General features: G+C 43.3%; 1 protein-coding gene and 1 pseudogene across 1 annotated transcript; both read left to right on the plus strand.

Moving 5' to 3' along the window:
- Positions 1–10,930: 10,930 nt before the first annotated feature.
- Positions 10,931–74,694, plus strand: SLC4A8 (solute carrier family 4 member 8). The gene is made up of 24 exons (XM_077753417.1): positions 10,931–11,005; positions 21,903–22,068; positions 22,599–22,734; positions 24,513–24,673; positions 27,991–28,179; positions 29,294–29,385; positions 30,349–30,506; positions 31,409–31,496; positions 32,652–32,798; positions 33,640–33,740; positions 39,486–39,660; positions 40,250–40,383; positions 41,392–41,637; positions 44,399–44,504; positions 45,103–45,264; positions 47,689–47,802; positions 50,094–50,255; positions 51,188–51,439; positions 55,370–55,438; positions 56,730–56,903; positions 60,108–60,245; positions 65,246–65,337; positions 67,903–67,998; positions 69,175–74,694. Exons 1-24 carry the CDS (start codon positions 10,931–10,933, stop codon positions 69,185–69,187), a joined length of 3,246 nt encoding a protein of 1,081 aa, XP_077609543.1. The 3' UTR covers positions 69,188–74,694.
- A 49,656-nt stretch (positions 74,695–124,350) lies between these two features.
- Positions 124,351–141,294, plus strand: LOC144222971 (cytoplasmic dynein 2 light intermediate chain 1-like; annotated as a pseudogene).
- Positions 141,295–144,179: the final 2,885 nt, after the last annotated feature.

Here is a 144,179-nt window from a genome sequence, read left to right on the forward strand (position 1 = left end):
ATGAGCTCTTAAAGGGTAGTAAGGGAGGAAGATCAGAAAGCTTTGGGGAGAGCCACTAGCTTTGCACTGGAACTGAGGACATCTTGTATCTCCAAAGTCTCCTGATCAGCACTTTCAGAACTGAGCAGAAAGAAGTGCTGGGGGAGAAGGCTGGAAGGGGTAGAGCCATCAGCGTTGAGCCAGGTGGTGCTGGGAGCTGCAGGGAGGCTCAGGGATGGTGTAAGTGACGGAGAGGGGAGCAAGCGAGTTTGGGTATGTACCAAGGTTTTTAGGTGAATCAGGCCTGCTCGGAATGGAAAGCTTTGCAGAAGTCTTCAGAACAGCAAGCTCTGGGCGATGATTGGGAAGGACGGCTGATGAGAAGACAGTCATACTTCATATCTTATGGTAGACCTGAAAAAACTCCTCGAAGCCAAGAGTTCCTGACAGAGACTGAATGCTAGTGTCCAATGACCGACACGTGTCAGAGCCCAGTGAACACTTGCTGAATGTTACTGAATATAAATATCAACCATAGCAGGTTCTCCTCTCACCACATTGCAGTGTACAAGCCATATTGCTCCACCTCCTCCCCATATGCAGTAGGTGTTCCTTTCCTATGTGGGAGCGGGCAGCCTTCTCTGTACCTGGCTTTAGCAGCTCTAGTGGGGAGCTTCAGGAGGGGAGGGGTGGGTGTCCTTGCAGGCAGAGAACTGAAGCAGTCTGGCGGACAACTCAGGTTGCAAATTTACTTGCTTCAAAGCTTGCAGATAATTGTCTTAGCTCGTAGTTTGCCTTGACAGGGTAGCCAGGGCTCTCTGTCAAGACTACCATAGTAGTTAGGAATCATTAGGACCCAGAAAGCAGCCATGTTTATTCTAGGTCTGCTGCTAGGTAACAGCAACAAATCTTAGGTAATGGGGAGGTTGGTTGTTGCCTGTAAGGGAGTAATAAGGTTACTCTGATCTTGGTAGTTAGGGAACCATAATGTGTGCGTTAGTTTCTACTGCCGCCATAGCAAATTGCCACAAATTTAGCAGCTTGAAACAACACAAATTGATTATCTTTCAGTTCTCTACTTCAGAAGTGTCCAATGCAGCTCTCACTGGGCTAAAATCAACATGTTGGCAGGCTGTGTTTCTTTCTGGAGGCTCTAAGAAAGAATCTGTTTCCTTGATTTCTTCAGCTTCTAAAGGCTGCCTTCTTTCCTTGGCTCCTAGTCCCTTTCCTCCACTCAAAGCCAGTAGCATAGTGTGTCTCAGACCCTACTTTTTGTATCACATCTCTTTCTCTGACTCTAGTCTTCTGCCCCCACCCTCTTTAGGGATTCTTGTGATTGCATTGAGCCCACCAGATAATCCAGGATAATCTCCTTATTTTAAATTCATCTGATTAGCAACCTTACTTCCTTCTGCAACCTTACCTGGGGGGCCATTATTCTGCCTGCCACAATGTACTAACTACCTAGCAATCTGAATACTGAACAGGAATGACTCTAGGTGGGGTTCAAGAAAAGAATCACTGAGAAGCCGTAGCTACTTTGAAATTTGAGGCCCTAGCAGGCTGCTGAAGAGTCAGAATAGGAAGCTCATGGGTCCTTGCGGGACCTTTTTTTTTTTTTTCCCTTGCTATAGCAGTCTGAATTCAGCGAAGAAGTCAAATTCATGGGCCTCTATAGGCCAGATTCACTGACAGGGTGTCTGAGGGGCCAAAATTCAGAGACTCTGCTGGCTGAACAGAAAGGGAATGAGATGGCAAACTATTGGAAGTCAGGTCAGTAAAAGGGGCTAAGTACAAGTTTGAAGTACAAGGCTCTGGCGCACTAAGGGTTAAGATGGTAATAATGTAGATCTTGAACTGTGGACATGAAGGTATGATTAGATGACCTGAGCTCTCTGAAATGACCCAGTTCTTTGCTTTTGGCAATATTAGCGTGTACTGTTAATTATAAGAATACAGAGAGGCTTGAGTTTGAGGTTCTCCTATCCCACTTCTTCTTCTTCTTCTTTTTTTTTTTTTTTTACAAATAGTTTATTGTCAAGGTGGTTTCCATACAACACCCAGTGCTCATGCCCACAAGTGCCCTCCTCCATGCCCATCACCTCCCCTCCACCTCACACCCATAAGCCCTCAGTTTGTTCTCAGCATTCAAGAGTCTCTCATGGTTTGCCTCCCTCCCTCTNCTCCTATCACACTTCTTGTGTGATCTTACTTAGCCTTGATTTAAGACTGTTATGAGGATTAAGTCGGGGTAATATATATATGTAAGGCACAATGCTAAGTGTATAGGAAGTGCTCAATAAATATTTGTTCCTAGGGCCACCTGGGTGGCTCAGTCAGTTGAGTGTCCGTCTTCAGCTCAGGTCACGAACCCCATGTTGGGCTCTGTGCTGACAGCCAGCTCAGAGCCTGGAGCCTGCTTCTGATTCTATGTCTCCCTCTCTCTGTGACCCTCCCCTGTTCACGCTGTCTCTCTCTCTCTCTCTCTCTCTCTTTGAGAAATAAATAAAACATTAAAATAAATTTTAAAAAAATACTTGTTCCTAATACTCACTGTGTCATCTCAATCAGCTTATCAGAAACCCTGGAAGTCACTTCTGTATTTGTTGTTTTAAAAATAGTTAAATGTGTCAGAACTCAATAAGTACTTGACTCTTTTGTGTTAGGGGTAAGGATGGGAGGGTGGAGGGGTGGAAGGATGTCACACACGGTCTCTGAAAACATCGGATCTTTCAGAAAAAAGATGATGGGGTCTTTGGAGGAGACAAGTCTGAGACTAATTGCAGGAAAGGAGGGGGAGTTGAATTGNGCCATTATGTAAGACTCAGCCCTGACCCTGCCTTTTAATTTGTCCATTAACTGTAAGTAAGAATCTGGTCTGCTACTCATTCATTTTTCAAGGCTCATAACACAATGTGCCTTGAAATTTCAATGTTTTAATGTGTATTTAACCCCCTTAGTTCTTTTTATCTTATCTAGTCCTTGAGGTAGGCACCCAAATCAATTCACATTTACATAGTAGGTCATTGTCACTGAGCTAAGAGGAAGTACAGAAACGAGGAGACTTAGAAACATTGCCTTTTCTCTAGTTCACTCTTCTTTCCCTCCTCCCTTCTTTCCTTTTTCTCCCAAACTTATATAATGCGGTTCTCATGATTCTAATCTTTTCTGAGTCACAAGCTTCCCTGAGAATCTGATGAACCTTATAGACCCTTTCGAGAAAAAAGGTACACTCACACATAATCCTCTGAAGTCCATTCATGGGAACCCTAGAAATCTATGGATAAGAAATCCTCTCTGCCATTAAATAATGATGGCATCAGAGGAAATAGTAGCCAACTGGTAAGGAATCTGTAACAAGCACAGAACAATGAGCCTTGATATTCTTTTCCTTATTTTAATGATTTTTAAACAAACTTGGTATATACAGTACTTGAAATTTATAGAACATTTCAAGCAGACAACAAAGTAGAAAGACTTGTAAAAGTGACTTATTATATACCCATGACCTGGCTTCAACAATAAACACACACCTGTCTGTTTCATTATGTCCCCACGCATTCTCCAAACCCCAGACATCATATCATTTCATCAGTAAAAACTTCAGTATGGGGCACATGGGTGGCTCAGTCAGTTAAGCATCCAACTTTGTCTCAGGTCATGATATTGTGGTTCGTGGTTTTGAGCCCTGTGTCAGGCTCTGTGCTGACAGCTCAGAGCCTGGAGCCTGCTTCAGATTCTGTGTCTCCTTCTCTCTCTGCCTCTCCCCCGCTCACATTCTGTCTCTGTCTCTTTCAAAAATAAATAAACATTAAAAAATAAAATAAATTTATGAGTGCCTTACAATTTTTAAAATAGTTGGCTTAGGGGCGCCTGGGTGGCTTAGTCGGTTAAGCGTCCGACTTTCGCTTAGGTCATGATCTCGCGGTTCGTGGGTTCGAGCCCCGCGTCGGGCTCTGTGCTGACAGCCAGCTCAGAGCCTGGAGCCTGTTTCAGTCTGTGACTCCCTCTCTCTCTGACCCTCCCCTGCTCACGCTGTCTCTCTCTCTCTCCTAGAAATAAATAAAACATTTAAAAAAAAATAAAATAAGATAAAATAAAATAGTTGGCTTATTTGAACCAGGATGCAAATGAGGTCCACACATTCACATTCAAGTCTGACATTTCAAATGCTTTGACTAATGGTGTTTGACAGTGGCTCTGTTTTCTTTGGCAAGACAAAGAAAGTGGATGAACAATTATTCAGTGAATGTAGGCTGCTGTTAACCAGTCTAGATTAAGGAAATAAGTCGATTTCTCAACCTGAATATTTCAGGTGATTGATCTTGCTCTCCATATTTTGCTTTTATAGTTCTTAGAGTCATAAAATCAATTATCTCACCCTCCCCTCCTTCCTCTAGATTCCTGCTGTATTCTATGCAATGCCAGGTGTCTGTGGACAGTGCTAAGCATTGCAACCAATCGGTCCCTGTCCTTTGGACACTACAAACCTGTGGGGAAGCCAATATGGAAAAGTATTCATATATATGAAGTTTTATGAGAAAATATATGCCTGTATGATAAATAAAGAGTTCAGAAAATAGTATTTGTTCATCAGAGTTTTTGGATACTTACCACGTACTGGACTTTATACTAGCTGCTAGGTACATAGTGGGGGAATTAGACACAGCACCCCCGCTTCTGGAACTTACAAGTGTACAAACTGCGTACAGGGGGCTCTAAGAATATAAAGATGAAAAATTGTGGCTGCTACCATCAGGAAATCCATGCTCTAAAAGATGAGCTAGATAAACAAAGAACAAATCTAAAATAAAGGCAAGTTTTTCCACTTAAAAGTTATTCCTTAGAAAGAGCTTTAAATGACAGTCTTTAGAGCTTGATGGAAGTGAAACTGACAAGCTTTGGAAAATTGACCCAAAGTGCCTATAGTGGTGAGGAAGACATTGATGTTAAACATGTATTAGAAGGTTTCTTAGGGGCACCTGGGTGGCTCAGTCAGTTAAGCGTCCAACTTCGGCTCAGGTCATGATCTCACCGTTCGTGGGTTTGAGCCCCATGTTGGGCTCTGTGCTGACAGCCAGCACAGAGGCGGGAGCCCTCTATGAATCCTGTGTCTCCCTCTCTCTCTGATCCTCCCCTGCTCATGCTGTCTCTCTCTCTTAGAAATAGATAAAACATTAAAAAAAAGAAGGTTTTTTAATACGTTTTAATAATTATAAAATGTGAAATATTAATATATCTGAGTTAATATATTATTTTACATATCTGTAATATTTCAGTTTTATTTGTAAATATTTATATATCACTAAAAGATATGAGTTCTTTTTTTAATTAAATTTTTTCTTATTTTAATTTCAGTATAGTTAACATACAGTGTTATATTAGTTTCAGGTGTACAATATAGTAATTCAACACTTCCATACAAAAAAGATAAGAATTCTTGAAGAAATAAGCATAGTATCACCTAAAGAAAAATATAGCAATTTCTTTACTATCACAAAAGATCTTGGTCAATATTCAAATTTGCAACTGTCTCAAAAAAATCATTCAAAAAATAGCTAAAAAATTATTTCAGTTTGTTTGAATTAGGATTCAAATAAAGTCCACACATTGAGATTGGTTTGTTGCCTCCTTTAAACTACTGGTTTTACCTTCTCTCTGTGTCTCTGTCTCTTTCTTTTCTTGTAATTATTTATTTTTAAAAAGGGGTAGGAGGAGGGAGAGGATTTGTGCTTTATAATTTTGCTGATTGTATTCTTATGCTGGTGTTTTTCCGTGGAACTCTGTTTCATTGTATTTTCAGTAAATTGGTATTTGGACTTAGAGGCTTGATCAGATTCAGGGACAATTTATTTGTTAAGATTACCTAATGGGTGGTGATATGGTCTCCCATTAGGAGGCATATAATATCTCGTTGTCTCTCTTTGTGATGTTAGTGGCTGTTGAAAATCAATGCAATCCATTAGGGATTGTGAAATGGTGATGTCCTAATTCTAACATTCCTTTTTCATTTATTCTTTTCTATAATAAGAAAGGTCCCTCATGTCTTTTATGGTACTACTCTATGGCACAATTTATATAGGAAAGCTCGGGTACCTTTTTAACAGTTTCCAAAATAATGGGTTGGTTTGTTAGCATTATTCTCCAATGGTGACCAATTAAATTGTTAAAGTGACATTGTGAACTCATAGATTTTAACATATCTGATATATTCAATCTGTTCCAGTGACTACTCTTACTGATGCTCAAATTGTCCTAAAAGACAAGGGATCTCTCTAAGTTGACTCCTGAGTCCTTTTGACACAATCCTAGTGGCCTGTGAGTGCCTTTTAATAGAAAATGGTATTTTAAGAGACCACAGTCTGGGTGCTAAGGATACTCATTGCTACTGGCCAATCATTTTTTCTAGGGATTTTAAGTGGACAGAACTAGAAAATGTAAATTTATAAATTTAAAAGCATTTAGGGGTGCCTGGGTGGCTCAGTTGGTTAAGCGCCAATTTTGGCTCAGGTCATGATCTCATGGTTCGTGGGTTTGAGCCCAGTGTCGGGCTCTGTGCTGACAGCCAGCTCAGAGCCTGGAGCTTCCTTCAGATTCTGTATCTTCCTCTCTCTCTGCCCCTCCCCTGCTCACTCTGTCTCTCTCTCTCTCTCTCTCTCACAAATAAATAAAAAGCATTAAAAAAAATTTAAAAAACATTTGAAGATAAAAATATATGTTCTTATTGATACATCCAATTCAAATTTGGGACTATATATGGTTTTTACTTAACTTCTGTCCTGAGACAGTATTTCCTTTTATCCCTACTGAGAATGCCAGTTCTCAATGACATTGAGAGTGACAGAACAGGTTTACATAATCACTAATTTGTTTACCTCACAACGCACGACAGTCTCAGAGGGGTAGCACCAACACTACCACCAACAGATAACTAAACAGTGGTTTCAGATATCCTTAAACTCTTTTTATCTTAGAGTATATATGCCACTGAGGATGTTCAGGCAGTTTATTACATTTTAAAGTTACTTGGAATAATATCTCTTGGAATTGTTATGCCATCATTTTGGCATTTGCTTTCATTTTGTTTTTCATTTCTGGGAATTGCTTTATACATTTTTAGTTTTATTTGAAAATTATGTAAGATATTGGGGCACCTGGGTGGCTCAGTCAGTTGAGCGTCGGACTTTGGCTCAGGTCACGATCTCGTGGTTGGCGGGTTCAAGCCCTACATCTGGCTTGCTGCGGTCAGCCTGGCAGTGCAGACCCTGCTTGGGATCCTCTGTGCCCCTCTCTCTGCCCCTCCCCCACGTGCACTCTCCCAAAAAATAAATATTAAAAAAAGTAAAATAAAATTATGTAAGATATTTACAAAATAAGGAATTTTCAAAGAAGTCTAATTTTTCTGTTCTTTTCTCCTCTAACTTATTCCCTCACTCACTATTTAAAAGTTTTTTTCATGATGGGGCAGCTGGGTGGCTCAGTTGGTTAAGCATCCAACTTCAGCTCAGGTTATGGTCTCATGGGTTCGTGAGTTCAAGCCCCACATCAGATGAGCTTGTGCTGTACTTCAGGATTCTCTCTCCCTCCTCCTTTCTCTGCCTCTCATAGGATTCTCTCTCTCTCCCTCTCATTCACTCATGCTCACTCTCTCTCTCAAAAAAAAAAGAATAAATAAATAAACAAGTGAAATTTATTTCTTAAAATTTTTTTCATGATTTATTCTTCCTTTTATGTTTTTAAGTATAAGCAAGTGCTTATACTTAACATCCTTCCTTTTTTATATATAATTTTTTAAAAGTAAGGCTCTATGCCCAACGTGGGGCTTGAACTCACAACCCCAAGATCAAGAGTCTCATGCTCCACTGACTGAGCCATCTCAACAAACTTTCTCTGATAAAAGTTAGCAAACAGTTGTGCTCACTTCGGCAGCACATATACTAAAAGTTAGCAAAGAGTTAACAAACGGTTTTCTCTACATTGCTTTTTAAACTAATATTATATCTTGGAGATTATTATTATACGGTAGTAATAACATATATTTTTAAATGTCTATAAATTCATAAGTAAAACACTAAGTATTGGAAGCAATCCAAGTGTCCATTGATAGATGAATGGATAAAGAAGACGTGGTACACACACACACACACACACACACACACACACACACACACAGAGACAGAGACAGAGAAGAATATTACTTAGCCATAAAAATGAAATCTTGCTGTTTGCAACAATGTGGATAGATCTAGGAAGTCTAGTGCTAAGTGAAATAAGTCAGTCAGAGAAAAAAACCCTTATGATCTCACTCATTATGTGCAATTTAAGAAATAAATGAATGAACAAAAAAACCCAGACTCCTTTTTTTTAGTTTATTTATTTTTGAGAGAGAGAGGGGGCACAAATGAGTGAGAGGCTGAGAAAAAGGAAAAGAGGGAATCCCATGAAGCATAGGGGGAGAGAGAAGGGAGAGAGAGAGAATCCTATGCAGGCTCCACACTGTCAGCTCTGAGCCTGAAGCAGGGCTGGAGCTCATGAACCGTGAGATCATGACTTGAGCCAAAGTTGGATGCTTAACTGACTGAGCCACCCAGGCACCACCCTCCCTCCACCCCCCAAAAAACAGATTCTTGAGTACAGAGAATACATTGGTGGTTGCCAAGAGAGGAGGGAAAAAGATAAAGGGGATTAAGAATACATTTATCTTGATGAGCACTGAATAATGTATAGAATTGCTGAATGATTACGATGTGCACTTGAAGCAAATTTAACACTGTATGTTACTTATACTTGAATTTAAAAAAGTAGGTTAAAAAATACATATATACGTAGACATTTGACTTTCATCTACTTCCCTAAAAGTTTATTCAAGTTGTCCTCAAAAACTTATTTGAATCTTCCCATTAGGGAAATGGATTGCTTTCCATTCAGAGTTGCCTCATTTGGGGACATAGATGATAACTTGAAAAAAATATTAGATCAGTAAGCCGGAAATTGGAGCAGGATCTGGAAGATGATGAGCATTTGATGGAGAGTTGGCGGTGGGGCACGATAGATGACAGGACACGTGAGCAAAGGCATGAAAATGGGAACATGCACAGTGCCCATGGGATCAGTGAACCTGGCTTGGAGCTGCAGGTTTGGTAAGAGAAGTAGATTGGCAGGAAAATCAGTTAATTTTTTTAATAATTCAGGATCTTGATAAGGTAGGTTCCATTATGTTCATTATTTTTTTCAAAAAATTTTTAATATTTATTTATTTTTGAGGGACAGAGAGAGACAGAGTGCAAGTGGAGGAGGAGCAGAGAGAGAGGGAGACACAGAATCCGAAGCAGGCTCCAGGCTCCAAGCTGTCAGCACAGAGCCTGATGCGGAGCTCAAACCCAGGGACTGCGAGATCATGACCTGAGCCAAAGTCGGTGCTTAACTGACTGACCCACCCAGGCACCTCTTCATTATTTTATTTTATTTATTTATTTTTTAAATTTTTTTTTAATGTTTTATTTATTTCTAGGAGAGAGAGAGAGACAGCGTGAGCAGGGGAGGGTCAGAGAGAGAGGGAGTGACAGACTCTGAAACAGGCTCCAGGCTCTGAGCTGGCAGTCAGCACAGAGCCCGACACGGGGCTCTAACCCACGAACCGCGAGATCATGACCTAAGCGAAAGTCGGACGCTTAACCGACTAAGCCACCCAGGTGCCCCCGTCCTCTTCATTATTTTAACAAAGAATTATTGAGCACCTACTCTGTGAAAAGTCTGTGTAGGGTGTTGGAAAAACAGTGGTGAGGAAGACAGACAGGGTCCCTCCCTTAAGGAGCAGAGACATTTCATTATGGAGAAGCACAGTGTGCAATGAGGGCTTATAAATAGGGGGACCTCGCTTAGGTGAGGGATGAAGGAAGCCTTCCAAGGAAGTGCCTTGAGGCTAAGATCTGTGGGATGATGAATAAGTATTGGCCACTGGTGGTAGGAGTCGGGATAGCAGGGAGAGTGGGATAGTTCTAGGCAGAGGGAGCAATACTCAAGCCAGAGGGTGAGTCTGGTTCCAGACCTGAAAACATGTCCAGTATGACTGAAAGGGCTGGAGAGTGTGTCACAGAGTAGATAAGAGATGAGAGTAGATTTGAGAGAAATTGCAAAGGATGACCTGATAAGGAAAGGAAATTATCTCCCTGAAGGCATATAATAGGCACTTAATACATGTGGAATAGATAAATAAATACATTTGAAATTTCAAACGTGGACTAAGACACAGTGCTACCATGGGTAAAAGAAGTAAATGAGCACAGGGTGCTAGTTTTGGAAAGAAGATCAGTTAGACACGTGGGTCTTGTGGTCAACATCCCAATGGTTCTCAAATATTGAGTCAACAGTCACTGGCTGTAATTGAAATTATGACTCAAGTGAGGGAAACAAGGTAGAGCACTCTTGCTTGGGAATTATGGTTAGATGAAGAAGATGAGCCTTAGAATGAGACAGAGGAGGCTTGATCAAAGGAGCAGGATGGAGAATTTCAAGGACAACAGGCTCAAATACTGTGGGGAGGTCAAGGAGATCAGTCGACACTAAAAACACGAGGTGGTCGACACCGCTTGCAAAATGCAGACGTGTTCTGCACTTGGACAGGTGGAGTGGAGAGGTGCAAAGGGCATGAGATCCGCAGTCCCAAGACCTGAGTTCATTCCCACCTCTGCCTTTCACCACATTTGTGCCCTTGGGCAATAATTAAAATCCTCTCTTCAGGCTGCTCATTTATAAGATGAGAGAGAATGGCTGTCATTTTTGCATCTCAAAGTTATTGTGAGGTTCAAATGAAAAACAAATGTACAACATTGTGTTTTATCCCCCCAAGGGTTGCAAAAAGGGTCTGGCATACAGGTGGTACTTAAATGAATGTTTGAATGAACGTATGCATATTACTATGGCTACTCATTTATATTTCAACAGAGACCAGATGAAGAAGCCGTGGTGGATCAGGGTGGGACCAGCACCATTCTCAACATTCACTATGAGAAAGAGGAGTTGGAAGGTAAGAACTGCCGCTCTTTGTGGTGAGCAAAATAAATGAGAGGCAGCCCGGGGTGGGAGAGAACTTTGCCATCAGGAGACCTGGGTTTGAGTCCTCCAACTCTTCCTCACTGTACGACCTTGGGGGAAAATCACTTAATTTCCCTTTGCCTCAATGTCCGCATCCGTTAAATAAAAGTAGGGACATTAATATGGAGAACAAATTGGTGGCTGCCAGAGGGAGGTGGGTGGGGTGGGGATGGGTGAAAAAAACAAAAGGGATTAAGAGGTACAGACTTACAGTTATAAAGTAAATAAGTCATGGAGATGAAAAGTGTGGCATGGGGAATATAGTCAATAATATTGTAATATTGGTGACAGATGGTGACTACGCTTACCATGATGAGCCCGGAAGAATGCACAGAATTGTTAAATCATCATGTTGTGCACCCGCAACTGACATAGCACTGTATGTTAATTATAATTCAATTTTAAAAGTAGGGATATTAGTACCTTACTATTAGGATCTAAGAACATGTGAGACAGCGCTTTGAGCACTGTCAAGTCCGATATAAATATTGACAAATGATCTGTTCCTTGAGACTGTAAAGGACTTGTCAGATCAGCTTGTCAAGTCTTGGCAACTGCCCACAAATGTAAATGCAAATATGTACACAATTTTAAAAGAAAATAAAATACAAATAGTTTTTAAAATTCACTTTGGTTACAAAACCCTGTCTCTGCCGCATCTCCAATATTTCCTCTTCCCATTCTAATTATACCCATTTCTGCTTAGTGTTTTTATCTAAACAAGACAAGAGAAAACATACCCCTATACCATATTCTTTAAGAATTCACAGCACAAAGCTGTATAAAACAAAACCAGCTGGGGACTCCTGGGTGGCTCAGCCCTATGGTTAAGCGTAGGGTTCTTGATTTCAGCTCAGATCACAATCTCACAGTACATGAGATCGAGCCCTCATTGGGCTCTGAGCTGACAGCACGGAGCCTGCTTGGGATTCTCTTTCTCCCTCTTTCTCTCTGCCACTCCCCAGCTCACATGCATACTAGGTCACACACGCACACACTCTCAAAATAAATAAAATTAAAAAAGAAAAAACAACCGAAGTGGAAGGGAAAGAAGAAGGGTTTTTATTGATTTGCTCTATCCAGTTTACCTTATTAAGGCTCTTCTTTTTTTTTTTCCTGTCCCACCCCTAGATCCCCACATGACCAATGGTGTTCTTCCACTTTTCTTTTTTCCGTAGGGCCTGGTTTCCTGATAAGTGGTGATGTTCAGTTTTATTAGAGAAAGGCTTGTGTCCAGTATAGCTTTAATGAGAACCCCTATTTGGCTCAGAAACCTTTGTGAAATCTCTGCAGCGTCCCCTGCAATGTGGAAGGCTATGATACAGCAACTTTGTAATGACTGAGACAGCATGTAAAATGTTCTCTCTGTACTGCTTGTTCCCGTGACATTTTTGTTTTTTTTTGTTTTTTTCCCCTGTCAAAGTTGTATAATCCTCAGAGAAAACTTGTCCTTTGGATGGGGAGAGTGAAAGCCATAGAGGCTGACTCAGCCTCTGGGTCTGTTACCATGAGAACTTATGTGGGTGGCTCCTGGAGGTCAGTGGAGTTTGGATATATCAAGGTCAAGTTTTCCAAGTTCTTTTGACCAGATGGAAGAAGAGCCAATGTGGGTTGCAGCAACCAGGGGAAAGTGGAGAAGGGAAGGCTGTGGAGGCGGGAGGCTGACATTTGTTGAATGCCCTTTGTGTGTTAGGCATCTGATGAGGCACTTCGTACACGTTGTCTTTTTCACCTTCACAGCAGCCGGGGCTGGGTAGGTATCATCCCTATTTTCCAGGTGGAGAAGTTGCTCAGGGTCATTTAGCCACATAGTGGGTGAGCCGGGGCTGGAATTCTGCCCTTTCTCTTCCAGCACACTGCCTGCGAGGGAGGCCAGTGCTCAGCATGAACCACCCAACCTCCACATCTTTCTCCATCACATACGCATTTTTATATGATGTAAATATCATAGGGCTATCTCTCTTGTTGCCTCGCCCCTTGCTCAGCCCTGATGATCCTGTTGCCTCTCTACCCTCTCACTGCACTGTGAGAGCACTGTTGCTTTCAGTTTAGCTGTCTGGGCCCAGCAGGCCTTGGCCCTCAGCAAGGAGGTAACCATTTATGAAGATTCTTGGCTGCCCAGGAGTGGAATAATAAACATGGGCAAATTCTCTTGGATCCTGAGAACTGGGTTCCATTCACGGAGGTCAGCTGAGTAATTGGCAGCAGGAGCATCTTTTCAAGATGACATCATCTATTCCTTATCCATTCACCATTTTGCTCTAAAAGAAAGCTATTTATCATGTCATTTCTAGGGGATAGTGTCCCAGAAAATGGTCCTTTTTTACATAGCGCTTTTTGAAAACTAGAATCTTATTTATGTTAGCACTTTTTAAAAAAGTTTACTTGTTTTTATTTTGAGAGTGAGAGAGAGTATGTGCCCATGTGAGGGGGAGGTGCAGAGAGAGAGAAGGAGAGAGGGAATCCCAAGCAGCCTCTGCATTGCAGAGCCCGGCATGGGACCTGAACCCATGAACTGTGAGACCATGAGCTGAGCTGAAACCAAGAGTCAAACATTCAACTGACTGAGCCACCCAGGTGCCCTGTCGGCACTGTTGGCAAATGGAGGACAAATGGTGCCCACTTCTCAGGCCTGCTGTGGTTCTGGAGAAGCTCTGGAGAGGGAGCTGGGATTTGCTATAGGCTCGGTCACGCTGTGGGCTTTACCCTGACTGACTGTGAGGGAGGCTCTAGGACTCAGGCTGCCCTGAGAGTGAGTGGTGTCATCTCTTGAAGGCATGAAATAAAGTCAGTCCCACTTTGATAGAAGACAGAAGTAGACTGTGTTCTGATTCAGTGTTGTTGCCATGATCCAGGGTTCTGTGGCTGCGAATAAACCTCTGGGCCTTCTTTCCCCTTAATGTCCTACCTTCTGCTCCACATAACCTAAGCCATCCCCTCGCCCGTTTTCAGAGCGATTTCAGAGATTTAGTCTCGGGACATCGTTACAGACTTTTGTAAATGTGGGTCTTTGGGTGTCAGTAGGAGAAGGCACATTAGCCATGCCATTGATTCTTTTCATATACGAGAAGAGTCCAAACCAAATATTGGACCAGATTTCCAAAGATAAACTCAATGAAGAACAGTAGCTGTCTGTGATGTGCTTCAGTGAACTGTTCCACTCCCAGAGGGACACGGAACATTGCTTTAGTTACAGAAATAATGGCTTTTTCCATTTTTCCTGGCAGATCATTTTTCCTGATTAACTACTAGACTTAAGAATCCTAGAACAGGTTTAGTGTCCTCTAATAAGTTTTTAACCTAGGTAAGAGCCTTTTGGTCCTATTTATAAGTTAAAAAAAAAAAAAAGGCTCACATCTGTTCCACATGTTAGATTCCCCCCCTGTGGTTATTGACTTTGAGTCATCCTGTAGCCCAGGGGGTGGAACAGTCCTCTGCATGTGCTAACGAGTTCTGTGTGTGCACTGGGTAAACAGCGTGTGTGACATGCCCTCTGTGTTGGCAGGCCTAGGCTCCCTCTGCAAGGTAGGTCACAGCTGTGATTTCTGTCCTGCTCCACACGACGCAGCACCAGTTCACTGATGGCTAATCTTTGTACGTGTATACATACTTATTTTTGGGTTGTTGGTGGGGAGGTGGGTTAAATGGGTGACAGGCATCAAGGAAAGGGCACTTTTCGGGATGAGCCCTGGGTGTTCTATGTCAGAGATGAATCACTGGGTTCCACTCTTGAAGCCAAGACTACACTGTATGTTAACTGACTTGAAAATAAAAAAATAAATAAATAAACACACTAACATTACACCTTTCCCATAAGTCTTACAAATGAATACTTGTATTTGCACACAGTTAGCCCCCTTTGCACATGGGCGGCTTAGTCAGTTGAGCACCTGACTTTGGTGTGGGTCATGATCTCACGGTTCATGGGTTTGAGCCCTGCATCGGGCTCTATGCTGACAGCTGAGAGCCTGGAGACTGCTTTGGATTCTGTGTTTCCCTCTCTCTCTTCCCCTTGCTCACTCATACTCTCTCTCTCTCAAATAAATTTAAAAAACCATAAAAAAAAGGTAGCCTCCAAAGAGTAGATTTGACAATGACTGAAAAGAAAGGATGGGGAATTATAAGGTGGAATCTGGGTGAATTGGTAGTGAGGTAGTGGGAAGAAGCCTGTGGGTGGGAGAAAAGCCAGCAAAGTGACCACAGGATTAGTTTAGTGAAGTCACAAGACTGCCAGAGTCCAGTTAAATGGACTAGATTTTATTGACACTGTATTCATTTCCTAGTGTCCATTTGTTTGTCATCATCTCTGCTGACCTCACTCAGAAAATCCAGGCCCCTGTTTCAGAGTCCTCAGCCTAGAAACCGAGGCCTTAATTTTCTGACAGCCGCTTGGCCCTTCTTAGCTCTGACCCCTGCTGGGGCTTGTTTTCATTTCTGCCCGTCTCTGGCATTTTCAAAAGGCAGGCACTGTGGTTGGTTAGTGTTTGTGAGAACTGATTGGACCAAAAAAAATTCTTAGAGAAGGAAGAGTCTCCCTTCCCTAAGATGTAAGCTTTCCCTTCCTTCCTCCAGAGACACCAAAGGCATCTGAAGGGTGTCTTTCCCGTTAACTTCAGACTTGCCTAGTGGGAATTTTAGATACCAAGCAAAACCATGCATCATTTGCTCAGCATTTACTGAGCCCCTGCTTGTTGCCTTTTTGTGGCAACAAGTAAGAAGAGTGGGAACAACTGAACCATCTTGGCTTCTCCAAAAATGACCTTGCCTGAGCCTTTCCTAAGTTTGTACATTGAACCTGGACTGGACATGAGAAGTCATTCGATCCAACCTCTTTGTTTTACTTTAATAATGACAGTGAGCAAATTCACTGAGAAAATGAGATCTAATAAAACAGGTTCTAATACCTAATCACTGCCCTTCAATTTCTATTTAGAATGTACTTAAAATTACATAATACTAGTGATATACCAACAAAAGCCCAGTGGAGGTACTTGGAATGTGCTTAAGGAGAAGTGGAGGTCCTACCTGCCCAGCAGTCCTCTGGGGGATTTACTGGGAAAGGAAGCTAATGGTTGGGATGACTGTTGAAGGACTGAGAGTCACCCCTGGGGGAGGCTTTTCTTCACTTATGTCAAGCTCTACCTGGACACACCTGGTTTTGCAACACGTAGGTCACTATTTTATTTTTTATTAAAAATAAAAAATATATTTCTTGAAGATTTTATTTTTAAGCACTCTCAACACCCCATATGGGGCTCAAAGTCATGACCCCGAGATTAAGAGTTGCACACTCTCCCGACTGAGCCAGCCAGGCAACTATTTTAGGGGCCGGTTGAAGTGGTTCTCTGGGATCTAATTATGCTTTTCACCGCCCCCGGGTTCTTCATGATCTGCCCCTGCCTGCCTCTCTGACCTTTTCCTCCTCCTCTTCTTTCCTCTTTCATCTTGGTCTGGCCCTACTAGCCCTACTTTGGCTTTGGAATTCCCACATTCCCACTGCAGAGCCTCTGCACTTGATCTTGCCTCGCCCTGGACTGCTCTTCTCATGGCCTCTCCTCAGCACTCAGATGTCACCTGTGATCATCTTAGCTACAGTCTCCCTTCTCCACCCTACCCGCTACCCCAGACCCTTTAGCCTGTTTTTATTTAGCCTTATCAGTACTTGAAATAATATGTTACTGGTTTCATGTGTCTGTCTCCCCTAACTAGAATCTGTGTATTGATGACAGGGACCTTGTGCTTTTCACTGTTGTATCCCCAGCCCTTGGGACAGGACCTGGAACAGTTAGGTGACTCCAGGCCAGGTGGGTCTCAGTGGTATACTACAGGGAACTAATTAACATACTGTAGTGGAACATTATTAGTTAACAGATGGTATTTTATTAAGATGGTATTCAGTTTAGTCATTTTCACATTTTACAGTTTTCATTGATGATGTCAGAGGTTTGGAATCCCACATCTTAGCACATGACTTCTTCTGGCTCTGTATTTTCACTTCAGTAAAGTTGCCAGATGACTACACTATGTTCAGAGACCTGCCTGTCAGAGATGTCCCAAGATGTGCATGGGTCAACACAGGATTGCCCTGAGACAGGATGAGGAGGGGAGGTGTGATTCCACCGGATACTAAATATTTTATCCTCCTGCGTCTCTGCATTCCAATAAATCTGTCATCAGCTTTCCCTCCAATACTGTTGCTTTTTTTCATGAAGTATAGTTAACATCCAGTGTTATATTAGTTTCAGGTCCACAATGTAATGATTCAGCCAGTTCTGTACAGTACTCAGGGCTCCTCATGATAAGTGTGCTCTTTAATCTCCATCATCTACTGCACCTGCACCACCACCTCCCCTTTGGCAAACACTAGTCTGTTCTCTGTATCTAAGAGTGTGTGTGTTTGGTCTCTTTTTTCTTTGTTCTGTTGTTCTGTTTCTTAAATTCCACATAGGAGTGAAATCATCTGGTATTTATCTTTCTCTGTCTGATTTATTTCACTCAGCATTATACCCTTTAGTTCTGTCCCTGTTGTTGCAAATGGCAAGATTTCATTCTTTTTTATGGCTGAGGAATAGTCCATTGTTTGTATGCAAATTGGTAGAGCCACTGTGGAAAACAGTATGGAGGTTCCCCCCCCAAATTAAAAATAGAATTACCATATGATCCAGTAATTCCACTACTGGGTATTTACCCAAAGAAAATGAAAACACTAAAGCAAAAAACATATATGTACTCCTGTGTTTATTATAGCATTATTTATAATAACCAAGATATAGAAGAAATCCAAGTGTCCAGCTAGAGATAAATGGATAAAGAAGATGTGGTATATATAATCCTGTTTCTTTTTCTTTTTCTTTCTTAAAAACTTTTTTAATGTTTTATTTATTTCTGAGAGAGAGAGAGAGAGAGAGAGAGACAGCATGAGCAGGGGAGGGTCAGAGAGAGAGGGAGACACAGAATCTGAAGCAGGCTCCAGGCTCTGAGCTAGCTGCCAGCACAGAGCCTGACGCGGGGCTCAAGCCCACGAACTGCGAGATCATGACCCGAGCCGAAGTCGGACACTTAACCAATTGAGCCACCCAGGCGCCCCTCTTTTTATTTTTCTTTATCACTTTGGAATTTGGAAGGCAGGGGAGGATAAAGAAGAGGAGGGAGAAATAAAGAAAGGACTGTTAGAGCTGCACTCAAAGGCATGTTAACTCCACTTGGAAGTGGAGAGCATTTACTGAGGAGTCCCCAAAGAATTTGAGCACAGTCTTAGGAAAACCTATTTCTATGGAAAGAAGATGAAGAGTTGGTTACTCTTTCCGTAAAGTCCCCCTATCTAGGAAGTCTTCCTGGATTAAGCTTCCATTTTCAGGTTGGCTTGGACCTTCTCAATCCTTTCATGCTTTGGTGAGTCATCACATTCACCTTGGTGACACATTCCTTTTGTGGCTCCTTTAAGATTAGAGGCCCTCTGAGGTTAGATTTTGGACTCCTGAGAAGGTTCTAAGGAGTTATATTCCCAAGAGAGGCCCTTAAGAGCTGTGCCATTTTCTGTTCACTTGTGCAGCAATGGCCATCTGCAAAACACTATGCTTTGTTATGTGAGAGATTCCAAGAGGAAGAAAGTCTGACCTGGGACCTTGAGAATCTTGCGGATGAATAGTGAGTGGTATTAATTCTAGTTCAAGGCATAAAATAAGTGCATTAGAGAATGTTAGCCAAAGGGCTCTGGCGATTTAGGAGGAGGAGTCGGCACATCTGATTGGGAAGATCAGGAAATAAGAGCAGGAAGCAAGTTGCATTTGCTGTGAATCTTGTGGAGGTGAGCCAAGTCCATGTCTGAAAGGCATTGGTACATTTGTGGAATAGCAGGTTGGTTCAGGTAAAGAACGTGACATGGTGGCAGGTACAAGCGGCCGAGGCTGTGGGGAGGAGACAGGGTGGCCGGGGTGGATGCAGAAGGTGTACACCTCTAGATCCTCACCTCCCCACCTCCAGAATGTTTAAATGGGGTGACCATACGTGGGATTTCCACTTCAGTCTCTCTTGAGCTGATCATTCAGTTCTCACAGGGGCCCCTTGCCCTTTATTTTCCTATTGGATGCACAATTTGTCTTAGTGAAAAAATGACTAGAAAGGAGGCTGCGGCCTGAGCATGCTGGAGCATGAAGGGTCCTGGCTGCACAGAGGTGAGCTGTGATCAGAGCAGTGCTTCAGGAGGACTCGTCTGTAGGAATAAATTGGTGTGGTAGGCAGGAAGGAGACTCCTGCTGTTGTCAAAGTGGGAGGACAGAAAGCCTTGACGTCCCTAATCTGGAGGATGTAACTCTGAGGGGCATGGGGAATAGCTCTGAGGTTTCAGGCCTAGAGAGTGGAGAGAATGGTGATACCATGAACAGAAACCTGGAGGGAATGGGTATGAGCCTGATCTGAGATGCAGGGTCATGGATTTGCTTTGGGATGTACTGAATCGCTATAGATAAAGATTTGGGTGTCATTTGAAGAGGTAAACTTTCAAATCAGGAGAGTAGATACCAATAAAAAGAGAAGGGCCCAGGACCAAAACCTAGGGAGTTTTCCTTTGTTGGATTGTGGGAGGGACGGAGAAGCACAGTCAGAAGAATGCAAACGAGCACGGGAGGGCAGAGGTACAGGAGCTAAGGGGACCCAGACCATCAATGAGAGGAAGTGGTCTAGGGATTTGGATACTGCCTGGCACTCGGTAAGCTCTCAAGAAAGGCTTTTGAGAGAAATATAAAATGATAGAGATTTGTGATTAAGTGACCCCTAATGAGGGCACTTCCAGTGGAAAGTAGCCACATACAGATGCTATGGAACAAGGAGATGGTGAGGAAAGGGAACGAGGTGGGTAGATTGTTCTTGAAAGTGGTTTAATGGAGAAGGGAAGAGGAGAGGTAGAAGCTTAGAGGGTAGTACCATATTGTTAAAGGGTTTTTTTTTAATCTTTTATTTTTGAGGTAGGGAGATAGAGCGCGAGCAGGGAGGGGCAGAAAGAGAAGGAGACACAAAATCCAAAGCAGGCTCCAGGTTCTGAGCTGTCAGCACAGAGCCCAACCCAGGGCTTGAACTCATAAAAGTGAGTTCATGACCTGAGCTGAAGTCACATGCTCAACTGACTGAGCCAGCCAGTTGCCCTGGGAAAGTTTCCTTTTAAGATAGGAGAGACTTGGGGTACCTGGCTGGCTCAGTCAGTAGAGCATATAACTCTTGATCTCAGGGTCATGAGTTCAAGCGCCACATCAGACCTAGAGTTTACTTAAAAAAAAAAAAAAAGACAGAGACTTGTAATCAAGAAAAAGCTGTGGAAGGGGTGGATAGAAAGGAGAAACTGGGGACAGCTGATGGCGTAGGACTCCAGATGCATGTGAGGCCACGCTCATTAGCCTGGTGAAGAGAAGTGGCTGGGGGAGAAAGCAAGCCATGCTGAGATGGACGGAGGTCACACGAGACAGCCTCAGTCTTCTTAGTAACATATGAAGTGAGATCACCTGCTCAGAGGGAGGAAGTGTCAATCAGGCTTGTGGATCTGAGGACAGTGACTGAAGATTGGAACACTTCCATAGTGGAAGAAGCAAGGATCAGCCCTAGCTCTAGANCAGGGGTGGCAGCACCCTGGAAGCTACTGATTTGGGGCTTCAGACCTGGCAGGAAAGCAAGGGAAGCCAGTGGAGGTGAGAGAGGCCCGGAAGTCACAAGCAGAACAAAATATTGCTTATATAGAAGGAGCAAATGAGTAGAAAAGGAAGACCCATGCAGGAATGCTGTTGGATCACTTATTTTCTCACGTTCTTCTCTTTTTTAAAATACTTACTGGGGCGCCTGGGTGGCTTAGTCGGTTAAGCGTCCGACTTTCGCTTAGGTCATGATCTCACGGTTTGTGGGTTCGAGCCCCCCGTCGGGCTCTGTGCTGCTGCCAGCTCAGAGTCTGGAGCCTTTTTCAGAGTCTGTGTCTCCCTCTCTCTCTGACCCTCCCCTGCTCACACTGTCTCTCTCTCTCTCTCCTAGAAATAAATAAAAACATTAAAAAGTAAAATAAAATACTTACTATCTCTCTCTGTAACCCCAGACTCATACTTCTTACAATTTGTAACTAGTCTCTCACTACTATTTTAGCTTGTGTATTCTACAATGCAGGGGAAAAAGAACCAACTAATGGAAACTGGTTCTAGAATACATTGGCATTGCGTTAAGCATTTTACATACATTACCTTATTTACTGCACATGAAAATGCTCTGAGTTTAAATAATAAGCTTTTAGTATTTTTTTTTTAAACACAGAGATTAGATAACTTGTTCCGGGTTACGTGGTTAGTGAATGATGAGGTCAAGTTTAGGACCCAGGCAGGTTGACTTGAGCATTTAACCACTTTTCTAAACTACCTCCCTGCCAAAATTTGTCACAGTTGTCACAGGGAGCCTNTCATAACAGCAGCTAGCATCTGTGCTGGCTTTTACGGTTTGCAAATCAGGTTCATGCACGTTACTTCCTTTGATCTTAACCCTCCTGTGAGGTTTGCAGCCACCGTCGGGTGAAGGAGTCCGTCAACTCCAAGATCTCTACATCTTTAGTCCTGAAAGTCTTTGAAGTATTGCCACTAGAGTTGTGACCAGGCCAGAGACCTATGATTTTTTCTTTCTTAAATATGCTCGATTCCTTTTACTAAAGGCATTCTCTGGGGCTCCTGGCTGGCTCAGCCAGAGGAGCATGAGACTCTTGATCTTGGGATTGTGAGTTTGAGCCCCATGTTGGGTATAGAGATTACCAAAAATAAAGAAACAAAAACTTTTAAAATAAAAGAAAAATAAAGGCATTCTTTGCACAGACCTTCTGCTTCGTTCCAGGTCATAGAACTCTGTATGTGGGGGTTCGGATGCCGCTGGGCCGGCAGAGCCATCGCCATCACCGAACCCATGGCCAGAAGCACCGGAGACGGGGGCGGGGCAAAGGAGCCAGCCAGGGGGAGGAAGGCCCAGAGGCTCTGGCCCACGGTAACACTCTCGGGACAGAGGGTGGGTGTCCATGGCTGGGACCTCGGTGAGGCTGAGGGAATGTGTGATTGTACATCAAGTAGGTGGTCTTGATTCTCTAGCCCTTTTGTAGAGTTTGCAGAGCTTGCTTCCAAGCAGAAATGCCTCTAAGAATCAAAAATACCTTCCTGAAAATCATAGTTCAGCCCCCCCACCCCAAATCATGACCATATAGCTAATGAAATCATTAGCCAGAAAATTAACCATGCTTTTTCATCACATTAATCATATTTCCAGTTTGTTGTGGGTTTTCTTCAAGTGGTCTTGGTTCATAATTTTTCTCTCCATCAACTGCTCGCACAGAATAGCATTTTGCGGGGCTGGGGGTGGTGGTGGGAGGTGGTAAAGAAATATTTTTGATCTACATTCAGGACTGTCTTCTCTATGTTCCTGAAGTTATAAGGCCCCCAGATGTGCTGAATATAGCAGAATGTTATTTCTGTTCTAAGTTGAGGATGGGAGCAGACCTTTCTCTGTGGTTGATTTTGCAGACACACCGTCTCAGCGTGTTCAGTTCATTCTGGGCACTGAGGAAGATGAAGAACATGTACCTCATGAGCTGTTCACAGAGCTGGATGAGATCTGTCTGAAAGAGGGAGAAGATGCCGAATGGAAGGAGACGGCCAGGTAAGGCCCTAAAATAGCCTGGGTCAAGATTTGCTTGGGTTGGCACACTTGTACCTTTCAGCAAGTGACAGGCCTGCTTGCCTTTTATTTCTTCATGGGAGAAGTAATGATTGACATGCTGACCCACGTTCCAGAGTCTTCTCTGCGAAGTCTCGATGTTAGCCTCTTTGTTATGTCTCTGGGGACGCCTATGCCAATTGACCTTGAGCTTGGGATTGGTGACAGAAACACAGAACCTTCAGGGAGTCCTCTAACTTATTTAAGGCCCAGATTTGTTCATTTGCTCTCTTGATATCAGAGGTCTGGCTTAGAAGATGCCTCATGGCCCCGCCTTGGTTTGGACCTTGCCCTGCAAATATAGCACAGATGATATAGAATATATATATATGGCATATATAGCACATATATATAGCACAGCACTTTTCTGCAAGTGAACCACAGAGTTTTAATTCATTTGGGCTTTAATATACTGGAAGTTTTAGAGTTTTTGAGACAGCCCAACCTCATGGAGACCCCTGGGATTATAGCTAGCCCAACAGTAGGCTTCTTGGGGTAGCTGTCGAGTGACCAGGCTTGCTTAAGGCTCAAAACGCCCAAAAGAGCCCTCAGATGAACCAGGGCCATGTCTAGGGCTCCTCTCATAATTGACCAGTGAGCCTTACGGACAATACAAAGCCAGCATGCCCGAGCCTCAGGGAAGAAGGCAAGGTGGGTAACTAGCAAAGGGTAGCTCTAGCTCTTATTGGAACAGCTCTTCCTGGATCCCTGCTATATCCTTGGACATTTGCCGTGGCTGGAGAGGATTAGACAAGCCAGTCACCCTGATACCAAGTGAGAAGGCCACTAGTCTTGTTATTCTTTGCCAACTTCTAAAGGTCACACAGGGGCTTTTTAAAAAAAAATTATCATTTTATTAATATATCCAAATGATACAGATGAGATTTTTTTTATGTTTATTTATTTTTGAGAAACAGAAACAGAGCATGGGCGGGGGTGGGGTAGAGAGAGAGGGAGACCCAGAATCCCAAGCAGGCTGCAGGCCCTGAACTGTCAGCACAGAGCCCGATGCAGGGTCTCAAACCCACGAACCACAAGATCATGACCTGAGCCCAAGTCAGATGCTTAACGGACCAAACCACACAGGTGCCCTGAGATCTGTCTTTTTAATCACACAATTAATATGTGCTCATTATACAAAATTGGAAAATAAAGATAAGCGAAAAGAAGAAGATGAAAATTATGTATAATTTTACTACCTAGGTATAATGAGGATACAACATTTGGTGTCTTATACATGTGTGTTGGTATTTTTACATTTTTCTTTTAATAGAAATGGGATCAAACTGTACTCAGTTTTGCACTGTTTTATAACCTGCTTTTTTTCACTTACCAATGTACCCTGAACATATAGATTAAATTACAATATCCGATATGATTATTCAGATATCTTTCTTTGTGGCTTACATTAAAAATTCTCTCGTAAGGGGTGCCTGGGTGGCTCAATCAGTTAAGCATCTGACTCTTTTGATTTCAGCTCTAGTCATGATCTCACGGTTTGTAAGTTCGAGCCCTACACCAGGCTCCATGCTGACAGCTCAGAGCCTGGAGTCTGCTTGGATTCTGTCTCCATCTCTCTCTCTCCCCTCTCCTGCTTGCTCTCTGTCTCTCTCTCTCTCTCTCAAAACAAATAAATATACATTAAAAAAATTAAAAGAAAATTCTCTCGTGAAGATCCCTCATTTCTACCTCTGGCATCTAGTTGTTTGTAACGCTTTCAGGTGGCTGAAGTTTGAAGAAGATGTTGAGGATGGGGGAGAGCGCTGGAGCAAGCCTTATGTGGCTACCCTTTCACTGCATAGTCTCTTTGAGCTAAGGAGCTGCCTTATTAATGGAACAGTCCTTCTGGATATGCGTGCGAATAGCATAGAAGAAATTTCAGGTAAGGTTAGGTGAGAGAAAACAGAGGAATATTTGTTAGAATTAAGAAGTTTGGTGTGGGGGGCCTCTGTGTGGCTCGGTCGATTAAGCGTCCGACTTCAGCTCAGGTCATGATCTCGTGGCTCGTGAGTTTGAGCCCTGCATCGGGCTCTGTGCTGACAGCTTGGAGCCTCGAGTCTGCTTCAGATTCTGTGTGTTCTTTCCCTCTGCCTCTTCCCTCTCACACTCTCTTTCTCTTAAAAAAATGAATAAACATTAAAAAAAAAAAAGAAGTGTGGTGTGGAGGAAAGAATAAAGTAGCTTGTGTGTCATCCTTAGGCCAGTCACTGAGCCTTCCCGACCTCAATGTCTTCAGCTCTGGAATGGGTTTTTAATTTAATTTTATTATTTTTTTAAGCTTATTTATTTTGAGAGAGAGCGGGGGGGTGGGAGGGGAGGAGCGGCAGAGAGAGAGAAGGAGAGAGAGAATGCAACGCAGGCTCTGTGCTGTCAGTGTGGAGCTCAACGTGGAGCTCAATCCCACGACCCTGGGATCCTGACTTAAGCCGAAATCAAGAGTTGGATGCTCTGCCAGCTGAGCCACCCAGGCACCCTGCGGGACGAGTTTTAAACTAAGCAACTACTCTAGCTCTTTCACAGCCTATTTCAAATGACAGGGTATTCATTCAGTCCTCCATTTGCCTGTTTATTGAGCACATATTTATTTTGTATCTATTTATGCCTGGTCATATGCTAGGCATAGGAAAATAAAGATAAGATCTAGTTCCCACCCTGAAGGAACTTACCTTTTAGTGGGGGGAAATAACCATGGAACGATTTAAATAAGTGCAATGACAGAGATATGTCTTAGAAATAATTAGAGAAAGGGGCAACTGGGAATTGTGCAGAGAGAACGGTGTTGAAGATTTGTAAACATGGCAGCTAGGGAAGACATGTAAGAAATTGAGCCACAGTCAACCTCCCCCAACCTCCCCCAACCACTTCTTCAGCAAGATGTAAAGGGAGATGTCTGATGGGGTTTCCTGATGTGGTTGAGCGTCGTTGTCATGTTTTAGGAACGGCGTTTGGGAAACACCTGGGTGCCTGTGAGGGATTTTCCCTCAGCTTGGCTCTGTTTGGCTGGACAGGTGAAGTAAATATTTCTTCAGACTCTTCTTCAAGTGTCCAAGAAATTCTGCCTCTCTGGGATCACTTGGGGAAGCAGAGGAGGGTCAGCACTGTTGAGATCCTGTGTCCCCTCCGAAGGCTCTAAGGGAAAGTTATTCCTTGCTTCTTCCAGCTTCTAGTGGCTCTAGGTGTTCCTCCTGACAAATGCATAACTCCAGTCTGCCTCTGTCTTCACATGGACTTCTCATTTGTGTCTCTCTTATAAGAATATTTGTCAATATTATCCAAGATGATCTTGAGATCCTTAACTTAATTACATGTGCAAAGACCCTTTTTACAAATAAGATCACAGTTACAGGTTCTGGGGGCTTAGTACATAGAAGTATCTAGGGGGTACCTTTCAACTCCTTACAAAAGCTAAGAGGGGAGAGAGTTTCAACTCCTCCGTGTCAAATGCTGCAGAGAGTTCACGTAAACATCCATTGAATTTAGCAACTAGAAGGCTCTTGATTTTATAAAAAGAAATTTCACTGGGGCGCCTGGGTGGCTCAGTCAGCTAAGTATCCGACTTCGGCTCAGGTCATGATCTCACGGTTCGTGGGTTCGAGCCNTTTATTATTTTTTATGTTTATTTTTGAGAGAGAGAGAGAAAATGTGCACGTGCAGGTGCCCACGAGCACTTGGGGAAGGGGCAGAGAGAGAGAGGGAGACAGAGGATCTCAACTGGGCTCTGTTCTGCCAGGGCAGAGCCTGACGGGAGGCTCTAGCTCGTGTACCATGAGATCGTGACTTGAGCTGAAGTTCGACACTCCACCGACTGAACCACCCAGGCGCCCCTCTTTTGAAAACTTTAAAAGATAAGAGAGAGAGAGTGAGACAGAGAGATGCAATAGATAAAGGAAAGTCTGGGTTGGACATTCTTCTTTTATATTTTTTTCAAGATGAAGGATCCTGGGACACCTGGCTGGCTCAGTGGTTGGGGCGTGTGAATGCTTGAATTTGGGGTTGTAGGTTCAAGTCCCACATTGGGTGGTTTTACTTAAAACTAAAATCTTAAAAAAAAAAAAAAAAAAAACAGATGAAAGATCCTGACGGATGTTTACAATATGGGGGCAATGAACCAATCAAAGTTAAATATAGAGAAACCATGCATTTTCAGCTTGAATACTCAAAATAGATTTTCTTCTAGACTTGGATAATCACGGATGGAGTTGGGGTTGAGAATAGGTTGAAGTTTTGGGGAGGCTTGGGTATAAGTTTGTAGGATTGAGGTGTAATTGCTATAGTTCTTTACGTTAGGTACCTGATGCATTCATGTTGGTGATAAGGATAGGTGAACTGTATCAAGTATTTACTGTGAATCAGCACTTTGTATTTATTACCATTAATTTTCCATGACAACTTTTGAAGGTGGGTAATAATATTAGCGCCATATTACAGATAGGAAACTGAGGTATGGAAAAGTTATGTAACTTGCCCAAGATCACACAAAAAGTGGTAGAAGTGGGATACAAGGTGGGCCTTGAGCTCTAGAACTCATACTCAGTAGCAGGTATTGGGATTTTCCCCCCTCAACTGTGCTGGTCAGACAGGTTAAAGGTGGATGGTAATTGCCTGGGGGCCTTAGTTAACTCAATCATACAGGTAGGCTCCCCCTTCAAATTGTCATTTGGATCGCTCTACAGTTGCAGTTCCTCCTGACAAGTATGGCAATGTTGAAATCTTGGAGGAAGGGACCATAGAGGAGCTTCGGCAGGTAACAGAACAAAGTGGGTAAGGATGTGGACTTTTGAGTCAGATAGTCTTGGGATTGAATCCCAGCTCTGCGACTTACTAGATGTGAGATCTTGGGGAATTTTGTGACGTTTGGGCCTCAGTTTCCTGATCTGTACAAATTGTTACAATACCACCTCCTTCACTGAATTTTCATTAGGATTAGATTGGATAATCTATGTAAAGTTCATAGTATAGTTCTGGCACCTCTTAAATGCTTGATCGTTTCTAATAATAATGGCTTGTTACATGCATAAAGTATAACTTGTCATAGTGCCATCATTAAATAGCTCTTTCAGGCCCTGAAGTATAACTTGTACCTTATGCTTTGTAGAACGCCTCTCCCACTCCTTGCCCCTCACCCCTCATACTGTCTGTGGGCCTCCTTGAGTTCATTGACTGTCAGTTTGAGTGTTCATGTTAGCACCTGCTTTCCAGACCTGATCCTGGACCAGCAAGAACTGTTCAGTGACCTGAATGACAGCATGAGGGTTAAAGTACGGGAAGCCCTTCTCAAAAAGCATCATCATCAGAATGAAAAAAAGAGAAATAACCTCATTCCCATTGTTCGCTCCTTTGCTGAGGTTGGCAAGAAGCAGTCCGATCCACATTCGATGGATAAAAATGGTAAGATTCTTAGGAGTGACTGTTCTTTAATTAATCAGACATGTAGGACCTAGTTGAGATGCTAAGTTACTAGAGGGTACAGGTTATATTTGTCTAATATGCTCCCATGCTCCCCTACACACAGTACTGTTTGGTTACTGGCAAGATGGGGGGCTGGGGCTGATGACCAGCTATCTTGTATGGCACCAGGGATGTTTGCCTCAGATTGATCTTAGATTAGCCACACAAAATACAGTAGTGTAGGTTCTTTTTTAAAACTTTTAAAAATGTTTTCTCAATTTATTTTTGAGAGAGAGAAAGACAGAGCATGAGCAAGGGAGGGACATAGAGAGAGGGAGACACTGAATCTGAAATAGGCTCCAAGCCCTGAGCTGTCAGCACAGAGCCTCACATGGGGTCTGAACTCACCAACTGTGAGACCATGACCTGAGCCAAAGTTGGCTGTTTAAGCAACCGAGCCACCCAGGTGCCCCTGTAGTGAAGGTTCTTGAATCAGACTTCTAGGCTTGAGATTGAGGCTCCACTATTTGCAAAGTGTGCGACCTCAGGCAGCCTCCTAAACCTCTTTAAGTCTTGCTTTCTCCTCTGTAAAAATAAGAGCGACAATAGCATCTGGCCCTTAAATTTAACGTGAGGCTTCAATACGTTAATCCATGTAAATCCCTTAACTAGGTGCATCATGGGTTGAGACACTCCACGAATTTGAGCTACCGATTGGTTTCCTTTTCTGTGGCCAGGCAGGGTCTAATCTCTAGCTCTCCCTGTCCGCGCATTTCCTGAATCACAACATACAGGGGATATGTCTGGGAATCTAGATATTTGAAAAGTTATCCAAAGGAGTCTCTGATGTGCACTCCTGGCTAAGAATTACTACCTTAATGGAGGAAGAAAAGAGGACCACAAATGTGTTCAGGAAGAAGGTGCGGAAGTAGTAAGACTTCTGTCCTCTCTTTACTAGTCCGTAAGGAGACATGCATGTGTGGGTCGTAGCGGCACAGTCTTCTTACGTCTTCTCTCTGGGCTTTGCAGGAGAGATAGCCATAGTCAACCAGGGATGGATGGGGTGTATCCAAAGGGGGAAGGGCAGAGACTCAGGATTGTTTTCTCTGAATAGGTCAAACCGTGTCTCCTCAGTCTGTTCCAACTACAAGTCTTGAAGTAAAAAATGGAGTGAATTGTGAGCACAGTCCGGTGGATTTAAGCAAGGTGAGTAGAGACACGGGAGCCTGGCTTATAGGCCTATGAGTATCCCTAGTGGAACTCACTGGAAGTTGGGTAAGCTTTGGTAGTTCAACACCTTTCGTCTAAGACCAGAACCCCTTCTGTGAAAAGGACTCCCACCCATCCCCCCGCCCTCACCTCGCGCATAGGTCTTCTCCCTTTCACTCCAGTCTGCATGGGGCAGACTCAAGTTTGTCCCACCAGGGTCAATGCTAGAACTGAGAGGAGCCCTTGATAAGCCTCCCTGATACAGACCTCCCGACTTTTCCAAAGTTGTTTTTGGTACTTGCTCTTCCGCAGCCCCTTCGTACCTCTAAGGGTTTTGCTGAAACACTACTTTTGCTGTTGTCTCCTGAAACTACTTTGTGGTTGAGGCTCCTCCCAGGGACTGTGACTTGGGTATCCGAAGGTTTCTGTAGTAGCAGTGCCTCACTGCAGCTTCTGGCTCAAGCCTTGATCTCCCTGCCTCTGGCCTCTCGTTGCCCTGGCCTGTCCTCGACACTGTCTAAAACACAGATGGTGTTACGTCACTTCTCTGCTTATAAGGCTCCCTGTTTTATTTAGAAAAGCTGAAACCTCTTACAAAGCAGTCAAGTATTTTAAAATGGAAAAAATTTAACCTGGAGCTTCAAAAACTGTCACTGAGAAAGCGTGGTATAGTGGAATCCAAATCAGAGAACCTGGATTTAAATTCTGTCTCTTAAAGGCTCCATTGGGCAAGTCAATTTCACCTCTCTGGGTTTCAGTCATTTCATTTTTTTTAAATAAAAAATGAGGCTAATAAGACCTATCTTATCCACTTTACAGAGGTATTGCAAGGATCAAATGAAATAGTGTGAGCAAACATTTGTTCAATCATGAAACGACAGGTGAACGTAAGGTAAGAGAGGTGATTGATGTGTGAGGTGACAGCTCCTAGGTTGTCAGAGGCTTCTTTTGGACTTTCAGGTGGATCTTCATTTCATGAAAAAAATTCCCACGGGGGCGGAGGCCTCAAATGTCCTGGTTGGAGAGGTGGATACTCTGGACCGCCCCATCGTTGCCTTTGTGAGGCTGTCTCCAGCTGTTCTTCTCTCGGGGCTGACGGAAGTGCCCATCCCAACGAGGTAAAGGCAAGGGCAGCAAAACTCTGTGCGTTCTGTCTAAGGCACAGATTTGTGTGAGCTCTGGTGGGAGGAACCAGCTAATGCCAAAATTGGGGATTAATTGGGGAATGCCGATTAAAACTTAGCAGTGGTTTCACTGGGGGTATGTTGGATTAACCCCCATGCAGAAGAATTCTATGACTTTTAAGGCCATGACTGTACAGCAACTATAGCCTTGGGAGTGGAGAACTGAAGAGCATCCCCAGGGCGTATCACAGGCTAATCGCTTGTTATGGTGGGAAGCCCGAGTCTTACCCTCTCAGTTTTACAGAGCCACGTCCCAGGGAAATATGTCTGAGTAAAGGTATTGATGTCTCTTTCCACGGTTCTGGTGGGATTTGTAGTTTGCAAATATGTCCACATTTGTTCAAAAGGCTATTCATGCACTCTGAAGGTGGTGATTCAGGTGATTCAGAGTCCCATTAATTACAGAGCATTCAGATGTCCAGAACGCAGTTTAGACTCCTCTACAGGGCTTGATCATGTCAACATCCTTATCCCTCTCCTCTCCCCATCATTTTCTTATTACAGCAATGAATGAGATTCGGAAAACCTTGAATTTGCACAAAAAAGGCATGCTTTGAAAAAAGCATTTTTTTTTCTATAGCAAGGAATTGTGTCTATGGAAACCCTGACAATTATAACCACATCATTGACATAGCATCCAATGCTCATAGTGGAGCTATTAGGTCAAGGCAACTTCTATTGCTCCATCATCAGTCTGTTTCCTGCTATTGAAGTTACCACGGTGATTTCTGGTTGATTGGAGAGAGGAATGTTTTGCTGTTTGGAGAGGAATAAGATGCCGCTTCTCTACGTTCGCTTACATAATTTATAATTTCATCCTCTGTGTGTGTTGCCAGATTTTTGTTCATCCTATTGGGTCCAGTAGGGAAAGGGCAGCAGTACCATGAGATTGGCAGATCCATGGCCACCATCATGACAGATGAGGTATGCACCACTTCTTCTTTCCATTCATGCCGTAAATATTTATCAAGTATTTACTCTGTACTAGGCCCTGAGTTGGGTGTTGGGGATAAAATAATCACCATTGCAGCGTCTTCTAGGAAGCAGTTCAGGTCACTTGTCTGAGTGCCTTTTGTGGGAGGTCCAAACCTTCTGGGGATATTTCTTCCTATTTCTCCCAAGGAAGCAGAGAAATCTTTTCCTGGGAAAATTATTATTGGCTATGAGGATGCCTAAAGAGCAAGATGTTAAGGCTGACAACTTTCTAGAGAGGATGGTTAATTACATGCATCAAAGCTATTTACATAAAGAACCCTCGCTCTTACTCCACGTAAGGATTGGGTACTGAAATGTGAATGTCCCAGCAACCAGACATTGTGGCTGCCACGATGCTGAATCCCCACTACATACCCTAGCGAGGACTGTGCTGCTCATGTAAGCTGCGGGGTAGGGTTTTTAAGGCATATGTCTTAGCAGGCGGGGGGAGTTGGGGGTTGTGTTTTACCATCTGCCCTTGATTGGTAAGCTTATTTCATGGAGGACCTTCATTGGGAATTCCATCCAGGTTTTCCAACCATTTTGATCACATTAAGATCAGGAAAAATTTTCCATGTATCTTGTCTTTTGTCCCATTCTTTAGGGGGATAGCAATTATATAACTTTAGAGTCTAATCTCTTCTTGTGCTAACATACAGATACCTAGTTCTTTTTTGACCCAGCTCGTCTTCAGGTTCATTTTTTTTCCTCCTTTTATCCTTGCACTTTTGTAAATACTAACGTTTTCTAAATTGTCACGTCATTCCCCATGACAGAGATAAAAATCATGAGGTTGTATCTATCCTTCACCAACTTCATTGGTCATTGTTATTGTTGTTTTTAAGTTTTATTTATTTTGAGAGCAAGAGCGTGAGTTGGGGAGCGGGAGCGGGAGTGGGAAAGAGAGGATCCCATGCAGGCTCTGTGCTGTTAGCCTAGAGACTGATGCTAGGCTCGAACTCATGAACCGTGAGATCATGACCTGAGCCAAAATCAGGAGTCGGACGCTCAACTGCACAACTGACTGAGCCACCAGGTGCCCCTCATTGGTAATTGCTTTAAGTTATTTTCAACTTTTCCTCAGGGTTTTTTTCTTCTCTGTAGATTTTTCACGATGTGGCGTATAAGGCAAAAGAGCGGGATGATCTCCTGGCGGGGATTGATGAGTTCCTAGACCAGGTTACGGTGCTCCCTCCAGGGGAGTGGGACCCTTCCATTAGAATCGAGCCACCCAAAAATGTCCCTTCCCAGGTAATGTATGCATGCTTATTAGCCAATGGTGGCTAAGTGTCACTTGCTGAGTTCCCACCACGGACAAAGCAAAGACCCTGTGGGGATATACTAAATAACTCAAGTTACAGCCCTGTTTGGGGCACCTAGAATGAGCAGAGCAGTTATAAAAAATGAGTATACGGTAACATAGATTGGCTCAAGTGTGATGCGATCAGTCAAGAGTGCTCTAGGATAGTGTTAAAGCCAGCTTTTGGAGGTTTGAAGTGGAAGGGGATAGGAGAGGGAAGCACATTTTTGGGAGTGTATTGTGAATGAAGCCAGGCGATGAAAAGAGTGAGTGGCATAGAGACAGCAGGCAGAGTCCCGCATACTTTGGGGCAGGTCCAAGGTGGGCAAGGGGTCCTTGCACACGAGACACCAGGCCCGGTGCTTTATAAACGCCAACTCGGCCCTCCCAGCAACATCCCCAAGCAGGTAGTTTGATCCTTAATTTTACAAATAAATATAAGTACCTTCCAGAAAACTATTTTCAGAGTTTTAAGGTAAAGTAAGATTACACAGAGGCAGATTTGAAACTGGAACTTAGGGCCTGCCTGATGCCAAGGCCTCCATATTTCTGTTTCTGGGCAATGCAGGGTTAGGAGTCAGGCACTTAGTGAGAGGGGGAGAAATTATATGATGTTATTGTTTTTCAGGAAAGTCAATAAACTGGCCCAAATCATTTGAATGCATTTGAAAACTACCAACACTTGGGTATTTGGGAGCTGTTTTTGGATGATCTCATTACCACTCCCTGCTGTTAACAGGAAGGACAGAATAGATGGCTGACTTTACTAATTTTGTGTTCCTCCGTTAAAAGGAGAAACGGAAAATGCCTGGAGTTCCGAATGGAAACGTTTGCCACATAGAACCAGAACCCCATGGGGGCCACAGCGGGCCGGAACTTCAGCGCACCGGGCGGTGAGTTCTGAGATGTTTCACAGCTCATGCTGCTTACTGGGCTGAAGCTGTGTAAAGGAATGAATCATAGTCTTCGCTTTCAGCCTTCTTCTCTCTAGTATTTTGGCTGGGAATGACTCTTCAAATGGAACCACTGACTATAATAAGTAATTGTGAATTTATCAGATCTTGTATTCATTCATTCAAGTTTCTCAAACCACCTACCACAGTCTGTCTCACCTCCCGTCCTTTCCATGCGTTGTTCCCTCTGATTTGAACACTCGTCCCCTCCCTCATCTCCTGGCTAACTGCCGCTGACCTTTTTGTCTCAGCCTAGGTGTCACTTCCTTTGGAAAGCCTTCTAAGACTCTCTATAGATGAGGTTCGGTATCCCTGCTGTGTGGTGACACAGCTTTGAGCTTTATCCCTCCCCCGCCGGCCACCCTCCACCTACCCCCGCCCCCCTACAGCCCTTATCCTACTTTATTATTATTGCTTGATCTGTTGTCTTCCTGCTAGCATGCTTGCTCTCTAAGGGCAGGGTGCTCATTATATTCCTCACACCCAGCGCAGTGCCCTGCGCAGAGGGGGCACTCAGTATCTGATGATCGAATGAATGAATACTTTTAGAATGATCCCTGTTCTGAGGCATGAATGGACTAAATATAGATAAATATTGAGTGATTATTTATTTTTAATGTTTATTTTAGAGAGAGCAAGACAGAGACAGAGCANATGCTTAACTGATGGAGCCATCCAGGTGCCTTTTGAGTGATCATTTTAAGTTAAGAAACTCCCTTAGGGTAGGAAAATAGGTAGTGTTTTAGGGGTGTGTGTGTGTGTGTGTGTGTCTCAGAATGGTCAATCTACCTTTCTAGGCCCAGACTCTAAAGGCAGATGTCCAAGGAGGAGGTTCTCTATGGAAGGTTAGGGAAGCAGGTTCCCAGACTAACTTTGATTTGCCAGGTAACAAGGTCGGTGAAAGAGGATGGTATTTTGGGTTGGAGTGACATCCAGGGCTTCCCCAGATTGTGGGAGACGATTGAGACCATAGTTCTGGTTCTATAAGTTGTGCTTGTTTCTAAGAAGGATCTGCTGGGTGGAGAGTCTCAGGACAGTACTCAGATTATAGAGAGCAGCTTTGTAATGTCCTCTACTTCGGAACTTTCATCTTAGTTTTTTTCTTCTTTGCTTGAAGTTGCTTTCCTGGTTTTTCTATCCTCAGTACTCTACCCAGTAGAAACTCAGGGTTTTTTTTTTAGGATTGTAGACAGTCATCTATTTCTCTACTCTTAGAAATTAAAGGAGGAGCTAGGAACGGGGGGGTGAGAAGCAGGAGAGATGGTGCTTAGCTAGCAGTGTTTGCAGTGGGAGGGTGTTTCCTGGCTGGAGGAATGTATTTGAGGGTGGGGAAAGATAATTGGGTTCTGGGGAGTGATCACGGAGGAAAGGAACAGCCCTTTGATGGAAAGAGTCACTAAAATGAGGGAGCAACCTCCAAGAGTAAATTTAACATTTTCTTTAAAGTTGGGAGAGGTCTGAATTGGGTGTGGAGGCCTGGTATTGAGAAGCAGTTCAAGGGAAGCATCTGTCCCCAGAATTGGTTCCAGGATTGAGACTGTCCTGGAGGAGGTGGTGTTTTTTAGGGAAAGGGCCTTGGGTGTTTGACAGTATTTCAGGGTCATGATATATCTTTTGAAAATAAATGGTGTCCACACCCCAGGACTTAGAGTTTGAAGGTAGTAGAAATGAGGGCAACAGGGTTTCCTCCAAATGACTTGAGATTTCAGGTTTCTTTTGGTGTCAGAGGAGAATAAACTAGAGTCCCAGGCCTTTTGAGGGGGTCATTTATCATCGGGTCTACATGGGGGTTTGGGAGACCATTCGATTGGATCTCAAGAATTGTAGATTTTCAGAAATGGTGCCTGACATCCCAAAAGAAGATCTCATATAGCCAGGTTCATCACGTACTTACTCACAGTATCAAAGTACCTTTACTCACAAATTCACAAATTCACAAATTCACCTAGGCTGAAGTTAACTTCTCTCTTCATGTCTTGTAAGGAAGTTACTGGAGTTGATAAAGCTGAAAGAAAGGGTTATCTAGGCTCAGGGCCTAGGGATGCTTGGTATGGGAGATACTTCCTCTTCCTGAGTTTCTGAAGTTTTCCTCAGAGCCCTTAGTAAAAGACTTCAAGACACATGGCCTTTCTCCTATTATAGCCTTGTAGGTCAGGTGACCTAATGCCTGCATCAGAGATTATGCTTCTGTGCCAACTCTTGCCCCTTTCCCAATTGCAAAGTATGTAGGGAGTGAATGCAAACCCTCTTCTGCAGATGGACATCCTAGAACTTTCTGGACCTGCCTGGATTCCACAGACGAAAAATTCAATAGCCTGGGTTTTATAGTTCTTCATACCATTAGTACCATTAGTTGTGTTTCCCTGAGGCAGAAAACCTGCTTAATGTGCACCATGTAGTAAGACCTGGGGCAAAACTTGGAGACTTAGGGGATGTTCCACTTGTTGGATGGTGAGGTCTATGGAGACGGGGCAGTGTAGACGCTTACAAAGGCAGGAAAGGAGGCAAGTTGAAAACAGTGCTCTGAGTTCTGTATTCACCTGAGGCTACGCCGGGGCACAGTGTGTTGGACGTCCCTGATGCCGATGTAGGCAGTGACGCTGATGCATTCCCATCCACAACAAAGATGAAAGTCGGACTAGAGTGTTCCTAGGCCACCAGCTTCACCATAGGGAAGATAAGCGTTTTCCAAGAAAGGATTTTTCCAAGGTATTTTTGTGTATCTTATTGGGGATGCCACTTTTGGGAAGAGTTAATGAAAGAAAGAATCAGGAGCTGCTATCTTGATGACGCCCCCACACACTTCAAACAGGTTTCTTCCGAAGCATACCAGACAAATGGATGCCTGGCCTGTCCCTAAAGCCCTCCAGAGAAGGGCTCCCTAAGTCAGTGCTCCTCCACTAGAGCCTAGTGACCCTCCACATGGGTAAGTCCTTTCTTGTGTCAAGCTCAAATACATATCCCTTTGTGCCTCCTACCCCTCAAAAACTTGAACATCAAGGGTAGTGTTGAAAGGGAAAGGAAGTCCCCAACGTGGAGAGAAGCATCCATGCCTGATCTTGCAGTAGATGTGCAATTATGGTCTGATTTTATGTATGAGCGGGGTCTAAGGCTGACTCTAAACAGTAGTCAGAAATCACTTGATTAATTTATAGTTGCATTATTGATAAGAGCCTCAGATCTTTTCTTTCCCCTTTTAATGACTGTTAGGCATACAGATGCCCTCCCTTTCTATGGCTTCTCATAAATCCGTTTCGCATAAATCTTTTGTCTGTTACTCACAGACACTCCTCCTGGAAGGGGCCTCGTGCATCCAGGGGCTGGGCCATCATGGCAGCATCTGAAGTTACATAGTGGGGTGAGGCTCATTATTGCAGAAGGAGAGTCTTCTCCCAGAATAATACCCTTCAGAGGAAGGTCATCAGTAATTAAGAGGTGATACTCACATGGTACTAAGTTCAAGCTTGGTAAAGACCCAGAAACACTTGTGTCTTCCCCCAGACCAATCCCAGCTGCCTATAAGGTCTTATTTGCCTAGAGGAGAAAGCAAGGCATAGTAACACTTTATTACAAACCAGAGCCTTGGTTCCAGACTCTGGCGTGGAACTCTCACCCTCTAGGTTAGACCCTATCAATAGCTCCTTACCTAAGCAAGGTTTGCCAGATAGACTAAAAACAAAGCGAGCTTTGCCTCTCTTCCCTAAGCCAAGAACCAGATTGTGAAGTTACTGCTATAAATTGACAATGGTGAATCCCAACTCTACCCACCCAAACCAGAGGAAAAGACCAAATGGGTAAGACGGAGCATTGTCTTCCCTGTGTCCATGTATACACTCATTGCACCTGGCTAGGGAGAGAAAGCATTCAGATGGAGAGAGAGCTGCCTGGGCCTCTCCCCTGGTACCCAGGTCCCAGGTCACATGGATCTCCTCTTGGCTCCCAGGCAGAGAGAAGGAAAGAGCAGACCAGCCCTCCTTTCATGAAAAAGTAGCTCATTCTTTGTTTGCTTTTGTTTTTAACTTATAGAAAATTTCAAACACATAAGAAGAGGGAATAGGATAATGAACTGCCATGTGCCCATCAACGGTGATTAACATTTAGTCATGTTTTGTCCATTTCTCCCCACTTAATTGTTTTACTTTTATGTTTTCTAGATTATTTTAAAGCAAATCACCGGTATTGTGTCATTTTACCTGTAACTACTTCAGTATGTATCTCTGTTTGATAGGGACATTTTAAGAAACAACTGCCATGCCATTATGAAATCTAACAAAATTAACATTAATTCTTTAAACTGTCTAAATGCTCAGTTCACATTCAACTCTTTTGTGATTGTCTGAGGCACATCTTTTTAGAGTTTGTTTTTTTCCCACAGCATCCAGTCAGGGATTGCCTTTGGTTATTACGATCCCATTCTATAATTGCTCTCCTTCCTTTTTTCCTATGTCATTGATTTGTTGAAGACACCAGGTAATTTGTGCTGTAGAATGCTGAGTGGCATTTTTTGTGACTCACCTATCAACCCTCACTCTGGTGCAGTGACCTCACTCTAGAAGAGGGGACCCAGTTTGAGAACACTCTTGCTCCTTGGTGTGGGGTAGCTTGCCCTTGCCCTGTCTCCTCCTCAGGGACTGGAGAGGGGTCCAGAAGTCCTGCCACCAAGTCCTGTTGACTCTACTTCCTGATTCAGCCCTTGAGTCCATCTACTTCTCCTCATCCCAAGCCACTGCCTCCAGTCTTGCCCCGTGTTCCATTCATTACACCCCCTCCAGAGCGGTCCTTCCAGAATGCATGTTTAGCTATGTTGTTCTCCCATTTACGATCCTTCAGTGACTTGACCTGCCAGTAGGATACAGTCCGAATTCCCTAAAAACAGTTTACAAGGCCCTTTGTGACTTGGCTTCTCCAGCGTCACCGTCCTTGTCTATCGGTGTTTGCTCCTCACACTGTCTTAAATGGCTGTATCTGCGTCAGCTCTCAGAACCTGCCATACACTCGCACCTCCAGGTGTCACCCCCGCTAGCCCCTCTGCCTCATCAGGCCAGCTCCTGGTCCGTTCTCTGAGTCCCTGTTGAAATCCCCCCCCTCCCCCGTCCTATGCTGCCGTGGCACCCTCACAGCACTGCCTATCTCCTGCGCTAGAGAAGGGCCGTGCTGTCTTGCTCACTGCCGCGTCTCCAGTACCTGGCACGATGCCTGGCACGCAGTGTCTGCTACTGCATGTCAACCCCATGAATGAATTCTTGTGCTAATTTCTCAACAGTAAGGTGGGTAGTTGTTCAGCGTAGGAAAGCGCATGTGATGGGGCTTTTAGCTACAATACATGTAATACAACTAACCACGTTAATACCTTGAATTGGTTTGGCACACTTCCTCCGAACCGCTCAGAATTTGAAATTTGAAGCTATGACTTAATTTCATGTTCATTTTTTAGAACTTTTTATTGAATGGGCAGTATACGCACCCAAAGGAATTCTTTTGATGCTTGGGATAATCATTCAAATTCATGCCCTTGCTTGTCAATGGAATCTGTGCTGACCCCAGAGAGATCTCTCGTACTCGGGGTCACATCGAAGCCAAAGCATGTCTTCAGAGCACATTTGAAGTGGGTTTCAAATGTGTGCTGTTCAGATACTCCTATGGAAGAGGGACCATGCTAGAGGCCTGTTTGCCATGTTTCCACAGGCTGTTTGGGGGCTTGGTGCTGGACATCAAGCGGAAGGCCCCCTGGTACTGGAGCGACTACCGGGATGCACTCAGTTTACAGTGTCTGGCCTCTTTTCTGTTCCTGTACTGTGCCTGCATGTCACCTGTCATCACCTTTGGCGGATTGCTCGGAGAAGCCACCGAGGGACGCATAGTAAGGACCTTTAACCGCTTCTATTGGCCCCAAACAAGATTTACAATATTGTGTTGGCAGCAAAGTCTGCTGAGGGGAAAATCCTCTGGGCTAGGACTGAGGAAATTGGCTTCTTTCTCCTGAATACTGCGGTCTTCTGATTTCATACCAAGCAGCAACACAGCTTTCCCTTTAGAACAGGCTCCTGTCTGCTTGAATACCAATTTCAGTAGTTGATTGCCCAATTGAATTGTCTGGTGCTCCAAAGGATGGAAACAGATATATCAGTGTCATTTGACATTTAAGGTGACTCTGAATGATGGCTCAGAGTATGAATGGTATCACTGTGCTTCCTATGCATCTTTAAGTACTGAATTGAGTCACTAAAGAACAGGACTTAGTTAAGGAATCATATGCGGTTGGGTGTGGGCACGTGGATTATCAAAGCGGTGTCCGTTTACGGGAGCATTAGACTGTGTTTCCACTTCACTCTTGCTAAGATGAAATACAAGCAAATGGCTTGTCAGGGTGCACATGAGAGCTAAGGCAGGGATGCACATGAGCCCACATTCCTGGTTACAGACTCTGATGATTTCTTTTCCCCCCTCAGAGTGCGATTGAATCCTTATTTGGAGCCTCCATGACCGGGATTGCCTATTCCTTGTTTGCGGGACAGGCTCTCACCATCCTGGGCAGTACTGGGCCAGTGCTTGTCTTTGAAAAAATTTTGTTCAAATTCTGCAAGTAAGACATTTGGTTTTCTGAAAACTCTAACTGGATGTGTTATTGTGCCGTTGGGGTTGAAGGCCAGGATCCCGGGCGAGCACAAGCAGGCAAATGTTACTCTGGACTGTAAAAACCTAAAGAAAGCACATCATTTGGTCTGTTGTCCTGCCCCCCAGGTAGTACTGTACCTAAAGTAGTAGATCTCCTAATCTTAAAGAGCTTTGTTAATAATATCCCTCAGCCATTATTGAAGTTTTGACTTTTTATCTTTTTTAAAAATTTATTTAAATTCAAGTTGGTTAATATACAGTGTAGTACTGGTTTTTGTTTTTCCTAGCTAAGTCAAATTCCTTCACTTTAATTTCCAACCAGTTTCTTTTTTTAAGTTTATTTATTTTGAGAGAGAGAGAGAGCATGCCGAAGGGGCAGAGAGAGAAGGAAAGAGAATCCCAAGCATGCTCCACACTGTCAGCACGGAGCCCATGTGGGGCTCAGACCCATGAACCATGAGATCATGACCTGAGCCGAAGTTGGACGCTCAACAGACTGAGCCACCCAGGCGCCCCTCTCAAGTCAATTTTTAATTTGGCCTAACATGCCTCCTTCATATTCTGCTTGCTGGTGACGGTTGGGGCTTGGCAGTGCCCTTGTTTCCCTACTTTCCCTATCAAATCTTTTCTTCATTCGGGATTGGAAGTAGGAGCATGTGGAATAAAGGCTGGCCCCCTTTTTCCTAACAGTACGAATAAGACCTGAATCACATTGGGCAGTAATGGCAGACACTGTGTGGCCAGTTCCTTCCTTCTCCGCTTTCCACACCCATGCTGTGGCAGATACCACCTGCGGAGCAAATCTATTTGTCACAGCTGTCCCTGGGCATCGCTTGGGAGTAAAGTACAGTCAGCTTGGGAGAAATGGGTTTGCAGTACTGGAACGGATGAGATGAGATGAATGAACCACGTTTCTGACCCTTTGTCTTGAAACGCATCCGTCCATGCTTTTTGACGAACTTTGGTGTTGTTTCAGAGATTACGCTCTTTCATACCTCTCCCTGCGCGCTTGTATTGGACTGTGGACCGCCTTCCTGTGTATCGTTCTCGTGGCAACTGACGCCAGTTCCCTTGTCTGTTACATTACCCGCTTCACCGAAGAAGCATTTGCCTCCCTGATTTGCATTATTTTCATCTATGAAGCAATAGAAAAGCTCATTCACCTGGCAGAGACCTACCCCATCCACATGCACAGCCAACTGGACCACCTTAGCCTGTATTAGTAAGTATGCTTTCTGCGGGTCCNTTAGGGAAGTGTCTTGGCCCTTTCTCTGGGGAACAGGGCTCAGATAAGGCTGTGGAGCCCCGGGGCGGGGGGTGGTCCACCAGAGGTGGCATCACTGCCATCAGAAATGATGACGGAGAGGATGGACGAAGGACGAAACTCAGAGGGGGCATGAGAGTTGCTTTCCAGAGCACGGGCTTTCAGTTCCAGGCATGAGACAAAAGTAGGCTGCAGAGGTAGCGGGGAGAATTTAAGTTAGTTGTTGGGAGGAACTTCTTTTTACAAGGACTCGTGAGTCCCTGAAGCATCTTGTCAAGATTCTCTGAAAGTATGTACAGGCTACTCTTAGGAATCATTAGGTAGAGATGTACTAATAATTCCCTGCAGATCCAACATGTCTCTTACTGCTTCCTAAGGATCTAGTAAGCTATTTACTTACCTAGATTTCAACCCAAGAGTTTGTTTTCTTCACATGCTCAATACAGTTTGGATCAGGTGGAGAAGAAACACGGTGTCTGGCTCTGGTGTCAATCATCCAGGAGAGTCTGATCCTATAAAACACTTCTTCTCTGGAATAGTATTCTCCCAGTTATGACTAAAGATCCTCACCCTTTAGCTCTGTACATCTAATTCCCTGCTTTAAGGCTGTATGGTTCTGATGTGGAGAGCCTGGTTGTAAAGCGAACAATTTCAACCCGAAACCGTCTGAGCAGAGAGAGCACACTGCATGGAGGGGCCTGCCGACTAGCCATGGATACATTTGCATAGGTTCTGCGCATTCATTTATTCACCTTTTAAAAGTCAGAATTCATAAAATAATTTTCTTAGAATTTGGAGATTATTTTAATACACCATAACCACCATTAGGGGAGTATAATCTTTGAAGCCTGGTGGACTGCTGATTGGCATTGGAGTAAGGTTCATTCTTTGACCTTTTCCTCAGTCATTCATTTACTCACTTAACAAACATTTGTTGAGCACCTACTCTGTGGGCCAGGCATGGTTTTAGGCCCTGGAGACAGTGGTGAACATGGCAGACAAAGGATCGGCCCTCATGAGACTCAGTGGAGGAAGACTGACAGAAGTGACCAGACTTTGGGTCTGGACTCTGTAATTTTGTGTTAATAAAGCTCAAGATGGTGTTTTTCTTAGTTGCATTCTACTGTTGGGGCTATGAACCTAGAACTCTCCAGCTCTTTAAATCATTTTATGTTAGTATGTGGAACTGATTTTTTTTTTAAGAGCAGTTTTAGGTTCACAGCAAAATTGAGCAGAGAACAGAGCGTCTCCTTCCACCCCCTGCTCCACACTATTCCAGAGTTTGTTGCAGCCAATGAATTTACATTGAGACATAATTATCACTCAAAGTCTGCAGTTTACATTAGGGCTCACTCTTGGTGTTGTACATTCTATGAGTTTTGATTAATCTATAAATGATATATCCACTATTATAGTGTCATACAGAATGGTTCACTGCCTTATAGATCTGTGCTCTGGAGGCACCTGCGGGGCTCAGTCGGTTAAGCATTCCTACTCTTAGTTTTGGCTCGGGTCATGATCTCATGAACCGTGAGGTCATCATTCTTTGGGCTCCATGCTGACAGTGCAGAGCTGGCTTGGGATTCTCTCTCTCTCCCTCTCTCTCTGCACCTCCCCTGCACAGGCACTCTCTCTCTCTGTCTCAAAAAAATTTTTTTTATGCTCTGCCTACCCATCTCTCGGTACCACTTCAAACCTGGCAATCATTGATCTTTTTACTGTCTTTATAGTTTTGCCTTTTTCACAATGTCATATAGTTGTAATTCTGCGGTGCGTAGGTTTTTCAGATCGGCTTTATTTACTTAGTGTTATTGCCTTAAAGGTCTTTTATGTCTTTTAATGGCTTGATGGTTCATTTCTTTTTAGTGCTGAATAATAGTCCATTGTGTAGTCATAGATATGGTTCATCCATTCATCTACTGAAGGACATCTTTGTCGTTCCAAGTTTGAGATTGATTTTGTAGACCTAAATGCAGGACTTTATGGCTTTCCCTATTACTTTTTATTTTATTGATTTCCTCCTATTACAATCTATTGAGATCTTTTTGTATTTTAATTCTGTCATACTATATCCTTAGAAGGTATGCTCATTAAATTCACAGATGATGCAAAGTTCATGGGAATGGCTGTGTTCGTTGTGGGACTGGGAGGCAGCATGGTGGCCAGAGGGACAAGTCTGATCTGGTCCGTTGGATGGGAGAGGAGGCCATGGTGGTGGGATATTACCAGGAATAACACAGTGTCAAGGCGAGCTTGCATCACAATTCCAGGAGCTTCCATATTGAGAGTGTACTGAGAATGTGGCAGGGCATAGAGAGCAGGAGATATCCAGGCTCCAGGAGACTGTTGAGAGCTGAGTGGGATAGCACGTCCTCCTTGCTTCGTAGATTGAATTTCACAGGAAGGGCCTCAGAGAAAGAAACTAAGCCGGGAGACCACCAGGGGGCCCCTTCTGTGCCAAGCTCGGTTGCCGGCACAGTTTAATTCAAGACCCACGTGCTGATTTGTGTCTACGTTTATAATGGCTGACTGAAAAATAGGGGTGTGGTTGGGCCTACCCCTGGGCCTCAAGCAACAGGACAAATCTCAGGGACTTGCGGCGGACAAAGGAGAAACAAGGCAGGCTCTGGCAGAGCCTTTAGTCCAGCCATGGCTAAAACTCTTTCTTTAATCGAATTCCTGCTTTGCTCAGGAATCCTTGTTTTCCTTTTCCCCTCAGCTGCAGGTGTACTCTCCCAGAAAACCCAAACAATCATACCCTGCAGTACTGGAAGGACCACAATATCGTGACAACAGAAGTCCACTGGGCCAACCTGACCGTTAGTGTAAGTCTGGGAGTTGTATTACAGCATCGTGACTGCCAGGTTTAAGAGCGGTCGCCCTTGAGCATGGTCTGGTGTTTTCAAAAATAAAGTTTATTTATTTATTTATCTATCTATTTATTTATTTATTTAAACTGTTGTTGATGACCGCTTTCCCCCAGCAAAAGTCCTCTTGTACATAAAGGGAAAAGAAGATTGCCTTTCTCTTCCCTCCCACGCACACCCTGCACTAGGGAAATGTGGGGACGAAACCAGGCAAGGCAGGGGCAGACCCAGGTTTCTGCGGCTGGAAGAATATTCCAGTTTGGAAGTCCTCTGTAATATGAGCAATACAGATTGCCAGGGCCCTGCCAGGACTTCATGCCTGCTTGGGCCATCCTGGTTTCATTTTCCAAAGTGTCTGAGGACTCTCAGGAGTCACCGTACTCAGAAGGCGCCTATGCAGGCGAGCGCTCCACAGGCACACGGGGTCGAGTGGACACTGCCGGCCTCCTGCACTCCGCAGCAACCGTGGGGCGGCAGTGAGTGGTGGGCTCGGGAGGCCGGAGCAGTCTAGTCCCTCGTGCCTGCCTTTCATCACCCAGAATGCTTGTTCCCGCAGGAGTGCCAGGAGATGCACGGAGAGTTCACAGGATCCGCGTGCGGCCACCATGGACCCTATACTCCTGACGTGCTCTTTTGGTCCTGCATTCTCTTCTTCACCACCTTCATCCTCTCGAGCACCTTAAAGACATTTAAGACAAGTCGCTATTTCCCAACCAGAGTAGGTAGCACGCGTGTTCATTTCTTCTGCGTGAGCATTCTAACGTAACAAAGTCTGTTCCGTTTCCGTGCTGCTTGCTGAGTAGAGTGGCAGGTGGCGAGTTCCAGATGTCCTGGCAAGCCACACGATGGCATTCTCTTCTAGCGTCTGGCAGCCTTTCATGAATGTGTGGTGTGGGCTGAGGGGTTAATACTTCAGAGTTTTTGATTAAAAGCGCCAGGTGATGGGTGCCTTGCTGGCTCATTCAGGAGAGCATATGACTCTTGATCTTGGGGACATAAGTTCAAGTCCCACAGTGGTGGGTGGAGATTTAAAGAAAAGCATCAGGGGAGTTTAAAGTGGTTCTGCAAAAGCTATTAACTCTCATTTCCAGAATGCTGTTACATGTCATTTCCAGGATGTTGGGATATGTAGTATGCAATAGCTGGAACTGGCTGCTAAGTCTAGTAAAGCAGGATGATCACTTTGGACACATAGGGGACCCCAAAGTCTCTTCCCAGGGATGGCTCTCATGGCAGCTTGTGAAATCACTGGGCACACTGACTATAGCGGCCCAAATACTCCCAACTTGGTTTGCGTGACTGTTTGAAGCCTCAGTCATCTTTCCTGATACAAATGGCGCTGTTTGACCATGACCAGTTTTAGTAGAGCGGAATTAGAGGCTGGGTGTAGAGTGGTGAAGGGGGGGGGGCACTTTTGCTTTGAAAAGGAATTCAAAGCATGAGAAATGGTGGTTTTTCTGTAAGTGAGGGTTCAGTCAGGTACATTTGCAGAGCAGGAAGTCCGAATGGGTGGGGAGCTCAGTTGATTAGTTATCTATGGTACACAGATGCAGGACTAAAACACGTTCTTAGACTTCCGGGGTGCTACATAGTAGTTAAGGGAAGTACGTATTTAAATTAGTTCTGGGTCATTGTTCCTGGTCTGGACAAATAGTTAATAAGTGGCACTTCTCTACTAGCTGCTTGCTGAGGCCTGGGTTAAGTGTTATCCGGGATATAAAAGAAGTTTAAAACACGGTCTCTGCCATCATATAGGAAGGAGAAACATACAGAATATAGAGGTCCATATGATACAGTAGGATAGGGTTGGGCACCAACCCGGGATGCAGGGGCCATAGGAGCTCAGAGGAGAGAAGGGCCACTGGGCCCCAGGATGGTCAGATGGACCCAAGATGGCTCATGATGGTGCGGGCAAGTGCAGGTTCAGAGAATTGGTGTACCATTCAGCAGAGAACTAACTAAACCAGGGCCAGGAAGCTGCAAACCTCAGGTTTCAAAGGAAAGCAAAGGCAGGTTAGGATATATTTTGGCTAGGATATATTTTGCTCTATCTCTGTTGGAAGTTCAGATGAAGGCAGATGCTGGGCATTTTAGAGGCACTGTATTTTATTAAAGCTGAACTAAACTATAAAGTCCTCCCAGGCAGAAAATGGTAGTAAGTGCTATGGAGAAAATTAAGCAGAAAAGGAGTATAGACGGTGCTGGAGTAGAGAATGGTGACCAGTGTCAAGTAGGATCATCAGAGAAGATCTCATAGGGAAGGTGATATTTGTACGAAGAGAGGGAGGTGAGGGAGCTATTCCAAGAAGTTACTCAGAGAAAAAGCATTCTAGGTGGAGGGATGAACAAGTACAACGACCCTAAGGTGGGAGTGAGTCTGGCTTGTTTAAGAAACAATGAGGCCGTCTGTATGGCTGGAGCAGAACGGGCGAGTGGGAGAGCGTTAGAGACTGGGATCAGAGAGGTGATGATTTCAGTGTGTGGGCCTCATAGGCCAAGGCCTTGTGGGTTTTTACCTTTTGGTGAAATGAGGAACCATTTCAGGGTTTTTGTGAATTGACATGATCCAACTGGTTTGGTCCGTCCAATGGCTTTAAAGGAGGCCAGAAGCAAGGTTAAGCGTCTGCTGTACTTATTGGAGATAACAGCTGATGGTGACCTTGGTCTGGGTAGGAACAGTGGAGGAGGTGAGAAGTGCTCAGATCTGGGATATGTTCTGGAAATAGAGCCAACAGGACTTTCATGCAGGTAGATGAGGTGTCGGGCATGAGGGAGAAGAGGAGTCGATGCTGCCACCAAGGCCCTTGGCTGGCACAAACGGACCTTGACTGGCCCCAGAAAATCTCATTCCAAGTTCCCAGAACTATTGACCAAACCTGGGCACGAATGTCCCAAACACAGCTCTTCACAGTCAGGGTGGTTACATTAGAGTTTGTCAAATGGTTCATTCTTTGCCATCATATCTACCCTTTGGGGGAATTAACTTGGGCATATTAACATACTCCTGTTGTTTACATAGGGTTGTATTAATTCAATTATAACATTAAAGCATTCTTAGGATTTTTAAAACTTTTACAATATTAAGTTCTCTTCTACTGCATTTAGGTTAATAAAACACTTTTCCAATCCTTTCTCATGCCAGGTACGTTCCATGGTGAGTGACTTTGCCGTTTTCCTCACTATCTTCACGATGGTGATTATTGATTTTTTGATTGGAATCCCATCACCAAAACTTCAAGTTCCCAGTGTGTTCAAGGTAAACAGCTTTCACGGGTACTTGGTGCCCTCATGTGGTTTCCTAGAATCTGGTCCCAAGTGAATTTCAAAGACCTCCCCATATCCTGAGTTCTCCAGTCCCCAAAATCTAAACTTTGTCCCTCATGCCTTACCTTTCAGAAGATCAAACTCTTCAAGGCTTGGCTGAGTTCAAGCCAGAAAAATCAGGGAACAGAACACCTAAGGTGGTTTAATGAATGAAAAGATAAGATTTGTGACAGAGGAATCTGCATGTGTACCCACATACCACACATAGTGGAAATGTGGGTCCCTGGAACAAGTCTGATTAGCAGCACCTTCCTTGAGCTTCAGCTGTATATGGGCACTGGGAGGGGTAAAGAAGCTAAATCAGGGCTGGCCCTTCTCCTCCGGGATCTTGCCTTGTGAAGAGGGGAGCTGGCCTGGGGGCTTCACCCATAGTCTAATGCTCCTACCGGAGTAACCGGGACAGCTCTTCAACCCTATTTCATTGTTTCTTTGTATAACTCCCTACAACCTACAATATTTTGCTGAAAATGTATACGAAAGAAGTAAAACAAATTATCTGTACGTGGGGAGTCTAGGTCTGTTTCATTTTAGGGGAACCGAGTAACAGAGAAGATGGGAAGGCTGAGCTCGGCTCCATAGAGCCCTGCAGACCAGAGGGGAGGGAAAGCCTGGGCATACTCGGTGACTTGAGAAGAATCACATGATGAGAAGAACAGGAGAGGCTGGGGACGAGAAGGAAGGCAGGAAGAAAGACAGTCCTTGACTTGTAAACATCCCTGTACCCTGTGCCTTTGTCTTTCCTTTCTCTCTCCCTCCCTGAAATAGGCCTGGTTAAAAATATCTTTTTCCATATTGCCTGAAGATTTTTTATTTTATTTTGTTAAATGCACTGAAATGCCATCAGTTAGAAGTTGGGGGATTGAAAAACACCCTCTTTAAAAATATAATTCCTCTGAGAATATGTCATTCTCACCTTTGTGTGAATGAGCGCAATCAGCTTTCTCTCTAATACCTAGCTGAGGTCAACCCTCCAGGAGGAATGGATTTTGTATAAAAATAATTAATTTGAGAACATTAAGCACTCCTTGGAAAGGTTCCCTGATGGGTAGGCTTAGATAGTCAGAAGGTACTGAATTTTTCTGGGACATCTGGGAAGACGGGCTCTGGGGGGTAGGAGAGAGATGGAATGGGAGAATGTCAAAGAAAATGCTGCTTGTTGGCAGGCCTTGCTTTCAGGAAGCAGAGGAGAAATTTTCTTCTTTGTTTCCTTCCCTGTTATATCACATGGCCCCTAGTGATTAAGACTCAATCTGAAGGCTAGTACTATTACTAATGTGTTAATGTCAGTCAGAGTTTTGTAAATTTATGTGTTGGCCTAAGAATTTAACTATCACATAGAACATTGTTACCAAAGAGACATAGATTCTATAAACACTCAGAACTTAGCCCATTCATAATTTGGAGCTCTTCAAAGAGTCTTTGAGTCCTAGAGTCACAACCAACATGTAGCCAAGTACTTTGGATGTAATAGTCTTTGCTTTGCTCATTAAGTTTGGTTCAATTCTGGGCCAGTTTGTATCCCTGACCTTTCATCTTCCATTACTACTTGCCAAACAAGGGGAACTTTTCTTCCCCAGAGCACCTAGAAGAGTTTCAGTATGTCATGAACACCCAAATAAGATTTATAAACAGTAGTGGTCTTATAGGAGCATTGGAGAGGGTCCTAGATTAAACAAGCCCCCAAGTTCATTAGTCTTGGGCTCCTCTCTCAAGTCTCAAGTACCTGGGCTTCTGTTATACTGCTGATGGGAGAAGGCCTCTGGGCCAATACAATCTAAGCCATGCAACTGGCTCTACTTTGCCTTTATTTGTGCTTTAGGCATACACTATATGGCTTCTGGAACAGAGCAATAAGGAAGATAGTCAAAATTATTTATATTTGCCTTAATTATAATTGTGTTAAATTCTTTTTTGACAACAGATTTTATTTTACTTGGGCTAATGTTAAGATAAAGCTGCTTTCTGTGGGGGTGAGTTTGGAGAGTAGGGGCAGGAAGTAAAGTATTAATGAATATTTCACAGGAAGTTAATAATCGAGGATTGACTCAAAGGGGATTTGGAACAAGGTCATAGGTTTCCTAAGGAGTTGCTACATTTCATGCCTTTTTTAAGGATTCTCATTTAAGAGTAAAAATAATGTGGATATTGTGATTCAGTTTAATCTCTTTTGCCCTGATGACTATAGTTAAAGTACAAAAACAAAACTGTATTTTCCCCCTTTAGCCAACAAGAGATGATCGAGGGTGGATTATTAGTCCCATTGGCCCCAATCCCTGGTGGACTGTGATCGCTGCAATTATCCCAGCTCTTCTCTGCACTATCTTAATATTCATGGACCAGCAGATCACAGCTGTCATCATTAACAGGAAGGAACACAAGCTCAAGGTAACAAAAAGTTCTGACCTAGAAAGATGAATGGCAGCCTGTCACTTTTTATTTTATTTTATTTTATTTTATTTTATTTTATTTTATTTTATTTTATTTTATTTTATTTTAGGGTAAGCCCATTTAGATGAGGAACTATAGAACCTGGATAAAAGCAGTCATAGAAGAATAGAAGGAACTCATAAAAGGTTCCCAGAGGTTTCCAATCCCTTAATTGGTGACAAAGATTGGTTTGGACGTGAAACTAGAGTAGAGCATGATGGAATGGTGTGAAAGGAGCTTGGACTCCATTAGTTTACTCTCAAACCTTGGGGAAGGTAGGTGGGCACATTTCCGTGTGGTCCCTATCCAGGCTTGTCTTTCTGAGGTTCAGGTCAGAGTTTGGGCCACTGTTTCCGAGAGTCCCATTGGTGTCTGTTACTGGAGTTTCCCGACTGAACCTTGAGTCCAAGGATTCCCAGGAGGTAGATATGAGTCCAGCACATTTATCAGTAAGAGGCTTCATGCCTTCATCTCTGTTCTTTCCTTACTTAGAGTAGGCAAATCCATATTTGGCAAGGATCTGGGGGTGTTTGTAAGAAGCCATTTACCTCCAACTCCTGTATGGTCTACCACTAGAATGGTCAACATGTGGCTTGACCTCTGGTTACTCTGCAAGAAAGGACGAATCTTCAAATGCATGAGACTAGGGTGAAATCTGGAGGCACTTGAATAAAAAATGGAGATGGCGTGTATAGGACAGGCTAAGGTTGCTCTTTTTCTTCTCTTTTCCCTCCACACTGGGAGGGGCTGGAAGATTCATCTGGGATCCCTGGACCCCTTCTTCCTTACCCATACACCCCTTCCTGCTTTGGGCCTGAGACTCAGCTCACTGTTCTGTGCCCCGCTACAGCCAGTCCATTGGTGGTGACGGAGACTCTGTTTCCCCACAGAAAGGTTGTGGCTATCATCTGGACCTGCTGATGGTGGCCATCATGCTGGGTGTCTGCTCCATCATGGGCCTGCCCTGGTTTGTGGCAGCAACTGTCCTGTCCATCACACATGTGAACAGCCTCAAACTAGAATCTGAGTGCTCTGCTCCTGGAGAACAACCCAAGTTCTTGGGCATCCGAGAACAAAGAGTGACAGGCCTTATGATCTTTGTATTGATGGGCTGCTCAGTCTTCATGACAACCATATTAAAGGTAATTATTTATTCACTCGTTACGTAAATATTGAGTACCTGATTCGTGTCAGGAATTCTGTTATTAGGTACTGGAAATATAGTGATAAGCCAAACAGATACACGTACAGATACCTGTCCTGAGAGAGTTTTACTCTAGCAGAGTAAAGCAGATAAGAGGTAGTTAAGGAAGTTAGTTAAGAAAACAAAAATGAGGGGCACCTGGCTGGCTCAGTCAGTGGAGCATGCGACTCTCGATCTCAGGGTGGTGGATTCGAGCCCCATGTTGGGTGTGGAGATTACTTAAAAATAAAATCTTTAAAAAAAAAAAAGAAGAGTGGGGAGGGGAGGATAAAAACAAACAAACATAGTAATTACAGAATATGATTAAGTGATGAAAGGAAATATTTAGTGCTCTATGATGCTATAGAGAATTAAGGGAGTGCTCTTTTAGTTAGTGTGGTCAGAGATGGCATCTCTACAGAGATGGTATTTAAGATGAGATGGAAGTGGTCATGCCATGGGTGGTGGGAGAGGGCATGGAGGAAGGGAGAAAAGCAGTCTCTGAGATGGGAAGGAGTAATATGTATTCAAAGAGATATCAGGGCCATGTGTCTCAAGGGTGTTGAGTCAAGGCAAGAACACAATGAGATGAGGGTGAAGAGTAGGTAGGGGCAGTTCATGCAGGGCCTTGTTGACTCTGGTAAAGGTAACCTTTGAAGGGTTTTAACAAGCAAGGGACGTGATCTATTTAGTACTTTTATGTGTTTTTTATTTTGTTTTTTTCTTTTTAAAAAACATTTATTATTTATTTTGAGCACGTGTGCAAGCTGGGGAGGGGCAGAGAGAGAGAGAGGGAGAAAGAGAATCCCAAGCAGGCTCCACATGTTGTCAGTGTGGAGCCCGATGTGGGGCTCAATCCCATGAACTGTAAAATCATGACCTGACACAAAATCAGGAGTTGGACACCCAACCGACTGAGCCACCCAAGCACCGCCCCCCCCCCATTTAATATTTTTTTAAAAATCACTCTGGTTANAATGGGCAGAAGATATGAAGGTGATGTCTAGAGAAAAAGTTTTTAGGGTTGGGAAAAATAGAAGCAGAGAGACTAGTAAGGCTATTATAGGTGGGAGATGATGGTGACTTGCTTAAAAAAGGTGGTAGTAGGCACCAGTCAGAGTGGCTAAAATGAGCAAATCAGAGAACTCTAGATGCTGGCGAGGATGTGGAGAAACGGGCACCCTCCTACACTGTTGGTGGGAATGTAAACTGGTTCAGCCCCTCTGGAAAACAGTGTGGAGGTTCCTCAGGAAACTAACAATAGAACTCCCCTATGACCCAGCAATAGCACTGCTAGGAATTTACCCAAGGGATACAGAAATGCTGATGCATAGGAGCACATGTACCCCAATGTTCATAGCAGCACTCTCCACAATAGCTAAAACATGGAAAGAGCCTAAGTGTCCATCAGCGGACGAATGGATCAAGAAGATGTGGCTTATCTATACAATGGAATACTACATGGCAATGAGAAACAATGAAATCTGGCCATGTGTAGCAACATGGATGGACCTTGAGGGTGTTATGCTGAGCGAAATAAGTCAGGCAGAGAAGGACAAATATCATATGTTTGCACGTATAGGAGGATTAGGAGGAACTTGACGGAGGACCAAGGGGGAGAAGAAGGGGGGAAATGGTGGGGGAAAGGGAGAGAGGCAAACCATGAGAGACTCTTGAATGCTGACAAAAACTGAGGACTGATGGATGTTGGGGGGGAGGGGCATAGAGGAGGACACTTGTGGGGATGAGCATTGAGTGTTATGTGGAAACTAATTTGACAATAAACTATTTGTAAAAAAAAAAAAAAAAGGTGGTAGTAGGGATGGATAAAAGGCATGTCTTCTGTGTATCTTGGAGGCAGATCCAAGGATCTTACTGGTTGACTGGATGTGGAACGGAGTGTGGAAAATGAAAAAATGAAAATGCCTACCAGGTTTTGGACTTGACCATCTGGGTGGAGAGTATTGACATTTAAGGTGGAAAGGACTGCATGAAGGAGGAAGTGATTTTGTGAGGGGTGGTGGGGCTATGGACAGATTTTGGGTGATATGTCCAGGAGGCAACTGAGTGAAGAAGCTACCGGAAGGTTCTGGATTAAAAATATAAATGTGGAAAAAAATATATAAATGTGGGAGTCAACAGCACGTAGTTGTATTGAAAGCCATGGGAGTAGATGATATCACTCAGGGAGAAGGGTAGATATAAAACAGAAGTAGAACCAGAGAGAAGAGCAGAGTCTAAGGAGCTCCAATAATTAGAAGTTGGGTAGATGAGGAGACAGCAACAGAAACGCAGAAGGAGCTGCCAGAGAGGTAGAAGGGGAACCAGGAGGGCGTGGTGTCAGGGAAGCCCAATGAGGGGAATGTTTCCAGAAGGAGGGATTGGTTAGAAGCTGTCGAGAAAGATGAAGGCTAAACCAAGCCATTGGATTTGGCATTGGGAAGTCCAAAGCGACTTGACAGAGCAGATTGAGTGGAGGGATAAGGCAGAGGCTGAATTACAGGGGAGTGAAGAGTAAATATGAGGTGAAACGTAAAGACAGTGTCGGCGGGTAACTCTTTCATGAGATTTTTCTGTGAAGTAGATGGAGAATAGGCAGTGGCTGGTGTGAGGTGTGGGGTTAAAAGAGGATTTTTGGGAAGATGGGAGATGCCTCAAAACATGAGAAAAAAATATTTACTTTTGTGGGTGTAAGGCTTGCATCTGGGGAAAATAGGGTGAAAAGGAAAGCTCTATGGCTGTATCACCAAACCCCAAACATTTTGGAGCACATACTTGGCTCCCTTGCCTCCTTTCCCCTTCTTTTTGGTAAATCTTCAACCACCCCAGCCTGCACTGCAAATGCTATTTAAAGGGTGACAATGGAGAGAAATGGGAAAGGATTCGGAACCATCTTCCTGGCTCCTTACTTTCCACCCAATCTCACCACCTCTCCTCATGCCCTCTTCCCCCTTCTACTCTCTGTCCCCCCAGCCCCCACTCCCACTTCTGGTCTGGCTACCATCTGGAGGAGCCCAAAGATTGCCGCTCCTCCAGGAAAGTAACCACGAGACCATGGCGGTAGGCATCGCCTAGCCTTCCTAGAACTGGCTCAGAGGGATTCTTTCAGGAAACCATTCAATAGTTCAACAAACAAGATGAGCACCAAACTGAGATGTCTACTCATGGTACAGTTGAAACAGCATAAAATCCAAAGGAGATTTTCTAGCTCTGAGATGAGTTATGTTTGGGAGTGTTTTTTAGCCTCAGAATAAAAGCAAGTCAAGTTTAGTCTTCAGCTATGAGATTTCCCTTGCCTTAATTCCATAGGCCTCATTTCCCTACCTGATAGAGTTGCCTTGAAGATTACCTCGATTGCTAGGTGCGATAAGATAGGTGTGTATGTATATTCAAGTGCAATAAAATAATGTTGCTATTTCTCCCCGAATCATTCCCCTCTCTGATACCTCCCCATTTCTACCTCAAGTCTCTGGGTAGCAAAAAGGAGACTTTCTAGTCCATGTTAACATACACCAAATCCCTAGGATAATTGCTCGCATGATTAAAAAAAATTGAAAGGTATCAGTCCTGTACAAGTGGGCTACGTGCCTGTCTTCCTATCCCCACAGAGGAAAAAGAACCAGACGGATAAAATGTGAGGCCTGTGATTTAACCAGGGCTGGATTACACTTGTGTGTAATCATTTCATTTCAGAACAAAATAATTTTTATCATTGTCAGCTTCTGATTTTGCTGCTTCTTCGAAATCGCACAAAGGCAGCAGAAACTAATGCGATGGTTATGCAGTGATTCTGTGCCTTTGTTTCCTTGGAGACTGAGGGGTTTATGTAGCCTTGAGTGCACTAGGGTACCAAATTTAATTTCTGGTCTTTCTGCTCTTTTGTCTTCAGTTTATCCCGATGCCGGTCCTCTATGGAGTTTTCCTCTACATGGGAGTTTCTTCACTGCAAGGAATTCAGGTATTGCATATGCTTCCGCCAGAGCAATGTTTCTGCACTGTGAGTTCATCTGTTCTGACCAGGGAGGGAGAGCTCTCCTAGGGAAGCACAAACCCATTCTTGAGAAACCATTTCCCAGTCTTACTGGTTAAGCTATTTTAGACATTTGTTTGGACATAGGATAAGTCATTTGGACAGTCAAGTTGGCATGATGGTACAGAGACTTCTAGGATGGCCTGGCTTGATTTCATGGAATCATTCATTAATGATTCAACAGACCATTATTAGGCATGTATTAAATGCTAGGTGCTTTTGTCAGATGCTAGTAACTTAGATCGGAAAGTCTTGTGAGAGCCAAACTGGCTTCCACACATGGACCACGCTAGTGTTAGTGCTAGGCTACAGTGTGAGAGAGGGAGCTTAACCGGGGGCACACTGGTGAAGAGATTGGCAATAATGGGAGCTGCTCCAGGTAAGCAGATCTTACTTCCTGCCCTACTCTGCCTTTTCCCATCTGTCAACTCATTCCTCTGCATCCTCTGCACAGAGAAAATCAGGGGCCTGTCACTGAAAACTCGGGTGCCCCAGATGATATGATAACTTACTTTCTTCTTCTATTGGTGGCTGGTTCCTCTTTGTTTTGGTGGAATGTCCAGTGGTTACTCTTACCCCCTGAGTTTTAATAGGACCTTGGGCAGGTGATTCAATCTCTCAAGGTCTCAGTTTTCCTTTTGATAATATAACGATGGTCATATATTCTATCTCCAGAATATTATGAAGTTTTATTTTATCTTTTTACTATAAATAATCAATGAAAAGCTCCAAACTCCTCAAAAAACAAGTAGGAGATTTGGTTTTGATACTAAGCAGAAAGATGGAATTGGCTTATTTTGTATTCACCACTCCCTGAGAAAGATCTCTCGGGAGCCAGTGTGCAATAGAAGAAAGATGTTTTCTAATTCTAGAATTACAAAAGATGGATTTAGGGGCGCCTCGCTGGCTCAGTAGGTAGAACTTGCGACTCTCAATGACAGGGTTATGAGTTCAAGCCCCAGATTGGGTGTAGAAATTACTTTAAAAAAAAATAAAATCTTAAAAGAAAAAAGAACAGACAGATTTAAATTTTGATCCTGTCATTTGCCAACCTTAACCAGATTACCTGTCCTCTCTGAGATTCAGTTTCCAGTTTTGTCCAGTGGACACAGTATTCCCTGTCTTTCAGAGCAGGTGATACTGGAGACGTGAATGGGCCTAACAAGGCTTCTGACCTAGAGAAACCTCCTGACAATAAATGCCAGTTCCTTCCTTTCAGTTCTTTGACCGTCTGAAGCTCTTTGGGATGCCCGCAAAGCACCAGCCGGATTTTATCTATCTTCGGCACGTGCCCCTGCGCAAAGTGCACCTCTTCACCCTCATCCAGCTGACCTGCCTTGTCCTACTCTGGGTCATCAAGGCCTCTCCGGCCGCCATCGTCTTTCCAATGATGGTGAGTTTTATAAAATTGTTATTATTTTATTTTTTGAAATAGTGATGAAATATACATAACATAAAATCTACCACCTTAACCATCTTTAAGTGTCTAGTTCAGCAGCATTAAGTACACTTACACTGTTGTGCAACTATTGCCCAATGTTTTTATCTTACAAAACACTCTGTACTTATTAAACAATGACTCCCCATTCCCCCTCCCCCAGGCCTCAGCAACCACCATTTTACTTTCTGTCTCTATGAATCTGATTATGCTAGGTACCTTGTATGGGGCTGGCCCTAAAGTATTTGTGTTTTTGTATCTGGCTTATTTCACTTAGCATCCTGCCTCCAAGGGGCTCCTCCATGTTGTAACATGTGTCAGAATTTCCTTTTGAAAGACTGAATGATATTCTTCTATGTGTGTATATGTATGTATGTATATACATATATATATATGCCACATTTTGTTTATCTGTTTGTTCATTGATAGACACTTGGATTGTTCCTGACTTTTGGCAGTTATGACTAATGCTGCTGTAAACATGAATTGTACAAATATCTGTGTTCCCACTTTCGATTCTTTGAGGTATATACCTAAAAGTGGGTTGCTGGATCATATGGTAACTCCATTTTTAAGTTTTTGAGGAAGAGCCACATCATTTTATATTCCTGCCAGCAGCACACAGGGTTCCAATTTGTCAGGGTCTATTTTCTGTTTGAGGGGTTTTTGTTTTGTATGGCTGTTCATTTGGTTGTTGTTGTTGTTGTTTAATAACGGCCTTTCTAACGGGTGTGAAATGCTTTCTCATTGTGGTTTTCATGGGCATTTTTCAGTGAGGTTGAGCATCTTTTCATGTGCTTATTGATTATTTGTATATTTTCTTTGGAGAATTATCTTTTCAAGTCCTTTGCCCATGTTTAATTTTTAGTTTTTAGTTTTTTAAAAAAATGTTTTTATTTGTTTTTGAAAGAGAGAGAGAAAGAGTCTGCATGAGCAGGGTTGGGGCAGAGACAGAGGGAGACCCAGAATCTGAAGCAGGCTACAGGCTCTGAGCTGTTAGCACAGAGCCTGATGCAGGGCGCGAACTTGTGAACCACGAAGATCACGACCTGAGCCGAAGTCAGACTCTCAACCAACTGAGCCACCCAGGTGCCCTCTTTTGCCCATTTTTAAATCAGATTTGTGGTTGTTGTTGAGTTTTAGGAGTTCCCTACATATTCTGGATATTAATCCCTTATTAATGGTGAGTTTTTTGTTTGGCTTTTGCTGGAGCAGCATTATTTGGGGACTTTGAGGTGTGGATGCATGTGTGTAGCACTTTGCTGTGATTACTTTCAAGTCCTCCTTCCCTTCCTCCCTCCCTCTCTTTCTTCCTTCCTTCCTCCCTCCCTCCTTCTCTCCCTCCCTTCCTTCCTTCCTCTCTTCTTCTTTCTCACTTTCTTTCTTCTCTCTCATGAATCTGACATGAAGAAGATTCTTCATGTTTGCAATAATTTTCATATTATAGTTCCAGTTTAGAATTTTTTATGGTCAGAAATGTCTAAAGTAGTGGAAATGCACTGTTTTAAGCCACTGGGAGAGAGGAAGAGGTTGGCCCATTACTGATAAAGGACTGGGACATCTGTACCTTCTTTCAGACTGAAGCAGAGGCTTTGGAAAAGGGACCAGGAAGCAGAACTGTGGATGGTGTAACAGTGTAACAGGTGACAGGCTGCTTCCTGCCACTAGGAAGGCGATGAACTTCTCGCCATCTGACCAGCTCATCTTCTCCTCCTGTTGCCTCCTCTCTCTGGCTCACCCTATATCACGAGGACTCTGAGAATTCAGTGGGCTGTTTGAAAATTACCCAAAGGGTGGGCCTCTAGAGAGAAAAATCAATGAGAGCAATGTTTGGTACTTGTTTAGGGACTTTTGAGCTCTGTCTTACTGGGAGAATATTCAAAGGTGAGGAAACTAGGGTCAGGGGATTCTTTTTTTAAAAAAATTTTTTAAATGTTTATTTTTGAGAGAGAATGACAGAGCATGAGTGGGGGAGGAGCAGAGAGAGAGGGAGACACAGAACCTGAATCAGGCTCCAGACTCTGAGCTGTCAGCACAGAGCCCAACGCTGGGCTTGAACCCATGAACAGGGAGATCATGACCTGAGCGGAAGTCAGATGCTTAAGCAACTGAGCCACCCAGGCACCCCTGTGGGGGGATTCTTTTCCTCTAATCTCCTGCATATATACTTCCTGATGGGTTTCTCAGTGTTGTCAGAGTACATGTAGGTTTCTGCATTTGGGTGTTATAATCAGGGATTGACCATTTGGTTAAAGAAACAGCAAATTCCTGACAATTGATACTATCAATTATGGATTTATAGGGAAAATAGTTACAGAAATGAGGGAGAAATGTGCTTTAATATAATGAGCCTGATCTGCCTCATTCCTTGTCTAGCCACCAGATGTAGCTGGTGAGCACCTGTCAATCTAGGCAGGTCATTCTGGGTCATTATTAATTCCCCTTTGGCAAAAACGGCCTTTTATTGGGGGGAGAGGGGAAGAGCAGAGCAGCAGGTCATACACCCTGTCCTGTATAATTGAGGAAATTAGCTGATTTCTGGTTTTAGGCAAGTCACTTTCTTTTCCTGAGCCTCAGTTTCCTCATTTAATACAATGAATGTCAGGCCAGACTGGAGGGCAGAGACAAAAAACCCTAGCGATTCATGATGCAGGCATAAAGCAAGGATTTGGCGGGGAAATGTATAGGCAGAGCATCAGAGGGGATTGAGATGATCCTTCAAGGACCCTTCATCCCCTGGTGAGGCATGCTTGGGCTGGGTGCAGCCGGCCTCACCATAGCTGTGCTCTGGCCGAGGCTTTCCACCCCACTGCTGCCCAGCAGTCCTTCTGCTCGACCCACGACAGGGAAGGGCAACCCTTAGGGCCATCTGAGGATGAAGGGTTTCTCTTTTCAAGGAATTAACTTGGTCACTTTCTAAGTTGTAGGGTTGTTTTGACGATAGTTAAATGAAATATTGCACATAAAACACGAAGGTGAATATTTAGTGTCTGGTACAAAGAAGGTGCTCAATAAGAGGCAATTATTATTGTTATTGTTATTATTATTTAGTTTGATTTTCCTTGACACGTCCTAGTGTGCTGTGAAAATAAGACTTTGCTTTTAATTTCAGGAAGAAAATGAGCTCTTTTCATTCCCTGTTTTTTCCTTTTTCTTCAGGTTTTGGCATTGGTCTTTGTCAGGAAAGTCATGGATCTCTGTTTCTCTAAACGAGAGCTGAGCTGGTTAGATGATCTCATGCCTGAAAGTAAAAAGAAGAAGCTGGACGATGCCAAAAAGAAGGCCAAGGAGGAAGAGGTTGTTGTTTTTGGACCAACCGTACACTTGGGGGCAGCTTCAAATCGCAGAACGTAGGAAGGGCCACACGAAAAGTCAGCATGTCTGGAATCCCAAGGGTTATATTTAGGAACTGGGAAGATTACTCCAAAGATGTTCTTAGCCAAGAATGGAGCAAGGATTCTTGTCCCTACCTGCCCTTTATTTTTAGACAGGATAACCAGTTGTTTTCACCTTTCTTTGTCTACAGTCTACTCACCAGGTTCATACTTACAATATGAACATAAAGTCTGTCCTTATTCTCAGATCAAGGGTTCGTGTTCTCCTGAAAGGCCTAATTTGACAAGTATACAAAACCTATGATTTGTCGTGTACCTAATGGCAGATGGTGTTGTGGTTGGCACCACGTGAAGATAACTTGCATAGGACTTTCTGTCCTTCCTCATTTCCCTCAGCGCTTGGCATCTGCTGTCCACACAATGGACCCTCAATCAATGGCCTATACGTGCCAAGAATGGATGTGTAGCAAAATGAAAATACCAGACCAAGAAATGAATGAGCCGGAAAGTGTTTCCAAATACAGTTAGTGCCTGAAATAGTGTCCTTTGAAATACACTTGAAATGACATTTTTTTCTAATATCTGGAATTTTTAAAATCTTGTATTATCTTTTCCAGATTTATTGAGATATAATTAACACATAAAGGTATACGGCACAATGATTGGATAGATGTATATAATGTGAAATGGTCACCACAGCAGGCTTCATTAATACATCTCTCACCTCCCATAGCCACCTTTTTTGTGTGTGGTGAGAACTTTTAAAATGTACTCTCTCAGCTCAATACACAATAGAGCATTGTTAACTATAGTCACCATGCTGTAATTTACATCCCCAGAACTTAATTCATGTTATAACTGAAATTTTGTCCCCTTTGACCACCCTCACCCATTTGCCCCACTCCCAGCAACAACCAATCTGTTCTGTTTCTATGACTTCAGGGTTTTTTTCAGATTTCACCTATACGTGAGATCAGATGGTATTTGTCTTTCTCTGACCTGTCTTACATAGCATGATGCCCTTAAGTTTCATTCATGTGGTTGCAAATGGCAGGATTTCCTTCTTTTTTATGGCTGAATGATATTCAATTGTATATATATGTGTGTGTGTGTGTGTGTGTTTATATACATATATATATATATATATATATATAAAATACCTTTTCTTTGTCCATTCATTCACTGATGGACACTTAAGTAGTTTCCATGTCTTGGCTAGTGTCAGTTATGCTGCAGTGAACATGGGGTGCAGGCATCTCTTCAAGATAGTCATTTCATTTCCGTTGGCCATATACCCAGAAGTGGCATTGCTGGATCATATGGTAGTTCTATTTTTAGTTTTTTGAAGAACCTTCGTAGTGGCTGCACCAATTTCCATTCCCACCAACAGTGCATAAGAGCTCCCTTTTCTCCACATCCTCACCAGCACTTATCTCTTGTCTTTGTGACAACAGCCATTCTGGCAGGTGCAGGGTGAAACCACATTGTGGTTTTGATTTAAATGTCACTAATTATTAGTGATGTTGAGTACCTTGTCATGTCCTTTCTGACCCATTTGTATATCTTCTTTGGAAAAATGTCTATTTAGGCCTTTTGCCTATTTTTAAATTGGATTATTATTATTGTTGTTGTTGTTCCTATTGAGTTGTATGTATTCCTTATATATCTTTGGTATTAACTTCTTACCAGATCTATGGTTTGCAGATATTGCCTCCCATTCCATAGGCTGCCTTTTCATTTTATCGTCCATTTCTTTTGCTGCACAGGAGCTTTTAACCGGTGTCATTCCACTTGTTTATTTTTGCTTTTGTTGCCTGTACTTTTGGTGTCCTATGCACAAAATCATTGCCAAGAACAATGTCAAAGAGCCTTTTCCCTGTATTTTATTCTAGAAGATTTACTGTTTCCAATTTTACATTTAAGTGTTTAATGACATTTTGAGTTGATTTCGGGGGAATGGGGTAGCTTGTGAATATCCAGTTTTCCCAGCAACACTTATTGAAGAGACTGTCCTTTCTCCACCAAATTCTCTTGGCTCCCTCGTTGAATATTAGTTGACCACCTATGCATGGGCTTATCTCTGGGCTCCCAGTTCTGTTACATTGGTCTATACGTCTGTTTTCTATTATTAAATAAGTTTTAACAATTCCATGCACAAAAGCAATGGAGGAAAACTTTAAAGATTGCTAGAAATTGCAACATAAAATGTGAAGCTTTCAAGCATCCCAAAACTCTATAAACAAAATTTAAAAATTACACACAGACACACAGACACACACACACACGGAAGCATACCTTATTTTATTATGCTTCACTTTACTGCATTTCATAAATATTGTGTTTTGTACAAATTGGAGGTTTGTGGCAACCCTATGTCAAGTGAATCTATCAGCATCATTTTCCCAACAGCATTTGCTCACTCTGTCATACTCTGGCCACTCTTGCAGCATTTCAAACTTTTTCATTATTATTATATTTTTATGGTGATTTGTGATTAGTATTTATGATTCACTGAAGGCTTAGATGATGGTTAGCATTTTCTAGCAATAAGGTGTTTTTTCATTAAGGCATGTACATTGTTTTTAGATCTAATGTCTTTTAGACACTTAATAAACTATAGTGTAGCATACACATAACTTTTATATGCAGTAGGAAGCAAAATATTGATTTGATTTGCTTTATAGTGGGGGTCTCGAACCAAACCTACAATATCCCCGAGGTTTGCCTGTACATATCTACATACACTTACTGATTTATATAAAATTTTAGGTAGTGATATGTTTTTAAAAAAATTTTTCACATTTATTTTTTGAGAGAGACAGAGCCTGAGCGGGGGAGGGGCTGAGAGAGAGGGAGTCACAGATTCCAAAGCAGGCTCCAGGCTCTGAGCTGTCAGCACAGAGCCCAACACTGGGCTCTAACTCACGAACCATGAGATCATGACCTGAGCCAAAGTTGGGTGCTTAACCAGCTGAGCCACCCAGGCGCCCCAGTAGTGTATATGTTTTAGGAAGAAAAGTAAGGGGTGAGGGAGTTACTCTTATTTAGGGTGATCAGGGATGACTCTAAGGACACATCCTCGCTGAAATCTGAATAAAGTGAGGGCAAGTCATGACAATATCTGGGAGTAGGAACATTCTAGGCCAGGGGCATGGCAAATGCCAAGGTTTTGAAGCAGGAATGAGCTTGGCATTCTTTAGGAATACAAGAAAGCCAGGGGGCCTGTAAGGGAGACAGGTAGTGGGACCCCAGTTAGAAGTCTGTGGCAATATGTCAGGCAAGAGGTGAAGGTGGCCCAGGCCAGGGGAGACGTGGTGAAGTGGCTGGTCTGGGAACTTATCTTGAAGATAAAACTGACAGGCTTTGCTAACGGATAGTGAACATGGGTGAAAGAGAGGAATCAAGGACAACTCTTAGATTTTTGGAGTGAATAATTGGATGAGTGGTCATGCTATTTATCAGGCAGGTTTGGGAGGAAAACTGAGGAGTCTCTTTTGGATGTTAAGTTTGAGGTGGCTGGTAAACATGGTACTCCATATTTTCCAAAGTTTCTGAAGTAAACATGCATTTGTTTTCATTTTTTTTCAACGCTTATTCATTTTTGAGAGACAAAGACAGAGCATGAGTGGGGGAGGGGCAGAGAGAGAGAAGGAGACACAGAATCGGAAGCAGGCTCCAGACTCCGAGCTGTCAGCACAGAGCCCAACGCAGGGCTCGAACTCGTGAACCGTGAGATCATGACCCAAGCTGAAGTCGGACACTTAACCGACTNAATTTTTTTTCAACGCTTATTCATTTTTGAGAGACAAAGAGCATGAGTGGGGGAGGGGCAGAGAGAGAGAAGGAGACACAGAATCGGAAGCAGGGTCCAGACTCCGAGCTGTCAGCACAGAGCCCAACGCAGGGCTCGAACTCGTGAACCGTGAGATCATGACCCAAGCTGAAGTCGGACACTTAACCGACTGAACCACCCAGGCGCCCCAACATGTATTTGTTAATATGTGTTTTACTTTGTAAAGTTATTTTGAAAATTAAATGAAAGAAAAATAGTGAAGACTTTACTCTCAAAATTTCACATCAGCATCCAATATTTATGTTCATTTCTTTATGTTCTCTTTACATCCTTGACGTAGTTCTTGTGTAACTGTGTGAGGGAGGTATTTTTTCTGATTTTTTCTTCTCATCTTGATTTCATAAGACACTTTCATGTTTCTATATTTCTAGATAGTCATATTTATTATTTTAATGGCTGCATAATATTCTATAGTATTCTCTCATAATTAAGCTTTCTTCCCTTGTTAAAATTTATAGTTGTTTTAGGATCTATTATTAAATATACTTTAAACATCTTTGCACATATTTTTTTCTCTGTAATTATTTTATTTAAATTAATGGGATTATTTCTTAAGAAAATGCTTTGTTATGGAACAGTCAAAAAAATGCAAAAGTAGAAAGAACAGTTAGTATTATATTTCCCAGTTGTCATATTATTTTTTTAAATAATCTGTTGGTTTGAACCAGGATCCAAATAAGGCCTATATATTGCAATGGTTGATATGTTCCTTAAATTCCTTTAGGGGTCCCTTTCTCTTTTTTTCTTTTTGTTGAAGAAACTAGGCCTCTGACCTGTAGGATTTTCCACCATTTAGATTTTACTAACTATGTCCCTTGGTGTTATTTAACATGTTCTTCTGTCTCCTATATTTCTAGTAAATTGGCAGTTGGATCTAGAGGCTTATTCAAATTTATTTTCTTTCTTCTTTTAAAAAGTGCTAATCCACAGGTACAGATATCTGGTGGTCTCTTCTTTGTGATGAGTCAGATCTATGAAAGAACATAATTACACTCTTTCATAATAAATATGAGAGAAATTAGGTAGAAATTGTGGTAAGAGAAAAATGGGTGGTGTGGACTCGTGGTTTTCCTTGGTCTAAGATGGAATAATGTGGTCTTCTCTTGCAGGAGGCTGAGAAGATGTTAGAAATAGGGGGAGACAAGTTCCCCTTAGAGAGCAGGAAGTTACTAAGTAGTCCTGGAAAGAACAACAGTTGCAGGTAAAACCCCTCAAACTCCACAAGGAGTTGGCTGTTTTGGTTGTTCTAGAAACAATCTGGCTTTGTGGTGAGGGGTGGTCAGAAAAGCAACTACTGGTATAAGGAGTTAACGTTCAGCCTCTCCCTTCCGACCTGGGAAAACACCTTTTCCTTTCATGGTTTACTGAGCATCTGCCAGATGCCAGGTACCACCCCAGATGCTGGGACTCACAAGGAAAACAGAGGTAAGGGAGCCCACGTACTGAGCGTCTTCTCCGTGCTAGGGGTGTGCTGGAAGCTTTGCTATGTACTCTCAATTAATCTTTACTACAACTCTCTGACAGAAGTCTCATTATCCACATTTGTACACTGAGGAAACGGAGGCTTGGGTGGTTTTAGGTAATTTTCCCAAGGTCACAAATGCTGCTAAGTAGAAAGTTTAAGAGTCAAACCCTAGTCTTTGTGTTCATCAGATCAGAGCTCCCTCTGCCTGTCTCTGCCATTTTCCAGAGATGACTAGGATATGGCCTTTGTTTCCAGAGAGTCCTCATCCTGGGGGGTGTGAAATCCCCATGCTTGGGCAAGCCTTTGGGGCAGGGGAGAGGCAGCCCCTCCAGTTTGACTCATGGCATCTGTGGTCCTAGAAGCCAAGGGGGAACCAGACTGGGGTCCCCCAAATTCCTTAATTTCTGCCGGACATCTTAGCTGCTTTCTGTAGCAAAGCTATTGCTCAGCACGGGTCACAGGACGCTAAATTGGTCCATTTGTGGCTTCATTCCCGGCATTTTGTTTCCACTGTGGAAGAGGTACACAAAAGCTGAAAGGAGCCCAGAGGCCAAAGGGGGCAGAAAAGGAAGAGGGAGGGTATCTGGATCATCTAGATCCTGGATAATTTATTGCTGAATCATTGAATCCATTGTGGTTTATACTGAGGAGGAAGTGGAGAAAGTCTTATATTTGGTATTTTTATTTAATTTTGGTTTATTTATTTTTGACAAAAATATATATTTAAGGTATACAACATGGTGTTTTGATACTTGTACACATTGTGAAAGGATTATTATAATCAAACTAATAACATATTCATTACCTCTTATAGTCATTCCTTTTTTAAAAATTTTTTATAATGTTTACTTATTTATTGAGAGACAGAAAGAGATACAGCATGAGCAGGGGAGGGGCAGAGAGAGAGGGAGGGAGTCACAGAATCCGAAGCAGGCTCCAGGCTCTGAGCTGTCGGCACAGAGCCCGACATGGGGCTCGAACACACAAACTGTGAGATCATGACCTGAGCCGAAGTCAGACGCGTAACTGACTGAGCCACCCAGGCGCCCCATATCATTCCTTTTTTTGACATCTACTTTCTTAGCACATTTCAAGTATACAGTGCATTACTGTCAACTCTGGTCACCATGCTGTATATGGGTCTCCAGAACTTAGTCACCTCATAACTGCGAGTTTGTACCCTTTGATCAGTATCTCCCCTTCTCCCCCACCTGCCCAGCCTCTGGTAACCACCAGTCTACTGTCTGTTTCTAGGAGTTTGACTTTTTTTTAACTTGACCCCAAAGAAATGGAATCTTTGGACCTTAATAAACTTCCTACACACTGTGGGGGAAAGAGCCATAGACTGAATTCCCTGGCAACAAAGTAGGAGCAATGTTTCCTCTCTACTGGGATGCTCTCTCCTCTTTTGGCCTTTTAAATACTTTTTTTTTAATAAAATTTTTAAAAAATTTTTTAAATAAAAAAATTAAAATGGGTAAAATAAATAAATAAGCAGATAGGTTTTTGTCAAATGTTTTTTTATTTTTGAGAGAGACACAGAGCACAAGCAGGGGAGGGACAGAGAGGGAGACACAAAATCTGAAACAGGCCCCAGGCTCTGAGCTGTCAGCACAAACCATGAGGTCATGACCTGAGCCGAAGTTGGACACTTCACCAATGGAGCCACCCAGGTGCCCCACCTTTTGGCCTTTTAAAAATAGACAGGCTTGTAGAGAATTTCTTAGTACTCTGGGCTTCTAGGAGACCAAAGACTTGATTCAAGGCCTTGATTGTCCTTGTGCTGACTTTTGACCTCGGATGATCACTTAGTTCTGAGAGCTTTGGTTTCTGTACCTTCAAAACGATGATTTCAATGATCTCTGATTGATAGTTAAGATGACATATCGTAAGAGTCCTTTGTAAACTACAAATGGCAAGCAGTTGGCCATGTAAGCGAGAAAACCAATGAAGACTGCTTAGCACCGTGCCTGGCATGCAGCGACACGTAGTAGGTGGTAGCTCCCGAGGCTGCTGTTGGCATCTTAGCACTGTCATCAGCACCCCCAGAGGGGCCCTTGAAGGAGGGTGGGAGGGTGGGGCAGGGCTACCTGCCACTCGGCATACCAGCCCAGCCCTCGGCAGCACCTCATGGGCCACCCTGCCTCTACATTCCAACCCCCTCACTTCTGGTGCTACGGAGAGCTGGTAGCTGGGCACCCTCAGACCTACTCTTTCCCACCTGGTGGGGTGTGATCAATATAGACTGATACATATTTTATTTGTGTGTTCTCCATTTACTGTCCTAAGCATTGATTTCAGATGTGACCCCTCTGAGATTAATATATCTGATGAAATGCCTAAAACTACGGTCTGGAAAGCTCTCAGTATGAACTCTGGAAATACAAAGGAGAAGAGGTAAAGAGAACTATCATTGCTGATTTTTATTTATTTCTGGCTTTTACAAGTAGCAATTGTGTTGAAAGTAAAATGTATCTTAGTTGTAAAATTAAATTTGTCTAAAAAATATCACTTCCGGGACTGCTGCCTCACCTCAGGTGAATTGCTGTATGCCTCAGAAAAGAAATAAAGGTTTTCTAACTATTTGTACAGATGTGCTGTTTTGAGCTGCTCATTTACACAGCCCCCAAATCAGGGAGTATTTGGGTATCTAAATTGACTTTATCCATTTAGTTGCCTGCATCGTCTTTCCAAAAGTTCCCATTTCAAACTCTCTCTGGTTGCTGGAACCACACAAACTGGAAAATGGCCCAGATGTCCAGAGAGTGTTGATCATGTCGATACGGACTTCCACCTCTTTCCCCTGTTCCATAATGAGAACTGTTGCCAGGGAAAGATTTGAAATATTAAATTATAACCGTTTTCTTATTTTGGAAATGAAATTCTATGTATCACTTGCCAATAGCATAGATCAAGTTTAATCAGATTGCTGAAGAAAATGCAGGGACTTGAGGCATCTGTCCCTGCACCGAGCGAGGTAGGCTGTGTACCCAAACTACTTGAATAATTCAGTCCAAACACCATGTTAAGTAGTCAGATAACTAAAGGCAAAATCTTAGGTCCTATTAAAGGCAACTTTTCTAGTTAAAAAAAAAAAAAACAAAAAAACACAGCAGTAGTAGTCCAGGAATTAGGGGCCTGGTCTAGCTGTTTATTCCATGTATAACCTGGCAGGCTACTGTTTCTGGCACTCAGTTTATTGAGCGGTAAAATGGGGATGACGATAATTAACTGTCTCACTCACGAGAATGCTCTGAGGAGGATCTGAAGTACTTTGATAAGTCACAGCCACCAGTGGGTGGTGGTGGTAGGTTATTTCTTCATCGAACGGGTTAAAATAAAACTGTGCTGAATGTGAGTGAAATATAGAATCTTGTTTCCTTCAGAGGAAAATCCAGGCAGCTGTCGAAATGTATAACGCACCCGGTTATTTTTAGTTGAGAACTAGTCTACTTGTAAATGAACTTAAAATATAGCCAGATCCAAATTGTGGTGACATCTTCAAAGTATTGTGTTAAAAGCAGGAATGAATCATGTGTTCCCTTTTTGTCTAATTGTAACACTTTTATTCAGTCTCTTCAACTAAAAGTGTTTGCTGGGAAGGAAGATTTGGGCCGTGAGGTGCCTCAAGGAAGTTCTGGTTACAGAGAAGATGTGAGTCTCTCAGAGAAGCAGCAAGACCGAGTCTGGCCCTGGCCGCGGTCATGTCAAAGCCATGCTGAAGCATTCAGTTATCCGTGCTGTGCACCGGAGGGCCCCCAGCTATCCCCATACCAGCAGCTGGTCACCAGATGTGGACGCGGAAGTGGAAGACCGCCTCCTGTTGGTACTTCTTCCTTTCTCTTTCTCTTCAGAATTGCCACCAGTGAAGTCCCAGCTTCCCAGCTTCCAGACATTTTCTCTGAAACTCTCTGCTGGCGAGCAGAGCCCTATCGATCCATTCTGCCACTGAGGATTCCTTCGATGAGTTCGTTCTTCCGAAAGGGGACGGGGGAGTAGGAGGAGAGCAGAGAGGGAAGGGAAGGCTCTCCAGTCTGATAGACTCTGCGGGCTCCTAGACAGCCCTGGGCCTTGGTTCCTGCCTACTCTAGGGGGTGCTGGCCAGACCCAGAGGCTGTCAGGGGGGTCTGCCGTTGGGACGGTCTGCCACCAGGGCCTCGGCAGGGCCCACCACCGCAGCCAGAAGACGCCTCTGCCTCGGATGCATCCTTATCGCTCCCTAGCAGCTCCCTGCATAACTTGGCGAGAGCCTTGGATGCTGAAAGGGCCATGAGGGACCCCGGAGTTGTTTAGCTCAGACAGGAAGAAGGTCAGGGGGAATCAATAATGATAAGCGAGGATGAACAGCTTCACTTGGCTTCGTTGGGGATAGACTAAGATAATGAACTTCGATTGCTACAGGAGGAGTTGGTTTAAACACCAGGAAGGGCTTCCTAGCCTGAAGAGTTGTTGTAGAGTGTGCTTTCTAGACATCAGCAAAAGGTCTGATAATAGTTGTTTGTGGAGCATAGAAGGAGATACGGTGTTGTTATTGGCTGCGTTGTGGAAACACCCATGTCTTGCCTCTGTGTCTTGAGGACGCACTCTGATTCCAGTCCTGGAGAGATACAAGTGCTCACGGAATGTCTCCTTTATCTGCCTCAGTAGTGAACCGTCATCAACTCAATGGACCAAAACCACCTTCAGCCATGTGGTTTCTTCATCATCATGAATTTCTCTTGGTTGACAAATGTATGGCTCTCAGATGTAAAAAGCCACACTGGGAAATGAACTGTCAGTGGCGAAATTAATTTTGGTATTTGGTTGAAAACTGTATTTCTAGTTTTTCTCTTCTTTTCTCTGTTGCAACAAATATCAAGGGTTTGGGCTCCCATGTGTATAGATCTTCCCTTCCTTTGTGCACAGAATGTGACTAGTAAGTGTGTCGGTACCCAGGGAATTCAATCCTAATCCTATCAGTTTCCCATCTGGGAAGATCTTTGTTCAGTGGGATGTTCTTTCAGGTGTCTCGCCTTTCGTAGGTGAAGCGTTGGCTACAAAACTTCAGTGAATTTTGCCTGCCTTAGACTCTTAAAATGTATCCGTGTATTCTAGTTTTACTCTGAGCACCTTTGAAATGGAAGGAATCCTGCATTTCTTTACCATTTCTGTGTTTCCTAGAATCACACCTGTTTTAATACACAGATGATTTTCATCATATTTAACAACTGGTACGGGATGGACAGCAACCACTCAGAACGGATGCCTGCGGTAAACAAGCCGTGTGCAAGGCGCTGCTGGTGCCCAGTGACCAAACATCATTTAGTTTGCAGACAGTAAAATGATATCCCGTTGAATTGCGGGTATTGTTCCTGGTTTGTCTAATTTCTGCTCACAAGGCTGTTTTATGGGCAGCCTTGGCTTCCCTTTATATGGTGCAGACAGGAAGAGGCATGCATCTTTGAACTATATGGGCATTAAACTCTTGGCGAGCCAAAGCTTCACATTTTATCACTTTAGGATAAATGTCATCATTGTACCCATTTACCTACCTATTGTAGAAAGGCAACCTGTCAGTGGGGAAAGCTTTCCTGCTGACTTTCCCTGTCTCTCTCTCCCCCGAGAACACTCCAACTTTCTTCTTCCATGTTGTCCCTCCTGCCTTTTCCTGCCACCTCTATGTAGGAAGGTTGGCGGCTGCTTCTCCTGTCCCCCTACCCTCAGCACAGCTGTAAGGAATGTGATTGGGAAGAGCCCATCGTACAAATCCGGTGACAATATCACTCGGAAAAATCTCCCTCCTAATTCATGAGTGTGTCACAATGCCTTCCTTGTGTAGGCTCTCGAGAGCAGAAACCTGTCTTTATTAACAGTGCGCAGTGCGGTTACAGGACCACAGGTGTGCTTCCGGCCTTCCTGAGCCATACCCTCCCACGTTACCACGCCTTAGGAACGCTAGTTACTCTGGAAGCCTGTGCCAATCCTTTTAGGCCATGACATCTTTCTACTAGCCAACCTCATTTCTGCTACATCTCAGGGGTAGAACCTATTCCTCCCCTACTCTCATTGTCTCCTTTTTCCCAACCCCCACCAAACACTCAACCCCAGTCCTACCTGCATGCTTCCTCGTGCAGGTCTGTGGCTGGGGGCCCTGGTGGCACAGTCGGTTTGGCCAGTGTTGGGGGCAGGAAACTAGGAGTGTAGGTGAAGCAGCAGCAGTGTGTGTATATGTGTGTGTGTACATGTGTGTTCAGTGACAAGTGCGAGTGTGTCCATGAGATGTACCTTTTAAATAGCTTTGTGTACCTAAGCTGGGGGGCGCTGGGAGGGACATAAAAAATATGATCATTCTCCTATCCAGGGATTCTCTTCTCAGACTTCTCTGATAGCATAGTTTGAGGACAAATATAGGCAGATTAGTCTATAGGAAAAGATGTTTCAACTTCTACTTTGGCCAGAGAAGCAGTCCACCTCTTTTATGACAAGGGAGATTTCAGGAATGGTTTGGGTGTTTTCAGGCCAGTGCCCTGATGGGCTGGGCTGGTGGTGTCAAGGTAGGAAGGGAGGGAAGCCAGGGATTTAAGAAAGTGATGGTAAGTGAAATCTTGGTTCTAATGGTAAGAACTGGTGTTGCTGAGTGGTTGGGTTCCTTCCTAGCTCATGACCTTTAAGGAAAGGGTCGGTCTAGAGAGAAGGTGAAGACCAGCAATATGGTGTGAACTTGCCATATATGTTCGGTTGCATAAAATGCATGCTAGCTTTTTGTGGCCATATATGATTTCCAACTTCTGATGATGGGATTCTCGGGAGATCTAGTCTTTACACATACAGCACCTGTCCCCTTCTCCTTAGTCATATAAATTTGTGCTTGGGATAGAGGGGCAGTGAGCCATTTATTCCAAAAGATGGTCTGAATAGTTGCCATTTCCCTTTGTCTGGGATGTGGTTGGCTATTAAATTAGTCACAAGTGTTTGATGAAAATCTGGTAAATGAGGGGCGCCTGGGTGGCTCAGTCGGTTAAGCGTCCGACTTCGGCTCAGGTCATGATCTCACGGTTCATGGGTTCAGGCCCCACACCAGGCTCTGTGCTCAGAGCCTGGAGCCTGTCTTCAGATTCTGTGTCTCCCTCTCTCTCTGACCCTCCCCTTCTCATGCTGTCTCTATCTCTCTCTCAAAAATAGATAAAACATTAAAAAATTAAAAAAAAAAGAAAATCTGGTAAATGCGAAGTCTCAGGCTTGGTTGACATCTCAGGCTATTACAGGTGTGACCTTCAAGAGGTCTCTCTGCTTTCTGGTCATCCAAACAAGACAATTTCCAAGTCTACTTTATTTTTTACCTACTTTGCTCTCCAGAATTCCCCCTTTGCAGAGGAACCAGCAGCTCCCCCTGCATCTTCTCTATGGACTTCGATGTCTGTGTTCTGAGCCTCTGTGTTTTCCTGAAGCATGGGAGAAGGTGTGACCCCAGGGCCCCTGGCTTGCCTTTTTAATTGGCATCATAAGTCCCATCCAGTATGTTCTCTCTGCTACTGTATCAGCCTCTCTACATTTCTTCTACAGGAATGTTAAGCAGTCTTAGCTAGCCTGTCACTGCATTTTCCTCAGACTTCTCAGGTTTCCAAGCCACATCCTGGGAGGACATTCAAGAGCCCTGCACTGAATGTCCTCAGCCTTCTTGACTTTCTTTTGGTGGTGGCCGTCAGGCCTCCATGACGTAGAAACCCTTCCCGCGGGCCCTGACTGGCCAAATGAGACATCATCCAAGTTCCGCCCCTTTTACTGACTCAGCTTCCTCGAGCAGCCTTTCTTCTCCTTTCTGCCTCGGTCTTTCAGCTTCTCCTTGGATGGCTGATGTTCCCAGTCCGAGGTCCTGAAAACCACCACCAGTTGGGCGTGGTGAGAGAGGTGAGGGTGACGGGCAGTTCTGGGGCTTCTCGGGAAAGGGACTGTATGTTTTCCTTACTTGGGGTGAGGGACTACAGATTCTCAAGCCCTCAGACTCATCCACATTTCAACAGAAACAGAAAAAGATATCCCCAAATCAAATTGGAGTGGCTTCTCAACCAAGTCTACTCTTTTTGATTCTTGGTGCCCTTGTTCTCTTACGTCAATTATACAAAATGGACCGCTGACTCCGTTAACATTTCTTTACTAGAAAAAGGCTAATTTTCATAACCAGAAGAGATGGGAAGGAACTGTATCAGCGCATGAAGCATGAAAAGAGGAAAAGAGTGTTACGTGGGTCTTTTCAATAGGAAGATTCAGAAAGTGGAATGATTCATCCAAAGGCAAAATTCCTTTAGGACGTTCTGTGCTCAAAGGGAATGGAATGGCTTCTGATCCTATTCTGAAAAGGAATAGCATTTTTCTTAAACCTAACCCACTTTCAGCATTGGAGAATAAAGAAGGCTTCCTTCTAGCTGACGGCATTAATATTTCCTGAGACAGGGAGAAGAGCCACCCACGGCACGTTTCCAAGTCCGGCGGAAAGTAGCAGAGCTCCGGGCTTCTCTAGCGGGTTTGCAATGGACTCTAACATGCAGGTTTCCATACATGTAGTCGCACTGGAAACAAGTACCAAACTGAATGTGCAATGACTCCTTTTGCAAAAGAGGCCAGAATCCTCTTCCCCACTCCTGTCGCCCTTATTCCCTCCTCCAAGATGCTGAGCCTCCCTCATGTTGATCTGTGTCTGTCTGTCTGATTGGTTAGATACCGCTGCCCTAAGCTAACGGTGGCAAGTGGAGAGCAGAGCACTCTTCCCGCGGAAGGGGACAACTTGAGGTGCTGGTACATTTCTCTTGTTTTCTACGTTCTTCTTTCTAGTAGGTCTAGTGTAGAGATAGAGATATTTTTGTTTTAGAGATCCCAAAGTATATATTTTTAGTGTAAGAAATGTACCCTCTCCACACTCCGTGGTGTAAATAGAACCGAGAACAAATGTGTTGTTGTGATAATCCCATAGCAATCTGTGGTAGGAATAGGACCCTCTCCCTCACCACCAGGTCTCACCGTGTGTGTCTGTGAACTAGGGGAGGTGACAGTGACACCTCTGCCTGCCCAGACCTTCCTGTGCTCAATGGGTGAAAAATAAAGTCTGTGTAAACTGTTCACACCTGTGGTATTTTTTGAGCCTGGACCAAGGGGCTGAGGCAATGGGGGCCAGTTTCGGAAGGTGGGAGAAGAGTGAAGAGGAGTCATGAAGATGGTTGAGAGGAGGGTGGGGTGTCCACTGGGCATGCCTTTAGCGGGGCCTGTGCACCTCCTTGAGGAAGACTGCACAGTCCTCGGGGCAGTGCCAGGAGGGAGGCTCTATGGGCCCTTTCTCGGGACTGCCTAGACTTCTGTTTGGGTGGGGGGACAGGACAGCAGGAAAAGACAGCCCACCTTGGAGGTACAACCAGACTGACACGAGCGATTGTTAGTATCTAAGGACTCTACTGCCTAGAAATCCAGATTTTTAGGGGTGTTTGGCTGGCTCAGTTGGAAGAGCATGTGACTCTTGATCTCGGGGCCATGAGTGTGAGCCCCACGTTGGGTGTAGAGATTACTTAAAAAAAAATTACTCTTCCATTAAAGAAAAAGAAAAAAAAATCCAGATTTTAACAATCGTTATCACTTGGAGTGTTCTGGGTTTGGGGGGGAGGGGAGGTGCCCCATTTATCTTCTCAAATCCAACTGTTGGAAGGTTGGAGAAAAGGGGAAGAGGGAGGCAATGGAGTGAGAGCAGAGAGACCGTGAGTGGGTGAAAGGCAAGAGTGTGGGGAGAGCCAGTCAGCAAGCTCCATGGAGTTCCTAGAAAGGTACCATGTGAGGGCACCCTGAACACGGAGCGCAGTGTGACTATTAAGGAGACCAAGGCCAGGTTGGGCTATAAACCTAGAACTCACTAGCTCTGAGGGCTTTTGCTGCCTTTTGACTATTTAAAAAACATCCCGACAACGTACACATTATGTCGTTTTGTCTCAGAGATCCATGCTTAAACTGCATCGAGTGGTGGGCAGTGGATGGGAAGGCTGCTGGTGCCAGACGTGGCACCGGTTCTGATGAAGGGGGTGGGGGTGGGGGAGCATTTAGCCTTCCACGTCCCGAGGATTAGCCTCAGGCTTGTTAAGGATTCCATTAAGTAATATGCGCCAAGTGCTTGGAATGGCACCCGGCACACAGGAAGCACATAGGTAAGAAGAAGTCTGGAGGGAGGTGGTTCCTGGGTGGGTAACTTCGGCAGCAATCACCGCAGGGCTCTGGTCGTGTTCTCTGCAGTTCTCTCGGCTTTCCCCTCCTAGTCCTCGCGGGATGGTTCCAGAAGCTCCAGGCGACATGTCAGCCAAATGCAGGAAGAGAGAAGGGCATTTCTCCAGCTTCTCTTTTAAAGGTGAAAGTTTTTTACAGAGCCCCCCACCCTGTCATCAGTCAGAACTGAGCCACCTACCATCTCTCAGATGGGAAAGGGGACAGGATTGCCTTATTTAGCTTGGACCACTGAGGTTGTATTTTCTGGGGTTGGGCCCATCTTCCCTGACGGTATTGGTGCCCCAGTACCTGTACAGAATTAGGATTCTGCTTGCAGGGAATAAGGCAGGGACTAGACGTGATTAAATATCTGGAAGCATCTGCTGCAGGAGGCAGGAGCCCCGACCCAGGGGCCTCCCGCAAAGCCGCCAGAACCTCGCTAAAGGTCAGCGGCTCTCCACCTGACCTTACCTGGGATTCATTTGAGGAGATTTCGAACTTCTGTGCCTGGTTCCTACTCTACACCAGTCAAATGGAACCTCCGAGTATAAATGCAGGCATTACTATTTGTTCAATTCTCTCTGGAAAGTTCTGACACGCAGGCAGGGTTGAACACCATGCTTCACCTTGGCCTGACTCAGCTCTTGTCTGTTTCACTTCCGGCCAGCTGATCCTCTGCCCTCACTGTGTATATGTTCTTCCACACTAGCCCCTATGTAACATTAGTGTCTCTTTGCCTGACCTGCCACAGCCTTGACCCCCTCCACGTTCTTTCACCTTCACTGTGTCAGTGTCTCCAAATCAGATTCCCAGGATGGGGGATGTGACAGGTCCCTCAGCAGGCCACACCAGAGGTCCCGACCAGCCTATGGATCAGGGGCTTCCAGATCTGGGGCCGCTCCTGGACCAGCTAGGTGAGAGTGAAATTCAAGCAGGGTCTGCATCTAAAACTCACACCTGCATGTACACAGAAAAGTAAGAAGACTTACCAAAAATAAGAACACTAGAGAAATACGAAATAAGAGAACACAATAGTGTTATCTCTTGTAGATGGCTAAAGTTGAGAAAATGACCCCAGTGTTCCAGAAAGAGTGCCTGAGATATGGCCAGATATGCAACAAGTTTGTTTGTTTGTTTGTTTGTTTAATGAATGGTAATCAGTCCTGAGCAATCCTGAAAAAGTGTTCTCGAGAAGAAGAACTGTAGGATGCATGGTTAAGATGCGAAGAATTTGAGCTGATCAACTATTTTGGGAACCTGAGTAATTGATGGTGGTCGAATGGTTTCATCCTAAATCCCTGCATCCCTCCCCCAAAGTTTGGTGGAGGAGCACTGTGGTCGCCAGGCACCTGGCCCCACAGAGAGTACCGTGCCCTCTTCAGAAGCTGCTGGAAAACAGAGATGTCCAAAGCCCTTGAGAGGAACGTTGGAAGAAAATGAGAAAGAAACTCAGGGTGCCCCAACAGCTGGCTTAGCTCATCATTGTCCTGTGAAGGGTGTGTGGGAATAAGGGTTCTCAGAGGACCTGCAATTGGACTCCTGTCAAAAATAAGACAAGCTTATGGCAAGCACAGTGGTGAGGACCGTGGGTTCTGTGGGAGGTAGGAGGGCATCCCTTCAGAGCCTCAGAAATCAGAGAGACCTCCAAAGATGAGACAGTATTGGAAGAGAGAATAAAGAGGGTGTAGACCAGGTCCCAGAGGCAGGAGTGCTGATGGAATGTTCCGATGACAGTGGGTTTGACTGGTTTGCTTGCAGTTAAAGGTTTTGTGTAAGGGAGTAATCGTACAGAAGATTGGAGACGTGGGAAGGGAGACCTTGAATGCCGGGATAAGGAGCGAGGCGTCCTATAGGCTCTAAGCCACTGTCAAGAGGGAAATGTACATTTGCTCTGGCGGTGGCAGCAAGAAAGCACCAGAAGAGGGAAATCCAGAGGGAGCGGCCAGGCACGGGGTGGCCTGAAGGAACAAAAGTGAGTGTGGGGTAAACAGGAGGCATGAGGAAAGGGAACCGGTTTGCTGGAGCCTCAGAGGACACAGCCAGGACAACCTCTGGTGTTGCACAGGCAGGTTTGAGCTCAGTGACAGGCACTCGGAGAGAAAGCTGCCCGAGAATGGAATTCACCGCCCCGGAGTCGGTGGGCGCCCAGCACTGGAGATGCCCCCAGGAGGTGTGCAGGGAGGCCATCTGCCAGGAGAGCTGCAGGTGTGGGAGGGCCTGTGACTCTGCCGTGGGGACGGGGCGGGAGCTGCAGACAGACGACATTACCTGCCTGGGAGGAGGATGAGCCATGGGAGGGTGGTGATGAAGGAGTGGGTGGGGAACAGATGTCTGACTCGAGTAGACGGAGCAAGCCGAGCGGGGAAGGGAGTGAGTGGGATGAGGTTGTCTGCTGCTGAAGCCAAGCGTGAGGATGGGGCCTCCGCACTCTGAGTCCCCACCGCTCTGGGGCTGGGGCTTTGGGCTTTGTGGCTCCCAGGTTACATGGCCTTAGGTTAAAAAATACAGAGTTCCAAAAAGACACAAGAGGGCATTTTCCTGGCTGTCCCTTGCCCCCCACCTGCTATCATAGGACCTTCAGGCTCTCTTGAAAGACCCCAGAGCTGACTCATATCTGCTCATGAACATGGTGACCTCAATGACAACCTCTCCATCCCAGGCCCTGGTTCCGGCTGTTTGTGCCTTGCCCACTGCCGAGTGAGACCCTGCCGCTGCCACCCCTGCCTCCATCACCTGCTGTGGACATGCTGTCCTGGGCCGACACCACGTGTGCTGGTGGCACTGGCCCTCCAGGGCCCTCCAGGCAGCAATGCTGAGGGGTCCATCCTGGTCCAGGGAAAGGAGCCTTTTCTCCCAGCATCAAGGCCCCGTCTGCCGCTGGATTCCCGAAGCTGGTTAGCTGCCTGGTTCATCAGGTGTGCCAGAGGAAGAGAGTCCACTACAAGGTGGCAATTGCCTGGAAGCCCATGCCCTACGAAGAAGGGGATGGAACAGGCTGACCTCTACTACTAATACCCTACCCCGGTCCAACCAGTGGTGTCTAATGTCAAGGTCATGTGGGCAGTAGAGGCCATGAGTGGGGGTTGCTCCCAGCAGGAGGTATGGGGAGAGCTGGCATCACTGCTCATGGAGCATCCCTAGTATAAAAACCCACCATACGCTGAGTGCTCAGTGTGTGTCAAATGCCGGGCTGAGCACTTTAAGTTTATAATTCACCTAACTCTCACAAGAATGCTTCATTCCTTTTTTACAGATGTGGAATCTGAGGTTAAGAAAGGTAAGTGACCTGCCTGATGATGGACAGCCAGTAGATGGCAGAGCTAGGATTCAGACTCAGACCTAGGTCTTTCTGAGTCCAAAATACATCCACGCTCAAAACCACGGCATCGTTCATTGTTCTGACCATGCTGGCCTAGCCTTGTCCAGTTTGGGGCCAAATGACCACTTTTTTGAGGGCTGAGTAATTTGGTTTGGCTGTGTCTACACCGACTTGCTCACTGAGCCAACAGAGAATGAGGGTGCCGGCCCCAGTGCTTAGGACACAGTGATGAACAAACCGGTGGAGCTTCCCAGTCTAGAAGGGGGTGACATACGTGAACACATTCCACTGAGGGGGAGGCTGATCTCACCAACAGGATGAGCAGTTGGGAAAACTTCTGGAAAGGACCTCAGTCTCCTGGTCGTCACATGGCTCCGGGGAAGGGAAAGTCAGGAGATGCGGTTCGGGTCCAGACTCTGCTCTTTACCAGCTTCAGTTTCCTGCTCCATCTCCAGTCTATTCAACAGTATGATTGCCGAGTCATGTTTATAGTTTCTTAACTTTCTTCTGAGATCGATGTCCCCCGAGGCTATAATGGGGGCAGGCACTGATGAGCAGAGCAAACCCTGGACTTCAAGAGCCACAAGGGCCAGGCAAGTCTGGAAGACTGGACAGCAACGAGGCTGAGGAATCGACCAGAGACATCTAGAAGGGTCCGAGCAGGCTGGAGTCTGGAATCCAACAGGCAAAAGCTTGAGGTAGTAGCACCAGGGGAAAGGAGTCCCTTGCGGGACCTAGACCCTCAGGGACCCTCTCAGAGGCAGCCTGATGCCCATGTTTATACGTTGGACCCTGCCATAGTGACATTGATGAAAGTCCAAACCCAAAGGGGTCTGTGGCCTCCAATCTCCTGCCTGGAGAAGGGAACACAGATCCATTCATATCACTAGGTCATGCACTCAGCTTTGTACAGCCTTTAATGAGTTACTGGAAAACTCTAACCAGAAGGAAGCTGCACTATGTTCCTGGAGTGATAGCCACACTCTCAGGCACACTGCGACCTGGCAGAGCAGTCCCTGGGACTGGAGTCCTCATCCCACTGGCTATAGCATGACCGGGAAGGGGGAAATGCACCCCCACGGAGGAAGGAGAGACCTGTCTAGCCCTCCCAATCAGGCTTCCGGCATCTATGTGACAAATATCTCACTGCTGGTTATCTTACCGGCTTCTCTGCAGACTTGACCTTCCCACCCACTGCCCCTCTAGTGCCACCCCTCCCCACATCTCCAACCCCATTCTCCCCACGGATTTCTCCTCCATCTCTCCCCTCGTACAGGACAAACGTGCCAAGAGGTGTCATGTCTCAGAGAACGCGTGGGGCCTGTCCTCTCCGTCCCCCAGCTCCAGGTCTCACCTGGTTCCTGCTCATATTGACCCTCACGGTACAGGCACAGCAAAGCACTCTCCCCGCCCCCAGCATCTCTCCCATTTACCCACTCTCTCACGCTCACCAGAGAACCAGAACCAGATGAGGTCTCAAATAAAACCCACCTTTTGTGGAGCGCCGTATAGTAGGTATAATTATTCCAATTTTATAGATAAAGAAACCAAGGCTCAGAGACGCTTAGGAAGTTCCCCAAGATCACACAGATGTTAGGTGGCAGATATGACGCCGAAGCACCTTCCTCTATTTCATTAATTCACCTCCCAGACCCTCTGGGGGAGGCTTTCTTAAGTCTTTTAAGCTGATGCATATTATCCAATTATGAAATGGCTTCATAATACTAAACATGCTTTTTCCTACTCTATATTCTGCGCCTTGCCGGCTGCCCAGGGAGGCTGTGCATATTCACGGGAAGACATTCTTACCCCAGCTGCTGAGGGCCGTGAGCGACCTTAGACTGACAATATTCCGTCTGGGGGTGGGGGGGTGCCAACATTCCCCTATACTCAGCCGAGAGTGGTTCCAGAAAGAAAGGCTTCTGCCAGTGCCTTAGAATGGGAAGCGCAGTCGTCTCTGAGCTGGAATCAGTCAAAGCACAAAAGAGCAGGATCCCACAGCAGCAGCGGCAGCCTGCCCCTCCTTTCTCCTTTGCTTGGACCAGCTGGCTCAGAAAGAGCCCAGTTTCCCCAGAAAGCAGCTCTTCTTCCTTTCAGTTTGCCTCAAACGGGAGGGACTGAGAGGACCTGGCGTCTTCCTTCCCAGCGGCCTTTATGCACATGGCATCTTATTTGATCCTCGAAACTGCCCAGCAGCAATTATTCTTATTTCCGTTTCAGAGATCAGAGCAGTCAGGGCTCCAGGGCCGGTTCGTGCTGCCCTTGCTGTCCCTTGCTGCCTCCTGGCTAGGTTTGGCACATTTCACACCCTTTCTTTTCAAAGTGGACCTTTACCTGCAGTTTGTTTCCTGGGTCAGATTTCTACAATTTATCATAAAAGTCAATTATAGAACTGTATTGTCCAATATGCTGCCCACTAGCCGCGTGTGGCTGTTTAAACATAATTACAATGAGAAATTTAAAAATTCACTTCCTCGGTCACACCAGCCGCATTTCAAGTGCTCTGCAGCTGTATGCAGCTAACAGCTCGTGTATTGGACAACATGGAGGAGCATATTTCCATCATTGCAGAAAGTCCTATTTGACAGTGCTAGTACCAAATATTTAGACGGTATAGAGAATTGTAGAGTCACATAGGAGTATAAATGTACACATTTTCCATTGCTGTGTAATGAGTTATTACAACCTCAGTGACTTAAATAACATACTTCCTAACTCACAGTTAACATGGGTCAGAAGTCTGGGCACAGGTTGGCTGGTCCTTGGCTCAGGGCCTCTCACAGGCTGTAATCAAAGTATCAACCAAGGTCTCTGTTTCATCCGAGGCTCAGCTCTTCCAAGATCATTCAAGTTGCTGGGAGAATTAAGTCTCTTGCAGCTGTGTGCTGTGGCCCTCAGCTCCTAGAAGCTACTCAGCTCCACAGGCCCTTTCCAACATGATGGATTGTTCCTGTGAGGCCAGCAGGAGAGCATCTGGTACCTCTAGACCTGCTCTTAAGAGGATCACCTGATTAGCTCAGGCCCACCCAGGATAACTTCCCTTCTGATTAACTTAGATCCCAGTGACTAACCAATTTTAATTAGGTTTGAGAAATGTCCTGGCCTTTGCTATATAACGTAACATAATCACGGACTGACATCACATCACCTTTGCTGTAGTCTATTGGCCAGGAGTACTTGCTTCTAGTCTCACGGGGGTCCCACCCACACTCAAGGAGAGGGGATATACAAAGGTGTGGATACCAGGAGGCAGGAATCACAGGGGCCATCTGATAATTCCACTCACTACAACCAAGTATAATAGTACGAAGAGACAAATAGTATGAAATAGTATGAAAAGACAAAACTCAATAAATCTATGATTCTGCCATTGAAGAGAACCATTGCTAGCATTTTGCTTTATTTCCTTCCAGTCTTTTCTGAGCATATGTCTTTTTTACCACTAAAATCATGCTGTATGTACAATTTGAATCCATTGTTGTTGTTTTACCATTATCATATGAGAAAGTTGTTGCAAACATCGTTAACGACTGGGTAACATTCTACCAAGGGATATATTATGATTTTATGTAACCAATTTCCTATTGTTAGATGTATATGTTGTTAATTTTTTGCCTGATATTATCAACACTGTGACAAATGTCTTTGTGCATATTTTTTTTCTATATGTCACATTATGTGTAGCATAGAATTGACAATGGACATTATTAGCTTAAAGAGTAAAGCAGTTTGTAAGACTCTTTTTTTTTTTAAGGTTGATATATTTTATCTTAAATAGTTTACTGGCAAGTTGGTTTCCATATAACACCCAGTGCTCATCCCAACAAGTGCCCTCCTCCATGCCCATCACCCCTCTTCCCCTCTCCCCCACCCCCATCAGTCCTCAGTTTGTTTCAGCATTCAAGAGTCTCTCACGGTTTGCCTCCCTCCCACTCCCCCACTATTTTTCCCCTTCTCCCCCATGGTCCTCCGTTAAGGTTTGTAAGACTCTTGATGCAATGGATTGCTTTCCCCAAATGTGTCCATTGCTATTCCCCCAGCAGGGGGTGCGCGTGCCCATTTGCTGCATACGACGTGGTTAGGGACCTCTTGGGTCTGGTCGAGTTGAGATGGTTGAGCCTCCCTGAGCAGGACCACAGGGTCTCCAGCTTCATGTCCACCCCAGACTGAGCACCTCCTCTAAAACAGGTCTGGGTAGCCCAGATGCCTCATCAGCCTCCGTGGTGTGAACAGACCCTTTCCAGAACAACACAACTTTTCCCTGGTCTGGAGAAACTGAGAGCTGTTGGCATTTTACCTGCTGTTTGAGCACAGCACAGGTGTCCTTTTCAAGAGAAAGGGGAAGTTCAAGAAATATTTTGAGATTTAGAAGATCTGTGCCCAGATTCTAGGGGATTTTTCAGGGATCTCCCCCACCTCCTGCAGCCACGTTTTGGTTTATTAGAGAGCACCATCCCCCTTCTCTGCTGAGAGTCACATGATGGAGAAGAGAGGATATTTTCTGTTCCAGGACTGGGGTGTTCAGTGACTAGGGAAAACTCTTCTATTTTTCTCTTCAAATTAACTATGATTCTGACACCAGATGTGTGGGTCTTCCACACCAACAATTCTAACTGCCGACAGTTAGTGCAGACCCAGGACTGTCCCCCACACACTTCAGGGGCCAGTTGCAAGTGGTGGGTCCCCAGATTACTCACAACTTCTGTCCAGCTTGGCTACAAGCCAGAGGTTCCCATGATCTCCTCTTTTAGGTTTGATCATTCGCTAGAGTGGCTCACGGAACCCAGCAAGCAGTTTACTTACTATTGCCAATTATTTCAAAGGGTATTTTATTGTATTTTATTTTTTTGTTTGTATGTTTTTTTATTTAAGAACTTTTTTTGGTTTTGTTTTTTGTTTTTTTGTTTTTCTTGATTAATTAATGAATTTTTAAATTTACATCCAAGTTAGTCAGCATACAGTGCAACAATGATTTCAGGAGTAGATTCCTTAAGGCCCCTTCCTCATTTAGCCCCTCCCCCCGCCCACAACCCCTCCAGTAACCCTCTGTGGTTCTCCATATTTAAGAGTCTCTTATGTTTTGTCCCCTTCCCTGTTTTTATATTATTTTTGCTTCCCTTCCCTTATCTTCATCTGTTTTGGATCTTAAATTTCTCATGTGAGTGAAGTCATAATGATATTTGTCTTTCTCTGACTAATTTTGCTTAGCCTAATACCCTCTAGTTCCATCCATGTAGTTGCAAATAGCAAGATTTCATTCTTTTTAATTGCTGAGTAATGTTCCATTGTGTATATATACCACATCTTCTTTATCCATTTATTCATCAATGGACATTTGGGCTCTTTCCATACTTTGGCTATTGTTGATAGTGCTGCTATAAACATTGGGGTGCATGTGCCCCTTCAAAACAGGACACCTGTACCCCTTGGGTAAATACCTAGTAGTGTAATTGCTGAGTCATAGGGTAGTTCCTTTTTTTTTNCTCCGCAGCCTCGCCAGCATCTGTTGTTGTGGAGTTGTTAATGTTAGCCATTCTGACAGGTGTGAGGTGGTCTCGCATTGTGGTTTTGATTTGTATTTCTTTAATGATGAGTGGTGTTGAACATTTTTTTCATGTGTTGGTTGGTCATCTGGATATCTTATTTCAAGAAGTGTCTATTCATGTCTCCTGCGCATTTCTTCACTGGATTATTTGATTTTTGGGTGTTGAGTTTGATAAGTTCTTTATAGATTTTGGATACTAACCCTTTATCTGATATATCACTTGCAAACATCTTCTCCTATTCCACCAGTTGCCTTTTAGTTTTGCTGGTTGTTTCCTTCGCTGTGTAGAAGCTTTTTATTTTGATGAGGTCTCAACAGTCAAAGGATATTTTAAAGGACACAAATGAACAGCCATCTCAAGAGATATATAGGGCAAGGTATGGAAGGGTCTTGAGAACAGGAACCTCTGTACTCATGGACTTGAGTATGTCACCCTCCCCGTATGGGAATATGTTCCCACAATCTGGAAGCTGTGCTTTTAGGATTTTTATACAGGCTTCATCACTCAGCCATGATCAATCATTAACCCAATTTCTAGCTCCACTCCCCTTTCTAGAGGATGTGAGTGGTGAGGCTGAAATTTCCCAGCTTCTAATCATGGTGTGGTCTTCCTGGGAACCAGCCCCCACCCAGGAGCCATCCAGGATGCACGCAGAGTCACCTCATTAGAAACAATCACCCAGGAAATTCCAAGGGATTCAGGATATCTGTGTCAGATGCATCCACCACTAAGAAAATGATAAGATATTTAAGAGCTCTGTGCTGGGCACTGGGAGCTGAAACCAATAGACCTTTCTTCTGTTGTTTCATACTGAGGATCACCCTTTGTGCCCCAGTCACATGGGAGAGGGGCCGAGGCAAGACCTCGAGCATCAGCAAGCCTTCTCCCCGCTTGCCAGACCCAAACTCCACTCCCCATCTGGCTGTCACTCCAGCCCTTCATCCCAGCTCTGCCACTGACCAGCTGCGTGACCCTGGCTAAGGCACTTCCCTGCTTTCCATACTGGTTTCCTTCTCTGTAAAGAGAAGATGCTGGGTTTCAATGAGTTTAAGGTCACCTCCATCCCTGTCACTTTATAATACATTTGAAATTACTGTGCTACAACACAATGTACATATTGTGTATTTATAGTTTATTTTGTGGTACATAAACATCATGCCCTGCCATTCAGAGAGAGAATGGATCTGTGTGTTTAATCCACAAGCATTTATTGGGTGTGAGCAGAGTTGATGCTGAACTGAGAGATATAGAAATGATGTAGAGTAAGAGAATCTGAGGTGCTGGCTTTGTGGGCCTTGGGTCCCTGGGAGGGTGGGCTGGGGGGTGGGGAGGACAGAAAGTAATGACATGGAGATCTCGTAACCTGGCTCCCTTGTTCTTGAGTCCCGGCAGCCATGGACCCCAGCATTAGGCTGGAGCCCTACACCTTCCTCATTTCTACTAGTTCTGGGATGTGTTCCCAAGGTCTTTCCTTCATGGTAGAATCCACCCAGGGCACCACTCAGATGGCCACCAGACTCTGAAAACCACCACAGCCCAAGTTCCCCGGGCGTGTCTGCCTTGCCCCTTGGAACTGAATGCTTGGGGTGGACGAGTTTGCCATCCCCTCTTTACAGGGTCCGCTGGTCTCTCCCGGGGAGGAGAATGGAGACAGGATTGCCACTCTGTATTCATGTGCCCAGAAAGGTGCCCAGCTGAAAGGGAGAAGCGGAGGTGGGACAAAACTCACAGTCCACTCGCCAAGCTAGCACACACTGTGCCCTACCATGGCCGTGTTTGGGTGGAAGAAAGAACACTTCTTTCAAAACTGCACAAGGACACCCTCTGGGTTGACGGTGGCTCTGGGCTTCCCAAGTTCCTGCAAATTCCTGTCACTTGCCACTGCCTTGGCCCATCATCCTTTGGCACGTCTTCGAGTTCCTCACCTCTTCTCACCCACTGAAATGTGACTCTGGGACCATGTGACATCCCTTGAATTCCTGTTTCCATCCTCATTACTGCCCTAGCTTCAGACTCCAGACGGATTTCTGTCACCGGCTCATTGATTACCTGAGCTGAGAATCAGAGTATCTGGGGAAAGCCTAGCTTCTGTGCAGGCAAAGTGCCGGAAGCATTAGTAGGAAAGTTCAATAATATAGGGAAGAGTGTTCCCAAAAGAAAGGGCTTTCCTAAGGACGTAAGCAAAGGACCGGTTAGGGAGAGGCCGAGGAGGACACGGGCCTGGCACGGAAGAGCGAGGCTGCTCATATTGGAGAGTGAGAAAGCACTAGAATTGGAAGGGGCTGTAGGGGTAGAGCAAACACTGTCTGCTGCTCTCTCCAGGACACCAGGGGCATGCCGGGAGCTGCAAAGCAGGGGTGTGGGGTGGTGGTGGGTTAATATCCATAAAGTGCCTGAAGCAGTGTCTGGCACGTAAGTGTCTGGTACATAAATACGCGGACTCAGCTTCAATATTCCCTGGCTGCCCTTTCTCTCAGAAGGCAGCTTTGCTCCAAGCAAGTCCCCAGGGCTTCAGACAAACTGGAGGAGGTCTCTCAGGATCTGCGGCCACAGGCTCAAAGGGCACAGCTGACCGTATATGGGAGCTTTCTCGCCCACACCTTTATCATCTTGACTCTGTGGTCCTCTCTTTTCTCTGCCTACTTTTGAACAGTTTTAAAAAATTCTTTAAATGTTTATTTTTGAGAGAGAGAGAGAGAGTGTGAGCAGAGAGAGACACACACACACAATCCAAAGCAGCCTCCAGGCTCCGAGCTGTCAGCACAGAGCCTGACACGGGGCTTGAACTCACAAACTGTGAGATCATGACCTGAGCCACAGTCGGTCGCTGAACCGACTGAGCCACCCAGGCGCCCCTCTCTGCCTACTTTTGGAATAGGTTGTTGTCTCAGAAGAGTCCTGCTCATGCCCAGGTCCCCAGACTGGTCTGGAAGGAGATTAGACTATAAACGTCTTCAAGGCAGGACCCAGACCTATGGGTCATTTTTGCATTTCCAGGAAAGCACACAGTGGCTGCTCATTAACTCTTCGATGAATAAACACATGGCCCAGGGCACTCGGGTGGCTCAGTCGGTTAAGGTCTGATTCTTGATCTCAGCTCAGGACATGATCCCGTGGTTCGTGAGACAGAGCCCCACATTGGGCTCTGCGCTGACAGTGGGGAGCCGTCTTGGGATTCTCTTTCTCTGCCCCTCCCCTGCTCATGCTCTCTTTCTCTCTCAAAAATAAACATTTAAAAAAATGAGCACATGGCCCAACTCCAGGCAGCATTAACCTGCAACTATATGCTAATGAGGGTACAATGACATTTAAAGAGATGTCAGATCCACACTAAGTAGATTAATTACAGAACAGTCAGCTGGGTCCACAGCAAGGGTCTGCTTCCTGGTGTCTGTGTGGAAAAGGGTCAACTCAGCAAGCCCCACTGCTCAATCCCTGCACCTTCTGGAGAAAGACCTGTCTTCAGGACCGTTCTTGACCAGCTCTTGGAGATAACGTTTGAGCCCTTAGACTACCCTGCTTGCTAGGAGTTTGTTCCCATGCTTGAGGCCCTGGGCCATATTGTATCAGCTTGACCAGATAGTTTATGCTGACCAAGTCACTGATAGTAATGCCCATTTTGTATGCATGAGGCCCAGGACCTCAGATATCAGTTTGACCTCTAGCAGGGCAGAGAGCTGGAAACCAAGTAGCTCAAATCAGTCACAAACGCCCCCTATGTCTGCCTTCCAGGCTCCCAATAAAACCGCTGGCCAACAAGGCATGGCTGTGCTTCGCACGTGTGCTCACACAGAGTTTCTGGAAGCATCAAGTGCACCTTTGTGCAACTCCACTGGGAAGGGACACCTGGAAGTCGAGACTCACCTCCACAGGATTTCACCCACACACTTTTCCTCTTCGCTAACCCTAATCTGTATCCTTTTGCTTTGATAAACCATAGCTGTGAGTCTGGGAGTTTTTCTGAGTCCCAGGAGGGCACCCAGGGAATCTTCGAGCTTGATGCTGGTCTTGGGGACCCCCAGCACAAGGTCTGGGATGAAAGAAGCTTGGAAGCGAAGGATCCTTGCCTTCAGCTGCACTGATGGCTCCCCACGGAAACATTTCATGCACGCAGCAAACATTTCCTGAACATCTGTGGTGTGCGGAGGTCACATTCCAGGCGGAGCACACCAGCCAGCGAAATGGAGACCTCGGTCCTCACAGAGTTTGGGTTCATATGAGGCCGGGGGAGAGGCTATAAGCAATAGATAATAAAGGAGACAATAAACGCTACAGGAGGGGCACCTGGGTGGCTCACTGGGTAAACGTCCAACTCTTGATTTTGGCTCCGGTCATGATCCCGCGGTTTGTGGGTTCAAGCCCAGTGTTGGGCTCTGTGCTGACAGCATGTTGCCTTCTTGGGAATCTCTGTCCCTCTCTCTCTGCCCCTCCTCTGCTTGCGCTCTCTCTCTCTCTCTCTCAAAATTAACTAACTAAATAAATGCTACAGTAAAAAAAGAAAACGTCTGGGTTCCTAGGTGGCTCAGTCAGTTAATTGTCTGACTCTTGATTTCAGCTCAGGTCATGATCTCACATTTCGTGAGATCGAGCCCTGTGTTGGGCTCCATGCAGAGTATGAAGCCTGCTTAGGATTCTCTCTCTCTCCCTCTCTCTCTGTCCCTCCCCTGCTCACTCATGGGCACTCCCTCTCTCTCTCTCTCTCTCTCAAAAAAGGAGTCCAGCAGGTACAGGGGATCAGGGGTGCTAGGGTGAAGGTAGAGCCCGTTGGGAAGGTGAGACATGACTTGACGGAGATGAGGGAGCTGGCTGTGTGGATGTCTGCTAGCCAGTTCTCTGAAGGACTGGCCCTGCCCCTCCAGTGCTTCTCATTACTCAGTGAGCGCCATGATCACTGCAGGAGCTTGCGGACAAACCATGCATCCAGATCCCTTTTGTGTGTGTGGAGGGGGAAGGAAGATTCGTTTTTTCTTTTCTTTTTCTTTTTTTAAATGTTTTTATTTATTTCTAGGAGAGAGAGAGAGAGACAGCATGAGCAGGGGAGGGTCAGAGAGAGAGGGAGTCACAGACTGAAACAGGCTCCAGGCTCTGAGCTGGCAGTCAGCACAGAGCCCGACGCGGGGCTCGAACCCACGAACTGCGAGATCATGACCTGAGCCCAAGTCGGATGCTTAGGCGACTGAGCCACCCAGGCACCCCGAGGATTCGTTTTTTCACCAGCACTTCCGGTTAGTCTGACACTGGAGGTCTGTGAACTGTAGGTGGAGACAGCCCAGTAGGCCCCCTGAAGGTGACAAAGACAAGCCTTTGCCCTTGAAGGACTTACCCTTCAGTGAAATAGAGGGGTATCTGGGGGGCACCTGGGCAGTTCAGTCAGTTAAGCATCCAACTCTTGGTGTTGGCTCAGGTCATGATCTCAAGGTTTGTGAGTTCGAGCCCCTCATCAGGCTACCTGCTGACGGCACAGAGCCTGCTTGGATTCTCTCTTCCTCTTCCCCTCCCCCCCCTCTCAAAATAAATAAGTAAATTTAAAAGAAACTATTACAAAAAGAGGGGTATCTGGAAAAGCGTAATGCCTTTTGGAGCATCTCTCTGCCATTAATACATCCGCGGGGCTTTCTGAATTGACAGTGACGGAGGGTGGAGGACTCTGCGGGACACACCTGGGAAGCCAGGGTAGGAGGGATCTGGGCACAGTGATGAGAACTGTCGTCAAACCCTTGGTTCCCCAGAGCAACAAAGGAGGCGCCGAAGTACCGGAAGCTCGCCTATGGGAAAGCAAGAGGGCTCCGAGTCCTCCTAGGCTTTCTCAGAGGCGGCCCTACCTGAAGGGACGACGCCTCTGGCCACAGAGACTGGACAAATAGAAGGGCCTTGGAGAGAGTGGCAAACAACGGTGATACTGCCCCGGGTCCCCTCACGTCTCCGCCACGAGCTCTGTGTCCCTCCCTCAGCCTCAGTGCTCACTCCTGAAGGCTCAGCCTCCGCGCTCAGCAGATGAAACACAGAAACACACGGGCGGGCGGGATCTGGAGCCGCTTCACTCAAAGGCACCAACACCTGGGAGTGCCTTGGAGTTTGCACTCTCCCCCCCCCAACCCCCCCACCNGCAGGACTGTGACAAGAAAGAACGGTCTCTTTGCCCCCCGCCGGGACTAATTCTGCTACAACTTCTACTCCAGGGCTCCCCACGGGATCGGGCTGAGGCTAGGACTTGCCCTGGAATCGAACACTGGCTTCTCCTTCCCTGTCCTGCTTTCCCCATCCCCGAATTGGAGTGGGACTATTTCTTAGTAAACCACCTGCACGTGAAGCTCCGTCTCATCTTTGTCTCATTCAAGCACCAGAGCAGCCTGTACCCCAGCTCACAGTTCTGCAGGAGACGGGACAAAATGAGGGGTGAGGCGGAAAAGCTGAATCTCTTCTCATGGCAGCCCAGAAGAGCATTCCTCCCGCCTTCCCCGGCCTGGACAGCCTAAACCTGCCTGGCCCGGTTTCTCTAGACAGGGCATCACTAGTGCCCAAGGAGGCACCAGGCTTCAAACCGCCCCGAACTATGGGAAACTGATGGGAAATGCAGTCTCAGTATCAATTCCAGGGAAACCAAAGATGTACATCTGGAGCTCAGACTTGGGGCAAATGACTTCANTCAGCCTGCCCTCTGCTGGAGTGAGTCATGAACAGCCACCAGTTGGGGGGGACAGAGCCAAAAACAGATTCCAGGAGTCTACTCAAATCCTACTCATCTTTCAGGGTCCAACTTAAACGTCACCTCCCCTGGGAAGCCTCCCCTGATTCTTGCCGCTGGAAGCAAGTTCTTTGCTCTGCGGGTCATTAGCCACTTAGGACACAGATCATTAGCAGAGCCCAGAGCTGAGAGCCATGGTATAATGTGAGAGGTTTTTAGATGGCAGAGAGGAGAGGAAAGAAAAAAGGTAAGGAATAAAGGAGGGATGGGTTGAGCATGGATTACTTCTGAAGACAGTGCCTGGATAAAGCTGAAGAAAGGTATGAGAACTCATTTATCCTGAGTTAGAGGTTCCAGAAAGGTGTGGGACAATTATCAAAGGGGTCACTGCATCCGTATAGGACCCAAAATGAAATTATTGGCTTAAAATGCAAAAAGAAAACAGTACAGCAGAATTAATAAATACTTAATTAAAGGTCAGTAAAACGTAACATTATGACAACTTCATTAATTGCTAAATTTAGCATTTTAATTATGTATTCTATTTGAAAAGAATTAGTGGGTTAGACTTTCCCACTTCCTGAGAATGCCCACGTAGAGACAATGACTCCTAAGGAATTGTAGCCAATTGCAAATGAAATCTTACTCCTAGCCAAATAATTTCCAAAGCAAACTCAGAAAAACTCCTTTCAAATTTCCAAGGCAAAATTACATTTGTTGTAGGATATGAGCATATTTTAATATATTCAACATAATAACACAGAAGTCCCTGGGGCTTAAAAAAATCTTAAATGACCCCATCAAAGATCAATTTTCTCCATCCCCTTCAATTTCCCTCTCAATGGCCTCACAGGCTTCACCTGTCGCAGACAAGCTGCTACCTTCTCGTCCACCTGCACAGGCCCATCCCTTACAATTAACTGAGTCATTAAATGCTCGGAAGAGCCAATTGAAAAGTTGTCCTGTTCTCAAGTGTAATTCATTTCTTGTGTATATTTCCTGAGCCTCTCGTGCATTTACAAACAAAAACTGAATATTTTCTCCACCTTCCCGTTCTACATAGCTCTTAATTTCTCACATCACCATGTTCCTTGCCCTTTCTACTTAACAGTTGAATCCCCTTTTAATTTTTTTAATGTTTATTTTTGAGAGAGAAAGAGAGAGAGAGAGAGAGCGCATGTAAGCAGGGGAGAGCAGAGAGAGAGAGGACAGAGGATCTGAAGTGGGCTCTGTGCTGACAGCAGCGAGCCTTGTGTGGGGCTTGAACTCACNTTATATTTTTAAAGTCCTGCTCTGCAGTGCACCACTTTGTTGTTTTTCCCCAGGAAAAGTTTGCCTATCTATACTGTTACATTGGCCATGAGCTGGAAGGGCGGAAGTGAAGAGGTGGAGGCTCTTGCTATCCCCTGATATCCATCCTCCCTACCTCCAAAATTACAGAGGTCACCCAAGTAAACCTACCTCTTCTAGCCTTCGGCAGCTAGAAACACCTGTTGACAGCGTTCTGGCCAATGACTTGTACGAGAAGTGATGTAAGCCACTCTCAAACTCTCGCCCTTATAAGGATGAACATGAATGAGCTCCCTGGGTCCCCCTCCTCCTTCCTGCTGGCCGACAGATGGTGAGGCCCACAGCAGCCACCTCTTGTTAGCTGCAGCAGCAAGAGCCCAGACCCGGGTCAGGGAATGACTTTCCAGCAGCTGAGCTGAGGGCCTCCCCCAACCTGTTCTCTGTCTCTAGAAGTCTGTATAACGCCGCACCAGCACCACAAAGCAGACCGCTGAGCGGGCATCCACTGAAACAGCATACGGTTGAGCACTGGTTAGCAAGCTTACCTGCTAATGACAGGTCCAGGGCAAATGCGCTCAGGGGGAGATGAGACGCCCGGGCAGGAGCACCTGGGAGTCCCCATCTACCTCCGCGCCCTCTCCAAAGGTAGACTCAGAGCTCGACCTGGGCAGCCAGGTGGGGGTCTGATGCCCAGCCCCTCGCTGTCAGTGGGTAGTAAGTTGCCTTGGTTGTTGTTGGATATGGTTCCATTTCACTTAAACAAAAAAAAAATTTTTTTAATAGGGGCGCCTGGGTGGCTCAGTCGGTTAAGCGTCGACTTTGGCTCAGGTCACGATCTCGCGGTTCATGGATTCAAGCCCTGCATCAGGCTTCGTGCTGACAGCTCAGAGCCTGAAGCCTGCTTTGGATTCTGTCTGTGTCTCTCTGTCCCTCCCCTGCTTGTGCGCCGTCACTCTCTCTCAAATATAAAATAAAACATTAAAAAAGAAGAAGAAGAAGAAGAAGGAAACATATCCATCCCAGACAAGGTAAGGCAAGTCTCTTTTCGACCCCCCGGAAAAGATCAGAAAGAAATCTCAGAACATGACCAGAGTGAAGGAGCAAAGCTGTCAGGGGCTTCGGGAAGGATGGGTACAGGGTGGGGCCGCCTGGCTAGCGTTTGGGGTTTTGCGGAGCCCAGGGATTGGCTGGTGACACGCAGACTCTCGAAACTGCCCGATTGGCTGACAGCTGGTAATCCCCACATCACAGAAGCCTAAGTTAACAACAGAAGGGGAAGGTATCATGGAGTCTCAAAGTCGGGAGGAATCCCAGGGGCCCCACCAGATATATGAATGACTTCAGGCTCTACAGCGCTGGTCGTCAATATCTGGCTGCACGTCTCAGAAAAAAGTGGCTTCTTACCTCTCCCATGGTTAGTTTCACTTACGTCCATCTCTTAATTAAAGGAAAATCTGCTTTCCCGGAACGCCCACACACTGGTTGTAGTTCTGCTCTGTGCTAGCGCACAAATACGTCTAATAACACGCACTAGTCTTCTAGACATTTTTAATCAACTCCAGGCCACCCCTCCCTTCTCTTTACCAGGACAAACAGCCTTCACTCCTTCTGTTGTGTTTCAGTTACATGGTGTGAACTCCCCTCACCGTCTTCCTGCTTTGTCCTTTAACCTTCTCTCTTTTTTTTTAATATTTTTTATTTATTTCTAGGAGAGAGAGAGAGAGAGCGTGAGCAGAGGAGGGTCAGAGAGAGAGGGAGTCACAGACTGAAACAGGCTCCAGGCTTTGAGCTGGCAGTCAGCACAGAGCCCGATGCGGGGCTCGAACCCACGAACCGCGAGATCATGACCTAAGCGAAAGTCGGACGCTTAACCGACTAAGCCACCCAGGCGCCCCTAACCTTCTCTTTTAAGAAATAAAACCCCAGCTACCCCACAGCCAGAAAAACAAAGCCAACTTTCGATTGATCCGTGTTCGCTATCCACTGTTCCTCTCCCTGCTGACACGTCTATAGTTGGTATCATAGTGTTTGGTGGGGGTGCCACTTTCTTCCCCTCTTGTGGCGGATTAAACATGACCACAGACTCCTTGCTGCTTTTCCCACCAAGGAGCGGAGTCTGTGTCTCCACCCCTGGAATCTGGGCTGGCTTTTTGATTTGCTTTGGTCAATAGAACATGGCAGAGGCAATGACTTCCAAGCCACGCCCAAGAGACTCAGCAGCTCTCACTTTGGTCTTCTTTGGACTCTGTCCTGAGGCCATCGTGCCGAAAGGAAGGCCAGGATGCGAGAGCTGGGGCGGGAGAGAGAGGCCCAGGCATCTGACATTCCAACCATCTCTGCCAAGGCCCCGGCCAGCATGCAGCTACACGAGTGGGGCCATGACACGCCAGCACAGGAACTGCCCTTGCAACTCATGGAATGATAAATAAGAAACGGTTGGTGTTTTAAGCTACTAAGTTTGGGGTGGTTTATTGTCTAGGACATAACTGATACAATGACAGTGTAAGTCATTTTATTGAGTGCTTTTCCTCTCCACTTGCCCAGAGGTTTTCTTCCCTATTTATCCACTGACCTTCTCTCCCTAGGTGTCCCCAGCTCAGGGCCCCCAGCCATCGGGGCAGAGAGTCCAGCTTTCCTCTTGTGCAGCCAGCCACACCACTGCTAAGAATGCATGCCCAGCATGGGAATGAGCTGCCCAAGCCAGGAAGCGAGATCCCTTTTCTAAATGATGGTTGTCAAAGAAAAACAGGGTGTCTGACATGGATATCAAAGAATAGCGTGTTCTTCAGTGGCTGGTATCTCACTGTCTGATATTGGGAGGAATTCAGTAAGCCAAGGGGAAATACGATGACCGGTGGAAGAGGCCAAATGGTGGCCTGTCTGTGGACCCAAGAGAGGAAAAGAAATAACTTCTGTTTCTGAGATGTTGGTTATTTAAAAATTTTTATTTGAGGGAGAGCGAGAGCATAAGCAACTAGGGGAGACGGGCAGAGGGGGAGAAAGAGAGAAGAAGAGAGGGAGGAAGGGAGAAAGAGAGAAGGAGGGAAAGGGAGAGAAGGAAAGAGAAAAAGAGAGAGAGAGAATCACAAGCAGGGTCCACACTCAGCGCGGAGCCCAATAACCCTGGATCATGGCCTGAGCCAAAATCAAGAATTGGACATTCGACCAACTGAGCCACCCAGGAGCCCCTCCAAGAACTTTGGTTTAAAAAAATATAGATGATATAGATCTAGATCTTTTTTGGGTCTTTGGATTTCCATATAAAAAGACATTAACAGAGATACGGAAATCAATTCACTCCAACAAACAATTCTGAGCCCCTATTAAGTGTGCATAAGTTATACCTTATGCATAAGGATTAAGCAATAAGTAAACACCACAAGCCCTCAAGGACGTCTGTTCAGAGTTGTTCAGATCCAGAAGGCGGGGCTGCAGTAGCATGAAAATCAAGATATCTGCAACAGCTGGGATATGACATGATGGTACGTGTGGTTTCTATCAGTTACTGCTAATTCTACTGGAGTTTGTTGCCTATTTTTTTATTTAAAGATACTGCTGGGTGATTTAGTCGGTTAGACGTCCTACTTTGGCTTAGGTCATGATCTCACAGTCCATGGGTTCGAGCCCCACTTTGGGGCTCAGAGCCTGGAGCCTGCTTTGGATTCTGTGTCTCCCTCTCTCTGCACCCCCATTCCCCGCTCGTGCTCTCTTTCTCTCTCAAAAATAAATAAACCTTAAAAATTAAAAAAAATATAGACTGCTAATTTTCAAGGAGTCATCAGTTAAAGATTTTTTTCCCATTCAAATCTCCAGGCCCTAGATTGAGACCACTCCCCCCTCAGCCCCCACACCTCCCACACCCTCTGTGTCCAATTCAACAATGAAAGAGAGAGAACAAAATAGTTGTTTCCATATTGTTGCAGCCCAGGCGCTCGCCCTTCACCACACAAGAAGCAGAAAGGGTCAGCCTCACCGGGGGGAGCCCAAGCCCCAAAGTCCCCAGGCCTTCTGGGGCGGCTCAAGGATGCACTGTCAGGCACTCAAGCCATGCTCTCCTTCTCAGAGCCGCTTGCCTCCGCGTCCCCTCAGGGAACCCACACCAATCTTTGTGACAGGACCCTAGCTAGCTCCCAATTTCTGCTCCCGTGTCACTTGGGTTTGTGGTGGCCTTGGCTTGCCAGGGTACCTTATTTTTTGAGGCCTGAAAAAACATTTTATTTGAAATAATTTCAAACTTACGTTAAAGTTGCCAGGATACTGGGAACTCAGAATACACTTTATTCACGTTCACCAACTTTTAACAGTTTGCATATTTGTTTTCTCATTCTCTTTATCCATATATATTTATATATTATAGGCATGTATGTATGCATATGTACATATATTGTATACACACCTAATATTTTCTGAACAGGTTTTGAGAGGAGGTTGCATACATCTTGCTCCCTTACTCTAAATACTTCACAGCATATGTCCTAAATATGGGTGTGCCCTTCTATTTGCACATTACAGTGATCAAATTGAAGACATTTAATGTTGACATGTTACTTTGATTAATCCATGATACACATTCCAATTTTTGCTACTGACTCAATAATGTTGTTCTTAGCAATTTTTTTCCCCTATGCAGGATCAGATCCAGGAATCAATATTGCACTCCATTGTCATGCCTTTTTGGTCACCCTGATTCTGGAACAGTCCCTCAGTCTGTCTTTGTCTTTCTGATCATTAATACTTTTGAAGACTATAGACCAAATATTCTATAGAATATCCTTGAGTTAGGGTTTCTGTAATATTTCCTCATGACTAGATTTAGGTTATGCCTATTTGGCTAAAATTGCACATAACTTACATATTCTCGTTAGGAAAATCACATCTGAAAGTTTGTGAAATTCATCTGCTCTTTATTGGTGAAAAATGAATTGTGATCACTTACTTAATGTGTTATCCAGTTTCTCCGGTGTGTATTTTTCAATTATTTTTTTAATGTTTATTTTTGAGGAAGAGAGACAGAGTGCAGCTGAAGAGGGCCAGAGAGGGAGGGAGACACAGAATCTGAGGCAGGCTCCAGACTCAGAGCTGTCAGTACAGAGCCCGACGCGGGCCCGAACTAGCGAACCACAAGATCATGACCTGAGCCGAAGTTGGACGCCCAACTGACTGAGCCGCCCAGGCACCCCCTTCCTACATAATATTTTTAAAGCACTTCCTTACCTTCTGGCATAACAAGGTATTCCAGATTCATCTTGTACTTTTCCTGCTCTGGCTCTGGACTTAGCAAGGTCTCCAAAGACCCCTTGACTCACAAAAGAAGCTATATTATTAATCAAGAAGCACACGAAAAAATGTTCAACAACATTAATCATCAGGAAATGTGTATTAAAACCACAACGATAAGCCACTGCACACTCAGTAGAGTGGCTAGATATAAAAGAATGAGAATAAAAAGCATAGACAAAGATGTGGATGATTAAAACACCCATTCATTTGCTGCTAGAACCACTCTGGGAAACAAATGGACAATTTTCTTTTTTAATTTTTTAATTTTTTTAATGTTTATTATTGAGACAGAGAGAAATAGAGCATGAGCAGAGGAGGGTCAGAAAGAGAGGGAGACACAGAATCAGAAGCAGGCTCCAGGCTCCTAGCTGTCAGCACAGAGCCGGACGCAGGGCTCGAACCCACAAACTGTGAGATCAGGACCTGAGTGGAAGCTGACGCTCAGCTGACTGAGCCGCCCAGGCGTCCCCAAACAGACAGGTTTCAAATAAAACTACATGTATAAAGTTTTATATTTACCATATGACCTAGACATTTTATTTCCACGTATTAAGCTAAGAAGAATGAAAATATATGTCCACATAAAGACCTGACATGAATGTTCATCGCCACTTTATTCATAAAAGTAAACAATTAGAAACAATGCAAATGTCCATTACCAGGTGCCTGGACCAATACACTGTGGTGTGTCCGTACAATGGACTGCTACCCTGCAATACATAGAAATAAACTTCCGATACACAGAACAACACAGAATAACTTCACAAACATTATGTGAGCCAAAGAAGACACAAGAGCATAAACTGTCTGATTTCATTTATATGAAACTCTAAAGAGGATAAATCACATCTTTGGAAATAAAAAGCAGGTAAGTGGTTGCTTGAAGCCGGTGGTGTGTTGTGGGGCTTACCTGGGAAGGAGACCCATAAGGAAATGGGGATAACAGAAAAGTTCTATATTTTGATTTGGGGGCTGGGGTGTTTACAGGGGTGCATGCATTTATCAAAACTCCTCAAACTATATGCTAAAAATGGATTTATTTTATTGTATGTAAATTGCATTTCAGTACAGTTGATGAAAAAAACTATGTAGAAAGTTATTCAGAGAAGTGCCACTTCTTTCCCTAACTCTTTCACGGAGTCTTGGGCTGGAGCTAACTTGTTCTTGCTTCTGAGCAATGATTCTGTGACTCTGTAGGAAGTCTGAAATTGACCACAACAAGGGAATTTACACCAACGAAGCTGGCAAATGTATAAACCAGGGCTTTTGTTTTTATGTATGTATGTATGTATGTATTTATATATTTGTAGAGAACTGACTTACCAGCCCACTACTGTCTTTATCTTACCTACTCTCCAGCCTCATAGAGAACTCATGTCATTGGTTTCTGGTTTTGTCTGCCTGTGTCTTTTTATAAAAATCAACAGATTCATGTTTGTTTTCTTTTCTTTTTTTAAAAAATTATAATGTTTATTATTTATTTTTGAGAGAGTGGGAAAGGGAGACAGAACACGAGTGGGAAGGGGCAGAGAAAGAGGGAGACACAGAATCCAAAGCAGGCTCCAGGCTCCGAGCTGTCAGTACAGAGCCTGATGCGGGGCTCCAACCCACCAAACGTGAGATCATGACCTGAGCCGAAATCTGACGCTTAACTGACTGAGCCACCCAGGTGCCCCACGTGTTTGTTTTCTTATTTCCTCTTCTTTCTTACATAAAATGTAGCATACTATATAAGCTTTTTTTGCAATTTGCTTTCTTTCACTTAAAAATAAGTCCAGGAAATCACTCCAATTCAGTCCATAGAGCTTGTTTTCATTCTTTTTTCAGCTGCATACAACATCACTGGGTGACTGGACCATACTTCACTCAGCCAGTGAAGTCACAGTCTCCTACTGTGGGACATGTGAGTGGTTTCTGGTATTTTGCAATTGCACGTAAGGCTCTGATAAATAACCCGGGCTTGCGTAGTTTTGTGTTGTTGGAGGTGTCTTTTGTGACTTCTTTTCATGTCCGATGGTTGAATTCTCAGAAGGGAGTGTGGATTGAACAGTCATTACAAGCATGAAAGATGATGAGTAATGATCAGTACTGAAAATGTGTGCTGGCGCCCAGATGGCCCTTTCTGATAAGACTGCTACTATCTGACATTCCTTCATTCAATAGATATTTTTTTTTAAGTACTATCATGTGTAAAGTACTGATCTAAGTACCACAGAAAAGACAATATTTTGTGTTAAAAATACATTATGGGGGGTGCCTGGGTGGCTCAGTTGCTTATGTGTCTGACTTTGGCTCAGATCATGATATCGTGGTTCGTGAGATTGAGCCTCACATAGAGCTCCCTCTTGGAGCCTGGAGCCTGCTTCAGATTCTGTGTCTTCCTCTCTCTCTCTGTACCTCCCCACTCACTCTCTGTCTCTCAGTAATAAGTAAACATTAAAAATATTTTTAAATACATATGGAACATAGCAAACATAAACAAAAGTAGAGAAAGCATGTAATGAAACTCCATGGACCCATCACCCAACTACAACTATCAACTCATTTCCAGTTTTGTTTTCATTCATACACCACGTGCTCCCCTTCCCATGGCTTCACCTCATTCCATTTGTAAATATTTCAGTGCAAATTTCCAAAAGAAAAGGACTCCTAACTGTAAAAACATAACTACATTACCCTGATCACACCTTAAAAATTAACGATAATTGCTTAATAGCAAATATTCACTCACTTCAGGCTTGCATGTTTGTTTGTTTTTACAAGTTTGTTCAAATCAAGATCCAAATAATTTCCATCCGTTGGAATTGATTCATAGGTCTCTCAAGTTTCTTTTAATCCAAAACTTCTCCCCTTTCTCTCCCCTGACCCCTGACTCCTCTCTCTTTTCCTCTGAACTTTTATGTTGAAGAAACAAGGTCATTTGTGCTGTAGAGTTTCCCATATTCAAGATTTTGCTGATTACATGCCTGTGGTAGTATTTAAAATATACTTCCATCTCTTATGTTTCTTTTAAACTCATATTTTATTTATTTACTTTTGCAGGACTCTTTCAGACAGACACAGAACGTCTAGTTGTCTCTCCTTTTGAGATGTCAGCAGCCTTGTTCAGTCCATTATTAGTTCTTTAGGGAATGCAGGATGGTGATATTTTAATTCTACCATTCCTCCTTTATTAGCTGGAATATTTCTACAAAGAGAGACTTCTCATTAGCTACTTGGTTATCTGTACTTATAATTTCCATGGGAAAGACAGGATAAACGCCTGAACCAGTTTTCAAACCAAAAATTGGTTCCTAGTATGAAAAATGCAAACTGAATCTGACATACATTCTGCCCTCATAGAGCTTCCCTTCTAGAAGGGGCATAAGACATGTGGACAGAGTGATAAGAGAAGCCAAGAAGTGCAAAGGGCACTGAGCACACCCAGAAGGCCATTGTCCCTAAAAGGTGGAGCAAGTTGGACTTCAGTCCTTCTGGACTCTGGGCTTCAGGAGGACCTTATAAAGGTGGTAGAATTTCTGCTGAGCCTTGAAGGATGGGGAGTGGGTGGCAAGGAAGCGCCAGTTGCTCCCCAACATCAGTTCTACCCTTCTTCTTTGCCAGGGCTCATGGTCTTCCAGAAATAAGATCATTTTATTCCCCCTCGCAGTTCCATGAGGTGGTAAGACAAAGCTCTGGTCTGTGGGCTATTATTAGCAGCAGTATTTGAGAAATTCCCAGGTTGTACCCTTAAAGAGTGGGGGCAGACCTTTCCTGTCCCCTTCCTCAATCCTGCTGCCCACAAAGTAGGTGATGTGGTGCACCATCTTGGAACAGAAGGCCAAGTTGGCACCATACAGATGGCCAAGAGACAAGACATAAGGAACTGGCTGGATCCTGGATATGCTCCTATGAGCCACGATACCACCCCTAGACTGCTCTCCAACTATGACAAGAACAAAGAATAAACCTCTCCCCCTGATGGAGCAGCTGTGGATGGAAGCGCCCTCTGGGGTCTCCCTGAGAACATGTGGTATCTGTTGGTTCTGGGAAATAGTGGGGAAGAGAATCCACTTCAAAGAACATAGGGACTGGAAAAAGTGTAAGGCCAGGGAAATATTTTCACTAGTTTACACGCTGAGGAAGAAGAGAAGAGAGCCACCAAAACAATCTCCCAAAGTCTGTTAAAGGTAGGGTATAGATGAAGAAGATGTGGTTTATCTATACGATGGAATACTACATGGCAATGAGAAAGAATGAAATCTGGCCATGTGTAGCAAAATGAATGGAACTTGAGGGTGTTATGCTGAGCGAAATAAGTCAGGCAGAGAAGGACAGATACCATATGTTTTTACTCATATGTGGAACAGGAGTAACTTAACAGAGGACCATAGGGGAGGGGAAGGGGAAAAAATAGTTAAGGAGAGGGAGGGAGGCAAACTGTGAGAGACTCTTGAATGCTGAGAACAAACTGAGGGTTGATGGGGGCTGAGGGAGAGGGGAGGGGGGAGATGGGCATGGAGGAGGGCACTTGTTGGAATGAGCACTGGGTGTTATATGGAAACCAACTTGACAATAAACTATAATAATAAAAAAAAAAGGTAGGGTTACCTGGTATTTTTGAAAAGCGTTGACTCTCCCTCTTTCCCTGCAGTTTACTCAATGTAATAATCAGGCAAAATGTGCTTGTTACATTAATGACTGGAAGGCCTTTTTACAAAATGTTTTCTCTAATATTTTCTGCACATTTTCCTAAATCATTTTCTAGAAGCTTTAGCATTCACAATATAGAAGCATTTGGTATTCACATTCAGACTTGAAAGTCATTTGGCATTGGGGTTTTCCTATGGTAGGAAGCAAAGACAAAGTTTCAATTGTTTTAGAAGCCATCTTCCTCCTTTTGCTCTACAGGGATAACTTTGTCACAAATCAAAGGCATCTGGTAATTCTTACTGAAACAGAACCTACAAATACCCTCTGATCCACTAAATCTGCTCTAGATATACACCGAATAGAAATGCATTCGTCAGCATGTATGAAAGGACAGATTTGAGAGTGTTTATGACAGTCCGATTCCTAACAGCCCAGTAGACCACACTATTGTATTAAAATAATCAAACTTGCTGAGAGACTATAACTTACTGATTCCAACCTTGAAAAAGAAATGATCATTATATAAGTGATAGAAATATTGATTGTTGCTACAATGACAATTGTATTACAATATTGGAATGCATCAAATTAACATGTTGTATACACCTTAAATTTGCACAATTGTACATGTCCAATATATTTCCATTTCTTTAAAGGTAAAGGAAACCCCAAAACCAGAACAGCCTTAAAATGAAAGCAACCCAAATGTCTGTCAGCAGTAGGATGAAGGAATCACGGTATATTCATGCAATAAAATAACCCTCAGCCATGAAAACAAGTGATCTAAACTACACACAATAACGGACCAATCTCACAAAGATATTGAGTGAAAGAAGCCAAAAGTAAAATAATAGAAACTATCTCAATTCTATTTATATAAAGTTCAAAAATAGGCAGAACTTATCTATGCTTTCAGGTTCTCTGGGGAGGAGAGTGGAGTTAGTAACAGGGGTGGGTACTAAGACGGGTTTCTGAGGTGCTATTAATGTTCTATTTCCTTTTTTTTAAATNTTTATTTATTTATTTTGAGAGAGAGAGTGCAAGCGGGGAAGAGGGGCAGAGGGAGAGACAGAGAAAATCATTTTTTTTTTTTGAGAAAGAGAGAGAGAAGGCAAAATAAGTGAAGGGTGGAGAGAGAGAGAGACAGACAGAGAGAGAGAGAGAAGTGGGGCTTACCTGAGGCTCACCCAGCACTCACCCAGGGTGTTTTACCTGAAGTGGGGCTCATGCTCACTTGATGTGGGACTTGAACTCACGAACTGTGAGATCATGACCTGAGTCCACGTCAGATGCTCAACAACGGAGCTACGCAGGCACCCCTGATGTTCTACTTCTTAATCTGGGCAGTGTTTACTGATAACGCATTGACCTGTGCGTTTATTATGTTTGCAATGTTTAAATCTGCATTATACATCAATCTAAAGTTATTTTAGAAAAGGAGTTGATCAGTATGTTACCGGAAGTAAGACTGAAAGAGGTGTGCCAGAGCCAGGACAAATCACGGGTGGATGTACTCTGTCTGGTTGCAGAGTAGCTGTTGACTTTCTGCAACGAAGCCCAGAACACACAAGATGTTGATATACATGCAAAGCAATGTATCATCTTTGATATAAAATGATAGCTAGAAGCAGGGTGCCTGGCTGGCTGAGTCGATAGGGCATGCAACTCTTGATCTTGGGGTTGTGAGTTCAAGTCCCATGTTGGGAGTGGAGATTACTTAAAAATAAAATCTCAGGGGTGTCTGGGTGGCTCAGTTGGTAAAGAATCTGACTTCAGCTCAGGTCATGGTCTCACGGTTCATGAGTTTGAGCCCCCTGTGGGACTCCATGCTGATAGTGCAGAGCCTGTCTGGGATTCTCTCTCTCCTCTCTCTCTCTGCCACCACCCTTGCCCACACTCTCTCTCAAAATAAATAAATAAAGTTTAAAAAACAAATAAAGTAAAATATTTTTTTAAAATGATGGTTAGGAGAGGAAAATGAAGCTAGTAGTCAACTTTCAGCAAACCTCCAATACCACTAACTATAAAATGTACCATCATTTTAATAAGCCACTTATAGGGGGAAAGTGCTGCTAATTAAATATGAAACCATGCATTAACAATGGTCCTGGCTGACACATGAAATGGTCATATCAGCTTCTCATTGCTTTGAGATTTCTTTGGTTTACTCCAAGGGATTTGACAGTTTTCTTGCCTTCAGTTGCCTTATTTGCTTGGCTTACTGTACTATGATCGACATTGCTTATGCACACATTTCAGATACAAAATTGACCACAACTTCATCTATTTGTGGGTTTCTTCCTTTCTTAGGTCCGGTAAAATTCTTGGTTGGTCCTCACAAGAGAATTCTTTTTTTATATTTTTCTTTAAGTTTATTCATTGTTGAGAGAGAGAGAGAGAGAGAGAAAGAGAGAGTGCAAGCTGGGGAGGTGCAGAGAGAAAGGGAGACAAAGAAACAGGCTCCAGGCTCTGAGCTGTCAGCGCAGAGCGCGACACAGGTCTTCAACCCACAAACTTGGAGATCATGACCGGAGTGGAAGTCGGACGCTTAACTGACTGAGCCACCCAGGTGCCCTGATCCTTATAAGAGAATTTAGAGGGGCGCCTGGGTGGCTCAGTCGGTTAAGCATCCGGCTTTGGCTCAGGTATGATCTCACGGTTCATGGGTTTGAGCCCCGCATCAAACTCTGGAGCCTGCTTCAGATTCTGTATCTCCCTCTCTCTCTGACCCTCCCCTCTCACTCCTCTCTCTCTCTCAGAAATAAATAAAACATTAAAAAAATTTTTTTAAAAAGAGAATTTAGAATTTGAGCCATTCCTCCAGGGTGAAATTTTTGCTTTATTCCTACCAATCTAACCCCACTGCTTTGTTTCTCTGCCTCCCTGTGACTATAATAATCTTTTGTTTCAATGGGCAATATTTTAAAAGATATTTTAAACTTTAATTAAACTCATCCGCAGCGATGCCGACAGAAGAGCTACGGCCAAGTTCACACATGGGAAGGCAGTGACACAGCTGCCGCCTGGCCAACAGTGACTATAAGAGGCTTCTCGGTTTTAGAGATGTTAAAATGTGAAAAAATGTGCATCTTAGAATTGATGAATCAGTGTGTTGAAGGGAAAGGCAAAGTCAGAAAATTACTATTTACAGAGTGAGAGGAAGTCTTACATACTTGCATAATTTGGGCTGAAAATAAGCAGTGATATATTTCAAGGAGCTAAAAGAAAATCAGGGAAGAGGTCAAAAGAAAATAACATAGTTTGCTTAAAATAAAAATACTATGCTTGATCGAGGCTGGTCTTCATTAACTTGACATGGAGAAGCATGGCTCCTTCTCCCCTTGGGAGACAAGGTGGTGTGATAAATTAGAGCAATGGGGTGTTAGTAAATGTTTACCGACTGTCTGTCTGGAAAAAAATGGGCACATATATATATTAGTTATAAATTTTGCTGATATAACGGATGTATAGCACACAGTTCACAAACTATATTAAATATATAGGACCCTGTTATAAATTGAGCCCTGATTTGTATTGTGTGCCGGCCATGCTCCCGTCGTGGCCAGCTTCAGGCTATCAGCGTGGAATCACTGAACATGGAGATGGGAAGAGGTGCACAGCAGCATAGCATTATGTGGGATTTCTACCCTACAGATGTGAGAGCTGTCAATAACCTTAAAAACACAGACACTAGTAAAAGGTAGTGATCATAATTAGGAAGGGGTGAATTTTGAGTATTTACTGCCTTGATCCAAATATAGTTTATTTAGTTATAAGTTTGCATCATTTAGTTTTGTTCAAGTTCATTTTATTTATCTTGAGAGCAAGACTGAGAGCGAGACAGCACGAGTAGGGGAGGGCAGAGAGAGAGGGAGAAAGCAAATCCCAAGCAGGCTCTGTGCTGTCAGCTCTGTCCCACAAACCGTGAGATCCCGACCTGAGCCAAAATCAAGAGTCAGATGCTTAGCCACCCAGGCGCCCCCATTTAATTTTTTAACGCTGACCATGTTTAACAAGCGCTCACAAATTTCCTGAAATGTTAACTATCAGCTCTTGCAAGCCTCTATGAGTCAGCTCCGGCACACCTCTGTTTTCGACTCAGACAACTTCAGGTTTATATTTAACTTTATCAGTTCCTTGTTCTCCAGCCATGGACGATATGCTTAGCCCCTCCAAGCCCAGTTATTTCTCTATAGGACTAATGACACCCACATCACAGAGTCGAGCTGTTGGGGGTGACACAAGATCAAGTGCGTGAAGTGCCAAATTCAACACCGAGTAGGAGCATGGAATTAACTCTTTTCTCTTCCTTTGCTTTTTCTCTGGTCTGATGCATCTGCCTGTTCAAATTCTCTTCCTGAAACAGAGATGTTGCTACGTCCTCCCTCGACTGACACTGACATTAAGCGTAAACTTCAATTTGCTATCAAAGCCCACGGCTCACCAATCTCGATTTCTCATTACTCCTCAGGAGCTTGTCTGTGCCCCAGCTACAAATCTGTTGACATCTTCCACATAGTCTTTGTGGGTCCCATCTCTACACCTCTGATCCCCGCCTTTCTTCCCACTGAGATCTTTGTACCACTGCACCATGGCCCTCCTTCCCCATCAAAGCACACCCCCATGAGACTTCCCCATCCGCTAATAATGTCTCACCTGTACTGAACGCAGTAGATATGCCAGGAATTGTGCAGAGTTTTTTGTGTTCATTAGTTCAATTTGAAGATGAAGAAACAGAGGCGCCCTAAGAGTAAACAATTTGCCCAAAGTCATACAACGAGTATCGGTAGAGCTGGGATTGCAATTCAGGTGGTTTGACTCCAGAACTTGGGCTCTTAGACAGCCTGTCCCACATAACTGCCTTAATAATTACCTTTTTTTTGAGAGAGAGAGAGAGAATGAGAGAGTGAGCAGGAGAGGTGCAGAGAGAGGGGGACAGAGGATCTGAAGTGGGCTCTGTGCTGACAGCGGAGAGCTCGAAGCAGGGCTTGAACTCATAAACCGTGAGATCATGACCTGAGTGCAAGTTGGACACTTAACTGACTGAGCCACCCAGGCACCCCAAAGATTCCGCCTTTGTCATTATGAAGTTGATAGTGTAGACAATGTACTATTATAATGCTATGATTGGTGTACAATGGAATCTTGATCTTCAAAAACTATATATTCTGAAGTCTTCACAAACCCCTAAAATCACGAATACCATCAGGGCAGCAAGGGCTAGCTGTTAAATAAAGTCTCACAATCTCCTTCCATATGTGGAGCTGTTGTTATGAAGTGGCTTCTGGCAAAGGACTATATTTACCAACCTTCCTTGCATGTGGGACCATATGATTGAATTTTGGCCAGTGGAACGTAGGCCCGAGTGATGTGACCGCTCCTAGGCCTAGCCATGAAAACTTCCAGTGGGATCTGCAGGCTGAATGTTGACATCCAAGAAGTTCTTAAATGACTATGTGGAGCAAACCTACTTTATTCCCGTTCCTGGCAGTCGGCCCCTGGGCTGCACGTGAGAAATGAAAGTCTGTTGTGTTTAGCCAGTGAGATGACAGTGTTGATTTGTTATTGCAATTTCTAGCACCTTCATTGATACACCATTCTGGCATAGAGGTTTCCTCTTCCAGTGTAACTGAAGCTTATGAGTGACTCTTTCAGATTCTTACTCATTTATCTTATCTGATAAGCATATTTTTGGCTGGACACTTGCTGAAACAGTTCCACAAATCGATTCTTCTTCTTTTTACCTGATACCCATGGCGGGATCACCCAAATCACAGAGCTACACCAACGGCACATGTGATATCTCACTTTTTAAGTAATCCGTTATTTTCATTTTATTGCCAGAACTATATTTTCTTAGACCTTTCAGCTTCTGCCTCTAGTGTTAACAGCTGCCGTCTTTCCTCCTCTTTTTCAACTCTTTATCATTCTATTTTATTGTGAGATGCATCCTACATACAGCAGAGGGCATAAAACAGAGAGTTTTTAAGAAAAATTAAGAAATGAAGACCTGGGGGGCGCCTGGGTGGCTTAGTCGGTTAAGCGTCCGACTTTCGCTTAGGTCATGATCTCGCAGTTCGTGGGTTCGAGCCCCGCGTCGGGCTCTGCGCTGACTGCCAGCTCAGAGCCTGGAGGCTGTTTCAATCTGTGACTCCCTCTCTCTCTGACCCTCCCCTGCTCACGCTGTCTCTCTCTCCTAGAAATTAAAAAAAAAAAAAAAATCTTTAAAAAAAAGATTCTGTGTCTTCCTGTCTCTCCACCCCTCCCTCACTCGTGTTCTCTTTCTCTCTCTCAAAAATAAACATAAAAAAAAAAAAAAAGAAATGAAGACCTGGAAAATGCCACTCAGGTTAAGAAACAGAACATTGCCTTCCAGTCGTCCTTTTCCAAAAACAATTTCCTTCCTTCCCCCACAGATGAAGCCATTATCCTAACCTTGGTGATAATCAATCTCTTGCGTTTCCTTAGAGTTTTACCACCTATGTCTGATCTCTAAATGCTGCAACGCAGTTGATCTGTTTTTGAGCTTTGTCTAAAGGGAGTAATGGGATCCATGTACTTTGTGTCTTACTTCTGGGTCCAACATGATGTTTGTGTGAGTCACTGATGTTGTGTCCTACGGCGCTGCTCCGTTCATGTTCATTGCTGTAGAGCAATCTGTCTGTCATTTCTAGCGGAATGACATTTGACTATTGTAAGTATGCCTTTTGAGAACATTCTTATTGACATATCCTGTGGTAGATGGGATACCAATATTTGGTGTTGTCAGACTTAAGACTTTTTGTCAATGTTAAAGGCATTTCATTGTGGTTTTAATGTGGACTTTTGAGTATTATAATAAGGCTGAACACCTTTTTTATATGTTTATTGACCACTTATATTTCCTTCTCTGTGAAGCGCTTAACCATCTTTTGCCCAGTTTCTAACAGTGGTTTTAGGCTTTTTATTTTTTTCATGTTTATTTATTTTTGAGGGGGGGCAGAGAGAGGGAGATACAGAATCCAAAGCAGCCTCCAGGCGCTGAGCTGTCAGCTCAGAACCCACGAACCATGAGATCATGACCTGAGCTGAAATTGAACGCTTAACTGACTGAGCTACTCAGGCGCCCTGGTGGTTTTAATCTTGTCTATAGGAGTCCTTAATCCTAGACTCATGTCAGTGTTTGTCTGTGTTTCAAATATTTCTCATATCCAACACTTTATTTTTTCACTTTCTTTATGATATCTTTTGGAATAGACACTCTCAATTTGATCAGGTCTGGATTTATCTTTTCCTTTGTAGGTAGTGATTTTTGTGTTTTGTTTAAGAAATCCTTCTTTTAAACTCTGAAGTCATGAGGGTTTTTTCCCCCCAGTATTATATTCAAATATTTTATAGTTCTGGCTTTCACATTTAATTCTTTATTTCAACTGGAAGTAGAGGTCTTAATTGTATTATTTTCCATGTGGTTGCTCACTTGTTCCCCACCATTTATTGAAAAGTCTGTCATTTCCCGGGGCGCCTGGGTGGCTTAGTCGGTTAAGCGTCCGACTTTCGCTTAGGTCATGATCTCCCGGTTCGTGGGTTCGAGCCCCGCGTCGGGCTCTGTGCTGACTGCCAGCTCAGAGCCTGGAGCCTGTTTCAGTCTGTGACTTCCTCTCTCTCTGACCATCCCCTGCTCATGCTGTCTCTCTCTCTCTCTCCTAGAAATAAATAAAAACATTAAAAAAAGAAAAGAAAGAAAAGTCTGTCATTTCCCCATTCATCTACAATGTTTCCTGTGGTCATACATCTAGGTTTCACATATGGCAGGTCTGTTTCTGGGATTTCTTTTTTTATATGTTTATTTATTTATATATTGAGAGAGAGAGAGCGTGCGCGCAGAGGAAGGGCAGAGAGAAAGGGAAAGAGAGAATCCCAAGCAGGCTCTGCACTGTCAGCATAGAGCCCAACACGGGACTGGAACTCATGAACCGTGAGATCATGGCCTGAGCCAAAATCAAGAGTCAGACGCTTAACTGACTGAGCCACCCAGGTACCCCAAGATTTTATTATTTTTTAAGTCATCTCTACACCCAACTTGGGGCTTGAAATTACAACCCTGAGTTCAAGAGTCTCACGCTCCACTGACTGAGCCACCTAGGCACACCTGTTTCTGGGATTTCTATTCTGTTCTACCTATTCGTCCAACTCTGTGCCAATACCATTTATTTTTTCACATTTCAGTTTTCTTTTTGTCATTCATTCAACACATTTATTTTGAGTACCTGACAGATACTGTTCTAGATACTGAGGATGAAGAAGTGAACAGAGCAGACAAAAATTCCTGCCCCTCACGCCCCAGAGTTTATGTTCTAGTGGGAGAGTCAGACGATAAACAGATAAATAAATGACATACACAGTATGTTAGATAACAGTATGTGTCAAAGAGAAAAATAAAACAGACAAGGGGAATCAGAAGTGTTGGGGGTGGGGCTGAAATTTTGGATTGGATGGCCAGGGAAGGTCCTTGAGAGGGACACAGTTGAGTTCATATCTAAAAGGAATAAAGGAGCACCCTGTGGCTCTCCAGAGGAAGAGAGTTCCAGGCAGAAGGATTAGCAAGTGCAGTTTGTGTATTTGGTGTGCCTGCTGTGTATGAGCGATGGGAGAGGCCAGTGCGTGCAGCGTGAGTGAAGCTACAGGGCGATGAAGTCAGATAGCTAACAGGGGCCTTGTACTTCACAGATTGTGTCTTTCACTGCTATTAGAGGGTTTTTTGAGTGGGCTAACTTGATCTAACTTCTATTTAAAAGGATCCTTCTAGGGGTGCCTCAGTGGCTCAGTCAGTTGAGTGTCTGACTTAGGCTCAGGTCATGATCTCACAGTTCATGAATTTGAGCCCCACGTCAGCTGACAGCTCAGAGCCTGGCGCCTGCTTCAGATTCTGTCTCCCTGTCTCTCTGCCCCTCTTCTGCTCATGCTCTGCCTTTCTCTCTCTAAAAAATAGATAAACGTTAAAAAATGAAATAAAATAATAAAATATAACCCAAAAAAATAAAATAAAATAAAAGGATCCTTCTAGATGCTGAGTTGAGGAAAGACTTAAGGGGACCAGGGTAGAAATAGGGAGGTAAGCTAAGAATCTTTTGAAAAAGTCAAGGCAAAGAGAATGGTAATTTGGACCTGAGGCAGCTGTGGTAAGAAAAGGTATACTCTGGATTTGCTGATGGGTCAGGTGTGGGGGTTGAGAGAAAAGCAGTAGTCAAGGGTGACTCTGGACTTTCTTCTTGGGGATATTTTCCACAAAGGAATGAACTTATTATTTGGTGAGCATTACTGACAAATAGAGAAGAGAACTTCAATACGATGTAGGCGCTGGGCCAGGCTCATCTGCCATCACCTCTATCAATGGTACCAGAGAAGATTTCTTGGAGGAGGCTACACCCAAGCTAGTGTTTTGAAGGACAAGTGAGAATTTGCCAGCTGAACCCCGGGCATTTCAAGTACAAACGTGCTCAGTAAAGGTCTGGAAGAGCAAAATGGCACAGGGCAGACATTTCTAAACTTTCTCAGTTTCTGGCACCCTCAATGTCCTGGTGCCTTTTTCATGGCATAGACCAAAAGTAACACCTAACAGTTCCATTATGGACTCATTAGGTCCAAGCAAATTAAATACTTCTGTCCTCACAACGAAGTAGCTGCTTGAAAAAATAAGACATATACATTTAGAGAAAAATATCTTTTTATTTTACTCTTAAATAATTACAATGACCTACTAATGACCTCATTGTGACACACTGGGTTGTGGGCCTCTTTTGGGCACACACAGTTTCTCGGATGTTGGAATCTGATTGGACACCTGCACCATGATTTCCTGTTCCACACTGATTTTCACATGGTGTTTGCTTTTTGCTATAGCACCTCTTGAGAACCCAGCCTTGCAGAGATAATATCACTGAAAGGAAAGCTCGTCATCTAATGCTGAAATTGTCAATTACTTCAAGTTACTAGTTTATGCATGTCTGACGGATGTTAATTATTGGTACATTTTCCTCAGAAAAGCTAAAATATCTTCCAAAGCCCCTGCGAATTAAGTGTCCTGGGGCGCCTTGGTACACAGTTTAGAAGCTGCAGGCAGTGGACATTTGGGGGAACTGAAAGCATTTCAGTACTGCTAGGAGATGACATGTTCGTGTAGGGGAGAAGAAGAGGAAATGAAGCTAAGCTACTAGGCAGCAGGTAACTTATGCAAGGGATTGTCTGTCGCATCACACTTTACCCAGGCCCAGTAGAGTGCCAGGAATGTATCCTCTTCGTCCACATTATAGCTGGGCAGATAACTGCTCATATAAATTATACCTGCAATACACTGTGATTATTCCTCTAACAAAAATAATACTAAATGATTGGTTTTGACTTGGGAGGAAGTTAGAGTGTCATAAAGCACAGAACATGTATGATTGTATTAGTCAGCTACTGCTGCATTCATGCTGCATAACAAACCACACCAAAAGTTAAGTGCGCCTCACTCACAGATCTGTTGGCGGGCCACCTCTCAGCCAGGGTGGGCTGGGTTCCAGGCTCAAGGCTGCAGGAGGTCTAGTTTGGTTCCATGTGTTTCTACATTAGCCCTGGACTGGAGACTGCTTGGGGACCTTCTCTTCTCATGGCAGATCTTGGTGTAAGAGACCAAACCAAATGATGTATAGTAGCACCTCTGCTTGGATGGTGTATGCTAACTTTCTATTGAACTAAGCAACTCACATAGCTCAATCCAAAGTTACTGAAGCAGGGAAATTGCTCTGTTTACTCTAGGACATTGCAAGGTCATATGACTGGGAGAGGGAAACAAAAAAACATTTTTTTTAAATTAAGTTTTTAGGGGCGCCTGGGTGGCTTAGTCGGTTAAGCGTCCGACTTTCGCTTGGGTCATGATCTCGCGGTTCGTGGGTTCGAGCCCCGCGTCGGGCTCTGTGCTGACTGCCAGCTCAGAGCCTGGAGCCTGTTTCAGTCTGTGACTCCCTCTCTCTCTGACCCTCCCCTGCTCACGCTGTCTCTATCTCTCTCCTAGAAATAAAAAAACAAAACAAAACAAAACAAAAAATTAAGTTTTTAATTTTAATTCCAGAATAGTTAACATACAGTGTTATATTAGTTTCAGGCATACAATATAGTGATTCAACAATTCTATACATTACTCAGTGCTCATCACGGTAAGTGTACTTTTAATCTCCTTTTCCCCTATTTCACCCACCCCCCACCCCCCACCCCTCTGGTAACCATTAGTTTGTTCTATGGTTAAGAGTCTGTTTCTTGGAGTGCCTGGGTGGGTGGCTCGGTTGGTTGAGCGTCCAACTTCAGCTCAGGTCACGATCTCGTGATTCATGATTTTGAGGCCCACATTGGACTCGCTGCTGTCAGTGTAGAGCCCATTTTGAATCCTCTGTCCCCCTTTCTCTCTCTCTGCACCTCTCTGTTTATGGTCTCTCCCTCAAAACTCAATAAAAATCATTAAAAAAATAGCCTGTTTCTTGGTTTGTTTCACTTTTTTTTCCTTTGCCCATTTGTCTTGTTTCTTAAAGTCCATTTATGTGTGACATCATATGGTATTTGTCTTTCTCTAACTTATTTCACTTAGCATTATACTCTCCAGCTCCATCCATGTCATTGTAAATGGTAAGATTTCATTCTTTTTATGGCTAAATAATACTCCATTGTGTATGTGTATACATACCACATCTTCTTTGTCCACTCATCTATCAATGGACATGGGCTGCTCCATAATTTGGCTACTGTAAATAATGCTGCAATAAACATAGGGATGCATGTGTTCCCTCTGAATATATGTTTTTGTATTTTTTGGAGTGTGATTATTGGATCATAGGGTGGTTCTATTTTTAACTTTTTGAGGAACCTCCATATTGCTTTCTGCAGTGGTTGCACCAGTTTGCACTGAGGGAAGCAAAACTAACACTCTGCTAACAATACGCCTGTCACTGTTGTAATGGCAAGAAATGATTTGGCCAATGTCAGTGGGAAGGAGGATATAAAGTCAAAGCCATTAGGGAGCAAGAGCTCCCAGGACTTAGGGTCCATTAGAAATGAGCATGCGGATAATAAACTCTAGTTATAGAGTGGTTAGAAGGTGCTAGGTACCATTCTAAGCATTGATGTACACTAATATAATCTTGTCATAACAACCCTGTGGGATAGGAACTATCATTATCTCCATTTAACAGATAAAGAAACCAACACATAGTAGTTACATAACTTGATGATGCTTGGATTTGAATCCCTGACATCTGGCTCCACAGTCCACATGGGTGATCACTAGGACTACTGACTCTCAACTATGCCCTTCAAAGAGCAGACTTACTGCATAGGATGCATAGCCATACCACCGGTGGAGTCCAGATGCTGACCCTGAAGCATGAGGTATGCTCCTGTAGATAGAGTCTGACCAAACTCATTGGTAAATTATTTGCCATATAGTAAAAAATAGGAGAGGCCAAAAGTAAGATAAGCCAAAAGTAGGAGAGGCCAAAAGTAAGATAAGCCAAAAGTAGGATAGTCCAAAAGTCCACGGGCTAACACATGAGGCACACTATTGCCAAGGATTTCACACTGGCTGCAGTGAAAAGGAAGAATGAGTGATATCTTCCACATTGTCAATATTTCTGCAGGGCTTGCCGCTGTGGGAGGAGATTAGGAGTAATCTCAGAGATAAAATCTTCAGACTGGAGTCTGCTGGCATCACAGCAAGCTAAGGAATTAAATCCTGTTTCCATTGAAGGGAGCAGTAAATTTAGAGGAAGCAGTAATGTCTGGAATGAGAGATAGAAGATGGAAGAAAATTATTATTGGGTCAAAGGGTAAAGAGGAGAAGTAGAACAGAACATCCCAAAGTACTTCTGCTGGGTTTCCATCAGGAAACCCTGGGTGAACTCCAAGGGTGCTGGTGGCGATGGGGATAGAAGTAGAGGATGATAGACTCTGGCAGGGGAAGGGGTGTAGTCCCACTTCACAATTTAAACATCTGTGTACACCAGACATTCTTAACCTGGGGTTCAAGGATGGGCTTCACAACCGAATGTAAAATTGTGCATGAGTATATGTATGTAAGTGTGCATGTCTGAGGACTTATCTGGGAAGAACGACCTATAGCTCTCATCAGGCGTGCAAAGGAATCCTTGATCCTAAACACGTCCAGAACAACTGATCTTACAGCATCTCCTTGAACTAACACTTCAGCTCCTTTCCTCGGGGGCGGTCTGTGTTGTTGCCGATCAGTTCTGTGAGAACATTCTTCCTCATTGTGAGTTGGCATCTGTCTCCCAGGAATTCCCTTGGTTTTGCCCTCTGGAGCAACACTGGGTAAGTCTAATCCCTCTTTCATCTTTCTAAATGGAAACTCATTTCTCAGCATATTGAGCTCTTTCCTGATATGAGCTTAGTTGTTAAAGGAAATCCTTGACATTTTTGATGACTTCAAAGATTCTCATGGAGTCAGCAAATATTCTCATATTTTGAAGAGTTTGTAAGATTAGCTACCTAAAGCTTAAAAGTAACAGATTCTATTACTTGATCCCCATGTGATCCCAGAGGCTGAATTTCCACACTTGTTAAAATATTGGAGAAAGGTTACAGGACTCTGTAACAACCAGAGGTTTGGAAAATGTAAAATAAAAACTATTTACAAAGGCATCTATTACGACAAAAAGGTTTCTTTATGTTATGGGATTGAATTTTTGAAACATCGGTGACCTCAAACTTCTTTTTCATATGTATTTACACATTGGCTTTCTTCTACATTATGCTACATAAAGCTTTAGTAATTCCAATTTTAATAATTAAAATTTTTTTTAAATGTTTATTTATTTTTGAAAGGGAGAGAGACAGAATGTGAGCGGGGGAGAGACAGAGAAAGAAAGGGAGACATAATCTGAGGCAGGCTCCAGACTTCGAGCTGTCAGCACAGAGCCCGATGCGGGGCTTGAACTCACAAACCGTGAGATCATGACCTGAGCCAAAGTCGGATGCTTAACTGACTGAGCCACCCAAGCACCCTAATTTTAATCATTTTTTTGTATGTGTGAATTTCTCTTTCTTTTCTCAGCTCGATTTAGTTAACATATTGGAAATCCGTGCTCCATCTCTTCATGTAGTATGAGGCCTGCCCCAATTAAAACCAACTTCTAGGGGTGCCTGGCTGGCTCAGTCAGAAGAGCGTGTGACTCTTGATTTCGGGGTTGTGAGTTTGAGTCCCACATTGGGTGTAGAGATTACTTAAATAAACCAAAAAACAAACAAACACTTCTGATTCAGTTACTCGGGGCACGCTAAGCAGGCAATCACCAAGTCTGTTGATGTGAGATGAAAAGAAAGAAAAGGTTATTCTTTAAGGCTCATTCTTTAGGTGAATATTATTGACAACCTGCTGTATACAAAGCACACAAAGTTCAGGTAGCCTGAGAACTTACAGTTTAGTTTAGTACCCAAGTTAAAGTAAATTCTTTTTTTTTTTTATGTTTTGTTTAATTTTGAGAGAGAGAGAGAGAGACAGTGTGAGCAGGAGAGGGACAGAGAGAGAGGGAGACACAGAATCTGGAAGACAGGCTCCAGGCTCTGAGCTGTCAGCACAGAACCCGACGCAGGGCTTGAACCCACAAACCGCGAGATCATGACTTGAGCTGAATCCAGACGCTTAACCGACTGAGCCACCCAGGCACCCCAGTAAATTCTTAAATTTATATAGTGACAAAATAACACAACAAAGAATTATGGCTAAGAAGTGAGCAATATAGATAAAATGGAATGATAACATATATTCTAATGAAGCAAAATAAGACAGAAACGAGAAGAAACAAAGAACAGAAGGAACAAATCCGAAACAGCACCATATTAGATTTAACCTCAACCATATTCATGCTCACACGAACTGTAAATGGTCTAAGCACTTCAACTGAAAATCAGAGACGTGCAACGCCTGGGTGGCTCAATCAGTTGAGCATCCAACTCTTGATTTTGGCTCAGGTCATGATCCCAGGGTTGTGGGATCAAGCTCTATGTTGGGCTCCATGCTCAGTGTGGAGCCTGCTTAAGATTCTCTCTCTTCCTCTCCCCCACTTTCACTCTCTCTCTAAAACTGGGAAATTCACAGATAATTGAAAACTAAATAATACACTAGAAATAATCCATGAGGCAAAGAAGAAATCAAAGGGGGAAATTAGAAAATTTCTTATCTGAAGTATAATGAAAATCCAACATATCAGAATTTGTGGGATACAGCTAAAGCAGTGCTTAGAGAGGAATTTATAGCAATAAATGCCTATTTTAGAAGAGAAGAAGATCTCAAATGAAGGACATCAGCTTCTACTTGAGAAACTAGGGGAAAAAGAGCAAATGAAATTTAAAGTAACCAGGGTAAAGGAAATAATAAGGATCAGAATGGAAAGCAGCGAAACAGAACACACAAAAAAATCAGTAGAGGGGCACCTGGGTGGCTCAGTCAGTTAAACGTCCAACTGTTGATTTAGGCTCAGATCATAATCTTATGGTTCATGAGTTCAAGCCCCACATCAGGCTCCTAGTTGACAGCATGGAGCCTGCTTGGGATTCTCTGCCTCCTCTTTCTGTCCCTCCCTTTCTCTCTCTCTGTCTCTCAAAATAAATAAATTAACTTTAAAAAATTGTAGGGAGAAAACCAATGAAACCAAAAAGTGCTTCTTTGAGAAGACCAATAAATTTATAGCCAGACTTATCAGGAAAAGAGGGAGAGAGAGAGAGAGAAAGAGAGCGAGAGAAGACACAAATTACCAATCTCAGGAATCGGAGAGTTAGCATCATTAAAGATCCTGTAGATAGTAAAATAATAGTATGGGAATATTATGAACAACCTTATGCCATATAGTCAACAATTTATATGAGATAGAAATTCCTTGAAAGGTAAATTATCAAAATTCATTCAAGAAAAAAAATCTGAATAGCTCTACATTTATTAAAGAAATTAAACTTGTAGTTTAAAAACTCCCTTTGGGGCACCTGACTGACTTAGTCAGCAGAGTATGTGGCTCTTGATCTTGGTGTTATGAGTTCAAGTCCCACAGTGGGCATGGAGCTTACTTTAAAAAATTAAATAAAAATTTATAAAAAGTAAATAAAAAAATAAAAACTTTCTCTAAAGAAAACTCCAGGCCCAGATTATTTCACTGAGCAATTCTGCCAAACATTTAAGGAAGAAATCATATGAATTCTATACAACCTCTTCCAGAAAAATTGAGGAAGAGAGAATACTTCCTAACCCTTTCTGTGAGGTCAGAATTACTCTGATGCCAGAACTAGACAAGGAATTACAAGAAAACCATAGACCAATACACTTAACGAGCATGGATGCAGTAATTTTTCACGAAGTGTTAGTAAGTCAAGTCCAACAATATACAAAAAGTATAATTCTCCATAATCAATACATTATTCCAGGTTGGTTTGACATGTGAAAATCAATGGGTGTAATTTTACCATATTACTGTATAAAAAGAAAAGCCACGTGCAAAGAAAGGATTGCAAAGTTCAATACACATTCTGATAAAAACTCTCAGGAGAGTAAGAACAGACAAGACCTTCCGCAACATGATAAAGGGCACCTAGGAAAAATCTACAGCTGACATCATATCTAATGACGAAAGATTGAATGTTTTCCCCCTAAAATGAGGAAAAAGCAAAGACGTTTGCTCTTACCACTTCCATTCAACACTGTACTAGAGGTCCTAGCCAGTGTAACAAGGCAGGAAAAAGGAAGAAAAGACATTAATATTGGAAAGGAAGAGACAAAATTGCGTTTCTTTGCAGATGACATGATTGGCTTTGTAGAAAATCTTGTGGAATCTACAAAAACATCTATGAGAGTTAATAAGTGAATTTAGGAAAGTTGCACCACCTAAGGTTAATATACAAAAATTAATTGTACTTCTATATACTTCTAAGGAACAATCAGAAGTTGAAAATAAAAAATACTATTCAATAGCATAAAAAGTGTGGATATTTAGGAGTAAATCTCAGAAAGGTGGGCAAGAAAACTGTATTCTGAAACCTACAAAACACTGTTGAAATTAAAGAGAGCTGAAATAACTGAAGTCATATAGTGTGTATTATTGTTACGATGTCAGTTCTCCCCAAATTGATCAATAGACTCAATGCAATCTTGATCAAAACCCCAGGGTTGCTTTTTTGCCAAATTGGATAAGCTAATTCTTAAATTCATATGGATATGCAAAAGACCTGAAAAGGCAAAATCAGTATGAAAAAAAGAAGAGCAAAATCAGAGGGCTTAATACTATCTGATTTCAAGATTTATTATAAAGTCAAAGTAATCAAGACAATGTGGTATTTGTGTCGAGACAGACAGATAGATCAACAAAACAGAATAGAGTCCAGAAATAGACCCTCAACATACCTGAATGACTTATTTTTTTTTAATGTTTTATTTATTTCTAGGAGAGGGAGAGAGAGAGAGAGACAGCATGAGCAGGGGAGGGTCAGAGAGAGAGGGAGTCACAGACTGAAACAGGCTCCAGGCTCTGAGCTGGCAGTCAGCACAGAGCCCGACGCGTGGCTCGAACCCACAAACCGCGAGATCATGACCTAAGCGAAAGTCAGACGTTTAACCAACTAAGCCACCCAGGCGCCCCCTGAATGACTTATTTTTAACAAGAGTGCAAGGGTAATCAGATAACGCGAGAATAACTAGATATCCATGTAAAAAAAAAAAAACCTCCGGTATGACTACAAAAACATCATCCATAGACAAAGAGAAGATGCCAAATCAGACTTCATAAAAATTAAGAATTTCTGCTCTTTCAAAGATATCATTAAGAGAATAAAAAGATATGCCTAGACTGGAAGACAATATTTACAAATGACATATCTGATAAAAGACTTCTATTCAGAATATATAAATATTCTCAAAACTCTCAAACTCAATAATAAGAAAACAAACAGCCCAACTTTAAAAAGAGTCAAAGGACTTGAGTATACACTTCACCCAAGAGGATTTACTGATAACAAATAAGCCCACGAAAAGATGCTCAATATCTTAGTCATCAGGGAAAACGCCAATCAAAACCACAGTGAGATACCATTACTTCCCTGTTAGAATGGCTAAAATAAAAAACACTGGTCATAGGTGATGTTGCCAAGGATGTGGAATAACTGAAAGTCTCATATGCTGCTAGTAGGAATATAAAATTGCACAATTACTTTGGAAAGCAGGTTGGCCCTTTCTTAATATGTTAAGTATACACCTACAATTGGACTTAGTCATTCTATTCCTAGATATTTATACCCAAGAGAAATACAAGCATATGCATACAAAGGCTGGCACACAAACACTCCTATCAGTTTTATTTTTAATAGGCAACTCTGGAAATAACCTAAATGTCATCAACAAGTGACGGGATAGACACTGTGATATATTCCTACAATGAACCCTACTCAGCAATAAAAAGGGATAAACTGTTTATAGACAACTGAATAGTCAAAAACAGTTATGGGAGTGGAAGAAGCCATACCAAAAAAAAAGTACATACTGTATGATTCCATTTATTTAAAATTCTGAAAAATGCAAACTAATGTACAGTAATAGAAAGAAGATTAGTGGTTGCCTGGAGAGGGACCAGTGTGGGAGAGTGATACACGGTCGCGCTACAAAGAAGCAGCAGGAAACTTTTGGAGGTCATGGGTATGTATCAATATACATGTGTTTGTTGCGTGTATATGTCAGAATTGTGCACCTTAAACGTGCATAGCTTATCGCAGGTCAAACATACCTCATTAAAGCTACTTAAAAATGTATGTAGCGGGCACACTAAGTGATAAGCATATAGTGTGCCACATTGTGTTGTAAATGTGCGAAATGCAATCCTCACCACAAACCGACCAGGTTGGTACTAGGATTGCTGCCTGTTACAGAGGAGGCTTTGTACGCCTTTTATTGGGGTTTAGAGAGGTAGTTCAGGTTACCCTGTTAGTAAGTGGCAGCCTGACCATACTCTCTCACTCCTAACCATGAACTTCTGGTAGAAAGACATGCAGAAAGTGCGAAGAGTTCTCACATTGTCTACATCCCCGTCAGAGAGTGTGGAGTAAGCAGTTCAAATGTTCGCGCGTACTTTTACATGCAAACTGAGGTTCGAAAAGATTAAGGTGACCTTTACACACCTTCAGCCCTGGGGGCTGTCGGTTAGTAGCGATGGGTCCCTACTCCTCACACCAGGACCCTGTCCACTGAATCACAAGGCTCCACGTGGGGGAGGTTTGGTGGGGGTTTTTTCCCCCAGTCGGCCAAAGATCACATAGATGGAGTTCTTTGTGCTTATAGATGTCAGAACTCCCAATAACAGAGCGCTGTGATATTGGTGGGCATTTCCTTTGCAGCTGCCGATCAGGAGACAGGTGAGACTTGGCACTGACCAGGGTCACGGGGCACTCGAGTCCACGTAACACCTTGGGTTTCAGCGTCCAGGTGCTGGCAGGCTGCCCGCCGCCGTCCCGCTGCCGAGTCCCGGAGCTCAGCCGGGTGCCCCTCCCGCGCGGCTCCGCGGGGGCGACGGGGAGGCGGGACCGGGGANGCCCCGGAGCCCCCGCCCCGGCGCCGCTGCTTGCCTGCCGGCTTTCCCTTCTCGCCTTGGGACCCCGGAGCGGGGCTCGCCCATCTCCAGTCGGGGGCTTTGCCGCAGAGTGCGCGGCGGGGCTCGAGGGGCCGTGGAGCTGGGTTTCTGCCCTCCCTGTTTTGGACAGGTGTTTGGAAGTCTTGCTTCCTTCTACCGTGTTTACCGGGGGTCCCTGAGGAGAGTTAAGGACCACCGGCCACCACCCCCATACACCCTCGCTCTTCTCGTCTCTTGGCTGCGTTGGGGGACACTGGCCTGGCCTCGGCACCCCTTCCGTGGTTGCAGCCCTCCCTCCCCCCATCTCCAAGGGCCGGGACAGAGTCAGGGCCCCTCGTCGGGTTGCACTGGGAAGGGCAGCGCTGTCGGGATCTTCCAACAGCAGCCCCTCAGCTCTGCCCCCTCCCCCATGTCTTACTGCATCCTTCTCCCCCAACCGGCTCCAGATCGTTACCAACTGCAGAAGCCAGGAGCTCCTGGGTTCTTAGGGCAGCCAGGACTCCCTCTGCCCTTTACTCGGATGCGTCCGTCCCCCTCCTGACAGGGTGCTCTGGGGCTGTGTTGGGGGGCCCCCGGGACCTTCCTCGGCAGGCTAGGATTCCAGCATTAGGGAGTACATCACTTTCAGAATATCCCCCTTCCCCCACCCCCATCCCTACGCCACCCGATGCAGAGCCTGTTCCTCTCTTCCCTCCCCCACCTTACCACAAGCAGCAGCACCCTGGGTTTCTTAAGGTTTGGCTTACAGGACTGCCCAGCTCCACAGACCCCCTCCTCTCTAGTTCTCCCTTGGTACTTGGGGGGCCGCAAAGCCTCTGCAGTTTTCCTCAGAGCTCAGCTCCATCCCCTCCGTGCCTGCAGCAACCACCGGTGGAGACTTGGCAGTTAACTTTCCGGGGTTAGACAGGGCTTTCAGACCCCTTCAGAGGTTCCCAGCTTAGAGGTGGGGTGCAGTGGGAATCATTTTCCAGTCTGACAAATAGGATTCTTCAAGCCATGCATTCCTTCCAACTACTCCACCCTGTGCCCTCTTCCTCACTTACACTGCAGTTTTTGAAACACGGGGGAGGGGGGGTATACATTTTATATGGGGAGATTCCAAGATTCTCGGCCTCAATACTCCTCATAAAAGGATGTCACCTGTTTGGGGAGGGGGGAGAAACTTGGCATTGCATCTGGCTAACTCAGGGAGAGGAAGAAATAATTAGCATGGAGCAAGCTCTACCATACAAGGAAAATTCTTTTTAATGCCCAGTGGGGACCAGAGAAGCAGGAATGGAAGCAGGAAATGTGATTGAGGGCTTTAGGAGCAAATGGGGATAGTGCTTTTTATAACTATTTTCTCAAGTTTGAACCTGGAGAGCCTTTAGAGAGGTATCAGTGTGTTAGGGCTGGGGGATGTTTTAGCTTTACAAGGGAGATTTCGGGTGTGGTACGCTTTCACTGTTTCACAGTCTCTCTGTACTTCTCTTTTCTCCACGTGCATTAGAAGATAATAGGGATGGGGGACTTTTTTTTCTTTACTCAAAAAAAATTTTTTTTTGATGTGTAATGCAAATGGCTGGATAACGTTAACATCCGGTACCATTCTGGTACGAATCTCAGGGGAATCAGACTTAAACTGCTGAACGCTTTGTAGCACGTTGCCTGTAACCTGGTTCTTGAAATACTGCAGCATTTTTTCTTTGGAACTCATGACCCATAAGGCCTTCAGTTCTCCCTGAAAGAGAATTTGATTGCTTGGGAGGGGGGTGGTAGTGATGGTTTGGTATTCAGCAAGCATCATCTGTCCTAGAAATTGAGTCTCTCCGTGGGGAGGACTCTGAGCATGTTCTATGTTCTCAACGTCTGATTTAGGGTATGTGTAAACGTGTTGTGCTTCTTAGTAGGGCTGGCCGTGGATTTTGCAGAGCAGTTCTTGATAGTGCAGGCCAATTACTGGTTTCTTGGGTTCAGTTTGAGAGGCAGCAGACTTAATATACCTTCGGTTTTCATTTGTGGTACTGTCAACTTTTATCAAAGTAATTCAAGGATTTCATTTTAAAGTAATAAAGGATTATGAAGTAGAATATTGCATACTTAAAAACAAACACCCACACTGTGCTTGTTGCTTTCTTTGTAGGAGAGATAACGAATTTTTCTCTCTCAGCCTAGCTTGGGATGCCCGTGTTGAGGCTTGCACCAGGGTTTCATGCTGTGGTGCTGAAAGGACAGTTCCCTGACCAGCCCTGCCGGGAAGTGCGCACACGCCGGACATGATTTGGGTTTTTCTTTGCTTTTGTGATCAGCAGGCTTTCTTGTAGATGTGTGTGTGCATGCGCAGCTGGGTTTATTCTTGAGGTTGCAGGCCTAGTTATCATATTTTATTACTCCCACATAACTCTTCATTTTGGCTGTCCCTCATGGAGACAGTGTTTTACAGGCTGCAACAGATTCATATGTAAGACATACAGTGACATTTTGCTGACTGCATTATTTCAGCACATTTCAATAATTTCACATAGCAAGGATCTGTTAATAATTATGGGAATTTGGTCTCCACAAGAAATAATCAGATAGCTTGCTAAGTTAAGCTGGATCAGAAGGGAATATTCTCTGGGTTGATTTGAACAGTGAGCTAAGAAAAGGAGTTGACACGGCAGAGGCCAGTGTGCAGTGCATTGTATCACTAAAGTAGACTTGTCAAAAAATTTATTTTAAAGTCCTAGAAAGGGAAAATGGTCATAAATTCAGCTCATATAACCTCCCAGCACAGGAATCCCCTTATGGGAGATCTTTGCTTTGAATACTTCCGTTGGAAGGAAACTTCCTACTACATAAAGTAGCTCATTCCATTTAGGTCCTCCTATAATTGAAGTACTTTAATGTCACTGAAAAGATAACACATATAAAGTTAAAAGACCTATAAATTGGGGCTACATAAGGCCAAATAGCATTCTTGTGTTCATTACCAAGAAAAGATTATACAAGAAGTCTGCATCTGCTTTAAAAACATTCAAAGATAGAGACATATCCACCTAAAGCAAGAAAAACATTCCATGAATGGAGAGAAAAATAATTATCTTTAACATTCTGATGTTATGTAACAAGTTCTGGAGGCACAGGCACGAATTAATGAATACTTAATTCCTATCGATTATATCTGAGAAAGAAAGTAACCCTGCACTGTATAGAAAGTGATAAAAATGCAAAGGTTATCCAGAGTGAGATCAGTTTCCATAATTATGAAAATAACATACTTCTTGCAGAAAAAAATGTAATATATATAAGGAAAAAAAAAAACAGGAAAAAAGTCATCCTTAGTCTTAACTGTCCTAAGCAAAAACAGTTATCTGTGTTTTGTATATTTTCAGTCTTTTGTTTTCTATGGAGAGGGCAAGAAGCTCTTGGAAAAATTATCCAGAATAACAGAATTTTTAAACCAAACCTTTTAAAGTCTTAAGTTCATAGCCCACTACTAAGTCATTTAGGGATTTAAACACTAGATTGTTATTAATTTACCTTTTTTCTGAATCATTTTTAAATTTTCCAGAAAAAAACTGTCTTTAACGCGAAAGGATTCATTCCTGGCATTGGACTTCTGTAAAATCTCTTGATTTAAATATAGCAGGATAACTAGAGGAGTAAAGAAATCTTTCTTTTTTCTTCTTTCTTTCTTTCTTTCTTCCTTCCTTCCTTCCTTCATTTCTTTCTTTCTTTCTTGGCTCCATACCCAGTGTGAGGATGTGAGGCTTGAACTCACGACCCTGAGATCAAGAGTCAGATGCTCTGCTGACTGAGCCACCCAGGCGCCCCAGAGAAATCTTTTCTTAATCAGTGAATCAACAGATATTCTCTCTCTGCACGTACTGTGTGTGAGGTATTGTACTAGGCACTAACATCTTTAAGTGGCAAGAACCAGCTTAGAAAATGATACTATGCTCCAAAACTATGGCTATTAAAATGTTGAAGGAAACAGAACTTTCATGCTTTTGGTGTACATTAATTGCTGAATGTGGTATGACACTGTTAGATCTAGCCTGGTAATTCAACCTAAAAAGCAATTGTTTGTACAGGAATAGGAAGTAAATGCAGGAAAAGAAAAGGCAAAGAAGAAACCTTCTGGGAAAATTTTCTCTGTTTCTTTGTGAAGTTATAAAGACATAAGCAGGACACACAGTTAAGTACCATCTCAGGAATTAAGGTGAAATGAAGACACAAGAAGGTTGCCATAGTTAACACCACTGAGAAAAAAAAGCAGCAGTATGGAGCTCTGGAGTTAGGCAAAACGAAGTTCAAGTTCTGACTCCGCTACTTATTAGCTTTGTGACTTTGGGCAAGTTATTTAATCTATTTGAGCTTCAGTGTTCTCATCTATAAAAATAGGAATAATAATACCTACCTTGCAGGGTGTTTGTGGGGATTAAATGAAATCTCTGTTACCTTGTGGTTTCTGACACATAGAGCTCAATATGTATTTGCTGCTTTCCCTCTAGGGATTTAGCAGCTTAGTGCGTATTTATATGTGTATTTGATATAGTATATACATACTGTATTAAATTTCAGTAGTCTCAAAAGCAGACAGTTGCTTTGTCTTCAGTCTGGAATGGAGGATAGAATCCGCAGATACCCTGATTTGGATGGACATTGTTAGTGTAAAAGGAGAAAAGTTTTACTGTACAACTGCAGCACTGATCTCCACCACAACAGTGAGAATGCATTTACCAAAGTGACTCTTTCCTCATTCTAGAATAGACTCTTTACCCAAAAGAAGTGCCCTGGCACTGACCATCAAGCTGGCAGGCATCTGGACCTTTTTTAGCTATAGCCTGGGATCTGAAGGGCCCAAAGACTGAGGCTCCCCTTTATTTTTCCTGAGCTGGATATGTTAATTATGATGAGTGATTATCAAGTTTAGAGTTTCTTTTGTCTTCAGCACCATTCTGGGTTTTCCCATTGTGTTTGCACAGACTCATTTGAATGGGTCTCATATAGTTAGGTCTCAGAGCTGACCATTGATTGACTTTGGTAATTATGATATTTTGTTTTGTTATTTATCAGAACTCTTAAAATCCTTCTATCAGTTGATTGTTTGAGTTAGGTAAGGCAGATATTGTTCTACCCATTTTATAGCTGAGGAAACTGAGTATCCCAGAGCTTAAGTGTATTGTCCAGGGCTCCAGGACCATTAAGTCATGGAGTGGAGATGGGTACCCAGGTTGGTTGACTGACTGTTGCTTAAAGATGTTTTTCCATTAAGTGGTGTTATAGTCTGATGTTCATATAACCGAGTAAAGTGAATAATTTTGGTTTTATTTTAAGAAATTATCATTTTCCTAGGTAGCTAAACATATCTTAGTGAGTGGGCATAATGAAAGATTCTGGGATAGGCAGAGGGAGGGCAAAAGTACTTTTGATGGAGAGCATTTTGGAAGGAGGAAGAATGAGGGGAAAATGAACAGAAGAAGTATCAATAAATAGAATATGGATGAAAATAAGAGGTATTAAAGCAACATGTTTGTTTTGTTTCTGTAACTATCTGAGGTAATTTTAAAAAGCTCTTGGTATCTGCTTATCTTTCTTCATTTCTCTTGCACATAAATACACACATTTGGCTACTCCTCAGTGCTCTAACATTGCCAACATAAGTTATAACCAGGATGGTAGAGGAATTATGGCCTCTGCCACCTGACTTCTTTGCTTATGTGCAAGGCTGAAATTGGTGCAGGATTGTATACTGGGGATTGATGCTGGGAAGGGTATTCGGGTGGAGCAGAAAGAGTTCTAGGAGGCTCTTGGGCTAGAACAGCAAAGGTGAAAGTGGAGAATAGTTAAGATTTTCCTTAGGTCTATGGAGATGTGTCATATTGAGGAGAGTGGAACAAAATAAAAGGTGGTCGCCTAAGAGGTGCTCTCAGTTTGGGACTCAAGGTCTCTTGATCCTGAAAGGAGTCAGTTGGGTTAGGGTAACTGAAATGTTAGCTGGAGGGGTCCGAAGCACTTGGATTTCACTGTTGCTTGTAGGGAGAGGCCTCTCATGTTCAGAGGCCTTCCCACATCTGGAATGGAAAGCGCTGAAATCCCCCAAAAGACATATTAATGGGCACTTTTCATGTTTGGTTGATTAGTGCTGTTTTTATGCTGCAAAATCTTTTGAGTTCCTGGGGAGTAAGAATATTAGAGAAATGTAACTGAATGTTTATTTATCCAGGGATTGATTATCTAGGTTGTGAATTATACATGTCATTTATTTCCCTCCCCTTTCCTACATTTTGGGTATTTTACCGATCATTAGCATTTCCACTAGAATGAACTTGGGAAGGAAAAAAACGTCAAAATTAAAATGTTGTGTTAAATTTTTAGATAGTGATTGATAAAGAAAGAGATCACAGCTACTTTATCAATGAAAAGGCAGTTCATTTTTCATCTGTTCTTATTCTGTTATTTTAAGAGTTCGGCTTTTTGAAGGCTGAAACTCCAAAAGCTAGTGTTCACTGGAAGCAAATGTGAAATACCATTTTTCCTTCATTTTACTGAGGAACAGTCCTGTAAATAAATAGGACCTAATTTATTACATGGTTAGTTTCTTGTTTCAGGAGGAACTCTTCTTCAATTAAGGATAATGTAACAGGCTTTTGCTTCACATTCACCATTGTCTTTTTGTCTTAGCAAGAAGCTGAATATAATGCTTTCAAATGAAAACAAATTGATGTATTATTATTAAATTGTGGAGAAAAATTGAGCAGGTTGCAAATGAGACGAGGAGAGCTTTCTCAGGAGTCATAACACTCAGAAATCCCATTTGCTGCAGAATCCTTGATTGGATTTCCTAAGATTTTGGTGAAGACTAAAGAGGCAGAATGTGTTATTTCTAGGAAAGATCCCTTGGAGATAATGGGCATTTTTAAAAATTTATATTGTGATAGGGAGAAAAGCATTGGGAGTGTGAGGAATCATCAGAGCAGAGTTCGAGAAAGTGTGGGTATGATTGCTATGAAAGGGACGAGGGAGTTTGGATGTGAACTTGGGAAATGGCTCATTGTTTAGGAGAAGTTATCTCCCCTCTGCAGACTCTTTAAGAAACATCTCTGTTGTACTACTGAACTAGACTGATCCTGATCTTCTGGATGGGGCTTGGAGCCTTAGGAAGGTGTTTTGTTTTTAAATGTTGTTTTATCCCTCTGCTAAAACCTTGCTGCAAATTGCTTTCTCTGTCTGATCCTTACATTGGAAAAGCTGAAGAATGTTTTCTTTAGAGCAAAAGATTTAGTAACATTCTTAAATGCTATTTTATTTCCCTGTTTTAAAAAAGGATTCTAAGTCATTTAATAGCAAAACTTTTTCTCAAAAGGCACTGTTGAAGTTATCTCTTCCATTCTGTTTTGTGAAATATATATTTTACATTTGAGTAGCTAATAAAGACACAGTGTTCAAAAATCAGAAGGTTCAAAGTTAATTTAAGTCTTTTTCTAACTGTCTCCCAATCATTAGTATGTACACCATAAAGGCAATAAGTGTTACCAGTTTCCCCTGTACTTATTTAGGGATTTGAACTCTCATTTTAAATTGTCTGAGATCAATTTTTCCTTCTTTTCCTTATGATATGGATAATCTCTTATGTTTTATTTTTCTTAGTGACATTTCTTGGCTTATTTGAAGTAAAAAGTTAGTTTGGGCCAAAGTGGCCTTTTCCTACCAACTACATTGCTTTTTAGGGTTGAGAATTACATATGAAAAAAGTATAGAGGAAGACATGGCCTTGAGAATTATTGGTCTGTTGCTTTCTATGGGGAACTGTAGATCACCTACCCTGACCACACCAATCAACAGATTTTTCATGAGTACCGACTAAGGGTGAGGCATTGTGACAAGTGTTGAAAGATACAGAAAATATAGACCTTATGTTACAGGAATGTATTTATTTGGTGAAACAAATTATAAACACAAGATGTTAAATAAGAAGTTTTCATAATGGTTCATGATAACAACTGTAAAAGGCTTAATTTCCACAAAAATGATATGGAATATAAGTAAGTTGAGTGTGTGGTTTTTGTTTTGTTTTGTTTTGGAAAGAGAGAGCTTTAAGCCGGCATAATGAGAGACAGGGTGATAGAAGAAGTATGATTTGAGCAGGGCTTTATGGAATGGTTGGGTAAGACAGTGTGAGTCAAAGGAAGAAGGTGAGAATGCAGAGTATTTTGGGAGTGCAGTGAACAAATCAGTTGGGCTGGGGTAGGAACTCCTGCCCCCCAACTGGCAGAGAAGCTACAAAAGATAAGGTAGAGGTAGGCAAACATTAATGATTTTTTGAAGTTGCATTTATCCTTAGAGAACAGTGAAGAACAAAGAAGATTTTTGAGGGAGCACAGAATGACACATAATCAAAGCTGTACTGTAATGTGTTAGGAGGATTGGGCAGCAATGTGTAATAGGACAGAATAGAACAAGGAATGGACATCCAGTTAATTGGCTGTTTGGTTTAGCTTTAGATGCATGGCGACGAGGGCTGGGACTAGGATTGTAGTGAGAAAGATAGGAAGGAAAAGAAATAGAATGTTATATATGTGTGTCACATGTGTTTAACTAACATTTTCCTAATGTAAGAAGTAGCTTATAGGAAGACTTCGTAGGACTTGATGAAAGACTACATGGGGAAGAGGGAAGAGTAGGAGTTCAAGATTTTTTTTTTGCCGTTTTAAAGTTTAGAGACATAGAAAGTCTTCTATTTAGAACATTTAGGGAGTTATGTTCTATAATACATGTTGGCAGTCTAGTCCAGAGCGTGTTGGTTAGCAAGCTATCTTTATTTCTAATTTTTTTAAGTTTATTTATTTATTTTATTTTTTTTTTTAGTAATCTCTACATCTAATGTGGGGCTTGAACTCTTGACCCTGAGAGTCGGATTCTCTTCTGCCTGAACCAGCCAGGTTTCCCTATTTCTTTCTTTTTTTTTTTTTTTAATATTTATTTATTTTTTGAGAGAGAAAGAGACAGAATGTCAGTGTATTAGGGGCAGAGAGAGGGGGAGACCCAGAATCCAAAGCAGGCTCCAGGCTCTGAGCTGTCAGCACAGAGCCCAACATAGGGCTCTAACTCCCGAGCTGTGAGATCATGACCTGAACTGAAGTTGTACGCTTAACCAATTGAGCCACCCAGATGCCCCTAAGTGCCCTATTTCTACTTTTCAATCCTTTCTCCCTAGAGAGCTTTGCATGCTTTCCTCCTCTCCTCCTCCTTCCCACCTTGAGATTTTAAAGTTTTCTTTAAGAGAAACCTAAGTGTTCCCACTTCTTTATTCTCTATGCTCTCTCACTGATAAAGATTACTTAACCTTTGTAGATCTCTGTCCTTTTCTTATTTTGGAGTTTTAAATTCTGTCCATTTATAGACAGAATTTAACATGAGGTCTTTTTCCTTGATACTCTCAACTAGCCTTTAGTTTTGCATATAAAGGAATAAGAACTATGCACCTTTTTGATAGACCTGGTGGATGGCTGTTTTATCCTTACTGAAACTCAGTGGCTTTCTTTCTTTGATCATTTGCTTATGTTCTATGTGCTTCATGAAAACCATTTGAAATTGCAGGCTTAATTAAAGGGAGCAACTCAAAGGATTCTAATAGGCGAGAGCAGAGGGAGAAAGACTTTATCAGCCGGTGGTGTTTCTTTTTATTTCAGGTATTGAATCTTGGGCTGTGGATACAAAATGTCAGACTTGACTTGCATAAACATCTTTGGTGTATCTGGGGTACCAGAGAGTGGCCAGTGGGCCCTACCTTGCAACTTCAGTATACAGTGGTAGTTCAGAGCAAAGAGTGTGCTCAGGGAGCTTAGGTTCCGTTCTAGCCTTTGGTATTCAGCAAAGATCTTTGAATAAGAAAAAAACAAAGGGTGATTGGAACATCAGAACATGTGCATGGAAAATAACAGCATACACGTAAAAGAAAAGCAATTTAATACAATAAAATATTTCATTTAATTTGTTAATATTTTTTCCTTCTCACCACTAAAATTACTGAGTTCTTGCAAATTCCATTAGCGTTTGCCACAGTTTGCACTCAGACAGTTGGCAGAAGTCCCCATGGTTTGTGTGGAACCAGTAGAGCAGGCAGAGTTCATGTACACGATATTAGTAAATCTAGCCCTCTCTTTAGCATGCAAAGCATCCTTACAATAAGTAATCCCATTAGGAGGTTCTCTGTGCAATGACAGTGTTAGTACCTGTTTCCTAGTTTGACCAATCAAAGCAGGTGATTAAGAACAGTTAAACAAAAGCCAGTCCAGGATGAGGAAAGGCTATAAAGACCTCTTCACTGAATGCTGGCAACCTGTTTTATTAATCTAGATGCTCTAGAGCAAGTAGTGTTTTGGTAGATTTGTGGATTTTTATTTTACTTTATTTTACTTTCCTTCTTTTGTAATAGTTCTTCCATATCCCTAGCAAAGGGAGCAGAGGGGTATGTAAGACCCAAGAAAGGCACAAAATGAGTGATTAAGTGTAGTAGGAAGCAAAGTAGAACAACCATATGAGTATTTCACTTACCTTATAAGCTTTCTTTTTTTTTTTTTNTTTTTTTTTTTTTTTTTTTTTGCCTGACTCATAAGAAAAGTTCAGCCGTAAGTGCAGATGCGTAAGACTTCTTTCATTTTGGGATCTTAATATAGACTCTTGGCGTTAGAAATTGCTAGAAAGTTTTATAGTCAAAGAAAATAAGTACATCTTGTGTTATGAATGGATATCGAAGATATGTTATTAATTAGATCCGAGTGTTTTCCATCTTTAATTTTAATTAGACTACATCCAGCCTGACCCTTGGGGGCTGCTAGGTTCTGTTGCTGACCACGAGTAAGTCTTTGGTTTGTACTGTCCCCTGTGGGCTGTGGGAGCTGCCATGACTTTCACCTCCCACTCCTTAGCGGCTGCCTTGTGGCTTTCCAGTGGTGAGGCCTGGCCGTTCTGTGGGGAGTGCGACTTCTCTGCCTGCATGGGCTCTGCTCTGGAGCCCAGCTTTGCTCAGGATAGTGCTCAGAGAAAGGGTGTTTGTTTCTTAAGAGCAATACATTTATCATTTTATCGCTCAGTGCAATCCATTGCAAAATCTCAAGGGAAAAAATCCTCGCCAGAAAGCAGTGACACTTTTCTAGCCAGGATTATAGACCCATCAGCCCCTTTTAGGTACTGCTTCTGTTTATAGGTGTTGACTTGTCAAGGCCTTTTTTTTTCCCCCTCTTCCATGGTTTACCCACAGAATCTAGTAAGAACTCTAGTTGTGGGCATTGACTGCTGACTTTTGGTGGTATTATAAAACCCCACTGTGAATCTGTAGAGTTCAGTATGGGCACTAGTCTAAATTTTGGGCAAGAGGGCATCTGATGTTTTTATGTATAAAATTTAGGCACCAGAACCCCTGTGATCTAGTTGTGGCTCTGGGCTAATACACTCTGCTCCTGGGATGAACAGGCTTCTTTTTCCTATCTGGAAATGTATTCCTATTAGGGTCCTGTCACCAAATAAGGTCCTGTTTTCTTCACAAGAATAAGTCCCACAGAACTAATATTGGGGCACCTGGGTGGCTCAGTCAGTCAAGCGTCCAACTCTTGATTTCAGCTCAGGTCATGATCTCATGGTTTGTGGGTTTGAGCCCTGTATCGGGCTCCTCACTGACAGTGTGGAGCCTGCTTGGGATTCTCCCTCTCTCTCTCTCTCTCTCTGTGTCTCTCTCTCTGCCTCTCCCTTGCTTGCATGCTCTCTCTCTCTCTCAAAATAAATAAATAAACAAACGTACAAAAACTATTTGGAAAGCTTTTGAGGTTCTTGCTCATGTACGGCAAATACAATTTTTTCCTTTGAACAGCTTTAGTTATTTCTTCTTCTATTGTTATTTTTAAAGTTTATAAGCAGTACAGTTGAAAAGTTTGGTGTACAGTTCTGTGAGTTTTCACACATCTGGATTCATGTATGTAACCACCTCCACATTCAGCCTACGGAACTGTCCCATCACCTCAGAAAGTCCCCCCAGTACTGTCCCGTTGTACTGGCACTCTCCTTAACCCATAATCCTTACCAGCCACTGATCGGTTCCCCATACCTAGGGTTTTGCCTTTTCTAGAATGTCATGTAAATGGAATCCTACTATAGTACATAGCCTTTTGAGACTGGCTTTTTCCACTTCACATGATGCTTTGGAGATTTGTCCATATTGTGTTTATCAATAGTTTGTTCTTTTTTATTGCCTAGTAGTATCCTACTGTGGGTTATGAAACAGTTTCTTAATCCACTCATTTGATGACCGGTGTTTGATTTGAGATGTGTCCGGTTCCAGGCAATTGTGAACAGTGCTGCTAAACATTCACGTATAGGTTTTTGTGTGAACCCAGATTCATATTTCTCAAAGATATCTCTAAGAGTGAGATTGCTAGGTAATACAGCAAGTGTATGTTTACCTTTATAAGAAACTGTGAAGTCATTTTTTAAGAGTGGTTATGTCATTTTGAATTCCACCAGCCGAGTATGAAAGTTCGTTTGCTCCATGCCCTCATCTGCACTTGGTTTCTTTGGTGAAGTGTCTGTTCAGATCTTTTGCGCATTTAAAAAATTTGGATTATTCTCTTAACTGTGTTTTGAGAGTTAAAAAAAAAATACTTTTATCCTGGATATAAGGTCTTTTATCAGATAAATTACTTGGATATATTTTCTCCTAGTTTGTAGCTCTTTTTCTTCTCTTAATAGTGTCTTTTATAGACCTTAAAGTTTTCAACTTTAAGTCTAATTTGTCTATTTCTTTTATGGATCATGTTTTTGATGTCAATATAAGAATTCTTATATATGGCACAAAAGTGTTCTTCTCTGCATTCTTTTAAAAGTTTTATAGTTTCCCATTTTTTTTATTTAGCTCTGTGATCCATGTGAGGTAATTTTTGTAAAAGGTATGAGATTTAGATCAAGGTTCATTTTTATTTAATTTTTACAGATAGATGTTCTGTTGTTCTGGCTGTTGCAAAGACTATCCTTTCTCTGTTGAATTGGTTTTGCACCCTTGTCAAAAGTCAATTGGCTATATTTGTGTGGGTCTTTTTCTAGACTCTCTATTCTGTTCCACTGATTTATGTGTCTGCCCCTCTGCTTATACCAAGTATCTCAATTAGTGTAGCTTTATAGTAATTGTGTGGTACGAGCTTTCTAGCTTTCTTCTTTTTCAAAATTGTTTTGGCTATTCTAATCCTTTGGTCTTTCTATATCAACTTCAGAATCAGTTTGTCTATATCCTGCAAAAACTCTTCCTTGCATTTTGATTAGAATTGCATTAAATCTGTAGATAATTTGAGAGTTGATACCTTAACTGTATCGTATATTCCAATCAATGAACATGATGTATGTCTTCATCTGTTTAGGTTGCATTTGATTTCTTTCATCAGCATTTTATTGTTTTCAGTATATAGGTTTGCACATGTATTGTTAGATTTATCCTTAAGTATTTTTTTGAGCTACTATAAATGTTTCTAGTTTGGATTTCAAGTTCTAATTCATTTTTAGGATATAGAAATATGATGAATTTTTTATGTCAAATTTGTATTCTACAACCTTGTTAAACTCACTTAATAGTTCTGGAAACCTTTTTATAGATTATGGGGACTTTTATATAGACAATTATGTCATCTATGAATAGTGACAGCTTTTTTCCTTTCTAATGTATATGCTTTTTATTTCTCTCTTCCACCCTTATTATAGATTTTACAGGCTTCCAGTAGGATATTGAATGAGAGTGGTGAGAGTAGATATTCATGCTTTCTTCCTGTTCTTAGGGAAAAAGCATTTAGTCTTTCACCATTAAGTATGATGGTAGTTGTTGGTTTTTGTAGGTGTTCTTTATAAAGCTTGGTTCCCCTCTATTCCTAATTTGCTGAGAGTTTTTTCAGGAATGGATATTGAGTTTTGTCAAATGCTTTTTCTGTATCAGTTGATATGATCATAGGAGTTTTTCTTCTTTAATCTGTTAATGTAATAGATTACACTGATTGATTTTCAAGTATTGAACCAGCCATGCATTCTTAGGGTAAACATCACTTGATTGTGATGTGTTACTCTTCTATAATGTTGGATTTGATTTGCTAATTTGTTGAGTTTTACATCTGTATTCATGAGGATATTATCAGTCTGTCGTTTTGTTTTTATCTTGTGCTGTGTTTGTCTAGTTTGGAGTATTAGGATAATGCTGGTCTCATAAAATAAGTTAGAAAGTGTTTCTGTTGATATTTTTTTGGAATAGAATGTGTAGAATTCCGTAAGCACTTGGTAGGATTCTCTAGTGAAGGCATTTGTGCCTAGGGGTTTCTCTGTGTGAAGGTTTTTAACTGCAAATTAGATTTCTTTTTTTTTTTTATGTTTATTTACTTTTGAGAGAGAGAGAGAGAAACAGCGTGAGCAGATAGGGGCAGAGAGAGAGGGAGACACAGAATCTGAGCTGTCAGCACAGAGCCCGATGCGGGGCTTGAACTCACAAACCATGAGATCATGACCTGAGCCGAAATTGGATGCTTAACCGACTGAGCCACCCAGGCGCCCCTAGATTTCTTAATTAGATATAGGACAGCTCAGGTTGTGTATTTCTTTTGAGGTGAGTTTTGGTACTTTGTGGCTTTCAAATAATTGTTTCATTTATATAAGTCGTAAAATTTATGTACATGGCATGTACTGTTCCCTTATTATCCTTTTAATCTGTGGGGGTCTATAGTGATGTTCCTTCTTTCCTTCCTGAAACTGATAATTTGTGTATTCTTTTTTTTCTTTGTTTGAGTAGAAGCTTATCAATTTTATCCATCTATTCAAAGAACCAGCTTTTTTTTTTTAATGTTTATTTATTTTTGAGGGTGGGGAAAGGAGCAGAGAGAGAGGGAGACACAGAATCTGAAGCCAGCTCCGGGCTCTGAGCTGTCAGCCCAGAGCCCCATGCAAGGCTCTGAACTCATGAGCTATGAGATCATGACCTGAGCCAAAGTCAAACGCCTAACCAACTGAACCACCCAGGTGACCCCAAAGAACCAGCTTTTAATTTTATTGATTGTTCTCTACTGTTTGTTTTAAAAAATGTTTTCTGTTTATATTGTTTTTCTTATATTTCTTTTCTTCCTTCTGTATGCTTTGAGTTAATTAGCTCTTCTGTTTTTGTTTTTAAGTTCTTTTATTTTTTGTTTTTGTTTTTATTTTTGCTTTGAGAAAAAGAGAGTGCAAGGGGAGAAGTGGCAGAGAGAGAGAGAGAGAGAGAGAGAGAGAGAATCCCAAGCAGGCTCCATGCCCAGTGCAGAGACTGACTCGGAGCTTGATCTCATCAAGACCTGAGCCAAAATCAAGTCGGACACTTAACCAACTGAGCCACCTGGGCACCCCTCTTCTGTTTCTTGTTTTTTGTTTTTTTTTCTTTAAGAAGGAAGTTTAGATTGTTTGATACTTTCTTTTCTAATAGAAGTTTTTAATACTATAAATTTTCCTGTAAGCACTGCTGTGAGTATATTTTACAAGTTTTGATATGTTGAAATTTTATTTCCCTTGAGACTTCCGTTTTGACCAGTTAATTATTTGGAAGTGTATTGATGTGAGATTCCAGAGTCTTTAATTCATTGATTTCTAGTTTAATTCCATTAGGGTCAAAGAACATACTTTGTATGATTTTAGTACTTCTACACTTGTTAAGGTTTGTTTTACCAACCAAGATATGGTCTGTCTTGGTGGATGTTCCATGTGCACTGGAAAAGAATGTATATTCTGCAATTGTTAGGTGGAATGTTCTATAAATGTCAATTATATCCAATTGATGGATGGTGCTGTTCGCTTCTTCTGTTATCCTTAATTTTTTCCTTCTCTCTCTCTTTTTTTAAAATGGTGATTTGATTATTATTTAATTGCAGCATTATATTCTACATCTTTATTTTTCAGCTTTTTTGAAGTATAATTGACTAATAGGAATTGTGTATATTTAAGGTGTATAACTTTATATTTTAATATCCTTGATCAGTTTTTATTTAGTTGTTCAATTGATTACTGAGAAAGGAAGATTAAAATCTCCAACTATAATTGTAGATCTGTCCATTTCTTCCCCTAGTTCTCTCAAGTTTTGTTTCATATATTTTGAGTCTCTTTCATTACGTATGTATACATTTAGTGAATTGACCCTTTTATCATTATTTAATGTTATTTCATCCCTAGTAATTTTCTTTGCTTTGAAGTCCACTCTGTCTGATATTAATATAGCCACTCCATTTACCCGTTGATCATATTTTCATGTATATATTTTCCCCTTTTAACCATTTTTTAATTTTGAAATAATTTCAGGTTATTAAAAGAGTTGCAAAAGTAGTACAGAGTTCTTATGTGCCCTTCACCTAGCTTTCCCTAATACTAACATCTTACATAACCTTAGTACATTTATGGAAACTAAGAAATTAGTATCAGTATTAGTACTCTATTAGGTAACCTCAGGATATTATTTAGATTTCACCAGATTTTCTAGTAATGTCCCTTTTCTGTTCCATAATCCAATTCATACTGTACTTAGCATCCTTTTTCTTTTTTTTGAGAGAGAAATAGAGCATGCGGGAGGGGCAGAGAGAGAGGGAAAGAGAGAATTCCAAGCAGGCTCTGCACTGCCAGCGCAGAGCACGACACAAAACTCAAACTAATGAACTGTGAGATCATGACCTGAACCAAAATGATGAGTTGGACGCTTAACCAACTGAGCCACCCAGGTGCCCCTGACAATCTCTCTTCTAATTGATGTGTTTAGACCATTTACATTTAACATAATTATTGTTTTTGATTCATGTCTGCCATTTTATTATTTATTTTCTGTTTGTTCCTTCTGTTTTGTGTTTGTTTTCCTTCTGTTCTTTTGGATTATTTGAATATTTTTTAGTATTCTATTTTAATTTATTTATTGAGTTTTTTTTACTATCTCATATAGTTATTTTAGTTTTGACTGAGGATTACAATACACATACTTCAAAGTATTCATTCTACCTAGAATAGGTATTTACTACTTCAAGTGGAATGTAGAAACTTTAGCACCATTAGATTTACCTCTTTACCCTCTTCCTTTTATGTTTTAATTCTTATATGTATTACATCTACATTCATTGAAAGCACCATCAGACATTGTTATAATTTTTGCTTTTTACCATCATTTATATTTTTAAAAACTTATGAGGAGTAAAACTGTCTATTACATTTGCTCAGATATTTATCATTTCTATTGCTCTTCCTGCTTTCCTGAAATTCTAAGTTCTCCTTTAGTATCATTTCCCTTACTGAAGAATTTCCCTTAGCGTTTCTTTTGGCAGATGTGCTGGTAATGACTTCTTTTGGTTTTCTTTATCTGAGAATTTATTTCCTCATCATTTTTGAAGGATATTTTCCGTGGATTAAAATTTTAGGTTGGCGATTATTTTTTTCCCCAGCACTTAAAAATCTTGTTCCATTGCCCTCTGTCTTCCATGAGACATCCAGAATCATTCACATTCCAGAATCATTCACATTAGTGTTTCTGTATAGTAATAGATCATTTTTCTGATTATTTCAAGAATCCTTTCTTTGTTTTAGTTTCACTGGGCAAGAGTTTCTTTAAGTTTATCCTATTTGCCGTGCACTGGGTTTCTTGAATGTAGTTTATGTCTTTTACCAAATTTGAGAAGTTTTTGGCTATTATTTCTTCATATATTTTTCCTACACCACACTATTTCTCCTTTCCTTATGGGCCTTTGATTATGTAAATGTTAGGTCTTCTGTATTGTCCAGTGGGCCCTTGAAGTTTTGTGTTTGTTTTTTTGTTGTTGTTGTTTTGTTTTGTTTCTCTCTCTCTCTCTCTCTCTCTTTTTTTTTTTTTTTTGAGATTCTTCCCCCCTCTGTTCAGCTTGGATAATTTTTGTTGGTTCCATCTTCAAGTTCACCAACTCTTCTGTCATCTTAATTCTACTTTTGAGCTCATCCAGCAAATTTTTAAATTTCTGTTAATTTTCTAATTTAAAATTTTCTATTTGGGGGCACCTGGGTGGCTCGCTTGATAAAGTGTCTAACTCTTGATTTCAGCTCAGATCATGATCTCACAGTTTGTGAGATCAAGCCCCATGTTGGACTCTATGGTAACAGCATGGAGTCTGCTTGGGATTCTCCCTCCCTCTCTCTGCCCCTACTCCACTCATATGCAGTTGCTCTCTCTTTCTTTCTCTCTCTCTCTCTCAAAATAAATAAATATTTTTTCTGACAATCCTGCCCACCTTGGAGCTCATGGGTCTCCTGATTTTAGGCTGGTCCCAATGCTGAGCCCACAACACAATAAGGTGGTCAAGCCATGATACCCAGGGAAAGGGTGCTATTATTCTAAGGTGTCTTGATAGGGATGAGCCACCAAAACCAACCTTAGCTTTGGAATATACATATGGAGGAAGAGCAAAAGGGCATAATTACCTAAAGATATTGCTCACTTTTGGAAACTAGTTGGAGGAACCTCTTCATGAACTTAAACAGCATACCCATCACAAGTGACATCTTATGGACATTTTATATTGATCTTGTTTTGGATCTTTCAAAGCCTTATGACCTTTGGCCCACCATGGAAAATCTGTTGTAAGCCACAAAAAGCCATGTAGATAAAATGATAATGAAACTGGGGAAAACAGGGGTGCCTGGGTGGCGTCCGACTTCGGCTCAGGTCATGATCTCATGGTTCATGGGTTCAAGCCCCACGTCAGCCTCTGTGCTGAGAGCTAGCTCAGAGCCTAGAGCCTGCTTCAGATTCTGTATCTCCCTCTCTCTCTGACCCTCCCCTGCTCACACTGCCTCTCTCTCTCTCTCTCTCTCTCTCTCTCTCAGAAATAAATGAATCATTAAAAAACTTAAAAAAAAAAAAAAGAATCTGGGGAAGACAAATTCTAAACCAGCTTCTGAAATGAGACAGAAGATATGGAGTAGTATGTAGAAGGACTATCCACTGAGTTGATTTGCAGGTTATTCCTGGAATTCTGACTCCCATGCATAATTAAAGATAACATCACAAACAACTTCCTTAGATTCTTATGTGGGATTGGAAATTCAATTGATGTGGATCAACTTGTTGACTACAAAATTATAGCAATTTAATAAAACCTCAGTGAGAGCAAAACTGTAAAACAAGTAAACAAAAAATTTTGTCCACAGTTTGGTCCGTGTGTGTGTGTGTGCGCGTGTGTGTGTGTGTTTTATTCCTTCGCTGGGATTATCCATGTTTCTGTTTACTTCAAGAGTGTTTGCCTTTATTCCTGGAGCATGATTATAATAGCTGCTTTAAAGTCTTTGATAATTTTATATGTTGGAGTTGGTGTCTGTTGATTGTCTTTTCCCTTGTGAGATGTTGAGATTTTTATGTTTCTTTTTATAACAGTTTGGATCTGTATCTTGGATATTTTGAATATTATGTTGTGAGACTTTGAGTCTTGTGTAAATTTTATAGAGAATGTTTCTGTTTGCTTGTTTGTTTGAGCAGGCAACCAGTTTTGTTAGGTTCAGGCTTACCTGTCTTCTATGGGCTGGGGTTTAGTATCTGTTCAATTTTCAAAGTATTTGCAGTGGTATTTGTGTCTGTTCCATGTGTGTACCAGCCAGTGGCCATTCTCAGACGTAGGCAGTGGCATACGCCATAGATGAGTTGTCAAAGCCTTTGGTGTGTGTTTAGGGTCAGATATATGCCATGTGCGGCTTAGGGATGAGCCCTGGAGTTCACATACGGCCTTTTTGAGCTCCCTCCTCTTCCCGTTGTTCTCTCAGACTTAACAGATCCAAAGTGTTCTCCTTTTTGCTCCTCTCACTAAAAAGCTGAAACTTTAGCTTTCTGCTTTACTTTGAACTTCCTGCAATTACATTTCCTTGAGAACCAAATGGCAAGGGGATAGAGAAAGAAAACAAAACAATAGAAATACCCTCTATGCTCTTGGGATTGCAGTTTCTCTGGTCAGGGAAAAGGTTTTCCTACTTGGCTGCTGGTGTCATTGCCATTGCTGCCTATTTGTTTTGGGGTAAAGCAGGAGAGAACAAAAGAGAGAAACAAAATCGGGATTTTCTCTCTTTCTTTTCACCTGTTTGGGCTCCCTTTCCTGTTTCTTTGCACCAAAAATGGAGGTCTTGGAGCTCTTTTTGTCTGCACCTAGTATATAGTTCTGGGTTTGGGCTGCCTTCGAGTTCAGAAGAAGAAAAAAGGAAAACTCTCTGTTGATTTCATGATATTTTGAGCTTTGGTTTCTTTTCCCAGTCCTCTGGCGATCAATGACTTTTCAGTCATCAGACAATGCATTGAGTAGCCCTATCTAGGGATTCTAGTTGAGTCCAGTGGGAGAGAGTGGGTGGAGTGGACTTTTACTCCATCTTAACTGGAACCAGAAATTTGGATTATTTATTAAACACATGCTGAGGTGAGGTGAGAAAGGTGGTGGCTTCAGGTAAGGTTATCTGTCCCAAAAGATCAAATTACTGGACTGACAGGCCTCACGGTCCCTGGTGGAGGAAGTACCTCTGGGTAAGACTGCAATCTTTTTGGAACAGTTTGCTCTCTTCTCCATCTTTTTAATTTTAAAATAAAGAAAAAAGTTTTGAGTAGATCATGTATTTGCACTCAGTACAAGAGACATAAGGGGAACAAAGAGAGAGGTAAATTTCATTCACTTAATCTAGCCACTGGTTCCCTCCCCCGGAGACAGCCAGTGACCGGTTTCTTTTGTATGCGTGCAGAGATATTCCACATGTTACCAAACTTGATACAGTAGGAATAAATGTGCATATGTTAACAAAGGGTAGTGTGCTGTACACACTGCTCCATGCCTTGCTTTCTCACTTAATATGTCCTGGAAACCTTTCCATAGCAGTGTCTGTAGAAGGCGGCTGTGAAGAATACCAGTAAATGAATATAATATGACTTATTACCAAGTCCTTTATTAATGGGTGTGATTACATCCATACAAGTATATTTATTCAGTAAATAAACATTCTGTTGATTTCAGTCCTTTTGTTATTAAAGGAAAGTTGTGTTGTCTATCCTTGTGCACACATTTACATATGTGAAGTAATACCTAGGAGTAAAGAGTATGTATGCTCATTTAAAGTTGCCAAATTGTTAATAGCATATTGATGTCTTATTTCGTGCTACTGCAAATAATCCATCAACTTTTTAAGCTTTGGTAAGTAGAGGCATATTAGAATAAGTCATAGAAACCTTCATATAATCTTAACTAATTTTTCTAATTCTGGTTAACATCTAACTCTGGTTCTGCCAGATAATTTACCGAAATTATGTGGGGAACAAAAGAAAGCAGATTAGTTAGCATTTACCTTCTTTCCTCCTTCTAATTCTATTAAAAGATGTGCCAACAAGCTATGGAAAAAATAGAGTAAGATGGCTATTTAGTAAACAGCCAAAGGAGAAATATGACCATCAAGAGGACTTGGATAGACAATGATTGGTCAGTTCCTAATCCTCACATGTTGGTTTGGATTCAGTCAAACCTTTCTTCTGAGGTACATTTTGTCCACCGTGTATTTCCACCTGCATAACCATGCCTACGTCCATGGGGCAGGCAGGTGAAAGCTGCTGTCATTTACTATGTTTATGGGGGAACAGAAACCATATAAATACAGTGATCATTTTTTTTCTGATCTCTAGATCAGCATATGTGATGTGAAAAAATTTTATATAAGAAGCAGTCTTAGAGACACGGTTAATATCATGGAGACCAAAGTGTCATCATTTAGGGTTGGTTTGTTTGTTTTAGAGGGAGTGTGTGCATGCAAACAGGGGAGGGGGCAGAGGGAGAGAAGAGAATCTTAAGCAGGCTTCATGCTTAGTGCTGTGCCCCATGTGAAGCTTGATCCTACAACCCTGGGATCATGACCTGAGCTGAAACCAAGAATTGGACTGAGCCACTCAGGCGCCCCAGGGTTTGGTTTTTTTAATGGTTTATAGTGTTTGTTTGAAAACAAGGCTTCTAGGTGTAGCAGTT

Source organism: Crocuta crocuta, unplaced genomic scaffold (genome assembly GCF_008692635.1).
Source record: "Crocuta crocuta isolate KB4526 unplaced genomic scaffold, BGI_CrCroc_1.0 scaffold30, whole genome shotgun sequence".
Classification (NCBI taxonomy): domain Eukaryota; kingdom Metazoa; phylum Chordata; class Mammalia; order Carnivora; family Hyaenidae; genus Crocuta; species Crocuta crocuta.

Coding starts and splice junctions, on each gene's coding strand:
- SLC4A8 (XM_077753417.1), top strand. CDS start 10,931: ATGAAGAAGCCGTGGTGGATCAGGGTGGGACCAGCACCATTCTCAACA. Junction 24,674..27,990: donor TAGCATAGAAGAAATTTCAG/GTAAGGTTAGGT, acceptor CCTGCTTTCCAG/ACCTGATCCTGGACCAGCAA. Junction 50,256..51,187: donor GGAAGGAACACAAGCTCAAG/GTAACAAAAAGT, acceptor GTTTCCCCACAG/AAAGGTTGTGGCTATCATCT.